Raw genomic sequence first — 144179 nt, 5'->3', positions numbered from 1 at the left:
CATGACTTCAAAATGATCTGTATTCAAGGGATGGCTGAGGACATGAGGAGACTGTCAGTGTGGACATTTCTCTCTTTAAGTGAATATCAGTTTAATAAATAAAATTACTTCTGATTAGGCTTGTGCTCCAAATACAGGCCACCATTTTTTTTCTTTGACCCTAATAAATCGATGGGCTACTAGCCGGGGCAGTGGATTGAGCAGGGGAGCCCCCGGGGTCAGCCTGGCTCAGAGACTTACTATCTGACTGATTGTTGTTTGCCTCAGTTTCCTCATTTGTAAAATGGAGGTAATAATGGCACCGACCTCCCAGGTTTGTAGTGAAGATCAAATAAGAAAACAAATGTAAATGCTTGGCGCGTACCGAGTGCTATTTAAATGTTAGCTGTTGTTGTTATAAGATCCTCCCCATCATATGAGGTAGGATTATTAACCCCATTTTATAGAGGAGAAAACTGAGGTCCAGAAAGGATGAGAAACTTGCCTAAAAGCAATTCCTCACTCACTACAAAAAGGTCTCCCATCCGGGATTCGAACCCAAGGCTCCTGATTCCAAGCCCAGAGCTCTCTCTCACCATAAACAACCGTGAGTCCACTTTGGAAACCGGATTTCCCACAAATGGGGAGGGGTGGTCCGGGCGGGAGCCCGCATCTCAGAGGGCAATCCTGGAGCCGGTGAGCCCGCGTCCCGCTCCCGCCCCGCCCGCCCGCCCGCGCGCACCTTGCACGGAGAGCTGGTAGGCGATGCGGTCCCCGGGACTGAGACACTCGTAGAGGCCGGCGTCGTCCCTCGCCACGTCTCGCACCCGCAGCACCCGCCGCTTCTCGGTGGCCTGGAGCTCATACTTGGGCCCGCTGGGCAGGGCCCGGCCGTCCTTCAGCCACGTCACGGCCGCAGCCTGGTCCGAGAGCTCGGCCAAGAGCTGGGCCTCCTCGTGCAGTCGGGCCGAGATCTTCTGCACGGCCGCAGACTTGTTGGTGATGCGCACCCGCGCGGCTGCAGCACCCGCCGGGAGACGGCGGGGGTGGGGGAGAGAAGGGGGGCCAAGCCGAAAGATGGGCAGAGTTAGGAGTGGGGGGCGGGGGGCAGATAAAGGATGGGCAGAGTTGGGAGGGCATGGTCAGGGAAGAAGGGAAGGGAAGAGAGAAAGGGGAAGGGGAGAGGGACAGGGGAAGGAGAGGGGCAGGGGGAAAGGCAAGAGGAAGGGGAGGGGAAAGGGAGAGGGAGAAATGGAGGAGAAAAGGAGGAAGGTAGGAAGGGAGGGAAGGAGGAAAAGAAAGAAAAGAAAGGAGAGAAGGAAAGGAGGAAGTGATCAAGAGGGGGAGGAAGGAAAAAAGGAAGGAGGGAGGATTTAAGACAAACTGCTTTCTAGCTGTAACACCCTCAGATTGTACTTGTGAAGCTAGCTATTAAAAGCAGAAGCGGCTTCTCCCAATTACATTTAATCTATTAGATCTGATCTAAAGCCAGTTTTTGGTCATTTCCACGCTGTTGAGCATTACACCTATGCACAAGAAATGTCTTTCATCATTTCCTCTCCCTCATGTCTCAAATCCAATTTTGTCAACTTTAAAGTCTCTCTAGTGATAAAGTCTATCTAGTGATAGCTCACATTTATAAACTGTTTTGAGATTAATAAAATGCTTTCTTCAAAGGGCCTGTGGAATAAAATGCTTTTACTCCCATTTTACAGATGGGAAACTGAACCTCAGAGTTTAGAGCAAGGACTCAAAGGTCCTCTGATTCCAAATGCAAGGGCCTTTCCACTACAGCACGGTACGCCCTTAGTCATCCATTCTACACACAAGAGGCACTTTTGAATGAATGGATTAAGGAAGATCCTAAGGTCCCAGTGGAGGTTCAAGAAAAGGAATCCACAGGCTCTGCCAGCAGATCTCACTGGGGTCAGGTACGTCTGTGGGTTGGGAAGGAAGCTGGAGTCCTACCTTTGACCTCCATCCGGATACTGCTTTCTATGCCATTGGCCACAAATTTGAGTTGAGCACCATCCAAGTTGGCAGGAACAGGACTGATAGTTAGGGAGTGTTGGGTGCCTTTGCAACGAATCACATATATGTCACTGACAGGCAGGGCTTGCCCATCCAAGAACCATTCACCAGAAGACGCCACGGTGAGGTCCACAGTGAAGGTCACCTCCCCACCAGCTACTGCTTCAACAGCTCGAAGGGGTGTCCTGACAGCCAGTTGGGGTTCTGAGGGGAAATGAGAGGGACCATAGGTCAGTCCTGGGGAGGCCCCCAAATCTGGAGTACTATGGACAAAAGGGTGACACAGGGGAAAGCAGAGAAGTAAGACTCACTCCTCCACACCCATCCTGCTCTTCCCATCTAATCTTAGCTAATTTATGTACTTTCCCAACCTTCAAAACCTGGATCCAAGGCACCATGATTTCCACCTACAAAAAGCAATGTCTATCCCTAACAATCAACAGAATTAATTATTAATTGAACATCCACAATAAGACTACAACAGAGGTTATAACTTGTAGATCATGCCCCCCCAAAGGGTCCGTTAATAAATTCAATATCTCCCTGTGAACTTGGATGGGAAATAATATCTCTCTTTACTTAATTACTAACCCCTAACTAAGAATTTAGCATTTCCTTCTATTCTCAATATAAACAACAAAATATGATTCTGAGAAAGCATCCTCACGTTTCATCAGATGGTCACGGGGGACTAGGACATAACAAATGCTAAGAACCCCAATCTAAAATAAGCGAGCTCTCTAATGAACCCAAGAAGGCTAAAGTCACCCTCCAAGTATTCTCACAAGGTAGGGAGAATCTTAATTGGGGCTCTCTTCCCTATCCCCTTTAAAATTAGGCACAATCTCCAGCCTCTGGCTCCCCTGATGGAGAAGGCCCCCCTCGTCCTCCTATCTCAGCTCAGAGAGAAGGTAGGACTGTCTTTGCTCCAGGGTGCCTGGCAGATATCCAGGCTGCCAAAGGAGTGAGTTAGAAGAACTTGTGGGGCTTGGGGGCATTTAGTATGATGTTACTGGGGTTGTAGAGAGGTGGAAGCCAAAAAAGGAACAAAAATATAATGATCATCAGAGCTCCCATCTCTAAGCCTCTGTAAGGCTTACAAGGCAAGTTCATCATGACAACACTGTGAGGTAGGCAGGCTAGGGATTATTATCCCCATTTAATAGAAGATCCTTGCCCAGGGTCACAGAGCCAGAAGTTCAAGCCTCCAAGTTTAATGTTCTTTTTTCTCCTCTGTCCCTCTCCCCTTCTCTCCCCACCCCCAGCTCCCCTCATGATGGGCCACAACACTCTCTTACCCAGGTGGATGGTTCCTGGAAACTCAAGGTAGGGGCCCTGGCCAAAACTGTTGAGGGCCGCCACTCGGAACTGATAGTCTCCAGCCTCTAGCAGACCGCTCACAGTCACTTCGAGCGTGGAGACTCTCTCTGCCTCATGGCACCGAGTCCACCGCTGGCTGCCCAGCCTCCTCTTCTCCACCAGGTAGCCATCAATGCCAACAGGCCGGTCCAGCTGTGGTGGGGACCAGCCAAGTGTCACAGAGCTGTCCGTTTTGGCCTTCACCACGGGTTCCGAGGGGGCTTGTGGAGGAGGCTTCCTGGGAGCTGGAGAGAGGAGCACCCACACACAAACACATAAGGAAGAAAGGGAGTGTGTAAAGGATAGTCACTTCTAGGAAGCCCCCAGCCCACTGCCTCCCACACCCAGCCCCAGAGACCAAGACAAGGGGGCCCTTCTTACAGTTTAGGAATTCCCATGGGATGTTTAATGGATGAAATGGAAAGAAGTTAAGAATCCAAGGGTCTCAAAGCCGGAGATTCAACCACCAACCATTATACTCAAACCACTCCTGAGCAAGAATCTTCTCTATAGTTTCCCCAAAGGCCTCCAGTTTGTATGTGAATACCTCCATGGATAGGGAGTTTACTACCTTCCAAAACAGCCAGCTCATTCCACTACTGAATTGATCTCATAATTAAAAAGTTCTGCTATCAACCCCAAATTCTTCTCTTTATGATGTCCACTCCTCAGTCCTAGTTCTGCCCTGTGGCCACAAAGAATGAATCTGTTCCCTCTTCTATATGACAAGCCTTCCTTCTTTATGATATTGCTCATTTTATGTAAAAGCCCAAGGTTATAAGAAATTGAGATCAAACACAGTATCCTTATTCCCACATTTCTGCCTTTTCCATTAAACTGAACTATCTCCCTGATACTCTCATGCTGCCCTACTGAGCAGTACCTAAAACTTTAGTGTGAATGAGTTTAATATATGCTCATTCCCAAAGGGAACATAGAAAGACCAATGATGCTGTGGCCCCAAACCAAAATGGTCATATCAAGAACCATGAGAAGCCAGTGTAGAAATCTAGGGAGGCAATATAGTACAGTAGGAATATAATAATATAGAATATAGTACAGTGCTTGTCCCTTTGAGATCGGTTTAAATCTCAGATCTGACAGCGATGTGCCTCTGATGGAGTCAGTTTCTGAGCTTGACTCCATATCTGTAAAATATGTCTGTCTCCTTCATGGGGCTGTTGGAAGGTAACCCCTTGGAAATAGGGGTTGTTAGGTTGGGGTTGGAGGCCCCACATCACACCAGGTCGATGGCCAGATCTAGTCTTTCAATGCATGGGACTGATCATGTCTATCCTATGCAAGAGCAGGGAGATGAAAGATGGGAGCTATAGGATTGTAGGGCCTGGGATCTGATGGAAAAGATTATAATTTCAGAGTAATTTTACAGATATGGAAACCACGGCTCTTCTCCCAAGCCAGAGTTCTTCCAATGTGTCACTCAGTCATCAAGGACTAGAGATGACCTTAAAGGGCATTGAATCCAAACTCCTCACATTTCATATGGGGAAACTGAAGCCAAGAGTCACTCATCCAGGCTTGCCAGGTTGCAAATGGCAGAGCCAGGATTCTAATGGAACTCTGTCTTTCCTTCTCCAAATGTAGAGCGGGCTTCTGGGATCAGTGTCCAGAAAACCTAACCCTGCAGATGATCCCCAAGAACTAAGTCCAAGCACTGAATTTTTCCTTTTGGCCTCAGGATCCACTCTATGGCCTGTGGAGTCAACCCACCAGTCCCACCTGGACCACATGGCGCCTCAGGATGCCCAGATTCTACTCCCCCCCCACCTATGGTCCTGGCTGCAGGTCTCACCGGACACAAAGAACTGGGTGGAGGTCCTGCACTCGCCAGCCAGGAAGGCGACCTCTCCGGCATCCTCCTGGCGGCACTGTTTGATGGTCAGGGTGTGGCAGGTGCCTGTGGAAGTGATGGTCGTGCGGTCCCCAGCCTTGACCTCCTCCTGGTTCCTCAGCCACCGGATGGGCTCGGCTGGGTCTGCCAGCTCCACACAGAAGATGGCCGTATCCCCGGTCAGCACCATGGTCTTCCTTGGGAGCTTCTTGGTGATGTTGCCTGGAGGGAGAGAGAGGGATGAGGGAGAGGCGGGGTGTTATAATAAGCCCACTGCCCACTTTCTTGGAGACCCCAGTGCAGCCCCAGCCCCTGCTCCAGCCCCAGGGGACCTGCCTTGGACAGAAAGCTCGGCAATGGTCCTGCTGCCCTCCTTCATCTCACAGATATAAACGGCGTCATCATCCGTGGTGACGTTCTGCACTGTCAGCCTGCGCCATGTGCCTTCCTCCTCGATGTGATACTTGTTGCTTTGCCGCAATCTGGTCTCCTCCTTATACCAAGAGGCCTCGGTGGCGGGCAGGGGCACCTCGCATTGGAACATGGCGGCCTCCTTCTCCCGGACCTCCAAGTCGTGTAGCTTCTTCTTGAAGGGCACAGTGGGCTCTGGGGATAAGGGGACACAGGTAAGAGGAAGGAAAAGATAGGGAGGGAGAGGCAGAACTTGAGACTGAGACTGCAAAGGAAGCAGGGGCAAGGGGAATGCCCAGAAATGACAGCTTGGGAGAAATGGGGGAAGAGACACAAAATGAGGGCAGGGGAGAGGCACCCAGAAACTGAAGATGGAGAAGGGAGGAGGGAAATGTTTTCAGGAGGGGCTTGGGGGAGGCAGTAAAGTCAGAACAGAGAAGAAGACAGGTGGTAGAGAGGAATCCCCAGAACTGAAGAGACAAAGAAGAAAGGAAATTAAAGAAGAGGAGAGGAAAGGAGGAGAGGAGGGGAGGAGAGAGGAGAGGAAGGAGGGGAGGGAGAGGAGGAGAGAGAAAAAAGGAAGGAAGAAAAGAGAGAGGAAGGAAATGGGAGGTAAAGAGATATGAGGAGAGAAAGAGGGAAGGAGGGAGGAAGGATTTATTAAGGGCCTACTATATGCCAGGCATTGTGCTAAATGCTTTACAAATATGTAATTTTATCTGTATAACAAATATGGGAGATCGGTATTGTTTTATCCTAATTTTTCATTTGAGACAGGAAAAAAGATACAGAATATTCTGTGTGTGACAGAATATTCAGTTTCGTGCTATGTAAAATAAAGGTTAGATTAGCTGACCTCTATGGCTGCTTCCAGCTAGGTCCATGATATTTCTGTGTGTGTGTGTGTGTGTGTGTGTGTGTGTGTGTGTGTGTGTATGTGTGTGTGTGTGTGTGTGTGTGTGTGAGATATGAATCATTATTGCTAAACTCAGCTGATGATGGTATTTGGGGAGTTATTGTGTTCAGTTCACTCCCAGTGTTAGGAATCTCACATATGCAGAGTGAAACAGGGAAAAAGTATTTAGTGACTAAAGTGAGGGAGGGGAGACCCTGGGAGATGGACAGTGGGAGAAATGTCAAGAGCCTCAAAAAGAATGGGGAAGAATATCTCCGCCCCCCCATGAAAAGTGGAAGAGAGGAAAAGAGAAGAGAGCATCAAAGCAGTCTAGAGTAAGACAGACAATGGGGGAAGTCTGGGAGGATAAAAATGGATGGTGAGTGATATTTGTCCTGAGCCTGAAAGGAGAGAGATTAGGAGGAGGCTCCTATAGTTAGAGACAGGAGAGATTAGAGGAAGAAAGAAATCTGAGTCTGAAGGCACTGGAGAAGGGAGATAGAAAAACAGGGAGATGAGAAGTGAGAGAAATGCTCAGAACCAAAAATCCAGGAAAGAGATGCACATTCAGAGTGAGAGCTGGGAAAGTTGTTGGAGATACTCAGAAATCGAAAGGGGATGTGAATGGCTGGTAAGTGGAGAAGGAATAGAGACAGAGGCAGATGCTGAGAAAAGTTCTGAGGTCCTGAGAGACCAAGGGAAGTGTATAGGGAAGGAGGGAGTTGATAAGAGAGAGATGCCCAGAGTCAAGAAAGAGATAAGACACTCTTTGCAGATGAGATGATGGTATACTTAGAGAACCCCAGAAATTCTAATAAAAATTTATTAGAAATAATTCACAACTTTAGCAAAGTTGCTGGATACAAAATAAATCCACATAAATCCTCAGCATTTTTACATATCAGCAACAAAATGCAACAGCAAGAGATACAAAGAGAAATTCCATTCAAAATAACTGTCGAGAGTATAAAATATTTGGGAATACATCTACCAAAAAATAGTCAGGAATTATATGAGCAAAATTACAAAACACTTGCCACAAAAATTAAGTCAGATTTAAATAATTGGAAAGACATTCATTGTGCTTGGATAGGCCGAGCGAATATAATAAAGATGACAATACTCCCCAAACTAATCTATTTATTTAGTGCTATACCAATCAGACTCCCAAGAAACTATTTTAATGACCTAGAAAAGATAACAACAAAATTCATTTGGAAGAATAAGAGGTCGAGAATTTCAAGGGAATTAATGAAAAAAAAGTCAGATGAAGGTGGTCTAGCTGCACCTAATCTAAAGCTATATTATAAAGGAGCAGTCACCAAAACCATTTGGTATTGATTAAGAAATAGACCAGTCGATCAGGGGAACAGATTAGGTACACAGGACAAAAATGGGGTACAAATATAGCAATCTAGTATTTGACAAACCCAAAGATACCAACATTTGGGATAAGAATTCATTATTTGAAAAAAACTGTTGGAAAAACTGGAAATTAGTATGGCAGAAACTAGATATGGATCCACACTTAACACCATATACCAAGATAAGATTAAAATGGATCCATGATTTAGGCATAAAGAATGAGATCATAAATAGACTAGAGGAACAGAGGATAATCTACCTCTCAGACCTGTGGAGGAGGAAAAAATTTATGACCAAAGGAGAACTAGAGATCATTATTGATCACAAAATAGAAGATTTTGATTACATCAAATTAAAAAGCTTTTTGTACAAACAAAACTAATGCAAACAAGATTAGAAGGGAAGTAACAAATTGGGAAAATATTTTTACAATTAAAGGTTCTGATAAAGGCCTCATTTCCAAAATATATAGAGAACTGACTCTAATTTATAAGAAATCAAACCATTCTCCAATTGATAAATGGTCAAAGGATATGAACAGACAATTCTCAGATGATGAAATTGAAATTATATCCACTCATATGAAAAAGTGTTCCAAATCACTACTGATCAGAGAAATGCAAATTAAGACAACTCTGAGATACCACTACACACCTGTCAGATTGGCTAAAATGACAGGAACAAATAATGATGAATGTTGGAGGGGATGTGGGAAAACTGGGACACTGATACATTGTTGGTGGAGTTGTGAAAGAATCCAGCCATTCTGGAGAACAATTTGGAACTATGCCCAAAAAGTTATCAAACTGTGCATACCCTTTGACCCAGCATTGCTGCTATTGGGCTTATATTCCAAAGAAATACTAAAGAAGGGAAAGGTACCTGTATGTGCCAAAATGTTTGTGGCAGCCCTTTTTGTAGTGGCTAGAAACTGGAAAATGAATGGATGTCCATCAATTGGAAAATGGTTGGATAAATTATGGTATATGAACGTTATGGAATATTATTGCTCTGTAAGAAATGAACAGCAGGATGAATAGAGAGAGGTTTGGAGAGACTTAAATCAACTGTTGCTGAGTGAAATGAGCAGAACCAGAAGATCACTATACACTTCAACAACAATACTGTATGAAGATGTATTCTGATGGAAGTGGATATCTTCAACATAAAGAAGAGCCAACTCACTTCCAGTTGATCAATGATGGACAGAAACAACTACACCCAGAGAAGGAACACTGAGAATTGAATGTAAACTGTTAGCACTACTGTCTACCTACCCAGGTTACTTATACCTTCGGAATCCAATTCTTACCATGCAACAAGAAAAATTGGATTTACACACTTATATTGTTTCTGGGTTATATTGTAACACATTTAATATATATGGGATTGCCTGTCATCTAGGGGAAGGAGTAGAGGGAGGGAGGGGAAAATTTGGAAAAATGATTACAAGGGATAATGTTGTAAAAAAATTACTCATGCATATGTACTGTCAAAAAAATTATAATTATAAAATTAATTTAAATTTTTTTAAAAAGAGATAAGAGAGATGCCCACACAGTTAGAGACAGACTAAAGATAGACTGAAAATGGGAGGGGAGGAGAGATGTTGGGACTAGGGCAAAGAAAGAGAGGGAGGGATGCTTAAAGCCTAAGAAACTAAGGAAAGATAAGAGAGAAAGTCATACAGATTATGAAACAGGAGAGATAATAAGTAGGAGAGAAATGCCTAGAGTCTGGAGGGGGAAGCTAGAGTGAATGGTGTGATTGGTGCTTGGTGGGTTTAGGAGTCCAAGAAGCCTTTCTGGTGAAGGGAAATTAATTTTAAGGAGAATTTAAAAGAGAAGGAAAAGCAGAAGCTGTGGTAGAAGTCTGGGTAAAGAGATGGATGGACATGAAAGGAAGTTTGCTTAAGGTGCCTATCCTTGTCCAAATGTGAAGGAAAAAAATTTGAAACCATTGGAAAAATTAACTAATAGAAGTCTGATGCAAAGGTAGAGGTAATAAGCATTTTTAAATAATTAATTAATTAATTAATTGCTATGGGCACTGTGCTAAGCAGTGGAGATACAGAAGGAAGACATAACTGTCCCAGCAAAGAGAGAGAGAGACAGAGAGACAGATACAGAGAGAGAGACAGAGACAGAGAGAGACAGAGAGAGACAGAGAAAGACAGAGAGAGATGATAATGATGAGCAGACTGATTTCAGAAAAGCCTGGAAAGACTTACATGAACTGATGCTGAGTGAAGTGAGCAGAACCAGAACAACACTGTATACAGTATTGTGTGGATGTTCAACTTTGATAGAGTTAGAGCTCCTTACCACAAACAGTGATCCAAGACAATTCCAAAAGACTCATGATGGAAAATCCATCTACATCCAGAGAAAGAACTGTGGAGTCTGACTGCAGATTGTAGCATACTATTTTTACTTTTTTTGTCTTTTCTTTCTTGTGATTTTTCCCCTTTTGTTTGGATTTTTCTTTTACAACATTACTAATGTGGAAATATGTTTAATATAATTGTACATGTATAACCAAATCAGATTGATTCTCTTCTTGAGGAGGGAAGGAGGGAGAAAAAAGTTTTATAAAAGTGAACACCGAAAACTAACTTTACATATAATTGGAAAAAATAAAACACTATTAAGTGGGGAAAAAATAAATCCCCACTAAGAATGAAGAGATAGAAGGGAGAGGGGGAGAAAGACAGAGACAGAGATAGAGGAATAGAGACACAGAGAGATAGAGACAGACACACACACACACAGAAAGAGAGAGAGAGAGAGAGAGAGAGAGAGAGAGAGAGAGAGAGAGAACACCCTCAAGAATCTGACAAAGTGAGGTTGCAGATAAAACAGAAGAAGAAATAATACAACGGGATAGCCAGGCGGGCACTGGACTGGAGGAGGATTGAAACAGATGCACTGGAATCACTACTGCTGGCCAAGGCCCATGTCCCTGTCTCCCAAAGAAACTCCCTTTCTTCCTTGAGAACTCCAGCCCACACAAACATGCTCCCGCAGGACTTTCTGTGCTTGGCCCACACTCTGGCTCTTGCGCTGTCATAGCCAGTCTTGGTTCCTCCTTTCCCCTAATTCAGCATGAGCTCTTCCAGGGCAGGGATCTGGTGCCCTCTCCTCCTCCTCCTATATCTCCTCCTCTTCCCTCAATCAGGGCCAACTCAGGAAAGGATTTGTTAACTAATTTGTGGGTTTACTTTCATTCAATGAGCCCCAAAGGGCACTATTTCCCAAATGACTCTGAAGGGTCCCTCACAATTCCTGGCACCACACACACAAATGCTGCTGCAGTTCAGGCCCTCGGAGTATCTCAGGGCTTGTAGAAACCTCAGAAGCAATCCACACAATCCTTAATGACACAATAATCCATTCTGCAGTATCCCTACCAAGTGGTTGTCCAGCCCCTGGACACAAGTGGGGAACAAACACCCTTACCTCCAGAAGCAGCCCATTCTACTTTGAGACAGCTCCAATTGTTGGAATGATTCTTCCCCCACCCCACCATTTTGTTTTTAATCCTGCCTTCTGGGACCCAGCATAATAAAATCTAACTCCTCTTCTACAAGACAGGCCTTCACACACTTGAATCCAACCATCACTTCATCAGGCTTCCTGGGGAATCATAACAATGTAATTGGTCTCATTATGCATGTGCTGACTGGGTAATTTTATAGCACTGATCCATTAAAACCTTCATCTCTCTTACCTCCTATTCCTCACTGATTCAAGTATAACTCTTGATCTTGGCATTTGAAGCCCTCCACAATCTGGAGCCATCTTTCCTTTCCTTCAAGATGTTTTCAATTACATTGGACAATCTTTCATCCTTGTTGTGTCCTTTCTCACCTCTGAGCCTTTTCTGTAATTACTGTATTTACTAAAACTTTTCACAAGAAATCTCTCTTCTGGATAACCCTAGCATGATGAGCATTAGTTAATATGAAACTCAGATAATACCCACCTAATCTATCTTCATGTTCTCCAGACTTACTCAGATCTGGCAGATTTTATGGCCAACAAGCAGGACCTTCTGGATCTCAGGCCCATCTCCATGCCCCAGTAACCTGGAGGAGCAGGAGCTGGAGCTGAGTAGAGGTGTCCTTAAACAATGGACCTTTATTTAAGTTTCTCTGCTCTCTTTCCTACTAAATGCTGGATGACTGAAAACATGTTGAATGAGCTGCCTGTTGGTAGGATGTATTTAGAAAGTGGATTCCAAATTCTCTGCAGAAAGACATTGACTTGTTCCTGGTTGAGCCCAGCACCTCAGAATAATCCAAACCATTGCCTCTTTTGGCACTGAGACCCACACTTCATATAGGGAGCAATCTGACTACCTTTCTGAAGCATTCTAGTCATACCTATAAAGTCAGAAATGGGATTACTCGTTCATGAATGAGAGATTCATGCTCCCAAAACATATTTCAACAGACTGGACTAGGAAGCTGGAGTCAACCAAACAGGGGGAAAAAAAAGAAAGAAAAGAACAAGATGCGATAGAAAGAATATTAAGTCTAAAGTCAAAAGACCTAGATTCAAATTCTGGCTTTGACATGTACTATTTAGGTGACCACAGTAAATATCTTCTTTTCTCTGAGATATTTCTTCCTTCTTTATAAAGTGATAATATTTCATCTACTTGTCTCATAGAATTGTAAAGAAGAAAAATCTTCATTAGCCTTATAGAGCTTTAGAAATAGGAGTTCTTATTATAAATGTTTAGTTCTGCCCTCAGATCCAAAAACTCAATTGTAATTGCAGAAGGAATAGCTACTGGAATGAACTTAAGTGAAAAAGACTGGAGGATTCAAGTGGACCTCAAGCTCAGTATGAGTCAATTGTGTAATTTGGCAGCCAAAAGAGCTCATGCTGGTCTTTTGTTTGACTCTAGAATGCTATATTCAATTAGAATGACACATTTTAGGAAGCATTTTGACAAACTGGGACCAGAAGTAGATGACCAGGATTAAGAGAGGATTTGGTTCGAAGAAAATATTGATTGAACAGGGAATTTTTAAGACTGTTGGGAAGAAATGACAAAAAGAGATTGTTATTAACTCTCTTAAGGTATCTGAAGATATTATTGCATAGAAAAGGAATCAAACTTTTTCTAAAATAAGAATTGGACAAATATAGTTATATTTGTAGTTGATACAATTGATAAAGTAGTAGACATAGTTGATAGAGCACTGGACTTCCAATAAGAGAGACTTGAGTTCAAGTCCTCAATCAGAGACTGTGTCACCTGACAAGTTCTTTGATCCCGCTCTGCTTCAGTTTTCTCAACTGTCAAGTGGAAATAATAATAATATCTCTCTCATGGGGTTATGAAGCTCAAAGGAGTTATATGTAAAGCATTTTGTAAACCTTAAATATCAATTATTATGTTAGCTATTAAATTATAGAAAGACTGATTTCAGCTCAAAGTAAAGGAAATTTACTAATTAGTCATGAAGTTAGTAGTCATGAAAATGACTATATCAAGAATATAATAATTTCTACATCAAAACAGATCTCCAACCAGAGATCATATGTCAGCCTGTCAGGAATATTATAGGAGGAATTTCTGTTCATGTGGAGGGTTGGTCTATAAGATCCTTAGGGCAGTAGCAGTAGAAGAGCCTGGAGTCAGGAAGATTCATCTTTGTGAGCTAAAAATCTGGCTTCAGATACCTACTAGCTGCATGGTCCAGAGCAAGTCACATAACCCTGTTTGGCTCAATGTCCACATTTGTAAAACGAGCCAGAGAAGGAAATGGAAAACCACTCCAGAATTTCTGCCAAGAAAACTCCAAATAGAATCCCCAAGAGCCAGACACAACTGAAGAGCAACAAGATCTCTAAGGTCCTTCTGACCTCTGAAATCCTACAATTCTATAAATGTCTCCTAAGGATCTTCAAATATATATTATTCTGCCTATCTTATTTCCCATTCATGCAAGTGATAATTGTTAGGTTGTAAGCTCATCAGAGGAAAGCATTATTTTGTGTCTTCCTTCTGTATTTCCACTGCTTAGCATAGTACCCATAGTAATTAATTAATTAATGATTTAAAAATGCTTATTGGCTCTACCTTTGCATCAGACTTCTATTAGTTGACTTTTTCAATGGTTTCAAATTTTTTCCTTCACATTTGGACAAGACTAGTCACCTTAAGCAAACTTCCTTTCAGGTCCCTCCATCTCTTTACCCAGACTCCTACCACAGCTTCTGCTTTTCCTTCTCTTTTAAATTCTCCTTAAAATCAATTTCCCTTCACCAGAAAGCTTTCCTGGACTCCTACACGCACCAAGCACCAATAACATCATTCCCTCTAGCTTTCCCATAGTCTTATGTTGACTACATCCTCTCAGGAATAGGGTAATCACAGGGAAGGAAGGTGAAGGGAACTGGCCTGGATATTAACTTAGATCACTGATTTTGAGGTGACCTAAACTTTCCTAGGTACTTGTTTATATTTCTTGTTTATGTCTTGCTGGAAGGGGAGGTGGAATTAGATCTCTGTCAGCTGAAAATTAAGGTATTGGATTGGATGATCTTTGAGCTCCCTCCCATCTCAAAATCTCCTATTTCTAAATTGACAAGGGATTAGCAGCGGTATGAATGGAACCTACAAAGCTTCCAACCAATCAGTCAGAAGGCCTTTGGATTGGTTGAGAATGAACCTGGGGGTTGGAAGAACAGATCAGTAAGCTCAAGTCAGGATGGGATGAATCTAAAATTTAATATGGGGATATTCTGAAGAGAAGAGGGTTTATATTCAGTGTTATAAAAAAAAAAGCTGGTGGTCCAAGAGAAAGGAAAATCAAATTTTAGGTGCTTAGCCTAATTTTATAATAGCAGCTCACATTTATAAAGCACCTTAAAGTTGTCAAAGAACCTGACAGCCATTATCTTGCAACACTCCTGAGAGGTGAATGTTCATATTATTCTATTTGAGGATAATGGAGGAACCTAAATCATAAAAAGGGTAAGTGATACCTGTTCTGGTATCAGTGTTTGAGAAATGTTTGAGTGTTTGAGAAGGAGTTTGACAGAACCTCTTAATTCCAAATCTAGCATTCTAAGCATCATATGATATTGCCTCTAGTTTGAAAGCTGATTCCTGATCGATGACTTGGATGGCTTCTCATGCATGTACATTTAATGATCTTCCTCTTGTGTGTTAATATATTATGTTCTCTAGCCCCTTGTGAAAAAAGCCCAAGAAAACACCCATTTACAGTATCTGTACTGTACAGATTCAGAGTGGAGGAAAATGGGAAGCAGAGACCAGAGCAGATTATCCATCAATGGTGGCAGTGGACAGCAGACAGAGAAAATAGGACCAATAATTGGGAATCAGGTGCAGGAGGTATCTAAAACCAGGATGCCAAATAGGCTCAGGAATCTAGAAAGGTCTAAAAAACCTGAAGTGTTGAACCCCAACAAGAATCAGAAATCACGGACAGTTTATTTAGTAAATAGAGAAAAGATCCAAGGCAATCCCAATAAATTCTGGTGTAAGGAATCTTAGTGAGTAAGGAATCTTAAGTAGTCTTAGCCATGTCTTCTATGTAACTTTTTGCTGAGAACATGAGAATGTACTTACAAATATCTGAAGGAATTCCAGGAAAGCACAAAGAAGCTGAAAGGCTACTATTCTAGTGCATCAATCAATCAATTAAGTAATGAGTATTCTTTAATGAAGGTCTGTGTTCACCCCAGAAACCTGACAAGTTTCTTGAGTAAAATACAGTCCTCCTAAAGGAATTAACAAATATTCTCTTTGGTGGGTTTCTTGTGATGAAGCAACTTGTGCCTGGGAGGTTGCTATGTCTTAAGAGTCACAGATCAAATGATAATACTTAGTGTAGTACCTTTTTTGTTCTCAACCTATAAAAACTCCTTAATGAAAAGGCACTTTGAGGATTTGGGCTAGGAAGACTTGTACAAACTTGTCTAGCAATGGTTCCCACTTGAGACTCTGAATAGCTGTAATCATGAGTTCTCCCAGCCAAGGAATTCAGATGTTGGTGCTTCCTCAGAGTGGTGATGATGTATGTTGTATGTTGTTTGTTTGTTATAGTGGCTACTATGTTTGTTAATTGTGTATTACTTTTATGCTACAAGTTTCCTCTTCTCTTATGTTTATTATATCTAATGTTTATTATTATTCTCTTTGTATTTTATTTATGTTATCAAGGTTCTGAGCAGTAATAAACTTGTAGCTACCCTCTTTAAGACTATGCTTGTTGAATGCAAATTCCAAACCTAAATTAATCTTATCTCTGAATAGAAAATGCCACCTGCATCCAGAATAAGAACTATGGATATTAAATGTAAATCAATACATGTTATATTCACTTCTTTTCCTCTCCCATGGTTTTTCCTTTTTGTTCTGATATTTTTCTCCTTACATGATTCATAGAGAAATGTGTATTAAAAGGTTAACATATATGAATAACTAGAAAAAATAAAACAATCAATTTTAATAAAGTAAATAGAAAAAAGAGTCCTGCATCTGAATACCCAAGACCCCTGAACTAATTCCAAGAAGAGAAGGTGGTGGCCCAGGAAGAAAACATTTCATCAAGGCTTGAGACCTAAAGCAGGATACTTGAATCCAACCCTACCTCAAACTACAATTGGATCATAACAAGTAATTGCAAATTTCTAACCAGTTTGTAGGGGGAACTGCCTTCCAGGCAGAGGGCCTTTCCTCACAATGGCAGAATGTCAGGCTGCTATATATAGACTAAGAGTCCCAAGGATGAGTGTGTTGAAGTTTAGTAATTCAGCCACCACTGTTGTCACTTCACTTAGCTGTGATGACTCTTATGGGAGCTAAAAACCTGTACAGAAAATTCGAGTATATCATTCCCTAGACTCAATTCTCAGAGCTCAGCAGGTATTTAAAACACCAAGGCTGGAAGACATGTTAGAACATAGAACCCTGATAATCTGAGCTTTAGATCACAGATTTTTAGACCTAAGAAGGGCCTCAGAATCTAGAACAGAAATTGTTAGAGCTAGAAAGGACCCAGAGATAATCTAGTCCAGGAGATTTTGATCTGTAATCCATGGACAACCCCCTTCCCCAAAGGATCTATGAACTGGAATGGAAAAAATTTCACCTTTATTTTCATTAACCTCTATCTTAAATTTGGCCTTTCATTTGATTATTTCAAAATGTGATTCTGAAAAGGAGCCCATAAGCTTTCCCTGATAGCCAAAGTGGTCCAGAACACAGAAAACATTAAAAAGTCCTGATTTAGTCCAACATGATATCTTGAGATTTGAAGCCCAGAAAGTGGCAATGATTTCCCCAAGAAGGTTACAGAGTAGAATCAGAACTAGAACCTAAATGTTCTGGCCCTTAGGCCAGGGCTCTTCCTTCTATTGCATGTATATTTAATAGTTTGACAACAGCTAAATGCATTTTTCTCATAAGTGACCATGTCCCAGGTAAATCAGGGAAATGAACCACATTCTTGAGGATATTCTGAGAGAAGATGGGACCAGGAGAGACCCTTGTCTGTGGGTCTTTCTTGGGGCGGGGAGAAGGAAGTAATGATCTGAGCCCCTAAACATTTGGGCCCAGGGTTGTGCCTGTCAGCTTAAGAGATGGCCCTGCCCTTCCCCATTCCTCCTCCCCATCCCTCTTTCCTCCTTCCAGACACAAATTCACCCCCACTCTTGACATTGAGCTCAGCTCTTCCTGAAGCAGGTGCTGCTCCCAGTACATCTCCCTAAATTGTTCCTCCTTCCCTGCCTGTTGCTGCCTGGGACATTGGATGCCCACAGTGCTTTGTCAGAAAGACATCTAGGAAAGAAAAGTTTCACTCTCTCCCCCAACAGCCCAGTCCATCCCTTCAGCCTAAGCTGAGGCTTGTCACCTAGATCCCTTCCCATGCAGTTGGGGCCTAGTTTCTTCTCCTACTGCCCTGCTGGACCTTGGAAAACAGCTGGTTTTATAAGCCAAAAAGCCCCTCCCCATTAACCTGCAAATCTCATCCTGGCATTCTAACTCCTCTAACATCCAGGCTCTCCTTCCTAATTCTCCAGGCCCTATGATCCAGAAGCCTTCACTCTAGTGAAGCTCCTTATGAGACTCCTAACACACACTATGTGCATCTCCCGTCTTTGCTGAATTGCCTCCTCCCCTTCTTCTTCTCCAATTCTTACCCATCTTTTAAGACCCGGTTCAAAACTCCCTTTCTTGAGCAGAACCAGGAGATCACTATATACTTCAACAACAATACTGTATGAGGACATATTCTGATGGAAGTGGTTATCTTCAACATAAAGAATCCATCTCACTTTCAGTTGATCAATGATGGACAGAAACAACTACACCCAAAGAAGGAACACTGAGAATTGAATGTAAACTGTTAGCACTACTGTCTATCTACCCAGGTTACTTATACCTTCGGAATCCAATTCTTACCATGCAACAAGAAAATTGGATTTACACAATATATTATATCTAGGTTATACTGTAACACATATAAAATGTATGAGATTGCCTGTCATCTAGGGGAGGGAGTAGAGGGAGGGAGGGGAAAATTTGGAAAAATGAATTACAAGGGATAATGTTATAAAAAAAATTACTCATGCATATATACTGTCAAAAAATTATAATTATAAAAATTAATTAAAAAAAACTCCCTTTCTCCAGGAAGACTTCCTTGATAAAATACAGGGGCTATAACTGATGATCTCCAAGGCTCTTGCCAGCTCTGACATTCTAGATGCTAAGATCCTTTTCAGATCCAAGATTCTGTGTCCTAAGTTTTCTCCCAACTCTGACATTCTACATTCTAAGGGAGGAAGCAGAAGGGGCAGAACAGGAGAAACAGGCACAAAGAGGCACTGAGAAAGAGGCTGCAGTAAGAGCAGGAGTCTTGATATCAGAGGCCTGAGCTGTAATCTCAGCTCTGATACTTACAAAATTAATAAAAATTAACTCTGAACCTCAGGCTTCATGGGGCAATTTGTGGATAAAAGATCATAAAAATGTATTATTATTACTGTTATCCTTCATCTCCTTTCTGTGGCATATAAGAGTTAGCTGGTCTTCCAGGGCTGATTATTCACCTTTAGGTATAGTCCTACCTCTAGGCAAATAAAATACTGAAGGTTAGCACTGAGAGAGAACAGGGGATGGTGTAGATTAGAGGCAAGATTATGGACTTTGATGGCTCCTCGTAGTCAAGGTTTGGTGAGGGACTGCTAAAAGGAATTAGGATCCAAGAGGCTTCCCACTATCCCTGCCCAAAGAACATTTTTTTCTTTTCTTAATGTACTTTCCACACTTTGTCCTTTCAACTATGGTCTTCATCCAACTACTGAGAAGTAGGCAAGGCAGGAAGGGATAGTCTCCATTTGGCAGATGGAGAAAATTGGGCCTCAACAAGAAGGAGACTTTCCTAGGAATCAGGGGTTAAACAAGTGCTGGAACTCCGGTCTCCTGCTTTCCAGGCTAGGATTCTAGATTTCTCTTTCTTTCTCTATTACATTACTTCCCTCTTACTAACTACCAGTAATGAAAACTGAAGTCAGAAAATTATACAGACATTTGGTTAAATGGAAAGATTTTATGGAAAAGAGACCTATAGCATTCTTCTGGGAAAAGAAGGATGAATCCAGTCAAAGGACACTAGGAGCACAGAGGAAGCAAAGGCTCAACAATTCTGTGCCCTATGTTCCTTAAATATTCCAAGACCTCTTCCCATTTCTAGCACTTTATGTTCTATATTCTGGAGCCCTGCCCTCGGACCTATGTTCTCCAGTTTATTCCAGCTCTGGCATTCTATGTTCTCTATTTGAAAACGCTTTCTAATGCTGCCCTTCTATGTCCTAAGATCTTTTCCAGCTCTGATATACTATTTTCTCCGATCTTTCTCAGTTCTAACATTCTTTGTTCTCTATGAGGCTGAGAGAATCTATTCCCTACCTAATAATAACCCACAGCTCATCCTCTCCATTCCTGATACCTATCCCAGCCTGAGGAATGGGAATAACTCCCTTGTCATCAGGGTGACTCATAGTCCCAGACAATGTGATCTGCAGAGGGGAGGCCTGATTCCTCAATCTGCAGGGGTGGATACTATCACCCTACAATGCCTCCCATATTTGGTCAGGATATGTGACCCACGGGGCTAAAAAAAAAAAATGATGATAACTCGCATTTCTTTTAGATTTATAAACCACTTTTTTTCTGCATAATGAGCCTGTGAGGTGTTTACGTGTAAATATCATTGCCCTCATTTCACAGAGAATAAATCCTAGGTGAAGTAATTGGCCGAGGGTCACATAGTTAGCCATTGTAGGCATCAGGAGATGAATGCTGGTCTTCCTGGCTACAAATAAGCAGCTTTCCCCATCATATCATGCTATTTCTTTATCTCAATTATGGCATGAGAACTCCTTGGGTGGGGAACCAAGATGGGGTGAAAGTGGTTCTAATTCTTAAGATTGAGAAGGAACTTGAAAGAATCAATTCTTCTATTTCTCTAAGAAGGACAGACTTAGGAATGGGGGAACCAAGGACTTGAGGAGAATCAATTCTTCTGTCTCTCTAAGGACAGACTTAGGAATGGGGAACCAAAGACTTTGAGGAGAATCATTTCTTCTATCTAAGAAGGATAGACTTAGGAATGGGGAACAAGGACTTTAAGGAGAATCAATTCTTCTATCTAAGAAGGACAGACTTAGGAATGGGGAACCAAGGACTTTGGGAGAATCAATTCTTCTGTCTCTCTAAGGACAGACTTAGGAATGGGGGAACCAAGGTTTTTGAGGAGAATCGATTCTGTCTCTCTAAGAAGGACAGACTTAGGAATGGGGGAAACCAAGGACTTTGGGGGAGAATCAATTCTTCTGTCTCTCTAAGGGACAGACTTAGGAATGGGGGAACCAAAGACTTTGAGGAGAATCATTTCTTCTATCTAAGAAGGATAGACTTAGGAATGGGGGAACCAAGGACTTTAAGGAGAATCAATTCTTCTATTCTAAGAAGGACAGACTTAGGAATGGGGGAACCAAGGACTTTGGGGAGAATCAATTCTTCTGTCTCTCTAAGGACAGACTTAGGAATGGGGGAACCAAGGGTTTTGAGGAGAATCGATTCTGTCTCTCTAAGAAGGACAGACTTAGGAATGGGGGAACCAAGGACTTTGGGGAGAATCAATTCTTCTAAGAAGGACAGACTTAGGAATGGGGGAACCAAGGACTTTGGGGAGAATCAATTCTTCTAAGAAGGGACAGACTTAGGGAATGGGGGAACCAAGGACTTTGGGTAGAATCAGAGCAGAGGCTTTGACTGGAGGAGTAAAGAAGTCAAGGACAGGGAATGAACATGACAAGGATCATTCCCGTTTCTCAGAGGCTTTCAACTTTGCCCAGCAGTTACCTCATACCAACTCTGAGATGAAGATATCCTAAGTATGAATCCACCTATTGGATGAGGAAACCAAAGGTGAGATGGGGAGTTCAGTGTTGGAGCTGGGACTTAACCCTCCATCCTACCTCGGGACTCTTTCCTGGCTACCTGGGGGGGGGGGGGAGAGAAGGGGAGAGGACATGGGGAATGGGGGGGGCGGGGTTATAGAAGGCCCGCTCACTCACCTCGCACCACCACCAGCACAGAGCTATAGGTCTGGCCCACCAGGTTGGAGGCGGTGCACGTATAGAGTCCGTTGTCCGTCTGTTTGCAGAAGAGTATCTTGAGGACAAAGTTCTCCTGCTCATCCTCATAGATCATGTGCCTGCGGCCCTCAACCACCACCTCCCCGTCCTTTTTCCAGACGGTCTCGGGCTTGGGCTCCCCGGTCACGTAGCAGCTCAGGCGGGCGTGCTTGCCCTCAGTCACAGTGCACGTGCGCGTGCCCCCTCCGGTCCAGCGCCCCAAGCCGGAGCTCGGCCCGGGGCCCTCGGCGCGGATCTCCTCCCTCCGCCTCTGCAGGTGGGCCAGCAGGGCAGTGGTTCCGGACGTGGCCTCCGCGGCCCGGGGCCCCACCAGGGCCTTCTCGTCTACCACGAGGGCAGCGGCGGCGCTGGCGGAGCCGACGGGGTTCTCTGCCAAGACCGTGTAGGTGCCGCCGTCTCGCGGCCGGGCACCGCGGATCCTCAGCGCGCTGTCTTCCCCCTGAGCCTCCACTTGCACTCGGTGGAAGTCGGGAGAGGACGGCTCGCCCAGGCGCCGGCCATCCTTGGACCAGCTGACCGACATCGGGGGGCTGCCCTGGAGGCGGCAGCGGAAGGTGGCGTCCTCCCCCACGCTCACCCGGATCGAGGTGGGCCGCAGCAGGAAGTAGGGGGCCAGCTCCGCGCGCATGCTGTCCTCGCCCACCTGCAGGCTGACCGCGGCGAAGGCCTCTCCGATGGAGTTGCGGGCCCGGCACATGTACTGGCCGCTGTCCTCCAGCGTGAGGTCCACGATGGTCAGGCGGTACAACTCGCCCTCCTCCGTCATGCGGAAGCGCCCGCCCGGGGCCACGGGCGCCTGGTCTTTCTCCCAGCTCACCGTGGGCACCGGGTTACCCACAATCTGGCAGCTCAGGGTGGCGTCCTTGCCCACGGACACCAGGAAGGCCTTGGGCCGGGTGAGGAAGCGGGGTGCCCCGCTGAAGGTGCTGTAATCCATCTCGGCTTCCTGCGGCAAGAGAAAACAGCAGTGACTGCGGGGAGAAAATGGCACAGTGACCGCGGGCCTCAGAGCTAGAAGGGGTCCCGGAAATCACCGAGCCCGACCGCTCCTTTTCAGAGATGAGCTAACTGAGAGAAAGGGAAGCATCATGCTACGGAGTCAGGCAATGGACCCGAGAAAGGGGAACCTGAACTTTCAACGTCAAATCTCCCTAATCCCGATCCCCAGAGGCTGTTTCCCCAATAGCCTAGGGTAGGGTTAGATGAGATGGGGGCGGGGGGGGGAGGAGAGGCTCTTTTCTCTCTCCTGATGACGTCATGCAAAGTCAGTCTCTGGAATCCCCCCCCCCACCAGCTACCTTCTTTCTTTACAAAGTCCTGCCCTCTTCAGTAAATTATACATGTTTTCTCTCTCTCTCTCTGTGTATCTCTTTGCTCTCTTTCTGTCTCTGTCTCTGTCTCTCTGTCTCCGTCTCTCTGTCTCTCTGTCTCTGTGTCTGTCTCTCTGTCTCTCTGTCTCTTTGTCTCTCTCTCTCTCTATCTATCTCCCCCTCCCTCCCTCTTCCCCCCCCTTACCAAAACCCACTCTGAGACAGGGTTGAGGTCGACTCTGATTGATGGAGACAACCCAAATTTACTGACGAGCAGAATGCTATTGGGGAAAAACATGGGACGTTTTCAACAAACTCAAGCAAAGTGAAATACACTGTATACAAAGTAATAGCAATGTTGTGGGATGGCCAGCTGTAAATGAATGTTACTCTCAGCACTACAAAAATCCACAGCCTACACTGAGGACTTGTGATGAAAAATCCTATCCATACCCAGAGCAGAAACTGGTTATCTCTGAATACAGATTGAATCATACACTCCCTCTCCTGACTTTAGTTTTCTTGAGGGTTTTTTAATTGGCATTGGAGATCTATATTTTATTTCATAACATGACTGTTATGAAAATGTTTTTGCACAACTTCACACGTAGTTTCTTAATGGGGACTGGGGGGTAGGGAAAAGGGAGAGAATCTGGAACTCAGAAATTTTAAAAATGTAAAAAATTATTTTAAGTGTGACTGGGGAAACTATTAAATAAATAAATAAGAAATTTAAATTTTTTTTAAAAGACCCTCCCTAATTCAGAATTTTAGCAAAGTGGCAGGATACAAAATAAATTCACATAAATCCTCAGCATTTTTATATATCACCAACAAAATGCAACAGCAAGAGATACAAAGAGAAATTCCATTCCAAACAAATGTTGAGAGTAAAAAAGTATTTGGGAATCCATCTACCAAAAAATATTCAGGAATTATATGAGAAAAATTACAAAACACTTGCCACAAAAATAAAGTCAGATTTAAATAATTGGAAAGACATTCAGTGCTCTTGGATAGGCCCAGCAAATATAATAAAGATGGCAATACTCCCCAAACTAATCTATTTATTTAGTGCTATACCAATCAGACTCCCCAGAAATTATTTTAATGACCTAGAAAAAATAACAACAAAATTCATATGGAAGAATAAAAGGTCGAGAATTGCAAGGGAATTAATAAAAAAAAGTCAGAGGAAGGTGGTCTAGGTGTACCTGATCTAAAGCTATATTATAAAGGAGCAGTCACCAAAACCATTTGGTATTGGCTAAGAAATAGACTATTGATCAGTGGAACAGATTAGGTACACAGGACAAAAAAGGGTACATCTATAGCAATCTAGTCTTTGACAAACCCAAAGATACCAACATTAGGGATAAAAATTCATTATTTGGAAAAAATTGTTGGGAAAACTGGAAATGAGTATGGCAGAAATTAGATATAGACCCACACTTAACACCATATACCAAGATAAGATCAAAATGGGTCCATGATTTAGGCATAAAGAATGAGATAATAAATAGATTAGAGGAACAGAGGATAATCTACCTCTCAGACCTGTGGAGGAGGAAGGAATTTATGACCAAAGGAGAACTAGAGATCATTATTGATCACAAAATAGAAGATTTTTATTACATCAAACTAAAAAGTTTCTGTACAAACAATACTAATGCAAACAAGATTAGAAGGGAAGTAACAAATTGGGAAAATATTTTTAAAGTTAAAGGTTCTGACAAAGGTCTCATTTACAAAATATATAAAGAACTGACTCTAATTTATAAGAAATCAAACCATTCTCCAATTGATAAGTGGTCAAAGGATATGAACAGGCAATTCTCAGATGATGAAATTGAAACTATATCCACTCATATGAAAAAGTGTTCCAAATCACTACTGATCAGAGAAATGCAAATTAAGACAACTCTGAGATACCACTACACACCTGTCAGATTGGCTAAGATGAGAGCAACAAATAATGATGAATGTTGGAGGGGCTGTGGGAAAACTGGGACACTGATACATTGTTGGTGGAGTTGTGAACGAATCCAGCCATTCTGGAGAATAATTTGGAACTATGCCCCAAAAGTTATCAAACTGTGCATACTCTTTGACCCAGCATTGCTGCTATTGGGCTTATATCCCAAAGAAATACTAAAGAGCAGAAAGGGACCTGTATGTGCCAAAATGTTTGTGGCAGCTCTTTTTTGTAGTATCTAGAAACTGGAAGATGAATGGATGTCCATCAATTGGAGAATGGTTGGGTAAATTATGGTATATGAAGGTTATGGAATATTATTGCTCTGTAAGATATGACCAGTAGGAGGAATACAGAGAGGTTTGGAGAGACTTACATCAACTGATGCTAAGTGAAATGAACAGAACCAGGAGATCTCTGTACACTTCAATGTTGTATGAAGAGGTATTCTGATAGAAGTGGAAATCTTCAACATAAAGAAGATCCAACTTACTTCCAGTTGATCAATGATGGACAGAAATAACTACACCCAGAGAAGTGAATGTAAATTGTTAGCACTACTGTCTATATACCCAGGTTACTTATACCTTCGGAATCTAATACTTAATGTGCAACAAGAAAATGGTATTTACACACATACATTGTATATGGGTCATATTGTAACATATGTAAAATGTATGGGATTGCCTGTCATCGGGGGGGAGGGGGGAAGGGAGGGGGAGATAATTTGGAAAAATGAATACAAGGGATAATATTATAAAAAAATTACTCATGCATATATACTATGGAAAAAATTCTAAATAAAAAAAAATAAAAAATAAAAAGACCCTCCCTAAATGTGGCACCCAGAACTGAACTCAGTACTCCAGATGTGAGTCTGATTATACCAGTATACAGCAAAACTTTCAAACATGCTTTATTCTGGACACTATTGCAGCCAAGGATTATGTGAGGTTTTTAAAAATGCCATTTCACTCTTACTAAGTTTGCAATCCACTGAGACCCCCAGATCTTTTTCCTTCCACTGAAAAGATTATCTGTTGCCAGTTCCCAGTCTTGCACATGTGGATTCTATTTTTTTAAACCCAGAGGTAAAACCTTTCATTCAACCCTAAAAATTTCATCTTATTAAATTCAACTCAATATTCAATCTTATTGAGATATTTTATCAATCCTAACTCTATCATCTAGGGTATTGATTATCCCTTCAAGTGTTGTATTTCTGTAAAGTTAATAAATGTAGATCTTTATCTTCATCCAAATCACTCACACACACACACACACACACACACACACACACAAAGTTGAATAACACAAGAACAAAACCTGAAATATTTCATTAGATACATCCTACATATATTAGATAATGTGAAGCCTTTAATAATCCTTCCTCTAAATATGAAAAGATGTCCCCACTCTACTCCTTTGCAGAGGTAGAAGGTAAGGAAAAAATTACATATATTTTCAGACTTTTTCAATGTGTTGGTCCATTTTGTTGATTTTTGGATGGGTCTTTGTTTTTTCTTTTTTTTTCCTTCTTTAAAAAAATACTATTCATTATATAGATGGGTATCTGGGAGGCAGAGGAGAAAGGATGCAGATGATGTGGGGGGGGAAGTAAGAACAAAAATATGTCCCTCCAAAACCCCAACTTTTACAAAAAAATCAGCCTCTTAAGTTCAAGGTGGGAGAGACTGGAAAAGATCATGGGGTTTTAGTGGACTACAAGTGGGGCAGAACCCAGCAATGTGATATGGCACCCAGAAAAGCTAATTTGGATCTTGGATTACATAAAAAGCAGACAAAATTCTTAGTAAGAGGGAGCTATTAGTCGGACCACATTTGGATCATTATGTTCACCTCTAGATAGCGCATTTTAAGAAGAACATTGTTGAGCTAGAGGGCATCCAGAGAATGCCATCAGGGATGGCAAAGTCCTTATGTTACAAAACTTAGTTGACGAAAACAAGAAGGTTTTTAGCATGAGGAAGAGAAGGTGAAGGGAGAGACACAATAACAATCTTCAAATATTTGAAGGGTATTTGAAGGGGGAAGAAGGATTTTCACTAGTTATGTTTATTCTTGGAGGATAAAACCAGGAGCAATGGGGAAAAGGTGCAGATTTAGGCTTGATATTCCCATAAATGTAAATTACCCTCTTGGAGAAGCAATGAGTCTCCAAGCAAAGATGAGATGGTAACTTGCTAGATATCGTGTGGAGGGGATTTCTTTTTGGGTATGGGCTAGATAAGACAATATTGGGGTTTTTTTTGGCATTCTGAAAGACTGAGCTGTGATTCTTTAGTCCCGGCCATCCAATCTGATCCAAGTTTACCCCACCTCTATTGTCCAGCCCATATCCCTCTGTTTTGGCCACCGGAATCGTGAAATACTTCGCAAATGCTTCTTTAAAAATTAATAAGTACAGCATTGCCTTGATCCACTGATCCAGTAACCCTGTTAAGAGGAAGGGAATGAAATTCATTTGGCATGACCTTGTCTGGATGAAGCCCTGCTGGGGCTCTAGGGGATCACAGCTGCCTTTGCTAAATGTCACTAACCATTCCTTTAATAAGGGAATAAGAATAACAGCTTACATCTTGACAAGTCTACAGGTCACTTGTACAAGACTTTCCTTACCATCACCCTTTAAGATAGCTTGTTTGGTGTTTAGTTTTACTCTAAATTTTTGTCAATGAGGAAGCTAGAGAGGACTCACGATCTGTCCCAGACCTTCCCATCAGCATTCAGGGCATCTGGACTACAAGTCCATAAACAAAAACAATGCAAAATGGGGTGAGGGGAGGAAGAGATATTCCCCCTGGAAGCCTCCTTCCCCACCTCACCATCACAAATCTATTCAGGGTCCCTAGTATATTTCAGATCCATTTCCAGCCTTAACTCATATATTCCTCTCCAGTGGTCCTCCAGGCTGTCCTCTCCCCTCCCTTTCTCTCCCCCCATTCCTTGTACCTCTTCTCAGGAGCCTCTCTGAGCACCCAAATCCACATTGACCTCTAGCTTTTCAGAATCACCTGAATGCCAGGCCATCTTTCTTAATACAGCCAATCAAAAAGCCCCATACCTACCAAGACCCCTTTTCATTGTATGTCAATAAAAACGGACTCCTCCTCCTTGAGGTCAATGATTTTACTGACCTGCTTTGTTAACAGTTATGTGCATCACTGTGAATGAATCATTTTACTCAGAGTCTGTGCCTCAGTCTATCTTTATTAAAGACAACCCATGACAGATTGGGAGGCCCCAAATGCAGGAACCATTTCTTCCTCTGTCCTTTCCTTCATTCTCTCTCTCTTCTGTGTCCCTTTTCCTCCCTCTCTCCTTTCTTCTTTCCTTCCCCCCTCCTTTTCTCTCTCTTTCTCCTTCCCTTCTCTCTCTCTATTTCTGTCCTATCCCTTTCTTCCCTCTCTCTTTTTCTCTCCTTTCCTCTCTTCTCTATTCTTCCCTCTCTCCCTCCTTGCCTCCACACCAGACATTTGGGACTAGGAGAGCCGAACAGTGTCTGAAGAACTTTTTGAAAGAATGTATGGGGGCTAGAAGAGGTAACTTAAGAAATCTAAAACCCCTGGAGCTAAAAGGGCCGTGGTACATCAAACACCACTGGGTGCCAGGGTGTCTGAGCTGTGGCTTTCTCCTTGGAGAGAAGGGCTGAGCTGGTTGATTGGAGCACCCACAATTAACCCAATTTGGCATCTGAGAAAAAGCATCCATGTAGCTCATGGTTTAGTGAAGAAGCCACAAATATAAATATGATTTCAGGTGACCTCTAAAATCTCAAATACAGTCTGAACCCTGGTCACACTGGATGTTTGATTTGATCCATCCCTGCCACTAAAGGACCAAGCTTAGAGCTTCAGGCTCTGGGCAGGAGGAGGAAGGACAGGGAGAACAGCTTGCTCCCATATCATTCTAATCCTATTTAATCCTTCAAGGGAGGAGGCAGGCTGAGCCCTTTGCAGTGGGGGTGCTGGGCTGGCTAAAAAAGGGGTTGCTGACTCATTATGCTTCTGGGAGCTTCTGCTCTCAGTAGGAGGCTGGACAGGGCCTACTGCAGGGCCCAATGGCAGGAGGCTGTACTGAGCCTCTGCACCCCTGACCTGAATCCAGAGCAAGGGCATCCATCACCTGCATGGGGATGGAATATGGTCAGGGCTGAGGGATGGGGCAGCTGCCAGATTGGGATGGGCCTGGTTTGCAGCACACTCCCAGCAGGTCTTCCTCCACCCTCATCTATCTCCCAAGGCCTCCACTCCTTCCCCTCTCCAACCCACCACTGATACCCTCCTTTCACTAACCTACCTGTGCACAGACCTCATCATCACACAATGTCTTCATCAACACACATTGGGTAGAGGAGGACACTGAAGCATGAGGAGGTAAAATAATTATGCCATGAAGATAAGGGGGGGAGGAAAGAGGGAGGAAAAAGAAAGGAGGAGAAAAAGAAGAAAAACAAAGAAGAAGAAGAAGAAAAAAGAAGAGGAGGAGAGTGAAGAAGAGATAGGTATGGAGAGAGGGAAAGAGAAAGAAAGGAAGAAGAAAGTGAGAGAGTTATTTAAGTGCCAACAGTGTACCAGGCATTGTGCTAAGTATTGGTGATACAAATAGAAGCACAAATCCCAACAGTCTCCAACCTCAAGTGTTCCCATTCTATTTGGAGAATAAAACACATAAAGGGAGTGGGGAAGAAGGCTTGAGGACCAAGGCTGTTGAGAGGGTCAAGTTCAGAGAGTGAAAAAAAATTTAGTTTCTAATTGTGGTAAAACTAGAATTCAAACCTTTTGGCCAAAACATTCAAGCCAAACAATGACAACAATAATGAAAAGCCAATTCCTTTCCCTCAGCCCTGCTTTCTCAACACCGCTCAAGACCCTTGAACAGCCTCCTACTGGCTCCCCAACAAAGTTCAGACTCAGGTTGGTATTCATGGCCCTCCACCACCTAGTGCCAGTCTACCTTTCCAGTTTCATATGCCATGATTTCATGAGCTTCATGCTCCGGTCAGTCTGCACCCCCTGCCACTCCTTCATGCCCTGCTCCTTGCTGTTGATGTGCTCCTCTGGCTCGTGTGGTCCCCTCTTCCTGGAGGGTCCTTCCTTCCCCTACTTCACCTGTTGAATTCCCCACCAGCTCCTCCAGGAAGCCTTCCCTTGGTGTGTTTCTGACTTCTCCTCAGGACTACATATAGCTCTTCTTCCTGATCTAATGCCGGCCGTCTTGCCTTCGCCTGCCATGTTGGCTCTTTGAAGATGAAAACCACCTGTCCAGAAAGTATGTTCCTTTGTCAGGTACAGAGTTACCTGTTGCTGGAATAGACCGGAAAATATGTTACCCAGCCCCAGAGAATTCCTGAGTTTAATTGACTTGTCCAGGCTGTTGTGGAGAAGATTTCTGCTCAGGTATCAACTTGATTAAACAGTGACTGAACTTCTTCAAGCTCTGTGACTCCAAGAACACACTAAAGTCACAAAGGGCGAAAACTAAAGGGTCATTTTGTCCAAACCCTTCCTTTACAATGAAAATCCCCTCAGAGAAAGAGACTTGTCCAAACCCCACTTACTTCATTCCTGAAGAAGCCAGCACTAGCCCCCAGATTTCCAGCCTCCCACTACACTACCCAATGATTATATGAACTGTTATTAAACATAAGCAGAGATTTCAAACATGAATCAGTTCATATTCATTATAATATTCAGGAAACTCTTCAGTCTCTTCAGGGTGATTGCTCTGAGCAAATGGTGATACCCACCCTCAGCAAAGAAGGGGGAGACAGGGATCTGTTAGCAGAATTTTTTTCCTCATTGGTCTGGACACTGCTATTGTGGAAACATCCTCCTCTGATACAGATCAGCAAATTGTCTATAGCTTTTAGACTCTGAGATTCTAGAGTACCCAAAACTCAGTCACACATCCAGTTTATCTCAGAGTCAGGATTTGAACTCAGGCATTGCTATCTCCAAAGCCAGCCCTCCCTCCGCCATATCATACTGCCCCTAGTCACAAGGAGGCTGAAGGCACAAATGGTAAATGTCTGAGTGCTGGGAGATAGCTTAGAAGTTTTCCCTTAATAGAATCTAAAGCTGATCTGTATTTTATTCTCATAAGTCGCTTCCATCTTCTGGAGCCAAATAAAACAAATGTGATTCTTCTTGCATATGTCTGCCCTCCAGATGCCTCCAAAGCTTCCCTGTACATCCTAAGTTTTCTCCAAGCTGAAGAGATCCAGTTCCTTCCAGCAGTGTTCAAATAAAATGTTCCATCTGGGTCACAATCCTCTGAACACAAAGCAGCTGTCAACACTCTTCCTAAAATATGGTGCCCAGAATTGATCACAGTCCTTCAGATATGGCTCACTGGACGAAGGACAGCAAGGTCCCAGCTCAGCAGCCTGGGGGATAGGAAATCAGGAAGACCTGAGTTCAAAAGCAATTTCAGATACTTCCTACCTGTGTGACCCTGGGCAGGTCATTTAAATCTCTATCTCTCTCAGTTTCTTCAACCACAAATTGGTATAATAATAATAATAATAATTTTAAAAAATTATAATTTATTTATAAAATAGATAAATAGTAATGAAATAAATACGTAAATAGTGATAAATTAATTAATTAACAAACCTTCCTCACAGGGTTGATGGAAGAATTAAATGAGATAGGATTTGTAAAATCCTTAGCACAAATAGTAGGTGACTACTATTGCTTGCTCCCTTCCCCTTTGTAGATCTAAAAATGAAAGAGACCCTAGAGGTGATTTAGTCCAATTTTACATTTTACAGATGAGAAGAATGAGGCATCAAAACAGGAAATGAGTGGCAGAAGCAGGATTCAAATCCACATTGCTCGACATTAATTCTAGTGAAATGCTTGAAATGCTTCCATTAATGGAGCCATGTCTCCACCCCTGAAACTGCCCCCAGCAGCTGATTTTTGTAGTCCAAATGAACAGTTTGGGATTAGAAATGCGGCTCAGCTTCTTCCTGCTGCTCTTGAGCTCTCCAACCTGGACTCACAGGACCCAGGACCAGAAAGTGATTTGTGAGGTTTCAGACATCTCCAGTGTGTCGGAAAGGGCACTGGGCTTGAGGCCAGAAGAGACCTGGATTAAAATCCCAGCCCTGATATGTGCGATCCCGCCCAAAGTTTATCTCTCTGAGCCTTAGCCCTCACATCAATAAAATGAGAACAATAATAAAGCTTTTGCATCAATATTCATTAGTGGTCCCGGCCATATGTTTAAGTTTAGAGTTGGGAGGCACCTTGGAGATAATTTTACAGATAAGAAACTGAGCCCCAGGGTTAGGCCAAGTCATGTAGGCAATATGGGGCTGAGGCCAGATTTGGACCTGGGTGCTCTGATTTCCAGAAAACATCCCTATCTTTGACTTCATCCTTTCCTTTCTACTTTACAAGATTGTCCCAATTATCATCTTCCCTGTCTCGCTTTGTCTTTCTGTCTTTGTCTCTCTGACTCTGTATCTCTTTTTTTGTCTCTCCCTTCTTCTCTCATTCTCTCTCTTCCCCCTCCTCTCTCTGTCTCTCTCTCTCTTTCTCTCTTTCTTTCTCTGTCTCATTCTCTGTGTCATTTTCTGTCTTTCTCTTTATTTCTCTCTCTCTGTATCCCTCTGTCTTTCTTCTGTCTCTCTTCCTCCCTCTCTCTATCCCCTTGTCTCTGTCTCTATGCCTCTCCCTCATCTCTATTTACTGACTCCTTCCTTGATGCCCATAAACATATTCAAGTTCCACCATCTTTAAAAAATCCTCACATGACCCTATCATTCCCTTCAGTCTATCACTCTATATATCTCTTCTCTCTTTCACAGCCAAGCACCTGGAAAAAGCTGTCTACACTTGCTATTTCCCCTTCTCTTATTTCTCAGCAACTTGAAATCTGTCTTCCAATCTCGTCATTTATCTAAAGTTGCCCTTTATGGAATTACCAGTGATCTAATCGCCAGATCCAAGGGTCCTTTCCCAATTCTCCCCATTCCTGACTTCTTGGAAGTGTTTGACACTGTTGGCTGCCCTTTCCTCCTCAACCCTCTTTCTTCTCTGTCTCAATGGTGCTGTTCTCTGATGGTTCTCCTCCTACCTGCCTGACTGTGCCTTCTTAACTTCCCTTATTGTTTTACCATGCACATTATGCCCATGAACTGAAAGCTTGCCCCAAGATGTGCCCTAGATCTACATCTCCCATTTCTTTATATTAACTTTGCCTTCATCTCTTTCTTTACTTTATTCTTCCTTGTCTTTATTACTTTAAATGATATTTCTCTCATAAAAGAAGCTTAGTAGAATGTGTCCTTTCTCAGTTTTTGAGGACAATTAATATAGAATAGGTATTAATTTCTCTTTAGATACTTGATAGAACTCATTGATAAATCCATGTGGAAAATCTGTCACTTTGCAGATGGAAAAATTGAGGCCTAAAGAGATGAAGCAACTTTGTCATGATCATATTGCTGGTAAGTCAGAATCTGGCCCCAGATCCAGGACTCTTACCATTAGATCATATTTAAAACTCAAGCATTCAGAGACCAAATCTGAATGGAAAAAAACACATTGGTAACAACAACTCTACCTTTCTACATCCCAAAGCAACTGAAGAAACAGGGAAAGAACACAGATATAGAAACCTATTTTAGAATTCCTTTTTGTTTTAACAAAGAATTGGACATGAGGGGAGGAGAAGGAGGTGCTCATCCACTGAGAACTGGCTGAACAAATTATGGCATGTGAATATAATGAATTATTTCAGTGACTATAATCAAAGATCATTGAAGCATAAGAAATGAAAGTTTTAGAAAAACTTAGTAACACTTGTATGGACTGATGCAAAGTGAAGTAAACTTCAAAAGTGAAGAATCAAGAGATCAATTTGCACAATAATAATATTGTAAAGAAAAATAATTTTGAAAGACCTAAGGATTCTGAGCAATCCAATGGCCAACAATGATTCAAGAAGATTAATGATGAATCCTGGTAGGGACAGGTGATATACTCAAAGTACATAATGAGACATTTATTTTTGGTTATGGCCAATTTAGGAATTTATCTTGCTTGATAATGTATACTTGTTATAAGGATTTTAGTCTTAATTTTTTAAAAAAATCCATCCTTCTTTGGTTTAAAAAAAAATCCATAAAATTTAGCATATTATTTTTCCCTCCACCAAACCATATTCTTACTCTTTTAAAAACTCACCCTAAGAAGCCTTTCCAGATTAGCTTCACTCTATTCCCCCTAATCTTTAATCTCAGTTTTTCTATCTTTCCATCAGAACCATCAATCCCTCCACAGATCAACAAATATTTGTAATTAGAGCCTGAACTTGGGAAACAAGGAAATAGAAGACACAGTTCCAAGTCTCATAGGAGCAGAGAATTTTTAAGCAGGAAGAGATCTTGGATTTCATCTTGGTAAAATGGCCATGGGATCCAGGATTTAAGATTGAATGGGACCTTAGTGATCTTTGTTAGTCCTTTTTTGGAGGAGGAAACTCAATCCTCGAGGAAGGATGCCAAAAACACACAGTGAGATCCTTACAGACCTGAGCTCTCCCAACTCCCAACTCCCAAGCAACATTTATCCCTTTTAGGCTACATTGACTTCTATGACATAAGAACTGGAAGAAGCCTTAGAATCATCCAATCCAACTCCTTCACTTTACAAAGATGGAAAAACCAAACCCTTTGAGTGACAAACCCAGCACTTCAGGGATCTCATTGTCTGGGAAGCTAAGATATTTACCTTTTTTCCAGGCCTCCTTTAGATCCTTTCACTCCTAATCAACCATTTACTACTACCTCAGCTTCCTCATCTATAAAATGAATCAGAAAAGGAAATGGCAAACCACTCCAGTATTTTTGCCAAGAAAACCTGAAATGGGTTCACAAGGAGTTGGATATGACTTAAACAACTCAACAACAAATGTGTAGATACACTATGCTAGAGAGTAGGGACATAATAATCATCAGAATGTGGTCTCTTTGTTCACAGAACTTTGAATCAAACCAGTATATTAGAAAAGATGAGTGAGCAGGATATGTGCACCAACATTGCCTCAGAATGCCCTAATCACCAGTGCTTGGAGAAGGGCATGGTCCCCTTCTCCTGTCTGTCTGTCTGTCTCCCCTTTCTCTCTCTCCTTTTCTCTCTCTCTGTCTCTCTTTGTTTCTCTTTGTCTTTCTTTTTCTCTCTCTGTTTCTGTCTCTCTGTGTGTTTCTCTGTGTCTCTGTCTGTCTGTCTCCCTGCTTCTGTGTCTCTTTAGATTTGTCTGTCTTTAACACATACACATACTCTACAACCTATTAAAATACAAACTTCTTAAGGAAGATCCAATATTCACAATGGTGTGGCTATGCTGGGTTAAGGATGGGGCTAGGGAGAATTACTGATGATTCTGTCTTTGTACCCTCACACATCCAGCACTAGGCTTCGCTCATCCGAGGTACATTGAATTAAAGTTACTTCCCTTGTGTTGCCCATAGATAGCTCTGCCCATAGAGCTGGATTCAGAAAGGCACAAGTTCCTATCCAGTTTCACACATTTACCTGGCTAAGGAGTTTAGCCTCCATCTGCCTCAGTTTCCTCCAGCTTAAAATAGGAACAGTAATCGCACTTAGCTCCCAGAGTAGTTGTGAGCCTCAAAGGAGAGAGCTACAAAGTGCTTAGCCCAGTGCCTGGCACAGAACAGTGTTTCCTTCCTTCCATAGTAACCACACAGAGCCGGGCACAATTGAACCAGCAGCCTACGCCATCTAGAAATACCGACTTCATTTTGACCTCCCACATTTCATAGAACCAGCACATAGTTTCCATCCCAAGTTGTAAAGGACCTTTCAGACCATTTACTTTCAGCTCTTGGTTTTACAGATCAGGAAACTGAGACCCAGAATGCAAAATGAATTATTCAGAGCCAGCAGGTAAGATGGAGCTTGAAATGGGTCTGTGGTGTCCCACGGGTATAAATCTGTGCTGTGTTTACTCCATCAGACTTCTTTCCTGGCCCGAAGGCACTGAGAAGATTCTTTCTTCCCTCTGGAAGTTCTGAGCATTCTACCTTTTTGCCAGGCACCTTTGAAGTTTGCAGTTTGCATCACCACCTGTAGGGGCTGACGTCAGCCTTCAAGCTTTCTTGATCCACATGCACACAACTCAAATGATTCCATTCCATTTAATAAACATTAAATGCCTTCTGTATAAAAGACTTTGTAGGGCCCCGAGAGGATATCAGATAACCCAGGTCAACATCTGGATACTGCTGTATACACAACTTGAAGTCTATGAACTCTGCTAAGAGCAGTTGGGAGCTCTAACAAAAATTGGGAGACCAGAAATTACACCCAAAGGCCCAGTTCAGTCTCTATTGTTGGTCTCTCAGGCAACAAACACACCTAGTATGTACCAGATAGTGTGCTAAGTGCTGGGGACACCAAAAATGTAGAAGAAACTCACAATGGCAGACAACAGGCCAAAAAATTGTGCAAACCAGATGTATAAATTGGAGACAACTGACACAGAGAAAAGATTAGCATCAAGGGCAATTAGGACAGGCTTCTCATAGTAGGTGGGATCATTGTGTCTCTCTATCCCCAACCTTCTGGCCCCTCAAACCACCATCTTAGTAGTTCTCCCCAGTGAAGAGACTTGCATCTGCTCCCTCCTCTCATCCCTGTTTCATGGCATTAACTCAGGTATTCATTCCTTTGCTGGGAGGGGGCCTTCGAGAGGCGATGACACCCTCAGCCCTGAACGGAACCATCAAGTCCACCTCCCCTGGGTAGAGGAATCCCTTCAGAAGCATTCCTGACACGTGATCCTCTAGGCTCCCTCTGAAGACCTTCCAAGGTAGCCATTTGGGGACAGCTCTGGCTATTAGGACATTTTTCCTGACCTTGAATTGACTTTTACCTTTCTAAAACTTCTTCCCATTGCTCCTAGTTTTGCGTTCTGGGACCGAGGGAGACAAGTCTAATCCCTTTTCTATCTGACAATCCTTCAAATACTTGAAAACAGTTATTATGTTTCCCCCTATCTTTGAGTCCCTTTAACCAATTCCCCTCCTATGATCTGATTTCCAGTCCTCTCATCACTATTCTTTAGACATGCTCATTCGTCAATGTCCTTCCAAAAATATGGCAACCATAACCCTTCTCTTTTATATCGTATCACTTCTTTCTCCTATATATAGATATACATCACTTTCCTGACTATCCTTTGCCCCATCTGAAGATCCACAACGTCCTGATCCCTACCCTAGACCTGAGATCTTGAAAAGATGGAGAATTGGGAATCTCTTGTCCCTGAACGTAGCCAAAGGCTGAGACCACTGCCCCTTCTTCCCCAGGAGCTTTAAGGGATAGAATCCAAGGGAGGGAGTTTCAGGAGAAAGGGGTTGGGCTGGCCCCTCTAAACATTCCCCAGCCCCAACACTGGCCTCAAGTGCCAGGAAATTCTTGCCTGGAGTTGTATGTCAACTCCCCCCCAACCCTCTCCAGACAACATGCCTAAAATAGCCCCAGCTGTCAGATCTACTCCCAACCAGGCAGACTAGGGCCCAGCAAAGTCTCCCCAAACCTGCTTGGGGTGTGGGACGTAGATATACTTTATGGGAATGATAGTACTTAAACTGTCCTCTGAAGGGCAAGGTTTAGTGAGGCAGAAATGGAAGGAGGTACCTTGTTCAGGAGAGGAAAAAATAAATAAAATGACGAAGAGGGGGAAGATCAGCCCTCTGATTAGGGAAGCTGTAGAGAGGAAGGAGGTGGAATAGCCAAGATCCAAGTTGCCCCTAGAAGCTTAGGAAGTGGGAATCCCTTTATGTTGGTCCTGTCCCATGAACAAACATCAATCCCCTCTTGTGCTCAGAGCTCCAGGATGGATGGTCCCACATTGTGTGGTGAAATCTAGCCCATTTGAACCCCAAAAGACCTCCGTTCCTTCCCTCAGAGAGACCTCAATGACCTTCAGGCACTCAGGACAGCCAAAAGACTCACTTTGGTCCCAACAACTTTCTCAGCTGTTCCCAATTTGACCAATTTGGCTTCCCCAAATGTAAGAAATCCTTCCCTTCACTAAGCCTTTATTCACCTCGAAAACACAAAGAGCCAAACTCAGTTATTTAGAAAAGTGGGGAGCTCAAGTACCTCATTATACAGATGAAGAAATTGAACCCCCCCCCAAAAAAAAGCCATTTGCTCAAGGTCACACCATTAGTAGTGCAGAATTCTAGGAGTAAGTCCAACCCAGTGTCCTTTCTATTACAGCAGTGGTCTCCCTGGACCTCTCCTTGTCCCTGCTTACCTGGAGTCTGGGTTGTGGTCAGGGCTGGAGGCTTGTCCCAAGGTGGATTTGGGGGAGGGGGCAGCAGCTGGAGAGAGAGAGAGGGAGCAGAGGGCTGGGGTCTCTCCCTCCTCCCTCTCTCCCTCAGACCAGTGGAGACACAGGGAGTGGGGGAGCTGTTCTGGGGAGCCCCTGCAGTGGCTCCGCTGCCGAGGGCTCCAGCGAAGACCACCCCCTCCCCTTCCCACCAGCCTTGCAGGGCTGGACGGATGACGTGCTCCCTCCCCACCTCAAGTGCTCAGCTCCAAAATAGCCCAGGGTGTCACTTACTGGGAGATCCAATTTCACCCTCCCAGGAATAAGAGAGGGAGGCAAAAGGGCAGAGTGTGGGGGAGGTTCCAGTGGGGTGCAGGGAGAAGAGAGAAGCCATGGGGGATAGTGGGGAGAAGGGGTCCCCTCAGAACCAAGTCCAGAGGTTGCAGAGAAAGAAGACCAGTGAGGTCATCCAGTTATATTGTTAAAAAGGCAAAAGACTGAAGTCAGAAATCCTAGACTGGAGGGTCATTCTTACTGGTTGTGTGTGACCTTAGCCAAGTAACATCCTCTTTCAAATTCTGATCCACAACAGGAGGAGATTAGACTAAGCTATCTCAAAGGTTTTTTCTTACTCTAATAAACATTTTAGAAGTCCTCCTAGACCACAGATTGATACAGGGTGATTTAGAAGAACCCCAACCCTAACAGACCATTGAGCTTAGGAAAGGCAGTTTCTGTCCCTGAGTCTCAGTTTACTCATCCAACAAATGGACTTTATAATACCTCACCTACCTAAATGATAGTAAGAACTGACATTTATATTATACCTCTGGCTTAGATAGGCTTTGTGTGAATGCTCAGCACTGAGCCTCTTAACAACCCTGAGAGATAAACAGGGCAGGCCATGATACTTCCATTTCATACAGGAAGAAACTGAGGCTCTTGGAGGGGAAGTGATGTGTCTCACAGCTAGGAAGTGACACAAGACCTGGAATATGAAGCAGGTGTTCTGACCCCAAAGCCAATGTTCTTTTCAAGATGTTACAAGTCGTTGTTAGAATCAGATGAAATTACTGATGTTCACATTGACCTCATGGCAAGGAATCCTCTCACAGGGTAAACTGATTAATCAATGAACAGGAATTTACTAAGTGCTTTCTATGAAGAGCAGCAGGGGATAGTGGAGAGAGCTAGCCTCTGAACCAGAAACACTCAGATTTATTTTGTTAACTATTTCTCAATTACATTTGAATATGGTTTGAGTCACACTAGAGAGTTGGAAAGGAGATTTGGGAGTATGGTATGATCTGGAGATGATCAGGAAATAATGTGAAGACCTGGACTCAGGGTGATTCCAGGAAATGTCCTTATACCCTTAGTTCTCTCAAAGAGCTTCAACTGGCCACATCCAAGGCCTCCATGAAGAGATACTTTAGGCTCTTCTCATTAGTTCACAAAAGTTGAACTCTCTCCAGTCCATCACCTATACAACTAGTAACTTACAATTGAAAGAGGCTTTAATTTTCCAGATCAAATTATGAATTTCAGGAGAGGCAACAGGTTAGCTTAGTGGATAGAGGGCTAATTTTAGAGTCAAGACAAGTCTTGGAAAGATTGACATGAATCTGCAATGCCTCTGGTACACAGATGTGTTTCAGTCCCTGAAATGACACACATACATGCACTACAAATACTATATATATTCAGCATATTTATCACACTATATTTATTCAGTGTATATAATTCTATTCATATATACATACTACACATTCAGTATGTGCGAAGGTCTGGTCTAGCTCTTCTTGTCAGGATAAGCAAATGTCCTTGCCCCACGTGTGGACGCCAATTGTAACGAGCTGTCGTCTCCAGAAGCTGCCGGATCACTCTCTGGGAAGAGATCTGCTGTGTCTACTCAAATCTCTCCGACAGATTCTTCTTCCTGTAACGAACCGTTGTCTCCAGGCAGTTGCTGTTAACTCTTGTCCAAAGAAGTGACTTCCCTTCCTGCAGAGAGCCCCGTCAGGCCTGATGTAATGCAGAGAGTCTTTCTTCTTGAATCCTGGCTCTGAATCTCCTCCAGCTCTTAATCCTTCTCCAGGCCGATCTGCTCTCTGCGCCCAGTGCTGTCTCTTTTTATCCTCCCAGAGAATGGGCGTGGGATAATGCAAGGGCTTCTGGGAAGAACCACCCCAGCCAATGAGCTTGCCCCCTCTATCAAGTCAACCTGAGTTCTCACCTTGTAATTGTCCAGAAAACCTCAGTTCTCACTTAGTAATCCTAACATCTCCCCCTTTCTTTTGATTTAGAACATAGGACAGTCATGACCTTGAAACATAAATCCATCAATATGGGAAGTATTACAGATAATTACATAAATTACATAAGCACATAGTAACATAGTAACATAACACATGCTAGAAGTATATAACATAATCATAATCATAAATTGAAAATTTATAAATGTCCATAAGTCCATTGTCCATTATTCTCATCTTGTGTGAGGAAATCCAATGATTCCTGCTGGTTTTTAAGTTCTTTAACAGTCTTCTTATTATCCATGCTCTTTCAGTGTCAGATGTTTCTTAGATCTTCTCCTTTATTTTGAGGTCTTTCTCTTTTTCTGTCTCTCTCTGATGGACAAGGCGAATATGACTCGTTGGCACCCATTTGATTCCTTCTCCTGCTGAAGAAATACAAGCAAACCCTCTCTCCCAAGCAGTTAACCTATCTAATTACCTTCTATTTACCACTTTCTAAATCTCTTCTCATCATCTGGCAATTACATTGGAATTGTTTGCACTGGACACAGCCCTGTTGGTTTAAAAGGCCTGTATTCTCCCCAAGTGTAATCCATTTTTGCAGTCTGATTGCCTTTTGGCTCACTTATCAGGTAATCCCTTTCTGCCATGTGATTGCTTTTCTGCTGGTTGATCAAATCAGAGTCCTGACCTTCTAAAGGCTCTTTGGGTGTAACATCAGCTGCCATCATGCCCCAAGTCTTTTTTGCCTGGGGCCCTGGATCTGGGCCCCTCATCCCATTTCCCTGAATTATTCTACACTCTGATGCCCAATGGAGCCCTCTGTTGCATTTTGGACATGGGGTTTTAGGTCTTCTTTCACCCTGTCTTCTCACTGTATCTCCATATCTACACTGAGCTCTTAGATGTCCAATTTTTCCACATTGAAAACATCGCCGAGTTTCTCTAGAAGGCCCTTGCCAGGATGGACCCTGCCTTTCCACATTCATCATTGTCCGGGTGTAAAAAGCATTTGTTCCCACTGTAGCACAGCGTCTTATGATCTCCTCTAAAGGAGCATCTTTGTCTAATCCCCATATAATTCTTTTGCAAATCTCATTGGCATTTTCCTTAGCCAGATGTCTGGTCATTATTTCTGTAGCTGAATTTTCTCCAATAGTTCTTTTGACAGCAGTTTGCAAACGTCCCACAAAATCTGCAAAAGGTTCATTGGGACCTTGCTGTATTTTAGTGAAAGCCTCTCCACGATCTTTCTGTCCAGGAAGGACACCCCAAGCTTTTATCGCAGCCTTAGCAATTTGTTCATATATTGTCATGGTATAATTAATCTGTTCCGAATTCTCTCCATACTGACCTTCACCAGCTAAGTGCTCAAAAGTGAATTGTGTGTTAACTCCTATTTCCAAATTGCATCTGACTTGAATTTTACATAATTCATGAAATTCCGCAAGCCATAATAAATTTTCTCCAGGTTCCAGACATGTCCTTGCTATGGATTTCCAATCATTCGGGGTTAGGACTTCATAAGACAAACCATCTAGTAACATTTTGACATAAGCTGATGTAGCCCCATAAAGGGTACAACCTTTTTTCAAATCCTTAATTTTATTCAAATCTAAAGGTGCATATCTTCTCCTTTTTTTACCTACAGAGTCAGTATTTTCAATCACAGGATATGCATGTATAAAATCACTTATATCCTGTCCTTCTCTCTTAGCTTTAACCAATGCTTTTTCTAATCTTGTCATAGGCTTAGGCTTCTTCACAGGCAATTCTGTTTGTGTTTCTGCCTCTTCCCCTCTTTTTTCCTCCATCTCTGAAGGTGGGGTTGATGCGGGCCTGTCAATAATCTGTTCTCTAGGCAGGGTTGAAGCTTCTTCAAGAGAATCATACCATAATTCCTCATTTAAATCCTCTTGCTCTAGGGAAAGATCTTGATCTTTCCTTTTTTCCTCACACTTCCTCTTCTGTTCATTTTTAGAACTTTTCCTTCTCCTACAACTTGCTTGATAGTTTAAGGCTAATTGAACTATGTTGTAGATATAAAATACTTCTGCAGAAATTGAACGAGGCCCATTTTTTGCTTGAAATTCTTTCATTTCATATCCCACTAGCTTCCATTTATCTACATCTATCTTTTCTTCCTCTAAGAACCAAGGGGATGTGCGTCTTAATGCAGCCAAGAGTTTAGCAATCTGTACCCAGGTTACAAGTAAACTCTGCTCCTCAATTATGTTGATTATACTCTCTATAGTACCACTCCTGAATGGGGGTGGAGCTGAGGTTGCTTCTGGGGCTGGGGATGAGTCGGCTGAGGTCCAGGAATTGAATATAGCTAACATCTGCCCCATTTCAGCTATTAAGAGATTCCTGGTTTAGCCCTTAACAAGTTAAGTTCCTTATTTATCTATTAGCATGCTCACTTAATCTTTAACAAAGTTTCCTCGTTACTCACAGTTCTGGGTCAGAGAGACTGAGATCTAGATCAGAAGCTTTTCCACTGGAATCAGGACTGTGTCTGTCCCTGTTCGGGCGCCAAAATGCTCAGTCGGTAGAGCATGGGACTCTTAATCCCAGGGTCGTGGGTTCGAGCCCCACGTTGGGCGCCAATTGTAACGAGCTGTCGTCTCCAGAAGCTGCCGGATCACTCTCTGGGAAGAGATCTGCTGTGTCTACTCAAATCTCTCCGACAGATTCTTCTTCCTGTAACGAACTGTTGTCTCCAGGCAGTTGCTGTTAACTCTTGTCCAAAGAAGTGACTTCCCTTCCTGCAGAGAGCCCCGTCAGGCCTGATGTAATGCAGAGAGTCTTTCTTCTTGAATCCTGGCTCTGAATCTCCTCCAGCTCTTAATCCTTCTCCAGGCCGATCTGCTCTCTGCGCCCAGTGCTGTCTCTTTTTATCCTCCCAGAGAATGGGCGTGGGATAATGCAAGGGCTTCTGGGAAGAACCACCCCAGCCAATGAGCTTGCCCCCTCTATCAAGTCAACCTGAGTTCTCACCTTGTAATTGTCCAGAAAACCTCAGTTCTCACTTAGTAATCCTAACAAGTATGTATTATGTAATATATGTAATATATACATATTCAGTATATATTAGAATATAAAATGTGTATATATCGCATATATTGTATATATTCAGTATATATCACACTATGTACTTATATATTATCACATTTCTATTCATATATACATATGTATATATTAGAATACACTCAGAATGTAAAATATATGTGTACTTACATGCATTGCACATATTATGAATATTCAGCATACATCATATATTTTTTATTTGGTATGTAGTCACATATTGCTTTTTTATATGTTAAGTATATATTATATGTTCAATGTATATTTTAATCTGAAATATGTATATATAAAAATATACACTACATACTATACCTCACACTATATTATGTACATAACTGTTATATATGAACATATATATGTACAGTATATTCTTGTATTTCTATGCATATATAATGTGCATATATTTAGTATTTTTTAAAATATAAAATATATTTATACACACACATGCTCTTCTTCTAGCTCACTATGATGTCCCTTCTTTCAGTTTAATTTTGTCAAAAGAGGAGGTTGAATTAGAGATCTCCAATTTCTCCCCCCTCCCCAATATCCCCTTCCTCAGCTCTGATATTCTATAGATTTATGAATTGAAATAAAAAACATCAACTGCTCGTATTAGGCCAAGTACCAAATGTGCTTGCTAGATGAGTATATATACCAGCATGTCTGCTCGAGTATGTCTGTGTGTGTGTATGTGACATCCTGCACCTGCCCACTCTCCTCCTCAGCCCCTGCCTGATTCCCACACTCCATGGAAGACTAAACCTGTCAGCAAAGAGCCAGGACATTGAAGGATTGGCCCCTGGCACTGCCTCCTGGGATAAGGAGGTGTCCCTTTGCAAGAAGAGGAAGATGGCACTGATGAAACAGCCCCCTTTATATTAGAATATGATGTAGGTGATGGGGTTATGCATAGTACGAGACACAGTGTGAGGAGACCTTAGGCAAGGTTTCCTTGGGCCTCAGTTTCCCTTTCTTTGAATATAGATCCTCTGAATTTCCCTCCTGGAAGAGACAATTTCTTGTCTTTCCAAAGAGTTGTGATTAAAGGAGAGTTTCCAACTTCTAGCTATGAATCTCTTTGAACTTGTCCAGGCTCATGCTCAAAGACTTGATAGGTCTTGACAGGTCCTGCCAAAACTCAGGTTCCTCTGACCCAACCTTCCACGGTCCAGATCCCCACCACAGTGATCGTATTGATTACTAAGCACTTACTAAACAGCCATCACAGGAAGATTTATAGGCTGCTGAGTCCTATAATAGAGGCAGAGGAAGAAATGGATGCGGGGAGCTAAATCAAAGAGGCAGACTGATGATGATTGCCTATCCCCATAGACAGCTGGTCACAGGGAAAAGTCAGAGAGATTTGGAGAGATCTCAAGTTTCAAATTACATTTATTTCATATTTTGACATAGTAAAATGGAGGTCAGAGGACTGCTAAATAAAAAATTTATCTAGATTTTATTTTTATACTTTTTTTTTGGCAAAGCAATCTGGGTTAAATGGCATACCCAATGACACACAATTAGCAAGTGTCAAATGTCTGAGGCTGGATTTGAATTCAGGTCCTCCTGACTCCAAAACTGTGTCACTTAGCTGCCCCTAATTTGCCAAGATTTTAGCAAAGTATTCAGTAAAGTGACTCATGAAATTTTTGTTGAAAAGATAGATAGAGGCTTGAATGAGAGGATAATTAGAGGAATTGGAACTGGATGGAATAGGCAGACTCAAAGTACGGTCTTGGAGAGGTCAATCAAGTTCGAAGTAGATATCCATTGTAGCACTCCATGGGCTCTACCTGAACTATTCCATATTTTAATCAATGATTTGGATAAAAGTCTAGTATGTGTGGCAGGGTGAAGGTATTGGCTGATTACTTCCATCCTCCTATGGGCAGCTCCACTCTTCCCCAGTCCCTTCCTCCAGCCTTCCTTTGGCATAGACTACTCTCTAATTACTCCTTATTCTCTTGTTACAAAATCTGACATGAGAAACAATGACAAAAGAAAAACACCCAATGGTGAGAGGGTAGCCAGTTTTCAGGGGGAGCATTTACACTTTGGAAATAGGCAAATACTACAAATTGGGGCTTGATTTATTATTTTGTTGATTGTCTAGACTGAGAAAAATGATGGAGAAAATGTTAATAAGAGAAATTAAACATAAAAGTGTGTTGTGAGTACACAGTTATAGTTTCCACCAGAGAATTGATTATCAATCAACTTCTGAAAATACCTAAAGTGATCACTTCAGAAAGACTAATTCCCACTTCACTCCAATCTCCTCCCAACACATGCCAAAAACTACTAGTATTGTTTTCATGTTTAGGCTCAGCCTGAATTAATATTTTCTTTCTCTACTTTGGGAAGTATTAATAATAAATATTATTTATTTAATATTAAATATTTTATTTATCATTAATTATTATATAACATAAAATGATAATTATATTAATGATTAATATTAAATAAAGTATTAATAATAACAATATTAATCAACAAATTTTCTTTTGTAAAGCTCCAAATCCCTAGTAGGTCAGGAAAAATTCCAGCTATAATTAAAAAAAAAACTATCTATCTCTCTCTGTTGCATTTTATCCCATTCCTTCTACAGCTATTAAGCAAGAATGTATATATAGATATTTAACATATATTACTTACCATGTAGGGGAGAGGGTGAGGGGAAGGGAAGGAAAAACTTTGGAACACAAGGTTTTACAAGGTTTAATGTTGAAAATTATCCATGCATATATTTTGAAAATAAAAAGCTTTAATTTAAAAAAGAGATATAGAGAGCAGAAATTCTATAGGTTTACCTCTATCTCAGAGAAACTGTGCAACAATGAAATTGTGTAAACTGAACATATTAAGCACCTACCATGTTTTAGGCACCATTGCTAAGTGCTTTGCAAATATTATTTCCTGGGAAGTAGTGCCTTTATTATCCCATTTTCAGTTGGGGAAACTGAGGCAGAGCAAGGTTAAAGTGACTTTCCCAGGATCACACAGTTGGGAAGTGGCTGAGCAAGTTTGCCTGACTCCAGGGCTAGGCCTCTAGCTGGTCCTTTTCTCTCCTGAGAAAGAATAACAGTGGAGAAGCAAAAGGTGAAAAGTATAGGTGCATCCTCCAGATCTATCCTCAGCAGCACAGAGAGCTCCAGTTCCTCTTGTCTCTGTTCTCTGTGGCTTTGGAACAGACTGGTCCTCGGCCTTCTCATCCTTGCCAGTCCTTCCAATAATAGGAGCTCCAGTGGGAGTTTCCATGGTTGGGATACAGTAGCAGTTCTGGGGCACCCAGCCTGCTTGCTCCTCTTATGAGACTTCTTCTCCTCCCTCCCCTGGGATGGGAGACTAATCTTTCCATTGCAGGCTCATGGCTTTTTCAAGGCTCAAATTGATAAACAGTGGGGAATTGCTGATTGCCTCAGACTTTTGGTCTAGAAAGGCCTTTTGCAAAGGCACGGATTGCATTGTTATCGAATTCGTGGATGACAAACTGCTAACTCAGACACTGAACATAGGCATTACACCAAGAAGCTGGGGTAGGGTGCAGCGAAGTGGTGCAGTGGGACAGAACACCGGTCCTGGAGTTCAAATGTGGTCTCAGACCCTAGCTGTGTGACTCTGGGCAAGTCACTTAAAGCGCACCCCCTCCCATCAAAAAAAAAAATGGAGCTGAATGAAATATAGAAAAAAGAATACAATTCAATCAATACTCTCTGGGAGGTTATAGCCTAGTGGGGAGATGACATGCACTCAATAACTATGATACAAAACAGAATATGAGAATATAAGTTACAGAGCATTATTTGAGCACCCAAGAAGAAAAGGAGAACTTTTGGCTGGAGGGGCTGGATGAGCACTTTAGGAAAGTGAACAGAGAGCTAGATTTTATTTCAGGAAAATCAAATCCTGCCTTATCTACTTTCTAGTTGTTGGCCAAGTCACTTGTACTTCTGATCCTCATTTTTCTCATCTATAAAATGAAAGTTAATAGTGTCTAAGAGCTCTGAATCTGTGATCCTATGAATTGCATCTTTATTCAACAACTGCTTCTCACGTGTATAGAAGGGTATGGGTGAACTCCTAAATCTTCTATCCATTTTGCAGTTATTTTGAATGGAATTTTTATATTTCTGCCTTTATTGGTAATATACAGAAATGCTTTATGCCAAAAGATTTTTTAAATATTGTCTCCATATTTGTTCACTTTGATGAAATTTTCTATTGTGTCCATGATTTATTCTTTGACCCATCAATACTTCGGGATTCAATTATATGGCCTCTGATTAATTTTGAATCCTTTTTTCAAAGGCCCCCCTTTTTTTTTTTGCTTGGTGCTTAATAAAAATGGGTTTCATATTTCTGCTTTCTTGCATTTACAAGGGTTTTGTTCTCAGATGTTTGGTCAGTTTTTGTAAAGGTACTATAAACAACATACAAACTCAATGCTGTTCTTGATCATGATTCTTTACAGAGATATATCCTACATAACTTAATCAAGGAGACTTGGGACATAACAGGGGTCTTCCTAATACAAGTCCTGATGTTCAGAAGAAGGATTAACCTGTCTGGGCTGGGATTAACATGTCTGAAGTGCAAACATCTCCAGGTTAGTTAGGTAGAAACAGGGGAGCCCTGGGGAGAGCTAGGTATGACTGGAGCCTCAGCAGGAGCCACTGACACTTTCACCTCCTGGACTGTTTGTGGAGTTGCATTCTGCCTCTGGGAAGACAGAGGATCTCCACTGATTGGGAACTCTGAGCCCAGTTATGCTTCTCGCTCCCTGGGAGAGAAGGAGCCAGAGCACTGGGAAGGCAGAGGCAGTACGGATAGGTTTGGGGCACTTGTTGGAAGATGGAGCTCTTGGTTTGGGGTTCCTGGTCAGAGGGAAGAGCTGAAGTGAAACTTGAGGCACCCATTCCTCCTTACCATGATTAGAGGTGCTTTCACTAATATCTCCTATTAAAAAAATGAGCCAGCAAAGAAGAACCCCACCACAGAAATTTAGTATGGGAACAGGGAAGATGGGTTCATCTTCAGAGGAGAACACTGAAATTAAAAAAGCTTCTTCAACCCCCCAAAATAATGTGAAATGGCTCCCTGCCCAGAGAGAATTTATAGAAAAACTCAAAAAAGAATTTTAAAATCAAATGAGAGACATTGAGTAAAAACTAATTAAATAAATGAAAGCCATCCAAGAAAAATAAGATTATGTGAAAAAAGTTAACCAACTAGAAAATGAGATACAGAGTCTCAAAGATGAAAATAACTCTTTGAAAATTAGAATTGGGCAAGGGGAAGCCAGTGAAGCTATAAGAGACCAAGAAATAACAAAACAGATTATAAAGAATTAAAAAACAGAATAGAATGTGAAACACTTATAAGGAAAATAACAGATTTGGAGAACAGATCAAGAAGAGAAAATATAAGAATAATTGGAGTGCGTGAAAGTTGTGACCAAAAAAAAAGAAATTTGACACAATAATTCAAGGAATAATTTAAGAAAAGTATCCTGGAATAATAGAACATGAGGGATACATAGAAATAATAATTTAAAAAACCCCACTAATCACCACCTCAATGAGCTCCTTTGTAGAAAACCATAGGAACATTATTGCCAAATTTCAAAAAATTTTGGATGAAAGAGAAAGTTTTTCAAGAAACAAGGAAAAAAAAACCCAATTCAAATATCCTGGAGCTCCAATTACAATTGTACTGGATTTATCAGTAGCCACAATAAAAGACCATAGGTCTGGAATCAAATCTACTGACAATCAAAAGAACTAGGCCTGTGGCCAGAAATATATCCAGCAAAATTATCTATAATATTGAATGAGAAAAAATGGACATTAAATGAACTTGGAGATTTTCAGGATTTTATATCAACCAAACTTTAACTTAACGAAAATTTTATCATATAAAGATATATGCTAACATCAAAGGTCAATTCAAAGAATTCAACTTGGACAAATTGTTCGGGTTTTTTTTTAAACATGAAAAATGTATAGCATATGTTCAAAATCTACATCAAGAAAAGAGCAGCTCAAAAGAAAGATTGGGGCCAGAGTTAAGATAAGAATAGTAATTATACAAATGAGGTGCACAAGAATGGGCACAAAGGCATTACAGGAGTAGGAGGGCTTGTAATTCTGAAAACCTATTCACATCAGTAATGGATTAAATAGGCAACACTACATACATACTATGAAGGGTATAGCACCTTCCAAAATCTATAAGGAAATAAGAGTGGATAGATGGGCAGACAGGGAAGCAAAGGGTGAGGGAAGAAGACAAGGGAGGGATCCTTGGATAGGGGGAGATTAAGTAATAGTAAGGAAAGTTAGGAGCAGAATTAAAGCACACAATCAGCAGGGATAGGACAGATGCATGTATGTATATATCTACATATGTCCATAAAAAGTAGGGATAGTAGGGAGGACGAAAGGGGGGAAAAGGATAAAGTAAGAAAGTGTGCGGCAGAGAACAAAAAAACAATTTACAAGGAAGAAAAGACTGACAATCATGAATACAATTTCTTCTAATATATACACTTTTTTGAACTGGTATTTGTTGCTTTTTATTTTGAATCCTCCTTGATATTCTGCTGGACACATGACAATATTCTCTTTTGTTTTGTTTCATTTTATTTTGTATTCCTTCTCTGCTTTTCTTTCTTTTTCTATTTCTTTAAATAAAATAAATTTGAAAAAAAATCTTTAGTTTTGTTCCTATTTATCTTTTTGTTACATTGTTATATTTGCATAGGTCTAAAAAGGTTACATTGATTTCTCCCACTATTATAGTTTTACTATTTCTCTTGGCAATTATCCTTTAAGATAGATACTATGGTAATGAAAAGAAAATGTTTAACACTTGAGATCTCTGATTTAAATGTCTCCATTCCCTTTTCCTGATTCTCTTCCCTTCATCCTACACTACTTACAAGGTTTCTGCTCGTCTTTCTTTCCTTTCAGTCCTAGCTTTATGCCCCACCAACTCATGTTGGAATTTGTTTTATGTACCTAACTTGTCCTCTTTTCCAATCCTTGCTTACATCCCTGTTACTTTCCATTTATTTCTATGTCAAGAGTTTTAAACCTGGGGTCTATATACTTGTTTGTAAATATACTTTAATAACTTTATTTCATTATAATTGGTTTCTTTGGCAATCCTATATATTTTGTTTTATGCATTTAAAAACATTGTTGGAGAAGGGAGTTCATAAGCTCCACCAAAATATCAAAAAAGGTTGAGGACCTCTGCTCTGCACTAAATCCTGTGTGTGTGGGTTTTCACTCTTCCTTATCTGGTTCAAATAAACATTTCTGGAATGTTTCCCCCACACACAAATTGTTCAACTTAATCTCACACACCCTTACTATGAATTAATAAGTTCTCCAACCCCCACTTTTTTTTCCTTTTCCTTTCCAGGATATTTCCTCCCCACCTTTCCCTTCAATTTCCTGCTTTTTCCAAGACCATGGAAATAGAATATAACTTTCTTTCTAATTTGACTTCCTCTATGACTATTCAAAACATTAAACTTCTGATAGAACATTTGTTTCTTCTCCTCACCCCATCCTACCCACTGTTAAATGGAAACAATCATTGCACAGGCACTTCCAATTGATCAAATGTGTTTGTCTCTTCATTCTTGTAATTGTATTTCAAAATTTCTATTCATTAGGAATTTTTGGAAATCCTGTCTCATTAAAGATTCATTTCCCCCTGTAGAATTATATTGTTTTTCCAGGTAAGTTATTCTTGGTTATAAGCCTTTATTATTTTGCCTTTGAGGATATCCTATTCTAAACTGTTATCTTGTGTACAGTGGCTAGCTGCCAAGACTTATATCATTCTCACTGTGGTTCTTTGATCTCTCAATGCTTTCTTTTTGGATGATTTTAGTCAATTTTTTTTCTTTGATCTAGAATCTCTAGCTTCGAAGTATGGTGTTCCTGGAGTTTTTCTTTCAGAAGGTGATTGGTACATTTTTCTGTTTTTACTTTGCCCTCCATTTCTAAAAGAACTGGTAAATTTTTATTTCTTGAACAATGATAGAGGCTTTTTCTTTTTTTGGAAATTTTTTTTTTGTTTTGTTTTGTTTTGGCAGAGGCAACTGGGGTCAAGTGACTTGCCCAGGATCACACAGGAAGTATTAAGTGCCTGAGGCCAAATTTGAACTTAGGTCCTCCTGCCTTCAGGGTTGGTGCTCTATCCACCATACCACCTAGCTGCCCCCTGGCAATCTTATGATACATTGCTCATGTCACTGATTTGTTTTTTAAGTAAGTTGTTTTTGACTTGTATGCATTTTACATGTTCTTCTGGTTGTATTTTAAAATAATCTATTTTCATGGAATCAATGCTTATGTTTGACCCATTCCAGATTTCAGGCAAAAAGCATTACTTTCTGTTTTAAGCTAGTAATTAATTCTCCTTATCTGTCTTTGTCTCTAGTTATCATTTCCTTTAACATTACATTTTGTATCACCTTTTTTCATTCCCTGTGACCAGGTCATTCCTTTCTCTGATGTTCTACTTCTACTTGTAGATTTACTCTCTTCTTGGGCGTTTCCTTCCTGGATTTCTCTCAATCCATAGTATTCCGTCATTTATATGACATTTTATTCTGTCTATCACTACATTCCATTTTAATTTCTAGCTGGCGACATTGTCTTCGATCAAACTCTGCCATTCCCCCAATCTCCATCCTCTGAGAGGCATGATAAGTAAAAAGCGGTCTCACCTTCTGTAGGAATTCCTAGGGTTAGGCTTAGGTAGCTTGACTTAAGTTTTACCCCTTGCCCATTCTGTTCCATTTTTCCCTGGTATCTCTAAACCCAGGCTTGCCTTTCTTTCTAACTCTGATTTTGATGGAGCCCAACCAATTGCTCTCTTTATGTTTCCTAAAAATCCCCTGGTTCTCAGCTTGCCAGATACTGCCTGCTGCTTCCTCCTGATGTGGGTCTGGGCGCTGGTCTGGCCTTGTTCCTTGTTGTGGTCTGATCACAGGCTGCCTGGGTGCAGATCAGGAGGTGTCGGCCTAGTTTAGCCTAACAAATGGGAATGGGTCCAGGTAAAGATTTCTCAGGCTGTAGGACCTCTAGCATTGCTGACTGCTGGTCAATGGTCCATCCAATGAATTTTAAAATCAACAGGAAGGGGGGCTGAACCCAAGTCTTTTTTCTGCTTTATAATTCACTCTGTTTTCTACCACGTGTCATAGGCCATGCTGGTCTGCTTGGCCCTCTCCTTGCAAGGACAGAATAAAGGCTTTTGTTTGTATCTGGAGTTGCCTCAGAGTAGTCAGTCTAGCACCTGTCCCACACAGGTTATGGGGATTCATCAGAGACCTGTGACTTCCCAGAGAGATGGCGAGGGTTCTGATATGAGGCAGGTGCCAGGTTGGGTTCAGCAGTCCTTGAGATCAGACTGTCAGCCTCCCTCTCTGTGAAGAAGTGGCCTGATTCAAATAGAAACAGAAGTAAAGTCTCCAAAGAAGCAGAGACAGTCAGGTAACTTGTGCACATAAAGGAGGGCTATCCTTGCACTGTCCTTAGTCTGAAGGAGACCCTGGAATCATCTCAGTGATCCAAGGAAAGGGATGGATCCTAGTAAGCTAGAAGGAAATCACAGAGCAGGGGCGCTCTGCGAGATGAGGTTGGCTCTGTGATTTACAGTATCACAAGCCATGATGTTGGAACTGCTCTCCCCAAAAGGGAAAGGGGAAGGAGCTGTCCAAACCCAAATCTTCGGAGCAAAAATCTAAAATGCCACCAAAGAGTGCACTTGATAAGATATTGCTATTTTGTGTGGGGAAGGGATGGTCCTTTTCCGTGTCATTTTTGTCCATGTCTGTGTCTTTGTGCAGAATATCTGCATCATGACTGTTTTGTGAGCTAGATTTTGTTACCTGGAAAGATTTAAAATACAGCTAGCAAGAAGAAAAACTTCTATGCTGCAGTTAGAACACTGGGAAAGATTTATTAACACCCTTAATTCCCACCTTAGGGGGGAAAAAAAAAAGCCTGACTTTTTCCTGTGGATCCCAGCTCTGGCCAAGTTGGGGGCTACAGAAAGTTAGCAAATTTTTTAAGAGAAATGATTGGGGAGTTTGGCAATTGGTCATTTCAAGATGGCAAAAATGCTTAGTATGAAACAAATGCTATATGTGTTAACTTCTTTACTGTATTTAATTGCTTCTTAATTGATAACTTTATATGGGTTTTTAGATGTAGCCACATACAATGCCAATGTTGAGATAAATTATTTTTTGCATGTGTAAAAACAATTTGGAAGGAAATTCAACAAATTAAGGCCTCCCTAGGACAATGAGGATAGTATATAGAATAAAGAGAATCTCTTTCTCTTTCTTCTCCCTTCCCCCATTCCCTGACTGCACCAGGGATACATGGAAAAAGGGGTGAGAGGGAGAGAAAGAAAATAAACTCACTTAATTCAGTGAAATTTGTTATTTGAGATATAATAGTAAAAGCAGTTTTAAAGGAGCTCTAATCAAAGCCCACTAAAGGAATATGTAAATTGTAATCTCTTTGTACTGTGTTAACAGAAGATTCAGAGTGGGAATTTTAGGGAAAACAGAAAAGCAGTTGGCTGCTTTTAAAACTTGGCAGCAAACAGCCTATTCTGCAAGCCTTTTCTGATTCACAGAAGAAAGAGAAAAAAATTTGTGTGCACTAGCAAAAACAATCAGAAGGTAATGGTTTCTTTCAAAAATTGCAGAACTGAGATTTGGCTTATATCTAGGGGAACAAAGCCAAACTTTAATTAGATCAGGCCTGCACTTTAAAAGCCTGGAGACCTTAGAGTATGCAACTCTGAACTGAGGGGAGGTAAAAGAAAACAAAGAAAGCTAATGTCAATCAAAGAAAGTAAACAGACAGGAAGTAAAGAGAAGTCTTTTTCTGGAATTCTTCTTAAATTGTTTGTTACAATCACTAAACAAACCTTAAGAGATTACATATCTGTATTCCCTAATTAGATCAAATATGTTGCTTTCTAAAATGTGTCTTGGGTAATTTGAAAAAATTATGAGCTATGCTTTAAAATTTTGTCAGCTCTTTTGGACATATGCATAAGTTTAATGAAATTTGGTCCAAAGTTTAGATATTAGCTATATTGTGAATCTTAAAAGTTTTTTTAAAAGGTGATTTTAAAAACAAAGGATAAGAAAAATTGATTTGCAAAAGCAATTGATAGTTTGAATGGAATATCCAGTTAGAATATCACAAGGTAAAGTATTGATTTTTAAAATAATCTTTAAAAATTGGTGTGTATGTTAAAATTGGAAACAACTGTAAATTATGTGAGATTCCTATCCATTTTTGTGATAGGCTATGTTATGTTTATTTGGCTATCATTTATGAAAATTGTGAAATTGCTAATTAAGTGGGGGTTATTGTCATAATGTTGAAACCTAAAATTGTTAAGGATTATTGATGTGATAGGTTATAAGAAAGACTAGAAAACCCAAGGACTAGACAGATATACATGGGAAAGCCTCCAGTGCATCGTATGGATCCTCTGTAAGAGATGTATGAAAACATGGACAAGAAATCATCCAGGATGGGAGGGCGAAGGTACAGGTGAAGGGATACCATGAGATCACAGATGCTTCAATGGATCTGTGAAACACCAACTATAGATCCCTTTCTTCACAATCATAACTGTGCCTAAATATTTTCAAAATGAAGGTATTTTAAAGATTAGTTGGAAGAAAAGAAAAATACCTAAAAGACAGGTATTATTTTTTTCTAAACTGTATTTATTCTGTTTATTTTTCTTATTTTAAATATTGTTCTATTTGCAATAAAAAAAATCAAAGCAATTTAATAATATGAAATACTTTAATTTAAAGGACTGCCAAGTTAACAAAAACAGATTACTTCTATGACAAATATTCTCAAAAAACCTTATAAGAAACATTAGCAAAGAATAAAATATCAAAATCATTGGACCCAAACAATAGCTACGTTAGCTAGGCAAGAATATTTATGGAACAAATTTAAATCTGAAAAGTTATCAATTCAAAAATATGATAAGATTACACTGATGCATCTTTACAGATCTTAAGTCTGTCACTTATGGAAACATAACATTATATATGACATGCTATATATTAAGTCTATACTTTTTAAAATAAGGCTTCATTAGTTAAGATGAGAGGTTCCAAATGGAAAAGAATTCTACAACCAAGGCCATGAAATACAATGGACAAGGCAACTCATTCCAAAGTGATATTGCTTTAACAACCCCTGGAATAATTTGAATAGAGTGTCATTTCTGTATAGCATGAGAACTTACTTAGAAACCAGTAAGAAGAGGTAGAAGTGGTAAGATTTTTTTTTTCAAATTTCAATAATATGCTTAAGGTTGTTCTAACAAAAAAAACAAAAAACAAAAAACAAAAATCCAACATACACAAAGAGATGACAAATTGTATCCCTTATTTTTATATTAAATACCTTCATTTTTCGGTTAGTGCAAAGTAAGCATTCAATTTCAAAATGTACTACAAAGTATATTTATGGAGCATTGTAAAAATCTATTTGGATAAAATAAGATTAACAAAACAGGTATAAAATATTTGTAACAAATAACTTATTAAAGCTAGATACAATAAATCTTTATATATCATAAAATAAAAACAACATGAATTTTCTTTCCACATAACCCAGAAATAGCCTGATTTTTGGAGGAGAGGAAGAGAAGATTGTGGGGTTAGCTATTCTGTTATTAACATGCACAAAGAAACCTTTGGAAATTAAAATCCGTACAGTATAAGTTTCTTTTTTCTTTTATTACCTCAAGCAGATTTGTTTCTCTCATCATATATAACTTAATCAACATGATTTGGACTCAAACTCTGAGTTTACTACATGGATGTGACCTTCTAGACCACAGTTCATCTATAAAATGAGGGGCATCTCTGTTATCTCTTTCAGTCCCAAAGAAATGACATACATAGTTTAAAAGCTTGTTCAGCAAACAAAATAAGAATCTAGCCAAGCTAACCTCACTAAAATCCTTTCCCATCTCAAAACATCCCAAATGCAACTTCTCAATAAGTAAGAGCCTTGGTACCAAGTTTCCATTGATTATCGTTAAAAACAGCCCCTAATGTACTTATCTTTTTACATTGTCATTATTAAGAGCCCAAAAAGACTCGGTGCTTTCTTTATTTTTTTCTGGCTTTGCATTCTGACTCTTAAGACAGAATGTGCTATCATTGGCCTAAGGAACCTCCTCCTGTGCCAATGCAGTCTGGCAAGCTGTCGACCAGTTAGAGCTCCAGAGAACCATCTCAACCACTAAAAAAATCACATGACTTGCCCAGGACCACACAGCCAATGTGTATTAAAGGCTCTGTTCTGCTTTTAAAACTTTACACCACATCCACTATCCACAGAGGTCACTATTATATAGTTGGGCACATCTAGTCAAGCTCCAAACCAGAAGCAATGCAGCTATTAAGTTACACGTGTGGAGGGAAAGGGGAAGAGGGAATAATTACAATGTGACTGTGGATAAATTTTCCTCCTCTCCTTTTATAGCATGTACATACATGTACTTCTATGTACACAGATATCTCTTGGTACATATACAAACACACACACACACATATACACACACAAAAGTACATATGCCTCCCTACTAGAGTATAAGCTGCTTGCAAGTAGGAATGGTTTTATGCTGACAACTTTTCTCCCTAGTACCTAGTACAATGAGCATTTAAGAAATGCTTAAAGCTGACTGGTATACTAATGTCAAAGACTAAATGGAAGTAAGTAGAACTGAGAAAGCTTCCCAGAGGCCAAATGGTACATCAAGATCTTAACAAGCTCAGGGGCTACAGTTCTCTCCAGGTAAAACATTCAGAAATCAGGCCACGGCCAGGAAGCTGCAAGGCATAGCTGAGGAAGGGCTCATGTCCTCCCTGGGTTTGCATCCCAGCCCTGCTTCTCACTAGTGGATGATTTGGGAGAGCCACTCAACCTCTCTAGGTCTCATTTTCTCTCCCTCTGTAAACTGAGGGTTCCAGGCCCCAAATCATTCACAAGTTCCTCAGCAACATTTCTCCAGCCCTTTTGGTATCAGGACATCCATCCCATGTTTTAAAATAAATGGAGGACTTCCACCCCACCAAAGAGCTCCTATTTATGTGAGTTTTATCTACTGATATTAGCCAGAATGGTAATTAAAATATCTTTAGGGGTGCTATGATGAAAACAACTTTGGGACCCTTCAATGGTAATGGGATCCCCAGATCACATCTTGAGAACTGCTGTCTAAGAAGGGAAAAGCCCAAAAGCCTAACCACAGCAAATCATTATTACAGGAAGAAATCCATTCACAAGATGGGATAACCTCCATTTTTTTTCCTTACAGTTTTTTCAAAACCGAACACTGAAAGCCTTCAATCCATCTCTGCTGCTGAGTCCTAAGCAAGGAGACTAGAAGGCCTTTGGGGCCTCTTTCCCCTCCACCAGGCGTTAGCCAAGGATTTCTCATTCCAAGCCAGATAAAGACTTTTCCTGCCCAATTACAGTGGTGTATGTGACTGGATGAATTGTGGGGAGAAGCCTTTACCAGTTTCATGTCTACTGAGGTAGTACCCCACCTTCGTTATTCTTGTTTCCTAGGCTCTAAGGCCTCCCCAGGAAGCAGAAGGGGCCCTGGATTCTCCAAGGCACCAACTGGCACAATGGCAGCTCTGGCAGGTGCTCACAGGCACAGGGGCTGGATGAGGGGTTAACTTTGCTGTATGCAGAGTCTCTTCCTCTCAATGCAGATAGCAAGGATCAAGTGTTTTGGCCAGGACAATTAATGAAACCATCTCCTAAGGCAAGGAAGGGGGGTGAAGAGCATTACTGTAGGGAGTTTCAGTAATGAGATTACAGGCCTTGGTATTAGAATAAACCTGAAGAAAACTGCCAGGCATTTCCTGATATTATTACTGGACTGGCGCTGGCTTCATCACAGATTTACTGGTACTTTTGTTCCAAAGAGGTTCAATATTTATATTTATGATTAGTCACCATAAGAGTATTTTGGATATTTATTTCATTTCTAACTTATAAAAATGCTTTAGAAAATTCAAGCTCAGTTTGTAAAATCCAAGCACCAAGAATCTTTGCTCTTAAAGAAAGTAACTAAAATGACACAATTCCTATTATATATAAATGGCAATTCTCAAAATGCAAGAGGAATATGAAGGGTAAGCAAAGATATTATTGAGAAAACCTTTCAGTTTAAGGGAAATATCTTTTAATTAAAAAAAATTCAGAACATGCAGAGTTTCAGCTTAATCTACGCTTTTTAAAGTTTAAAAACCACTTGAGTATATCTAGTTACATTTGTTTCTTTTTCCACACTGCTACCTAATATACAAAAACAAACGTTTATCTATATGGTGAAAAACCAAACAGAGTATACTGTATTCTATGCTAGCTTATTGCTTATTGAGCACTAAAAAATTATAAAGACCATACTGTAGTTACCAGCATCTCAAAAAGTGAGTCATTGCATACCAAAGGTCAGTTACTAACTCTAAAGATTCTTAAGTCCATTACAGCTTCAAAATATTAAGTGATAGTGATTAACATGCATATTCATCATCTTGCTGCACAAAGAGGCAATATAGCAAAGCCAATTGAAATTCTATTGTGTCTCTGGATCTCCTCTCTTAGTTAAAAGAGCTTATAACCAGACACAATGAAGTTGCACTTCAATGCTCATTGATGTAATTCAAAGCAAATACACTGTAATATTTTTAAATATATTTTTAAATAGCAATAGAAAGAGGGAGCAATAATGCACTTTTTTATAAAAAAAAAAAATTAGATTACGAAGGCACATTAACCATATTATAAAAATATTAAGAAGCACATTCCTTCAACAATTATCACAATTCAGTCCTAATTTGCTCATACATTCATTGCCACAAAAAATCTCCTTTGACTACTGGTATCTTGTAAAAGGTTATCTTGGATAAAAATGAAAAATCACTGCTTTCAATTCCCGGTTTTCTAGCTATTTTTCAAGACCAATTCCATCCTAAAATAAATGTTGTAAACACTGAATGCCATAGTTCATCTGTCTCATGAATCACCTTCTGAAAATTTTACAATAGTGCAAATAATCTGCACACACATACACACACACACACACACACACACATACACACACACATATACACAAAGACACACAGAAAACTATAAACATACCCACAAATGCACACAAAAAACTATATAGACAACATTAGAACACTTCTCTTCAACACCAATTTTTTTAAAATTTGGACTAAGATTGAAAAATTAATTATATTTGTGATCAGAAATACCTATAAAAATTGGCTTTTACTTCAAAGACCATTTTAAAATTGTAATCTAAGTCATAATGAATTTTATATTCCCTTAGTTCACAAATAATTGTTTTGTAAGACTGATTACCTTTAGCAGCTGCACTGCTATTAAATATACAGCATCTGGTTTGGAAATATTCACAAATCTAAAACTACATGGAAAAAACATTGCATTGATCCACAAAGTGTCAAATTTACAAAGATCTATGAAGAACTCTTACTTAAAGTAAAATCTTTACACCAGTTAACATAATTCTTTTCAAACTTAAAAAAAAAACAAACTGTAACGCCTATCATCAAATCTCACCAATGCTCTAATCGCTATGAATATTACTTGGTTTTTAAAGGCATTTTGAAAACAAAACATTAAGACATGATTGTTAAAGCACTAAAATAGTCCTAAATAGTATAAATAGACAAGACTTCTAATTTCTCATTCTGTATACTCACATTAACATGTATCAACATAACACTTTTGATTGTCTAAGCCACAATATGGGAAATTAGTTAAGAGTATATGACTTCTCATGCTTAAAACAAATCAGTTAACTTTGGTAACCTAGTATAGAGTTAGATTTGTGTAAATATTTTGCAACCATCTCTTCCCACCCAAAAAAACCATTTATTCTATATATGTGTTCATATATATGCAGGAAAAACCAAAGTATTCTCAAAGTCTTAATGCAGTTTTAAGCGTATTAAGGTTTTAAACTACACTAAGACTTTGGGGAATACCACATATACACATACACACATATACCTCTGTGTGTACATGTATACGTGTACAACATTATGTAGAGGCATATAATAATCTATTTCCTGAGTAAATCATTAAATCTGATTAGGAACGTTTAATCAACAAGGGGAGGGAGGAGAATGGGGACCGACACAAACTACAAATCATATAATTAAAATAAAATATTAAATAAACATTAAATAAATATGGAATGCTTATGAAATTATGGTACCAAAAACTTAATACATATAGTCATATTTTTAAGTGCATACTAAGTTAAAATTACTTTAAAATCCATCTTAAGGAATTAGTAAATTTTATTTCAAATCCTGAGTGTACTTTATTCACCTGTTAATAATAACTTTAACAAGCTACTTAAAATACAAAAACTTCTCAATCCTTGTTTTCCCTGGGACTAATAAAAATAGAGATTCAGCTGTGATCATGATCCAGCCAAAAATCCTGAACTGACCACATGATTACATGAAATGTTTTCTCAAATTGAGTCATTTTATAGTTTAAAAAATTAATCAATTCGGAAAAATGTGAAAAATTTTTAATTTCCTGCTCTGGTACAGTAGGGCAAAAATCTCTTTAAAAACTCAAATTACTTTGGCACCCAAATGGATTTTAAAGAACCTTTTAAAAACTCATGTACCCTTTGTAGACATTCTGGGAAAAATCTGTTTTTCAGATATTTTGCCATCATCTGTCAGTTACAAAGGTTAGCTGTCCTTTCCCCGATTCATGATTAAAGCTAGAGAAAATTAATTTTGGATCAGAAAATAAAGAGATATTCAACTATTTCCAGCTTCCCTAAGTGTTCCAACATTTCAGAGAGAATACAATGCAATATTACAAGAAATGCCACATCATTTTTTTTAGAAATATGCATTTTGAAATCATAGTAACCAAACTGCATCCATCAATTATTTTAAAGTTTTTTTTCTGAGAATCTGGAAACTCTCATAATTACAAAAAAAGTGCTTTTGTCCCCAGGATTTTTAAGCAATAACTCAAGAATTTACTTTGTGCTCTCTGCTTCCCTTTTCTATTCTATGATTTTCAAGGTCTACAATTATTTTCTCCTGGGCACCAGCATTTTGGGGACACAGTTCCTGTAACACTCTTTCAATCTCTTCCTGTTTCACGGGCAGGTTGAAGCAAGTTTTGGGCAGAGTCATCTGCAGTGCACACCATAAAGCAGTCCGTGTCTTCCTTGTTGCAAGGGCAAGTTCTTTAATGACCAATGCCAGAGCCAGGAGATCTATGACCAGAGAGATAGTGCCAGTCAGAACCATAGGCCCAGAGATATGCCATGCAATGTTCAAAGCAAGAAGACACATCAATACCTTCTCATCACTTTTTTGCCATGTTGTAAATCCCAGATGGAAAGTAGTATATATATCATAGGGGATGAATACACATTCTCTATCTCTCTCTGTCTTTCTTTCTGTTTCTCTCTCTTTACCTGCCTCTCTCTCTCTCCCTTTCACACACACACACACACACACACACACACACACACACACACACACACACACACACACACACACACACACACACACAAATACAAACACTAGTTAGGGGCTAAAGTCTGTATGACTAAGTTACAATATAAGTTTGGAGAAGGGAAAGTTTAACATAAGATAGAATACTTGAAGGAATAACTACTCTTCACGACCCAGAAGGCCACAGGTTTTCTTGGCATAGATACTAGACTAGTTTGCCATTTCTTTCTTCAATGGATGAAGGCAAACAGAAGTTAAGTGACCAGGATTACACAGCTATGCTCAAGGCTACATCTAAACTCGGGTCTTACTGACTCCAAGTCCAGCACTCTATCCATTGAGCCACCTAGCTGACTCCTATAATAACAACAGAGGAAGTCTTATTCTAAAAGCTGAAATCTCAAATCCTGTAAAAACAACAACATAGTACTTCAACAAGATAATAACACATATATCTTGTTTTCTTTTAGAGCCCCATATTAAGTATTTTTCTCTGTTTTTTTTCCTCCTGGATTTTGTTGATATTTTTCAGTAATGGGCTGTTTCATCAGAAAGCAAAGATGTGGCTGTTCCCCTCCTTCCCCCAGGTTATACATGTATATTCATTTCTTTTTAAATACATTTCCTTTTGAATAATATGGGGAGAGAAAAATCAGAGCAAATAGGGAAAACCACAAACAAAACAAAAAAATAAAAAGGAAAGAAGTGAACATAGCATGTATTGATTTACATTCATTGTCCACACCTCTCTCTCTGGATGCAGATGTTTTTTCCACCCAAAATTTGAGATTGCCTTGGATCACTGAACCACTGAGAAGAACCAAGTGTGTCATAATTGATCATTGCAAAATCCTGCTGTTAATGTATACAATGTATTCCTGGCTTCTACTTATTTAGCTCAGCATTAGTTCATGCAAATCTTTCCAGGCCTTTCTAAAATCAAGTTGTTCATCATTTCTTATAGAACAATTATTTATTTGGCAATTCTCCAATTTATGGGCATTTATTTATTTTCCAATTCTTTGATACCACAAAAAGAGCTGCTATAAGCATTTCTGCACATGTGGATCCTTTCCCCTTTTTTATGATTTCCTTGGGATACAGAGATATGGGTGTTTTTTTAAGCAATTATGTAGAAATAATTCAATCAGTTTCATTCAAAAATTCCCCAGGTAACCTTCCAATACTATAAAATGGAGATCTGCACTGGGAAAGCAAGTTTACTACCAGGAACTCCTTAAAATTGACACTTACTTCAAGAGATTAAAAACACACACTTAAGGAATACTTGCCTTTTTCATTATTATAACGAATTCCTTGTGGTGGAGGGTTAGCAGCATTAATAAGTTCATCTTTACGCTTGGCTTGAGTAGCATGAATGGCTTCTAAATGGCGTTCCAGAGTAATAGATATATTTTCATGGACAGGACTACCACGAAGCTTTTCCATCTTTCTTAGTAAGGTCAAAATCTTAAAAGAAATACATATATGTTCAAATGATTGTAAATCATACATATTTTAAACTCAATATCCGTAACTATTCCTTCAAAACATAGTTGAATCTCTAAATGTGGGTGCACGTGTGTGTGTGTATACACACTTACTCTGGCTTGTTCCTTTAACTGATCCACAATTAAGCGATCAACTCGGGAAGGATTGGCAGGAAGTCGGGAAACGGGAGTGTTATTTGAACTAGAGACCCTTTTTCCTGGAAAGTTTCTTGCAAGATCTGCCTCAGTCTAAGAAAATATAATCATAGTTAAAGTATGAGATTTGGAGAGGAAAAAAATCATATACATATAAGATATAGACAGAGAGATGTGTATATGTTTATATACAAAGAGACAAAGGCACATAACTATATCAATATAGTTTATCATATATAGATATATAGATGATATTTGTCCAGCATCAATCACAACACATAACTTTCATGAAAATGGAAAAACTCAAAAAATACGTGTCTGTCTCCCCTCTCCCCCCAACCTTAGAAAATATACCCTGACACTGGAAAATTCTATTAGGCATCGTCTATTTGATTTCTTCCTATTTCCACATCAGTTATATGTAGCTAGATTGCAGAATCATGATGTGAAATGCTCCAATTTGTACAAAAGAAGACTGAACTCTTATCCATCCCTGTAAGACCCACCATTACCTTCTTCCGTTCTTTTTCCAGAGCTCTCCACTGCTCACAGCACTCATCCAGTTGAGCATGAAGCTCATTGGCAGGCCCACTCCGATTTCTTGGTGGTCGGTATTTGTTAAAAGGTGGTGGAAAGGCAAAGCATGGTGGTGTTACTTCCCTACAAAACAAGTCACTAGCGAAGGGATTCAAATTGTTAAAGTCACGATAATGGAAAACGTCAACAAGCTCTGAAAAGGGAAATGTTGATGGTGGGAAAGTAAAGTTAGCTGCTGGCATAAAGGGAGGAGGAGGATTAAATGGGGTAAAATTAGGGGTTTGTTTAAGCTCTGACACTAAAGGGAAAGCAGGAAGGAAGGAAGAATTGACAAAATCTGACATGTTAACACTATTCTTTTCTTGTTTCTTTCGGAACACGTTAAACTGCTGACGATTCTGACCTGCATAGCTAGGTTGGGGAATCAAGTTCCTCTTCCTTTTTCTATCATCTAGGTTCTGTTTTTTGCGGATTCTGTACCTATCAGGAGGTTCACTAGCAGCATTGTGCTGCAACATGCAATTGGATGACAAATGAGCAGGAATTTTGCAATAATGATGATCCTTGGGAGCCAATGGATCATGAGGGAAACATCCCGTTTGTATATTTGGTTTCTGCTTTTTAATGTCAGGATTTGGAAACCTCAGACCATTATGAACACCATTTGGTATTTGTAACCTTTCTTCCGTTCTGAAAAAGGGTACTGGTGGTGTCTGCGGGTAATATGAAGGAGAAATCAAAGGCTGGTGCATGGGAGTGCCACCAGACAAAACTGGCACTCCAGAAGAAGGTTGACAGCTTGACACTATTGGCTTCACAAATGCAGAATTTGCCACAGGAACTGGATTTAACATGTTGCCATCCATCCAAACATGTTCTCTGAAGAACGATTGACAGTTTCCATTCTGTAAAGCAGTATTTATAGACATATCATAGTCAAAGGGCTTCAAGGGAATTTCTCTGGAATTTATGGGAAATTGGCAACCATTATCTTCAAAGTTGCTCATAAAGTTGAAGTTGCTGGGATCATTCAGTGAGCTGGTTTCTTGAGATTTTCTGTTGACTACTGTTGACAAATTTCCTTCAGAAAATGGTTGATTGACAAAGCATAGGGGAGATGGAATAGACAACTGTACTTGCTGAGGAGGTGTCATATCTTCACTTATTTTAGGAAGCAACTGGCTTTCATGAAATATATATGATTCAGCAGCTGGACTGCCCAAATCATTGGAGCACTTCACTTGTTCCTGTGTATTAATTTTCATTATCTTCTCATTTGCTTTATCTGGTATCCAGGATTCCTTTTGAATACCAGCATCATCTTTATATTTACTTTGAAAATAAGAATTAAGATCAGAGCAATTCTTTTCATAATCATTATTTAATTTCATTTTCTTGTAGTTAGTCTCACTTTGACTAAATTCTGCATTCTGCAAAGGGAATCCTTTTGGTTGAATAATAGTATTGGTTTTAAAAGTTGAATTATCTAGGTAAGAACTTTTGAAAATATTATCAGGTAGCTGATTAGAATAGTCTGAAGGAGAAAGCCAAGACTCTACCAATCTAAGGTCATCAAATGCACTTTGTAAGTTTTCTATATCAGGTGAGGTCTGAAAGTGCCCTTGATTGAAATTCTGTGTTTCAATGAAGTTTGAAAAATCTTCAACAGAGTTCTTGACAGGATATCCTGAATAATTACCATCAACAGTAGGTGTCCATGTGGGAGGAAGGAGTCTGGACAAAGAATTCCTATAACAAAGACCATGATTATTAATAATAATATTCATCATTCTACATATGCCACAACTAAAATGTTACAATCATCTGTAAAAAGATATCAAAGTCCACATGCTTCCAATCCATATCCTAGTCAAGTTCTAGAGGAAATTAATATGATTACTTTAAAGAATACACAGAATATCTCTTTAATAACAGGACTTCTACATAAACTTACCAGTCTGTAACAGGCTCTGAATTATTTGGCTCTTCCAAAATGCTTGTAACCAATCCAAATGTGTCAAGGCCATTTTTGGAATAAGATAAATTGATCTGTGCCCTGGAAAATACATACACCAAATAATTTTGAGAAATAATCCATAAACAAAATACTATACCATATCTAACAACCAATTATTTTTACATCAGTATATACCATATAATTTTTTATAAACTACTGACAAAACACAAGACTTCTAGGAGACAAAAGGTAGGTCAATACAGGATGGTAAAATCATTAGAGACTGGATCATACAAGGCTTGATTGAAAGAGCTCATGATGTTTTGCCTGAGCAAATAGGCATGCCATCTTCCAGTACTTAAAGCAATGTCATCAATGGATTAATCCATTTTGGATAAAGTATCCCAAGAATATGTCCTCTCCCTTATGCTGTTTAATATTTTTATCAATTACTTATAGAAAACGATCAATGCATGCATGCTCTAATTTTGCAGACTGCACAAGCCTGGAAGGAATAGCAAACAAGTTGGACAACAAAATCAGAAGCCCCAAAGATCCTGACAGACTAGGGAAATGAGCCAAAATCAAGAAAGATGCAATTTAACAGAAATAAATGTAAAATCCTATACTTGAATTAAAAACAAACTTCACAAATATAAGAAGGGGAAGACATATTTAGACAACAGTGTCTGTGAGAAAAAGAGCTGAGGGGGTTTTAGTGCTCTGCAAAACTTATTTGATTCAAAGTGAGTGTGACACAGAAGTCAAAGAAATGAGAACTTTAGGTTTAAGAGAAGTGATGATCTTTAAAAAAAGAGAGAGAGAGAAAGAGAAGAGTGAGGAGATAATTCTATGGAGCTCTTCTCAAAGCCTATCAGATTTGCACTACCATGTTCAGTTCTAGGTGCTTTATTCTGTGAAAAGCATTAAGTGATGTGGGGGAAGGGAGCGAAGGTTAAGCCTGTCCAGAAGGTGATACCCAAAATGTTTGCAGATTACCAAGGTCTCAGGACCATACCAGTGAGGCTCAGCAGAAGGAACATAAATGCTAAGCCTGGACAGAAGACTTAGAAAAGCCAGGAGAGCTGGTGCAAGTCCAAGTCCTTCAAGAGCTATCACACGGCAGGTAGGTCGCTTTGTATCTGGTCCCTCAAGGGAAAAAGTGGGGATGAGTGGAAGCTACAAGGTATGTGAGTTTGCTATCCCAATAAAAGCTGTCCAAGGTGGACACGAACAGGCACCCATGAAGGTAGTGGTCGTTCCTTCCCTGGAATGTTCAAGCAGAGATTGGAAAGCCCAATTAAAAACTCAACCACCATTTATTACATTTCTTCTACATGCAAACCAAGGATTCAAAATAACAAAGTCTCTCACATTAAGGAGTATACATTCAAATAGAGGGATATAAATGTACTCAAACAAGCTTAACACAAAGGAGGCTGTGATGGAGGCAGAAGAGATATATAAAAGCTATCTTTCCAAGGTACAGCTATAGGTTTAAAATACCTACAAAGGGAGAGAACACTAAGCTGCTGGGGATGGGGTGAGGGCAGGGGCTGGTGTACAGATTTAAGCAAGTCACAGGCAAAGGGAGATGCTGGTAGTGGAGCCTAATCTTGAAGAAAGCAGAGCCAAGAAAGGAATAAGTCCTACATAGGAAGTGTGTTGTAGAGGGGATTGCTCTTCAGTAATGGATTACATTAGGTGGCCCATAAAGTCCCCTCCCAACTCAGAGTCAGTGACATTGAATGACTTGACTAATAAACAACTTGAAAGATTAACCTTTGATAAATATGGTTGGTTCCAAAGTTACTAAATGATATAAATAGAAACTGTTTTGTAAAATGCTAGCTGTGTTCTCAAATCAGACTACACTATCTCAATTATATTTAACTCTCAGTTGCTGAGTCCCTAGACTTCCTGAAGTTTCTATTAAGAACTCCAGGTACTCCAGAAATTCTTTTCAATCATATTACTCCTTTAACAACCACCCCACCCCAGAGGGAGCATGTCTCATGCTCTCAAAGCTTAGAAGACCAGGGCAACACAAGTTAAGCAGCCTCAGGATAAAGAGCAAAAAACTCCAGCTCCAAAGCCAGTCGAGAAGAATAGCTTAGGTTCCAGAGTTTTCTCAAAAACCTCAAGTCGTCTAAGGCAGCATTCTCTTTTGCCCAGAAGGCAAGACCCTGCACAGTTTGTGTATGAATTAAAGGGCGTGCAGGAACCTGGCCTTCCAATAGCAACTCCCAAACCTTTATCTAAATTCTAACATCTCTGTCCAGATAGAAAATAAAATACAATAGTATTCAATCACAAAAGGTCATCCTCAAGATTTAATGGTGCTTGGGCAAGAAAAAAAAAAAAGGATTAATTAGAACATAATCAGTTTCATTTGACCAAATTTTTATTTGGCCAATAATACTCTTCAAAGCAACAGCTGTTTAAAAATATTCAAGAGGTATAAAAGAGCCAAAGCAATTTGATCCATTGTATTGGGCCTGACATGATCTTTGGTCTTAAGACACAAAATATCCTGAGCAAATTCTTCTAAGCTAAAAAAATAACCTTTTGTTCCATATGTCATGAAAAAAGTGAATACAGTTCCTGACATATTATGATGACACATGATGACCCCAGGTCTACCAATAGCACACTTCTGAGGCAGCGTGGTGTAGTTAAGATCCCTGAGAAATAATCTCATCTTTAGTGACTTTAATTTTTTCTTCTAAAATGATGATAATGATTTCTAATATCCCAATCAACTCTAAATACTTATCCTACTTTGCTAGCACATGAGACAACATTATAAAAATAGAACAGGTATAAAAGTGGACTTTATTTTAAAAGGGCTGTTGGCTGCTCTCTTAGGTTTCAGAATCCTCAGATGAAAGATGTATTATAATTCAATTATTACGTTTGCAAATAATTATTAAGTTCCCACTATGTGCAAGGCATTGCAGATACAAAACCAAAACCAAAACCAAAACAGTCCTGGCCCTCAAGGAGCATCCAAACAGAGAGGGAGGAAACACCACAAGTCAAGGAATCCCAGAAAGAGAAGGGAGCTGATTGAAAGAAGAGGATGATTCTGGAAGGTTCTGAGGGAAGGAGGAAATGCACTCTAGCACATGATGTTCTGAAATGCTGTATGTGAAGGCACGAAAGCAGGAAACAATGGCATGCTGAATTTTGGAAAAGATGTCCAGTTTGATCAGAACATAGAGCACATGAAGGGGAATAGTAGGACTTTTAAGGCGGGAGAAGTAGTGGGTTAGATTGTGCAGGGCCTTAAATGCCAGGCCAAGACTTCTATTTTATTCTAACAAAAGAGAATCATTACGTTCTTTGCCATTTTGGCATCTATATGAAGGATGGATTGGAAAGAAGACTGAAAATAGGGAAATCAATTAGGAGACTTTGGTAACAGATCAGACTACATAGGTGATCATCTGAATTAAGATGATAATAGAAATAGAATTTACTAGCCTGGCAAATAATTAAATATGAGGGATAAGGACAACTCCTAAGTTATGAACTTAATAATTAAGTTGCCAGTTGTACAAACAACAAATTTACTTGATACCTTTTATTGGTATAATCTTGAAAGGCGGTGGGTGGGCTACTGTCATCTCCATAAACTGACCAGTTACTATATAAACCTGAAGATTCCAGAGGTGGTGTGTTAGCAATTTCACCCAGCAAAGGACTGAATAACTGGGTGTCCATTCCTTGTTTCTTGTAGTTTACCTGAAAGAAAACAAAATTAATTAATTAATTAATTGATTAAGCAGATTAAAAAATTATATTTGGTAAAAAGGCAAAGAAAATTTAGTTTTTAATTTAGATGACTGAAGAATTTTATAGCAATTGACTACATTTTTCTTTTGAAAAAAAGTTTGCATTGATAATTTATAACATTTAATTTATCCAAACTATCTACCTTACAACCTCAGCTAAGTAGCACATGGCCAAAAACCAACAAAAAAGGCCTACACACACAACTCAAAATTTGCATCCTAATATCTATACATTCATGAGTGATCCTCTCCAGACCTCTCACGGAACGTATTTTAGACTCACAGAATACAAAGGGTTGAAAGGTATATGAGAGGTTATGAGTCAAACCTCCCAACCAACCTCCATTATCTCTGAAAGGGGATATAATCTTTACTCAAACAATTCTAAAGAAGAATTTATTATTTCATAATTTGTATCTGGGTAGCTCCAATCATTACTAAATTCTTCCTTGTTTTGAGTCAAAACCTTGTTCTTTTGCCTCGAAGACATAAAGTCAGAATTTGACATATCCAACAAGTAAATGTCTAGTATTTACTCAAAAATCTCCAATCTTCTACCCCTCCTCACCTTCCATCTCTCAATTTTAAAAAGCTCTAATTGTTAGGAAGATTTTCCTAATATCAGGTCTAAGTTGTCTTTTTTGCAAGTTTCTCTCATTGCTCCCAGCTTTAACTTCTGGGGGCCTCTTCAATACAACAGCCCTCCAAATACTTGACCATTGCCAACATGTATTCCCTGAGTTCTCTTCTTCAGGCTAAATATCAACTAGTTCTTTCAACCAAGTCTAATGACTAATCATATGCTTTCCTCATGAATTTCTGCAACCAAGGATACTCTGCTTGGATTCATTCTTTAATGGTTAACATTCATACTGCAAAACTCCTTGTACTTTCCTCATCCCAGTGATTGTGAAATGCCAATAGTCTAATTTTGTGGTTTATTCCCAAATACTCTTTCCCTTATTACCATTTCTTCAATCCTGCCTCCACCCCATTGACCGCCATACTCCAAATCTGTTTACCCTTTCCACTGTGTCCTTTAGAATGCTACCTCACAGGCATTCTATGCTATGTTCTCCCCGACCCGACTCCCTCCTGAGGTATTCTCATCCCAGTAGATCTGCTCCCCCTCCCCAAATCCACAGCTCAGTGGTTAGAGGAGTTGGAATGCTCCTTGCTTCCTTACTACTCAGCGGCCTAAAGTTTACTCTGCAAACTGATCTCCCAATCCAGATTCTAGCTGTTGGATGTTTGGGGAACAGTTCAGTGCCAGGCTCCACTCATTCTCTCCTCCCCAACTCTTAACCTGCATAGCAGGGGCCTCTGACATTCTGATGTTCCCTTTAATCCCTCTAACTACCAGCTCCTCAGTTTTCTCAATTTCCACAGCTTATGTGTCCACTTTACCTCAGTCACACACATGAGGTCATATCCTTGATCTCAACATCAACCATGAGAATGTATCCTCCTTCATAAACTCAGAAATTCTTTTATCTGACCTTAATCTTTTGTCATCCCATCTCTGCACACACATTAGGCCTATTAACTCTGTTCTCTTCAACCTCACAGTAACCTCCATCCCCTCTACCAAAACTATTAATTCTGCACTGAATACCCTCTTCTCTCTTCCCTATTTGATGAACAATTCACTTTTACACTATCTTCTTCTACAATTTCTTTCCTCCCCTTTCCTTCAGTCGATCATACCTACTAAATACCCATTCTGGGTTATGTCTCTACTATCTGCTTCCTCCATCATTATTATGTTATTTCTATTGAATCTTTCAAGGAGTCCTGAATTGTTTTGATGTACAACATAACATTATATCTTACTGTAAAAGCCTATAAGGTAGTGTTTTGTTCTATAGAAGCAGTCTTTTCCATAATCAACAATAAGCTCAATGAGATATTACTAGATTCTTTTACTTTCAGGTATTTTTGAGATAAAAAAGATGCGGCCAAAAGTATCTTAGTCAGTAAACACCTGATTTACTTGCCAAATGGAGAGAAGTAGCTGCCTAACTCAAGACTAGGCTAAACTCTTTTTGTGGAGGCAAAGAATTGGAAACTGAAGGAATACCCAAACAAGTTAAGGTATGTGATTGTGATGAAACACTGTCTTGCTATAAGAAATGGTGAGCAGGTGCTTTCAGAGAAACCTGGAGAGACTTACATAACACTGATGCAAAGTGAAATGAGCAGAAACAAGAGAACCTTGTATATGTAACAACAATATTGTATGATGACCAACTGTGAAATATTCTCAGCATTATAATGATCCAAAGCAATTCTGAAGAACCAGGTGAAAAACACTATCCATTTTCAGAGCATGAACTGATGGAGTCCGAATGCTGATCAAATCACACTTTTAAAACTTTATTTTTCTTAGGGTTTTATTTGGGGGAAGAGGTGCCTATGTTTTCTTTCACAATATTGGATGTGTATAACCTGTATCAAATTGCCGGCCTAAATATCAACGGGGCAAAAAAAGGAGAAAGAGAATTTAGAACGCAAAAGAATTTTTAAATCAACATTAAAAACTGGTTTTATGTGTAATTGGAAATAATTATTAAAAAAAAAAAAGCTGAGCTAGAATATAAACTTGTCTGTAAAATCTTACCAAAAAAGATGGAAAGTTATGAACAGGACACTGTTTAAAAAGAGAAAGCCATAAAAATAAAATTAATTATCATTATTATTATTTTGTGCTGAGGCAATTGGGGTTAAGTGACTTGCTCAGGGTCACACAGCTAGGAAATGTTAAGTGTCTGAGGCCAGATTTGAACTCAAGTGCTCCTAATTATGTTTAGGGCTAAAGCTCTATCCACTGCACCACCTAGCTGCCCCTAAAATTAATTTTTTTAAAAGCTTGGCAAGACTAAATAAGCAAAGTTATCCCAAGCACATTTAAAGATGAAAATGAAAATACTACAGACTTAAGAAAAACAAAAAAAGATTATGAAAAAAAACCTTTTTCAATAAATTGTTTTTTCCTCCTCTGTCAAGAATAGAACTACTCTTGGACCATAACATCACAGTCACCAAGGTGATGATTATAGTGAAGAAAAAAAATTCCATTAAAGAGAGACCAAGATGGTTAAAGAAAGTAGTTCTCTGGATAAGAGTCACCTATATATGAATCAAGGGTATCTCTCAATGAGTAAGGCTTTTACAAATGGTTCAACATAGTACCATTTTTTGAAATCAGCTCTCCCAAAATCTAGAAAGCATGTCAGATTATACCCAGCTTTCCCTCTTTATCACAAAGTCTCGGAAGGAGTGGTCATTTCTATCTATATCAGTTATCAATTCATCTTTGTCACCACTAATCATACCCAGAAGAGAATTCTTTATTTTTGACTTTCAAAAGGCAGAGAAATCACCACTAAACCAAGTTAAGAAATTAGTTGCTCTGCCTTTGAGAGGGAGTGCTCCTAGTAGATGTGGCAATTAAGAAGAAATCACTGTTTCCTTTGAAGAGAGTAGTTTCAATTGAGGTGAGTTTGAAAATCATACTACAAAGAACTGAGTAAGAGTAAGATGGAAGCAACAAATAGAAGCAGCTTTTTCTAGGAATTCTAGGAAAAAGGAAACAAGAATGATAGTCTGAAAAGAAGACAGAGCTTAATAAAGAATCGTAAAAATGAAGGAGACAAGATTGTGTTTTCCTTCCCCGGAGAAGTAGACAGTAGAGAGGGACAGACTAAAGAGTAGAGAAAGAAATGTGATCATTAGGGGTGTAATCTGTTAAAGAATACAGATCAAAGCTCTATACAAAGATTTGTCCCTGGAAAGAAAAAGGGCTGCTGCTTCTCACCTCCACAGGAGATGAAGGAACAGGGAGAAGAGGATTCTGGCAGGCACCAGCACCTAGAAGTAAGAATCACAGGATGTCTGCACAAAGTACAATCCCACTAGAAAACGTATTTTAAGAAGGGTCTACCAAAGAATAAAACTAAGGACCAAATCATCCCAGTTCTAATAGATTCCATTTGTAAAAAATAAATTTCTCTCATAGATACCAAATAATAAGTGTTTTTTGTAGTAGCAAAGACCTGGAGACAAAGCAAATTGCATGAATGAAATGGAAAATTACTTTGATTTTAGAAACAATGAATATGACAAATGCAGAGAAACATGTAGACTGTGCCTGAATAAAAAATGAAATAATAAGTAAACAAGCAACATAAACAAGAAAAACAACAAACAAATGGAAACTAAATGCTAGTGATCAAGCGTGGCCCCAAAGAAAGGAGATGAGAATGTACTTTCCATCTGTCTTTATAAAAGGACAGGGTTATGAGTGGTGAATGTTCAGACTTGGGCAATGTGTTGCCTAGTTTTGCTGAACTGTTTTTCCTACTCTTTTTAATTCATTGTTAGAAAGGAACAGAAGGACACATTGGGAAATGTAGGTGATGTAAATTATAAGCTATCAATAAAGGTATTTAATAACAAAGCTGCCACCTTGGTCAATACATAAATCTGTTAAAAAAAAAAAAGTGACAAAAATGCAAGAATAATTAATTGATTTCACATACCTCATGTAATATTCATTTACTAGGAGAGACTGTATGATGCATTGGAAAATTCCTCACTGGGATTGGGGTTGAAAGTTGTGAACTGATTCAACCATTCTGTAGAACAATTTGGAGCTATGCCCAGAGAGCTATGAAAGTATACATATCCTTTGATTCTGTATCCCAAAGAGATTATAAAAAAAGGGAAAGGACTCACGTGTGCAAAAAATGGTTGCATAGTGTTTTTTTGTTGTTTTTTTTTTGCATAAAAGAAACTAGAAATTGAAGAGCTATCAACTGGAGAATGATTGAATAAGTTGTAGTATGTGAATGTAATAGAATACTACTATTCTATAAGAAATGATAAGGAGGCAGATGTCAGAAAAACCTGAACTTATGCTGAATGAAGTCAGTAGAAACAGAATATTGTATATAGTATCAGCAAGATTGTGTAGTGATCCACTATGACAGACTTAGCTCTTCTCAACAATACAGTGATCCCAGAGTTTCAAAGGACTCATGATGGAAAATTCTATCCACAAACAGAAAAAGAACTATGGAGTATACTATTTTCAATTTTTTGATCTTTTTTCTTTCTTGCAGTTCTTTACTTTTTTTCTGATTTTTCTTTCACTATCTGACTTAATATGAAAATGTTTAAAATGACTGTACATGTATAGCCTGCATCAGATTCTTTGCTATCTTGGGGAGATAGAAAAGAAGAAAAGGAGGGGGGAAAAAAACTATCTTTATATGTAATTGAAAAAAAATTAAAAACTGTTAAGTGGGAAAAAAGAAAATGGTAAAACACTATACTAATATGACATTAGTATAAATGAAAATAGAAGGAATTTCTTCATTGGCTTTGTGTTATCACTGATACAGGTATTCCCATATTTGTGCACATGGAACTCATTTACGCTTTCATCTCAAACTATTTTTGTGCAATGTTATATATAGCCCTTTCTCAAAGAATTCAATTACTAGAGTGAGGGAGGTCCTCCCTAAGGTCAAAGGAACCAACTGAGTACTCAAGCTGGCCATCTCATCTATTCTACTCTTTCACATCCTATGACTTACCTACCTCTTACCCTTATGTTCTTCCAACACTTCCTGCATTTCAATAATCACCAGCAATATGGGATGGCCCATGCACACCTACCATACACTTTGCTATTGCCCTTTGAGTATTCTTTAGAACTCAGTACAATGGAAAGAATGTAGGACTTGGTCAGAAGACGTTTCAAATCCCAACTCTTTCACTTCCTATTTGTGTAATCAAGTTTCTTCATCACTAAAAAAAATCTCCACAACATTATCAAGAGAACATTTATGTTAAAAAAGGTGGGACACTCAAAGGATATGAACAGACAATTCTCAGATGATGAAATTGAAACTATATCCACTCATATGAAAGTGTTCCAAATCACTACTGATCAGATGCAAATTAAGACAACTCTGAGATACCACTACATACCTGTCAGATTGGCTAAGATGACAGGAACAAATAATGATGAATGTTGGAGAGAATGTGGGAAAACTGGGACACTAATACATTGTTGGTGGAGTTGTGAAAGAATCCGGCCATTCTGGAGAGCAATTTGGAATTATGCCCAAAAAGTTATCAAACTGTGCATACCCTTTGATCCAGCAGTGCTACTACTGGGCTTATATCCCAAAGAAATACTAAAGAGGGGAAAGGGACCTGTATGTGCCAAAATGTTTGTGGCAGCTCTTTTTGTTGTAGCTAGAAACTGGAAGATGAATGGATGTCCATCAATTGGAGATGGTTGGGTAAATTATGGTATATGAAGATTATGGAATATTATTGCTCTGTAAGAAATGACCAGCAGGATGAATTCAGAAAGGTTTGGAGAGACTTACATGAACTGATGCTGAGTGAAATGAGCAGAACCAGAAGATCACTATACACTTCAACAACAATACTGTATGAAGATATATTCTGATGGAAGTGGATATCTTCAACATAAAGAAGATCCAACTCACTTCCAGCTGATCAATGATGGACAGAAACAACTATACCCAGAGAAGGAACACTGGGAATTGAATGTAAACTGTTAGCACTACTGTCTTTCTACCAAGGTAACTTATACCTTCAGAATCCAATACTTAATGTGCAACAAGAAAATTGGATTTACACACATATATTGTATCTAGGTTATACTGTAACACATGTAAAATGTATGGGATTGTCTGTCATCTAGGGGAGGGAGGAGAGGGAGGGAAGGGAAAATTTGGAAAAATGAACACAAGGGATAATGTTATTAAAAAAATTACTCATGTATATATACTGTCAAAAAAAAATTATAAAATTAAAAAAAAAAAAAAGTGGGACACTGTACAAACAAGAAAACAGGCTGATTAAAAGTACTATACAGTCCTTCAAATTAAAACCCAGCCCATTCTCTCCCTCCCATTTAACTCATCAGTCTTCATTTGTCCAGCTGCTATGTCTGTCCTGCTGCAGTAATTCAATAGATTAGACAACTACTTCTCATAATCTAGATAAATCTTATCATGACATGATTCTCCCTCACCACCATAATTTTCCATCCATTTTAACTATCCTATATGGATTGTTAGGCTGAATACTTACTATTTTATATATGTATGTATGTATGTATGTATGTATGTATGTATGTATAAAAAAACCACTTCACTGAAAAGGTTCTGTAATGTTTTGGGCCTCAATGAGAACAGCACAATAGCACGTACACATAAAAATACCCAGGATCATCTGGTCTCATCAACAATAAGGAACTCCTCTTCCACTTGGGCCTTACATTGGAGAGTCATACTCCAAGAGAAGGGCAAACACATATAAAGAGTATCCATCTCAGTTTTATGTTTCACTTGAACTTACTAATCAGAATACTAATGACAAATGTATCTTTGTGGTTAGCATTTACCAAGGAATCTTATATGACCCTGACAGATATAAAAATTATTTCTAGTCAGGGAATAGCCCTTAAAGTTGAATTTTGCTCTATCAAGTCAAATGCTTATCTCCCTCCCCCCTGCCTTTTCGGTAATAAACGAAGAACATGGACAATAGGTTCTTGTATTCTCTATACAGTTCAGTCAACCAGTTGTCTGTAAAGATGGGATCTGATATAGAAAATCTTTTTCCAAAAGCTTGCCGATTCCCTTTTTATAAAGAGAAGGAAAAGTCAATGAAAACAACAAATTTCAATTTTTCCAAATTTCACCAGATTTAATTTTAGGCTGATATATTTTTATTTCCAGATAATCATATACATGTAACAAAAAGATATCCACACAGAGTTTAGTCTAAACTAAATCTAAAACTAACTTATTAGCTAAGTAAAGTCAATGCAGAAATCATAGTTTCAATATAAAACATTATTAAATAAAGTTTAAATATAAAACCTTACCATGAATACTAAAGTGGTAAAGGTTCTTGCTAAGGGATCTTCTCAAATATTCTTGGTGATGCCATAGAAAACTGGATCAAGTCCAGAGAATTAATGGCTGGAAGTTATTATTTAGCTGTAAAAGACCAACATGCTCATTGCTTTTAAGGAATGTATGAGGATTATAGGGCTAAGTAAAGAAAACTTTTAAATTCCCATCCCCAAAAATTCTTTATTCAAGTCAAGAAAATAAGTTCAGCACTCTGAAGACACAACTTTAAAATAAGTTCTCCCAAGTCTAAGCCTTTCCACAGATTTACTGACTCACTTGAACCAGAAGTGAGAGTAGTTAGCATCCAGGATGGTAAGTAGTAAAATCTTAAAGCCCAACCTACTGTCCTTCTGTTAAGCCCAATTTTCTCCATCCAACATGCTCAAAAATATGTTCAGGAGGCAGCTCAGTAATATGAAAAGAGCATTGATTATTAATTCAGAAGACCTGAGCTTGAATCCCAATTCTGGAATTTAGAAGTTTTATGACGACGGGCAAATATTTATTTAAACTTTTTATGTCAGAGTAGCTACATGGCGCAGTAGATAGAGTACCAGCCCTGAAGTCAGGAGGATCTAAGTTCAAATATGATCTCAGACACTTAATATTTCTTAGTTGTGTGACCCTGGGCAAGTCACTTAACCCCAATTGCCACAGCAAAAAAATAAAAATTAAAAAAACAAAAAAAAAAACAAAAAACAAAAAAACTTTATATGCCTAAACATTTTCCTCTGCAAATTGAGATAATGCTCCTACTATTGTGTGATGGGATCGTTGTTAGGAAAGTACTTGACATATCTAAATAAAAATCATTAAGATTTATTTATAACAATAATACGTGATAATCTTAATAAATGTTATTTGTATTTATTTTTCATGCTAACATTCTGTTTTGTTATAAGAGGAAAAAAAGGAGATAGGTAGGGTAGCTGAAAAACTTATGACTGAAAAAAATGATAAAAGTTGTGACATAAAAACACAAACTACTAAATGGAAACTTGAATGACATACGAACATAAAAAAAAAAAAGATTTCAGAGATTATCCAAGTTCAGTTTCCTCAATTTACAAATTAAGAAACTAAAGCTTCAAAGACTCACATGGCTAAGTACTGCCAAAGTTAGGAATAGTAAGCACTCAGATCACTGAGACAGGGAAGGCTCTTTTTACTGCACCATACTGATTTAAATATATTTGCATTACTACATTAGAATTCTTAAAAGATGGACAAAAAAGAGATACTCAAGGTTGAAATATGTCTAAAATATATCTATACATATTGTAGAGAAAAATGAGAAAGATCATAGGTTATGTGTTAATGTTTACATAAAAAATTGACCCTAAGTGGATACAATTTCCTGGAATATACAATGAGGCACTACAAAAAGGATTTCAAGGGAAAGTAACTGAATCTAAGGGACTAGGTAATTCCTAATTTAAAAAAGATAGGATGAAAAGATATATGATTTCACAATGGGTTATCAGAAAATGAAAGTGATAAAAGAATTATAGAATCGAAGCCAGATGGAACCTTAGAGATAATACTGTCTGATTGTACAGTAGAACAATTAAAGCACAGAAAACTCCAATGATTTTATGAGATCACACAGCTCATAATAAACATTTTAAAGTCAATTTTTACCCTTGTAAAAATATATCATTAGCCTTTGCTCACCTGTGATTTGTAAAGATCGAAACAGTCCCCGGTTTGGACCATGTCCTCACTCAGCATGGTTCTTTTCCACAAGCCTTGGTCATTGCCATATGAATAGGAATTTAAGGTCATGAGCCCTGGTTTGACCTGTTTAAAAACAAGCAACTATCAAAACCCAGAAGCACAGCTACAAATGTAGATTACTTTGATCACCTAAGATCAAATTACAGCAGTTAAAAAAGAACATCGGGGGTCACCTGAACAGAAATCATCAGTTCAACCTCCTACTTTCAGGAAGCTGCAGGACACTTCAACCATTACAGAAAGTACAGCATATTCTTTTCTTTAATTAAACATAACTCACTTCAAAAGAAGCACTTCAAGGTTAACAGGTACATTACTCATAGCAAATTTTATCTAAAGAAACAATTCTCAACCACCTGTTTCCAAGCTCTAGAAAGCTGAACAATTTTCCCAAAGTTTTTTTCCTAGTTTAGGATTCAAAGAGACACTAAGTAGCAATGATACATAACCCGATGGGAGAAATGCAATCTAGCTCTGCTTCTGGGATTTTGGTCTAAGCCTCTAAGATTTCTGGGCTGTTTGACTTGGAAGAATCTAAATTCTCTGAAGGCAAGAGCTCTTTCATTTCTTATCTTTGTAATAATGTTTGCTGAACTGAATTTATCCAAGGCACAACCAATCTAAATCTCAATTCCTGCATCTGCCTAATACCTGTAGTAACCATCTCTGCTCTGCAATGTATAGGGTCACACAGAAATCTCAGCCTGGGCCAAACAGGTAGTATGTGCCAAAGGCAGGGTTTAAAACCAGCGTTTCATAATGCCAAGGCTGTCCATTCTATGCTTCCACGACCTTAAGGGTAAACAAAATAACATTAATGTCCAAAGAGGGAAAAATTACCATTATTATCTTATTATGCTTATTATCTCACATATTTGTTGCAAATAGCTCAGCAAACTTGAGAAGTGCTAGAAAATAGGAGCCATTATCAAATTTATGCCCTGGGAAGAGGGGAAAGCTTATATAACAAAAAGTTAAAATGCAATTTTTTTTTGTTTTGGGCCAAAGCCTCTTTGGCATTACTTAAAAAACAAAAAACAAACCATCCCAATAGAATTAAATTCAAAAAGCACATTTCCATATTGACTATATTTAATTTTTTTAAACCAGAGAATATAAAGATTTTGCACGCAAATTAACAAGCTACAAACTAAGTTTGGCAGCACAAATATAGAAAAATATATTACAACCAGATGGAATCCATTTGGAAAAGTAGATACATTTAGCAAGAAATGCTTTAAGTAGTTTCTCTGGTTTCCTTTGGACTTCCAAATGTCCAATAAACCCTTAAATCCTAGGGCAAGGAAACACTGGCAGCCAAAGGGGTTTTTAAAAAGCAGCCCCTTCATGCCAGTTAATCAGCTTCCATCATGGTACTAAGGGGAAGACAAACTTTTGATATGCCCCAGTCATCAGAAAACAGCATCAGGATTTAAACCCAAACAAAGGATGGTATATTTGTAAAGCATTCATAATAGCTTCCCTCTTCCTTTCCTCTTTCCTAAAATAATCACTACCAAGATTCCACCTAAAATGCCGGGACCTCAAAGCAAAACCGGCCACCGCCTCACAGGCTCCCAGCAGCCCGGTCCGGGGCGGGCCAACTCTTCGGGGACCAAGCAGAGCGGGCTGGGCTGGCCCCGGTGGTCAGTGGTCTGGTCTCCCGGGTTTCCCTAACAACCGTACCGGGAAGCAGCGGCGGTGGCGGCGGCCCCAAGCCGGAGTCTCCGCTTATAGAAACTGTTGCCAGGTTATGGTCAGCATGCCTCCACCCTGGCTCCGGCCGTCCCCTATTAGTGCAGTAACAGGAAGCACTCGAGGACTCGAGACTCCACAAAGGCTTAGTGCAGGGGGCTCCCTCTCAGTGGGGAGTTTCGCTCCTGGAACCACACCCGGCCCCCGCCCCAGGCCATCCGACGGGGCCCCAAGGGCTAGCCTACTTTGGCTTTTTGCCCCTCACGTTGCCACAGGGCGGGCTCCGGGCTACTTCTGGGAGCGGCAGCAACTCCCCCTCCCCAGGCTGGCTATCAGCACTACAAGCCATTCCCAAGGCTCGGGAAATGGCCTCACTGTAGGCTATCTACTTGGTTGGTTTCAACAGTCAAGTTCATAGGAACAAAGAAGAGATAGAACCTATGTTACAACTGAGGAAACTGAGGCCCAGGGAGCTTAAAAGCTAAGTCACAGAAGTAGGAAGTGGCTAAAGTTGACCCTGCAGACCCCGGAGTCTTCTCTCCTGAGGGGGATCCAATAAGTGGCTATAAAGGAAAGTGCTCAAAATGTGAATTCTTTAATTCAATTGTTTTCTCTAGGGCTTCAGGTTAGCAGGGACCACAGTGGCAAGGATACAAAGTCCTGGCCTAGAGCAACCTAAAATCTAGCCACAGCAAGAACACCAACATAAGACAAGGGTATAAAAATAGGTTGGTCATGGCAGAAAAAGCCATGGGCACTGGCACAGATGCCCTAGACCTGTTCTATACTGGCTAGGTGCAAGTCACTTCCCCTCTTGACCTTCCCTTTTCTCATCTCTAAAAGCAAAGTACTCAAGCTGCTTTGCTCTCCCTTAATGTGAAATCAGACTGGAGAAGATGGAAAAGGGACTTATGAACCAAAGGCCAAGGCAATTTTTTTAGATTCTACTAGAATTTTATATGTGACTGGGGCTGTGTATTACAAAGAAAACAGGGTAGTTGTGTGTGCTGAAGGGATAGGATGGGAAGATGGGAGAGAGGGACAAGGGAACTGTTTGGAAATTATTGCATTATTCCAGAAGAATTCCAGAAGAGTAAAAAGGAACTAAACCTAAATGGTGGCAGCCATGAGAATGAACAAAAAAGGCCATAAATCCCCCCTTGCTTTTTTCCCTTGGAACAAACATTCCCTAACATAACATCAGCAGCTCAAAAAGAAAAAAACAAAGGGAAAAAGGGACAGAGAGCTGCTGCTTGTAGATCATCAACAGAGCCATCTAATAGCAGGGGCACTGACACCTCCCAGAACTATATAAAGTTGGTGAGAGGGAGAGAGATTAAGAAGCTCCATTTTACCTTTAGCACTAACAAATGAAGGCACACTGCCCAATATAGTTATCCCATCCAAGACTAATACCAAACTTCAGTAAAGTCTCTAGGAAACAGTGTAACCCTATTCAGATAGCATCAGGATCAGTTTGTCTCTAGGAGTACCTCCCTTCCAACCTCCCGTGAAGAGTGGTGATTATGGACAATCAGAAAGATTGCTGACCAGGCTCAAGGAAATGTCAACAAATCCCAAAGGGCCTCTTCTTTCCTTTTCCAATACTGCTGCTAGGGGATTACCAACCACCACAGATGTTGTGGGGAACCTAATTTTAGATATGCCTGGAACTGAAGTTCTAAATTAAAGCAGTGAACTTGTATTGGCTCAACTTTCCTTTTAAATGCTTTCTTTGGTCTTGTCTGTTCTTGCAAGTATATGTGTGTGGATTTATGTTTTTAAAAGGTTCAATAAGGATGAGAATCATTTTTCTATACCAAGTAACACATATACCAAAGTTTCTCCTAGATAATTATCTACTAAAAAAAGAAATAAAGAAAAAACAACCTAGTAGATTCCTTATGGTGAAAGGCAGTATAATATAACAGAAAGCATCAAATTTAGAATCCAGAAGCCTCAGTTTGAAGCCTATCTCTGATCCTGATAGTGCAAGATGCCTCTGAGCCCAGGTTTCTTCATAGAAAAATAAGGATAATACTATTTGCACAAGAAAAAGGAGTACTTTATAAGCTTTAAATCACTATAAAAACGGGAGCTTATGGTATTTGGATTTCTACTGGGAAATGAGAATTTGTATTAGCCTACTTTTTCCAATCACTATGGTTTTGCTGATTCAAAGGACTAGTTTTTATTTTTTGTGGCCAATAAAGTTCTGTGCTCACAAGCAATTTCCAAAAGAAGTGTAAAATTACTTCAGTGAGAAAATTCCTAAAATACAGTCAACAATCCTTTGATATTTATTGCTTTCACATTCTAATATTTTCTCATTTAAACCACCTCAACAATTCAGTGTAGATAGCAGCGGAGACATTATTAACTCTATTTACAGAGATGAAAAAAAGGGATTAATTGCTCAAGATTAAATAAAAAGTAATCCTCCGGAAGGATAAAGGTGTCTTCTCCCATAACAGACCAACTTTTCACAATTAAACCTGATCTGTAAGGTTTCTAAAATTCTAAAAACCACATATTTATTCATTTACTCAGGTAACTATTAATACATCAAAGATAAAGACATTACAAAGAACACCGCAAAATCCAGCAGATATTTATCTTTACAATAACCTTTATTTGCAACCAAGCCTGTGAGTCAGGTACGAAATAGCTAGAGTCAAGGGGAGGTCTTCATGGCTAGGAGGGGTGGTACAGCACAATAAGTTCCCTCTAGTCACAAGGTCCCCCAAAAAGGGATGTACTAAAGGAAGCTTTCACCAGTGTGTACCTGTTTCCAGTAATAAGGTTTAAAGAGTGACCTAAGCTTAGCTCCAAGTACAGATTTGTCAAGTTTCTTCTGCTCAACAAACAGGCCAACCATAGCAGATGCCTTCACTTTCTCTTCTGACCCTCTTCTTAACCCCACCACTTTGTTTTCTGACCTCACCATTCCAAACTAACCATTCTCACCAGTTTCCAATCATCTTAGTAGCCAAATCCAATGGCCTTTTTTCACTCCCCATTCTCTTCCACCTTTCTGCAAATTTTGACATTTCTCATCTAGCTCTCCTGGTTCTCCTCTACCTATTAGACCCTTCCTTTCCAGTCTCCTTTGCTGAATCCTCTTCCAGATCATGGTCTCATGAGGTGTCTCTCAGGGTTCTGTCTTGGGCCCTCTTCTTTTCTCCATCTATAATACTTCAAAATACAAAATCCTCTGTTTGGCATTCAAGCACCTTCACAACTCAGTCCCTTCATCCCTACCTTTCTAGTCTTTTTACACCTTAATCCCCACTAATTACTATTTATAATCTAGTGATTGGTCCCTTACGCCTGGTATGCCCTTGTTCTCTCTTCCAACTTGCCTGGATTCTTGAAAGCCTAACTAAAATTTACCTACAGGAAATTTTCCCCAAGCCCTTGTAATTCTAATGTCTTCCCTCTCTTATTTATTTTCTATTTATCTCTTATATAGCTTATCTGTATATGTTTTGTTTGCTTGGTATCTTCCCCAATCAATTGTGAGCTTCTTAAAGGCAGGGACTGTCTTTTATACCTATTTATATCCTGAATGTTTAGCATAGAACCTGGTACAAAGTAGGTACTTAATATATGTTTACTGGCTGATTGTCTAGGATTATATAGTTCTAAAGGGCAAATCACTGTTAGATATGAATTATTATTGATAGTTATTATTTGAAGGGCTATCTAATGAAAGAAGTATTAGATTTACTCCACTTGACTCTAGCCAGCAGAACCAGGGATACTGGATGAATTTTGCACAGGAGCTGTTTTCAGCTCTACACATTGGGGGGGGGGAGGGGGGGAGAAACAAAAACAAAAACAAAAAAACTTGCCAAAAATTAAAGTTGTGTCAAAGTGGCATAAATTGCCTTAGTAAGTTTCCCATCACTGGAGGTATTCAAGTAACAGTGGAACAACAAGTTGTCTGAGATGTGATAGGATGGACTCCTTTTCAAATAAATTTTATTAGATGCTTTCAAAAATAATTGTTAACTCAGAGTATGTGAGTGACATGAGAGTTTTTACATAGCCAAGAGGACTACAATAAAGACAAGCAGGAGGAATTCTCAAAAGATACATTTTCTTTCCTAAATGCAAACTGCTAAGTTGATAATAACTCCCTTAGAGGAATGTGTCCTAACTGCAGCAAGGATTATTTAAAAGTTAACTACAAACTAACCAAAAGATAGCAAAATAGAGATTCTGGCATACTTCCTACCTTACTCCTCTCCTATTGTCTCTTCTCTCGCTATCTTGTACAAAGTTGCTGATACTTGAGGAGTTACAAAGAAACCATGAGAAATCTTCCTGACAAAGGCAAGGTCATTCAATGACAGATTTAGAGCAGAGAACCCCAACATCATTTCATACAACCCCCTAGGATAGAACAATTTACTAACTTTACCAAAATAACTCGGGTCTTAGTAGATGGCAAACCAAGATCTGATTCCAAAATCCAGCATTCTCTCCACCACATCACACTGTAACACGTAATCGGTGCTCCCTCTGACTAGTCTGGCACTCACCAATCTTCAAGCAGGAAGACATTTGTGGTTGACTGAATTTCAGAGACCCCGGGCAAACGCCCTTCTTGTTAAAACACAAACAGCAGCAGCTTTTAAAGTGTTTTATACATGTGATCTCATTCGCTTCTCCCAGCAAACCTGTAAAGTAGGCAAGTATCACTGCCCTCATTATTCAGGTGAGGAAATGAGTTCAAAAAGGGGAAGCAGCTTGCCTGCCAGAAATGACAAAGCTATTAAACAGCATCTAAGGGCCTGATAATAGGACCACAGGATCATACAGTGAGAGGTGGAAGGGACTAGTTCAACTCCCTTAATAGAAGCAGAAAACGAGGCCCAACAAGGTTAAATGAGAAAATCAGGGTCCCAGGGATAGGATTTAAAACCAAGGTCTCTGAATCCAAATACAGCTGGTACTTTTTGGACTGCCCCTTATCTCCATTCCAAATCCAACACATTTCTTTAAAACAGAGGGAACTAAGTGTCAGAAATGAAGGATACCTTTCAAAGTAAGGCAAATCGTAGGAATTGAGCAGTTACAGTTGAATGTGCAAAAAACCCGAATGTCCTTAGGCAGTTCACAACTAGCCTTACGAATTCCAGCAAAATGTGTCCAAATGTAGCACAGGACAAATGTAAAAGGAGAAAAGCAGGCATTAAATGTACCCGGCAGGGAAAACCACCCACATTCACCAAGTGGTAATTATTCAACACTGCATGTGGTTATATTTTCTAAAAGCTGACTGGAGTGCCCATCAAAATGGTATGCGTGGCAAATTCAGCACCTCAAAGTGTAGCTTTCTTGTGGGTTACACGTGTTTTAGAATTCTAATAGTCTGTGATTGCAGATGCTCCAAGCAAACACAAGTGGTTTTAATCACTTTTACTACTCTGGGATTCAGACTTCTCGGTAGGAATGGAGGAGAAAGGCTCCTTCTCGTGCTGACACTGATTCCCTAACTGAAGGAGTTTTTCATTAACAAGAGGTATCCTTCCTCTAGAAGATCTGGAAGTTACTAGACTTACTCTGCCTTGCCTAGCAGGGAGAGCCCGGGATAATGGAGGAATGTTTCAGAGACAATTATACATGTGAAGTCGTGCACCCCCCCCCAAAAAAAGTAAGAAAAACAAAGTGAAGAAAGCACTCCACCTGCACACAAATCCGTCCTCACTTCTGTCTCTGGAGGCGGACAGAATTTTCCTTTGAAATTGTCTTGTACCGAATATGTGCCGATAACTACTAATCATTAGTACTAACACTGTACTGAATATGAAAAAAAGCCTGCCAAAAATTAAAAGTGGTCTCGAACTGGAGGAATTGTTGTTGGAGTGCAGACAAGATTAGCAGAGACTTCGCGCACAGCATTTTCGCCTTTTTTATTTGATAGTTTCGCTAGTGTTTCCGAATTCACCCCTCACGCAGTCCCGGCGGGTGCTTGAGGAACGCCCACAGCACAGGGACCCATTCCGTATTAATAAGTGCATTCTTCAGGAGACAAGTTAAAAGGCCCAGCACGACCCCGACGTTAGGAGGGTGCAAAACCCGGCCTCGGGCGCCCCGGGAGCAGCCGGCATCCCCTCCCCTTTCCCTCCCCTCCGCGCGCTACCCAGGGCAGCGGTCAGCTCATCCCCGCGGAGAGAAGGGGCGTCCGAGGACCGCAGCCCACCCGCCCCGCCGCCCCTTGCTCTTCCTCACCTCGGGGTAGCAGGCCTCGGCGGCGGTGGCGGTATGCGAAGTCACGGTTTCCGCACTGTTGGCCACCATCGCGCTCCCCGCTCCGACCTCCTGCCCCAAGTATCAGCCCCGGAGCCCCGGCTGCCAGCTCTAGAGGAGACTCGGAAGTCGTGGTCCAGGCAGTATCAAGGCCCGCCCACTCGGTTCCGGAGATGCGCGTGCATTTCCTCTCCCATTTCGGTCCATCCCTACTCCTGTCACTTCAGTCGAGTTCCTCCAATCTGGCGACAACTTCTGCCTGCCACCTAGGAGTAGGAGGCGGGGGAGCAGTCATGTCTGGCTGCGCGCGCACCTCCTCTTCCCTTAACTCCGCCCAACTTTTCTTTTAAACTGAATCCCCGGTGTCTGGCGTCAGTTTCTGCCCGTTGCCTAGGAGAAGGAGGCGGGGAAGCAGGCGGGGACACAAGTTCCCGCCGGGCTGCGCGCTCTCCTCAGACTTTTCCCCCCTCCTGCCCGCCAGTCCGCGAGGATGCGCGGGGAGCTTGGCGGCTTGGTGGGCTGGACCCGAGGGTTTGGAGCCCCGGTGGTTGGGAGTCCGCCAGGTCCCCCGCAAACAGGCCAGACTTTGCTCGGTCCCTGCGGGAAACAACTCTAGAGGCGGTCTGACCCTTGTCCACATAGGCCCACAGACCGAGAGGGGACCATAGAGCCCCAGACTGGCCTTTCCCTCCGCACCCCTACCCATGTATGGGAGCCGGCACACGCAAGCCCGCTAAAGCATTACAGTCACAGCTGTTCGCTTCTGCCTGACCCACCGACCAACTCTGACGGAGGCTCGTTTTAGTTTGATTTTCACAACTTAATAGCGTTCAGTTAATTGATTCAGATTTTACTGTGTGCCAGGCGGCGTACGGAGTGAACATTTGTACGGCGATTCAATCATTTGACAATGATAGCATAAAGCTCTGCAGGCTGCTTTATTCTCTCTTGTTTGCAATAACCCTGTTAGGATCCTCACAAGGGGCGCCCTATTGTTGGTCTCGGTCTGAGAAGGCAGTTAGTGGCCTGGCCCGGTCACAGGGTACAGGTCACTCATCTGTAAATGAATCACCTCTCACCTGCACCAGTTAAGGTCGGGTCCTCAGATGACTGCTACATCTTAACATCATTTGTAACAATTGTTACAAAGAGAAATGTTCGGAAAGATAAAACAAGAACACAAGGAAAAACATTTCCCCAGTTCTCCCTCCATCATCTCTCCCGGTGCTCCGAACTTTGCCCCCCCACATTCGCTGCCATGTATGGCCCACCTTGCCCCCTTGACATAGGATGCCGCCCCCTGGTTACCAGGAGGACCCAGGAATGGGCGGGGCTCCACAGGTCTTTCCTTGGAACTTCACTTCTCGCCAGCAGCTCTCTCATGAACTCCAGTGCCTGGACTTACAACTTTTCAAAACTCTCAGTTATATGAATGAGCTTTCACTAATGCATACTGACCCTAATTAATCCCAATAATTAACGTATTCCTCTACTCCAATCAAGCTGAAACTAAAGGTGATGGGGGACCTAGTGTGAGTAGAGAAGGGGGCAGATAAGAGGGATGTTGAAGTAGCAGAACTGACAAGATTCGTCAACTGAAAAAAAAAAAAAAAAAAAAAAGGGAGAGGTTGTGAAGACTGAGTTAACACCCTGGATACCTCAGAATCAGCCGGAATCAGGATGGGCAAAAGCCTTGGTCTTTAGCGGTAGAAGTGAAGGGAATGGACACAGGATCTCCACGACCTCACCTCTTCTCCCGCCCAGAAGTGACCCTGGCTGTCTTCCTGCACCCCCTACTCCCTCCTACAATTCTCTGCATACACCAAAAGATAGGGCCAGCACAGGAGAGTGGGAAGGGCCATTTCCCAAGCATATTCCTGTAGAGTATTATCCAATCAGCAATTAGTCTTAAGTGCTCAGCTGTCCAACCTCAGTGCATCAACTCAGAGTTTCAGCCCTTTACAAGGGTGAAGATAATTCCTAGTATAAGGTATTGTCCCTTTAAGGGTATTAACTAATTCATATAGAAAAAAAGGGACAGCAAAAAAGTATTTTTTTGTAAAATCTGCTAGTAAAAGATGTAAGAATTGCCTCTGTCATAGATGGACATTTGGGTGCCTAAAAGGAGTAGGGAAAAAATGTTGGTTTAAGAAATGTTGCTCTAATTTCTTCTTCATTGGTGGAAACTTCTTCCTTTTCATTTTTGAGACTAGCAATTTCATTTTCCTCTTTTTCTAATTAAATTAACTAAAGGTTTATCTATTTTTTTCATAAAACCAACTCTTAGTTTTATTAATTCAATAGTTTTCTATTTTCAATTTTATTACTCTCCCCTTTTATTTTTAGAATTTCAAGTCTGATATTTGATTGGGGGTTTTTAATTTGTTTTTCCCCCCTAGCTTTTTTAGTTGCAAGCCCAATTCATTGATCTTCTCTTTCTCTATTTGATAAAAACTGCTGGGAGAATTGAAAACGAGTATGGCACAAACTAGGAATTGACCCACACCTAACACTGTATACCAAGATAAGGTCGAAATGGGTTCATGACCTACACATAAAGAATGATATCAAAAACAAATTAGAACATAGGATAGTTTACCTCTCAGACCTGTGGAGGAGGAAGAAATTTGAAGATTATTATTGATCACAAAATAGATAATTTTGATTATATTAAATTAAAAAGATTTTGTACAAACAAAATTAATGCAAACAAGATTAAAAGAGAAGCAATAAATTGGAAAAGCACTTTTACATTCAAGGATCCTAAACTATATAGATACTTGACCCAAATTTATGAGAATTCAAACCATTCTCCAATTGATAAATGGTTAAAGAATATGAACAATTTTCAGATGAAGAAATTGAAAGCATCTCTAATCACATGAAAAGGTGCTCTAAATCATTATTGATTAGGGAAATGCAAATTAAGACAACTCTCAGGTACCACTACATACCTCTCAGATCGGCTAAGGTGACAGTAAAAGATAATGGCGAATGTTGGAGGGGATGTGGGAAAACTGGGACACTGATACATTGTTGGTGGAATTGCAAATGGATCCAACCATTCTGGAGAGCAATTTGGAACTATGCCCAAAGAGTTATGAAACTGTGCATACCCCTTTTTTTTTTTTTTTTAAGTTTTTATTTACCAGATACATGCCTGGGTGATTTTACAACATTGACAATTGCCAAACCTTTTGTTCTAATTTTTCCCCTCCTTCCCCTTCCCACAGATGGCAGGTTGACCAATACATATTAAATATGTTATTGTATACATGTCCAAACAGTTATTTTGCTGTACAAAAAGAATTGGACTTTGAAATAGTGTACAATTAACCTGTGAAGGAAATCAAAAATGCAGGAGGACAAAAAATAGAGGTATTGGGAATTCCCATGTAGTGGCTCATAGTCATCTCCCAGAGTTCTTTCGCTGGGTGTAGTTCATTACTGCTCTATTGGAACTGATTTGGTTCATCTCATTGTTGAAGAGGGCCACATCCATCAGAATTGATCATCATATCGTATTGTTGTTGAAGTATACAACGATCTCCTGTTTCTGCTTACTTCACTCAGCATCAGTTGATGTAAGTCTCTTCAGGCCTTTCTGAAATCATCCTGTTGGTCATTTTTTACAGAACAATAATATTCCATAACATTCATACACCACAATTTATTCAGCCATTCTCCAATTGATGGGCATCCACTCAGTTTCCAGTTTCTGGCCACTACAAAGAGGGTGCCACAAACATTCTTGCACATACAGGTCCTTTTCCCTTCTTTAAGATCTCTTTGGGATATAACCCCAGTAGTTGTGCATACCCTTTGACCCAGCAGTATTTCTACTGGGCTTATATCCCAAAGAGATCTTAAAGGTGGGAAAGAGACCAACATGTGCAAAAACATTTGTGGCAGCCCTCTTTGTAGTGGCAAGAAATTGGAAACTGAATGGATGCCCATCAATGGGAGAATGGCTGAATAAATTGTGGTATATGAATATTATGGAATATTATTGTTCTGTAAGAAATGATTTTAGAGTCCTGGAGAGATTTACATGAACTGATCCTAAGTGAAATGAGCAAATCCAGATCATTGTACATGGCAACAATATTATACGATGATCAATTCTGATGGACATGGCTCTTGTCAACAATGAGGTCATTCAGACCATTCCAATGATCTTGTGATGGAGAGAACCATCTACAAGAGATGATGGTGTGAATTGAGTGTAATTCACTTTTTTTGTTGTTTGCTTGCATTTTATTTTCATCATTTTCTTTTCCAGTTTAATTTTTCTTGTATAGAAAGATAATTAAATAAATATAAAAACCAATATATATATATTGGATTTAACATATTTCTACCATGTTTAACATATATTGGACTACTTGCCATCTAAGGGAGTGGGAAGAGAGGAAAACTGGAACACAAGGTTTTGCAAGGGCTAATGTAAAATTATCTATGCATGTTTTAAAAAATAAAAAGTTTTGAAAGAAAAAAGATTTTTAAAAATGTTGCTAAAATATGTGCATGACAAAAGAAATAGTTCTTAGATGGGATTGAATGACTGGAACAGAAAATAGACAGTGGCACAAATATAAACACAAGTAATCTGGTGATAGATACATTGTGATCACTCATTTAAATATAGTTGTTGATTTTAAAGGTCACGGAATCCTGTTAAATAAAAAAATTTTTTTAAAGCATTTACTATATTCCAGGCACACTCATTATCCCCATCAGGCTGTTGGTTCCATGAATCATGCATTTTGTCTTCCCTAGCAATTAGTTCAATGGTACTTAGAAAATTTTTCTTGAAAAAAAATTTTTTTTAAGTGGAATAGTTATCACTCTCTTGGACAGGGCCAGATTGCAGATTTGAAAGTGGAAGGAGTCTTAGAAATTATATATTCCAACTTCCCTGATTTTCAGATGAAGAAACTGAGGCCCATAGAGAAAGTGATTTGGTCAGACTCACACACTTAGTAAGGGACAAAGCTGGGATTTGAATCTAGTTCTTCTCCCTCTAGACCCAATTGAGACTCAACAGACTAAGTACAGGTTCTCATGGGGACCAAAGATTTCTCTATATTCTGTATCTTACCTGAATCTCTTGCTCATTCGTACTAGTTAATAATTAATATTAATTAAGCATTATTATGGTAGCCAGAAGGACAAAGCACTGGCCTGTGCCTTTGGACATAAGCAAGTAAATAGTGATGGGGAGGAAGCTGATCCTTATTCATGCTTCACCTTTCCATGCTTTTGCTCTCTTTGTATCTACAGTGCCATCATAGATAGTAAATGTGCTTAATAAATGTTTGTTGACTGACATTTCCTAAAATGGTCTTGGGATGACAGTCCATTGCCCAGCTAAATTGGTTCACCTTTTGCACTGACAATACCACAAAGTGAATAAAGTGTTGAATTCCTAACTATCTTTTAAAGTCCAAATTAAATGTCACTTACTCCAGGAAGTCTTCCCTCATTTTCCTTTCCCTATCCCAGGTCAATAATAATCCTCTCCTTCTATGGACCTCACACTTGCATCAAAGAGGTCCAGTCTTAAGTATTATAGTTGTTTATCTCCCTCTAAACTCCATGAGGGTAGGATCAATGTCTTATCTAAATTCTGGATTTTCTTTAATAACCCAAATAGCACATGGCTCTGCAGATAGTAGGCATTTAATGCATACTTGTTGAACAGAAAATTAATACTCTGTAGACTGTGAGCTTTACAAAGGCATATAGATGCATTTATGTATGTGTGTGTGTGTGTGTGTGTGTGTGTGTGTGTGTGTGTGTGTGTGTACCTCCTAGTGGATAGGGATTGTTCCATTCATTGTATTTGCATCGATAGTGCCCACTTTAATAAATACTTGGCACTTTAATAAATGTTGAATTTAATACAACGTTTCAGCCTTTCTCCTTCCCCTCCAGATTGTGACCTCTAGAAGGACAAGAAACATGTCCTATCTAATCTTTGTATCTATTCCAGGGCTTGGTAGTGTTCAGTATACCTTAGGCATGTAGTATTTGTTTAACTCAATTAACCTAGAATGGTGAACCCCACCCCACTCCCAAACTTTAACCCACCAGGTCAGTCCACATAGATTACTAACAGAACTACTTTTTATTAGGCAAACATTATGATCCTTTTTTTTTTTTTTTTTTTTTTTTAAAACAACGGGGCATTCAACCAAGAGAGTCTCACAGATATAGGAAAGTTACTTCACCAAAAAAAAAAATGACTCAAAATAATGATTTTTTTAAATTGCCATTTGGATGGAATATTACATATACGTGTGTGTACATGTGTGTGTGTATATATATATATATATATATGTATATATATATATATATATATATATATATATATATATATATATATATATATGAATATAAACACCCATATCTAAATAAAAAATAAATTAAATCTAAAGTCCAATGTAGCCACTCTCAAATTGCTAGGGAAGAAACCAGTCCCCACCTCCAGAGAAAGGTCTGCTTTGGGGTTCAGAGCACCTATTGGAGTCAATTAAGGTGTGCTATTAACTGGCCAGTTGGCTTTGTGGTCCAGTTGATGAAAATCCCATTTCACCTGGGGTAAGGAGAAATAACTAAAGTCATTTCTAAACTGCCCATTTTTATATCATTTCTGAGCAGGAAGCAACATCAAAGTAAGGATTTCCAAAGTTTTTGGCTGACCTACCCAGTTTTTGGCAAGAAACAATCTGCAAGGAACTTTTAAGTGCAGTTGGATTTTCCCTTGAGGAGACATGGATTAATGATTAAGAAAGACAAAAAAACAAAAAAACAAAAAACAAAAAACAACAACAAAAAAAACCTCTCCTTACCATAAAAGTTAATCTTAAGAGGAAGAGGAATTAACTTTTTAAAAAAGCATTAGTACTTTCATTCATGTGTAAACTGCATGTGTATGTGTGTTTGTGTCCTACAGAAGAACTCAAGGTTCCTAGACGAGAAATGGAAAAAACTGAATCAAAATCATTGTCTTATGATGATCATGAAGTTATCAATACAAAGAAAAGGAACAAATGTTTCCCAGCAAATTCCAAGTCTGGAAAACAACCCAGAAAACTTTAGGCTTCTTAGAGAAAATGATTTTAGGAAAACAATTCCTTCAGTGGAGCTACCCAACAGATGAGGAATATTCCAATGGGAAATGACTTTGGGAAGGGTTTTTTTTCTGTATAGCTTCCTGAGAAAGAAAGAAAGAGGAGGGATGTGGGAAGGGGGAGAAAGGTGAAGATGGGGAGAGGGGTGAGGAGGGGAGAAGGGTGAGAAAGGGGAGAGGGATAGGGAGGGAGATGGGAAGGGATAGGAAAATGGAGAGGGAGGGGGAGAAAAGGGAGAAAGAGACAGATAGACAGACAGACAAGAGCCTTGTCTCAGGACTTTCCTGGTAGGATTCATTATACCTGAACCTTATTTTCAATGTCACAAGATACTTGGAGTTAAAGCAAGGGTTTTTAAACTGGGGTTTCTTTTTAAAATATTTTGAAAACTCAATTTCAATATAATTGTTTTCCTTATTTTATGCAGTTAAAACATTCTGAAAAGATAATAGGTTCCATCAGATTGACAAAGTTCAGACCTCCTATTGCAGAGCTAGAAGGGAATGTGGATTACTTTACAGAGAGGAGAGATAGAGCCGAGGTCACAAATGGCGAACAAAGACTGGATTCAGGTCTCTCAGACTTGAGGCCCTTTCTGGGTTGCTTAAGCAGTAACATGTGCCTGTAATATATCCTGTGAGGATCTTTTACTCTTTGATCTGGCTCCGCCATTCACACCTGATGCTGAAGTGAACTGACAGAATTACTATTTTAGAGCTGCAGAATTGTCCCAGGGCAGCCCCAAATGAAGAAGGGTCAGACTCTTGCAGATGAAGTGTGATGGAGAAGAAGATGACTTCCAATAACTCTAAGACAAACAAGCATGTTCCCCGTTGTTGCCAAGAGCCCCACTTGGCTATCTCCTGTGCTTACTTGGTGATAGCTTAACAAATTGGTCGATGCTTCCAGTCTATTCCTTTCCAAGAAACAAGCCCAGATTTCCCTCCTGACCTACTGAGTCTGGGCAACAGAAACTACCCCCGGCTTCACTCTGACAACACTCTAGCTAGCTCCTCTGTGATGTCTCTCCTCCTCTTTCTTCCTTCTTTGTTCAAATGGTGACTGTTCTGGCCAAAGTAGGACACAAATTTGACGTGTCCCCATTATGCCATCCAGTCTTCAGTAACATTTGGGCGCAGCCATGACAGACACTGCCTTCTCTCTGAGTCCAGAATATCAAAAAATCCACATTAAGCAGAAGCAGAAGACATTAAAGAAATCTCACTGTCAGAGACTCTTTTGGCTAGGGGGATCAAAACTGCTGGGAGCCACAGCAAAGATATGGGGACTACATCCTGAACAGTGGGGGTTTCATTTGTTTTTGTTCCAAAGGGAAGATATTTCTCATCAAAGGATAAACACAAGACTCAAGTGCTAGTCAAATTCTACCAAAAATTTCAGTTTTACCCAGGCCCAGGTGCGTGGCCTGGTTACTTGGCTGAGCCCCTTGGAGGCCACGGGGTTCATTTGGGAAACCAGAAGTTGATCAGCACCAGCACGGGGAGGAGGGGCAAGCAGGTGCTCCAGGAAGGAGCTAGAATGCAGAGCCAGCCTTAGTCCTGTGGCATTTCCTGAGCTGGGGTTCCTTAAGTTGCAGCTGAAACCCTGGGTTATGGCCTCTCCCCCTGCCCACCCTCATCGGTCAGGGCCCAGGGCTTCTCTGGCAGCAAATTCAGCCTGACTTTTCTGATGTCTCCGGCCCCCAGGCCAGCATCCCCCTGGTGTCCTCACCTGGGGAACCCTGGCTCTTGTCCTGAGGAGCCTCACACGGTGTTCCCTCTTTTGTGATAACTGCAGGGATACCACTGTAGGAGCAAGGCCAATTTCTCCCCCCCTTCCCCCCAACACACTCTCCCTCCCCACCACCAAAAAGTCAGGAGGGAGAGTGGACACACACGGGCCAGAGTCAATCAACGCTTCCTGGGGACTGGGATTATTTGTCAGCTTTTGGCCACCAGTCTGGCACAGATGGAACAATGTTCACTTGCTGACCTTCAGAGGTCTTGATAAATAGGGGCACTTTGATTTTCTCCGATCGAAGCAGAGCGATTCCCACGTCATCCTCCCCAGCCCGGTACTTCCCAACCTGCTTTCCTGATTCAGTGAGGATGGTGGCCCCGAAAGAGATGCCTTCCGCTGTAATGGGGGCTGAAAACTTAATAGGGAAAAGGCGTTTTCGGATCACTCCCATGTGCTGGGTCCGAGCAGTCAACTCCTGACCGATGTAGCACCCTTTGGTGAAGCTGACCCCATTCATGAAGCTCAGGTTGGACTCTAAGGGCAGGGCCACACCAGGAGGGAGATCTTTGACCCCTTCAGGAATTCCTATTGAAGAAAAGGAGAAAGCCAAGTCATGTGACAAGCCCATTTCTTTCGGCCCTGGGACCAGCCTCTCACCCTCTGAGGTGTCACGGCCAGCATGGTCTTTCCATCCAGTTGGCAGAGAGGCTGCTCCCAGCTCCCAAACAAGTAATAATGTTATTTCCAACTCTAGCATTCTTTCCACTCTGCCCTGCTGCCTTTGATCAAAATGAAATAAAAAGCTAAAAGGAAAAAATACCCTTTAAGCGGGTGAGAAATCCAACCTCAGAGTTTAGGGCTCTTTTAGACAATGGTGCAAAGCCATAGGGAGTGACTATCAATCCAGAAATCCAAAGCCTCCCTGCCTCCTTGAGAGCAGCAGGATGGAGTACCAAGGTTGGAGTCAGAAGACTTGAACCCTGGCTCACCTCCTACCAGCTCAGGCCAAATCACTTTATCTGCCCCTGCCCCTGCCTTGGCTTCTTCATCTGTGTAATGGAGATAATGAGACATCCTGAGGCTTTAGAGTTCTGATAAAGCATTCGGTGAGGATGAAATGCTAGAGAAAAGTGAATTACTATTACTGTTTGATTAGCATAATGCTCAATCTATGAGATTTAAAAAAAAAAAAAAAAAAAAGAGGTTTCTGGGACTGGGATGTCAAACTCAAGGCTTGCCTGAAGCATGGCCTGGAACACTCCCAAGTATGTCCTGAAGCAGATGAAAATATATTTGGGGAACGTTTAACAAAATAACTAAAAATAAAATACCCCACAGATAATGCTAATTTGTAGTTTTCTAAGTCAATACATGGCTCACTGGGAGCTATTTTTATTTAAATTTGATATCATTGGTCTAGGACATTGTCCCTACTTGGGAGAAGCACATACTACTCAAGGAGATAAGACATTTCATATGTACACATGTATATACAAACATATTACTGAAATATGTCATATATATGAAATGATTAGCAAACAAGATTATTCTAGAAGATGAATGTCATTGACTCCAATTTTAAATATTCACAAATACCTATGCTACCCAACGTACGCACTGCCCATATATCTTGGTCCTGATTAGTGGGATCCTCAAAAGAGTCACATTCGAATCCACATTATTTGCAGTTATAATTATGTAAAATATGGTAATTGGTAATAGTTTAGTGGAAAGGTGCAATTAATTCAAATAATGCAACTACATTAGGAGATTCATTATTTACACCAATGACGATCTAGCTGTATGTGTAAGTCATTCATTATTATAATTACATATAATTTTTATTGTCATTGTTAAGTCAGTTTTTGAGTCACGTTCTACTATTTGTGACTTTTATTGGCAAAGATACTGGAGTGGGCTACCATTTCCTTCTCTACTCACTTTACATTTGAGGCAAACAGGAGGAAGTGGCCTGCCTGAAGTCATACAGTTGGGAAGTGTCTGAGGCTGGGTCTGAATTCAGGTTTCCAGACTCCATCTCTCCACTGTGCCACTTCGAGATCCCAAATACAGCTTACAGACACAGAAGGGATGGCAGAATCTCAGTGTTTTAAGGAACCTCAAAGGTCTCTCATTTAAGCTCTACTTTTAAAAGGATCTTCTCTATCACCCCACTAACAGGTGCTCTTCTCACCTCTCTCTCCATGAAAAGGAACCCCCTACTTCCCCATTCACCCACCCAGTTCAGATAGTTCTCATTAGGAAGGCTCCTGCCTCTGACACCTGCCACCTCCTTCTGCCCTCATGGAAGCACCAGAACAGAGCGAATCCATCCTCCACAACAACCTTTCCACACTGCCAGACAGAGACTGTATCCCCTGAAAGTTCTCTCTTCTCCAAGATAAAGGGGCAAGATGACGGGCACAATCTGTATATGGTCAAGCGGGGCATGGGGATTTGAGTAGAGGGAATACTGCAATTGCTCTGATTAGTGTGGCCAACCCACAGACAAAGTGTTTCTAGGGTGGGCAGGGAAGGGGAAAGGAGTTTGTGGAGGGAGGCCTGGCCCTTGCCCTGTCTATCCATCTCGGATAGCTTTCTTTCTGAAGCCCGAGATCTGGAAGCTGCTGTCGGACTTTAGCCCTGTGGTTCCCCTGCCAGTCCAAGCTGCCAGGACTCAGGAGCAGCAAGCTCGGTGGCTAAAGGTACTTCTGGCTGGGGGAGGCAATCCTAGAGGAGCAAGGGGCCCCAGGTGTCTAAGTCTTCTGGTCAGCAGAGTTTCAGAGGTGACAGTAATTTTCCAATTCATTCGGTGGGATCGAGTGAGTAAATAAAGGAGAAGGGGTTTTTGAAAACTATCAAGTGTTGCACATAACAACAATGATCATCATATAGTAAGGTTTGCTTAGAAATATTGTCTCATGTGAACCTCACAACAACCCTGTGAGAATGGGAGCAAAAATTATTATCCTCATTTTCCAGAGGAGGAAACTGAAGTTGGGTAAGGTTACATACTCGCCTAGGGAGACAGTAAATGCCTAAGGCAGGATTTTTTCTGACTCCAAGTCCAGTTCTGCATCCACAATAGCAACTCCCCAGAATAATCTCTAAGGAACAACTCTAATACTTCCAAAGTAAGTATTATAAAAGAGCTCAGGCTGTCAGGGGGTTGAAATGGCATGGCAGAAGCAGCAGCTTCTGTGCCTCACACAGGACAGTGATCTCCCCATCTCTGATGGGCACAGAAGCTTGATGGCAGTTTTGTGGTGGGTATTTAGTTTCAGTACAAGGCATGGAGAATACTGGGGTATGTGGGAAGAAGTGGGAGATGTTGGAGGGGGTCTGGTCACTGGGAACTCTGCAGAAGAGAGATGGAGAAGACACAGCAGGGGTTTGGGAAATGCCGGTGCTGCCAGTGACTGTGGTAGTGGGTGAGAGGGCACAAAGCAGGGCTCCTAGCCTACCTGCCAGTGCCCCAAACAAGAGAAGGGAGAATAGCTTTGGTCCAGTGTAACTTTGGGGGAATTGTGGGCCGCTGAGCCCAGTGTCCATGATGGAAGGGGGAATAAGAGCCACTGGCCTTGGTCAGATTTCGCTCAGATATGCAGAGGTTTAGGCAATGGAGCACAGGTGGTGTCAGCACTGCCCCACAGAGCCCCCTTTAAGATGCCATCTCCAAGAAGGCCCTGGGGGAGGGCCAATGCCCCTGAAAGGCCCAAGAACTCCTCAGTGCTAGGGGGTTTTACAATTTCAGGGTGTGATGATTTTCATTTCATTATTTTTGGTTCAGACAGAAGACTTAAGCCTTCTTCACAGTCTGTCTCAAGGAAGACTTTCTGGAAAAAAACTCATGAGGCTGCTGAGCCTACCTAAGCACCAGCAAACAGATGTAGAGCTGGAAGCGACCTGAGGAATGGTTTAGTGAGATCCCTTTCCAGCAGGCAGCTCCTAGAGTGACAGCAGCAGGCACTTTGTGACCTCCTTAGACACGATTACATAAAGCTTGGGTCTAGAAAACACCTCATTTCATGAGCCATCTTTAGGGTGTGTTCTTGTTTTGGTAATACAATTGAGGTAGATGGAATTATTCCCATTTTACAAACAGGGACAGTGAAGGTCACAGAGCTAGGAGACAAGAAGCTGGGACTGGAATTCAGGGCTCTTTACTTCTATACTACATTAGCTCTATTAAACCCTTCTATCTTTCCTTCCCTTAATTACTAATGGCTGAGAAATGAAAAAAAAATAGCATGCAACTCCTTTATCAGGTTATATAAGACTGAGAAAGCTAGCTTGGGGGTAGAAATGCAGAATACATCATGCCAAAGCTAGGAAGGCCTTTAGAAATGTTATCATCATGGCCATCAGTTATCATGATTATCATTATTTAACCACTAGTCCAGGAGTTCCTGACATGGGGGTTCATGTTCTTGTTTTATAAAATACTTTGATAACTTTATTTCAGTATACTTAATTTCCTTTGCAATTCTCTCTATTTAAAAACATCATTCTGATGACATGATGGTATACTTAGAGAACCCCAAAGACTCTGCTAAAAATTTATTAGAAATAATTCAGAACTTTAGCAAAGTTGCAGGATACAAAATAAATCCACATAAATCCTCAGCATTTTTATACATCACCAACAAAATGCAACAGCAAGAGACACATATAGAAATTCCATTCCAAACAAATGTTGAGAGTATAAAATATTTGGGAATCCATCTACCAAAGAAAAGTCAGGAATGATATGAGCAAAATTACAAAACACTTGCCACAAAAATGAAGTCAGATTTAAATAATTGGAAAGACATTCAGTGCTCGTGGATAGGCCGAGCGAATATAATAAAGATGACAATACTCCCCAAACTAATCTATTTATTTAGTGCTATACCAATCAGACTCCCAAGAAACTATTTTAATGACCTAGAAAAAAATAACAACAAAATTCATATGGAAGAATAAAAGGTCGAGAATTGCAGGGAACTAATGAAAAAAAAGTCAGATGAAGGTGGTCTAGGTGTACCTGATCTAAAGCTATATTATACAGCAGCAGTCACCAAAACCATTTGGTATTGGCTAAGAAATAGACCGATAGATCAGTGGAACAGATTAGATACAAAGGACAAAAAAGGGTACATCTATAGCAATCTAATCTTTGACAAACCCAAAGATACCAACATTAGGGATAAAAATTCATTATTTGGAAAAAACTGTTGGGAAAACTGGAAATTAATATGGCAGAAATTAGATATGGATCCACACTTAACACCATATACCAGGATAAGATCAAAATGGGTCCATGATTTAGGCATAAAGAATGAGATCATAAATAGATTAGAGGAACAGGGAATATTCTACCTCTCAGACCTGTGGAGGAGGAAGGAATTTATGACCAGAGGAGAACTAGAGATCATTATTGATCACAAAATAGAAGATTTTGATTATATCAAATTAAAAAGCTTTTGTACAAACAAAACTAATGCAAACAAGATTAGAAGGTAAGTAACAAATTGGGAAAATATTTTTAAAGTTAAAGGTTCTGAGAAAGGTCTCATTTCCAAAATATATAGAGAACTGACCCTAATTTATAAGAAATCAAACCATTCTCCAATTGATAAATGGTCAAAGGATATGAACAGACAATTCTCAGATGATGAAATTGAAACTATATCCACTCATATGAAAGAGTGTTTCAAATCACTACTGATCAGAGAAATGCAAATTAAGACAACTCTGAGATACCACTACACACCTGTCAGATTGGCTAAGATGACAGGAACAAATAATGATGAATGTTGGAGGGGATGTGGGAAAACTGGGACACTGATACATTGTTGGTGGAGTTGTGAAAGAATCCAACCATACTAGAGAGCAATTTGGAACTATGCCCAAAAAGTTATCAAACTGTGCATATCTTTTGATCCAGCAGTGCTGCTACTGGGCTTATAGAAATTGGGCTTAAAGAAATACTGAGGAGGGGAAAGGGACCTGTAGGTGCCAAAATGTTTGTGGCAGCTCTTTTCGTAGTGGCTAGAAACTGGAAAATGAACGGATGCCCATCAATTGGAGAATGGTTGGGTAAATTATGGTATATGAAGGTTATGGAATATTATTGCTCTGTAAGAAATGACCAGCAGGAGGATTTCAGAAAGACCTGGAGAGACTTACATCAACTGATGCTGAGTGAAATAAATAGAACCAGAAGATCGCTGTACACTTCAATGCTGTATGAAGATGTATTCTGATGGAAGTGGATATCTTCAACATAAAGAAGATCCAACTCACTTCCAGTTGATTAATGATGGACAGAAATAACTACACTCTGAGAGGGAACACTGGGAAGTGAATGTAAATTGTTAGCACTACTATCTATCTACCCAGGTTACTTACACCTTCGGAATCTAATACTTAATGTGCAACAAGAAAATGGTATTTACACACATATATTGTTTCTGGGTTATATTGTAACACATGTAAAATGTATGGGATTGCCTGTCATCTAGGGGAAGGAGTAGAGGGAGGGAGGGGATAATTTGGAAAAAATGAATACAAGGGATAATGTTATAAAAAAAATTACTCATGCATATATACTGTCAAAAAAAATTATAAATAAAATTTTAAAAAAACAAACAAAAACATCATTCTGAGAAGGAAACTCTAGGCTTTATGGGACTTCCTGAGGTCCTTGATACCAAAAAGGTTCAGCGTTCCTGGCCCGAGTGACCCCTCAGCTACTGTGGGTCAGGGTTTCCCTCTCCTTTGCTCAGTCCCCTCCTGCCCCAGTAGGGAGTTCTCATTTACCTTTTTGATATCTGTGTTTATGATAATCCTTAGTGCTTCTAATTTGGGTAGCTGGAACCACATTCTGGGCCATATCTTCCTTCTTGATGATTAACCTCCAGCCCATACATGCTGCTCTGGGGTCTGGGGTAAGAACCACAGGTTTGCTCCCTTTCTCTAACAAGGGCATTGGCAGGCCCTCAGCTGCAGTTTGTGGGAGAACAGCCCAGAGAGAAAGATTGGGACATGGGCTGATGCTGACTTTCCTTCGGATCTTATATAGTTTTAAGTGGTTTTGAAAGGCACCAGACACTGAGCTGTCGAACTCCAGTAGAAAGTTTGGCTCCTCCTCTTGGCTTTCATGGAGTCTGAGAAAGAAAGAGAAATCAAGTTTTGATCAAGGTGAAGAAAAATAATCTAGCTTCAAATCAAGGAATCAGTATGTGTATATTAAGCAGCTATAATATATTAAGCATCTATAACTGTGTGCAAGATGCATTATATGTACATATAATGGTGAACCAGAAAGACCTTTCCTGCCTTCAAGGGTGATTTAGTGATCAGCAGTTAGAACATGAGCAGGATAAAAGTGTCATTCAGATAAAATACTAACAGAAATCTGAAAAGGTTGCAATCATTTTCAGCTGGATGTGGAATCAGAGGAGATTTTCAATATGGAGTGAATCAGAGACTTTGCCTCCAGATATCTGGGATGTGAGAGAGATTTCAGCAGTGATCAAAGAGGAAATAATCAATAAAGCACATACACAATCTAATAATTAGGAGACATTTCCATAGCCATACTGGTGGGTATAATGTGGGTTCTGAACAGTGACTCCAGCAAGGGGGATGGACTGCACTAAACCATCGTCATCTGATCTTTTTAAGCAACAACATTTCTAGGAGATGGGGGTCAGGAGTCAGTCTTTGGACAGAGCTGGAGCTCTACAACACAACCAAACGGTCAAGTAGGTAGACAGCTATCCAAAGTATAACATGCAAGAGAGCACAGAGAAGCACTTTAAAAATTATTCATGTTGTTCTTTTTTATAATGTACCTAACTTTTAATGCCAAAAATATCAGGCTCTAGATCTATAACTCACAGGGATTGGTTTTTACCATAAATATAGTCACATATACCATAGTAAGGGCTCAAAGAGCTCTAAGAATGTAATTTTTAGATTTTGTCTGGGCTGTACAAATGCCTTTGCCTGGGGGGAAAGATTACAAGCACAGTTTGAGCCTGGGATAGGGTTATGGTCTGAGGCTAGGTAACATTTCTCATCTCTCAAACTCAGCTCTCTTTTCTGTGGGATATGGTGGCAGTTGACTGGTAGCTGTCCAATGGTGAAAACCATGCAGAGGATGGGGAGAGACAGCAAGAGGTTAGCCACAAACATCGGGGAACAAGATGACATGAACCCTGAGGAAGTCAAACTGGGAAACAGGCTTCCCATGAAGCCTAAGCCTGATTTTGTGGCCAAACAGCAGGTCTTTTGGGATTCTAACTTGACCTTAAATAACCTGTTGACTGATCTTAGTGAACTTCTAGAAGTTAGCCACGTCTCTAGCTTGTGACTCCTACCTACTCATTATCCTGTGAAAACTGACTGCATAATACTAAACAACCCACTTCTTTCTTCCCACTCCTTTCCCACCCTCCTCTCTGCTAGTGGTCTGGAGAGCCCCAACTAAACTGGGCAATTCAGAAAGTACACAGCCTGCTCTAAGTAAATGAGCTGGGTCAGGGGAAAGAACTGGCTGTACACCTCCCTGCAAGGTTCCCTGACCTTATTACTGCTATACCCTGACCCAACCAACCAGGCAGGCATTTATAAGGACATGGTGTTTGCAGATCGCTATGCTGAGATAAGATATGGAGCTGAGATAAGGTACAATTCTCTGCCCCACCAAAAGCAGGCATTCTACTATTCTTGGGAGTAGTGAGAGAAGACCCATCCCAAGACAACAGTCTTCATGTCATATTGTATCATCTAGTTATTTGGAGTCTGAGGAAGGAAGTCCTCCTGGGAGTGAGAGTGTTTTAAGACACACAGAATAGCAAAAGCAAAGGATCAAAGGTGGGAGAGGGCAGAGTGTGTTTGGGAGCAGCATCGGCAAAATTTGCCAGAGTGAGGAGTGCATGGAGAGGATGTGGAGAAGTTAAACATGGACAAATAAGATGGAGCCTGCTTGTGGAGGGTCTTGGAGACCAAACAAAAGAGTCTGAACTTTCTTAGGACCTTTCTGCACCATAAAGGATAGGTCATGGTTGTTTAGAAGACTGCTTTTGGGTGATTTGAGACACTTTATAAACAATAAAGAGTGAAGACAGAAAAAATAATACTTCTTTTTATATTTAATAATCTCCTTAACATTTGGAAATCAGGTTTCCTAAAAGCCAAAATGTGCTAATTTTTTAAATTAATAAAAACTTAATAAATTAATTTTTAATTAAAAATGATTAATAAAAAATCTTTACCTTTAAAAAAAAGTCTCAATCAACAGAACAATCACATATAACAAATTACTTATTATTATTACTTATTACTTATTATTATTACTTATATTCAAATATGAAAATGTGTTTTCTGTGACAACACATGTATAAAATACATCAAATTGCTTGCCTTCTCAGTGAGGACGGTAGGAAAGGAGAAAGGAAGAGAATTTTAAACTCAAAGTGTTAAAAATGAACATTAAAAATTATTTTTACATGTAATTGGAAAATAACAAAATATCAATTTTTAAAAGAAAAAAACAAATAATTAGTCAAGCAAAACCAAACACATTGGCCATTTCTGAAAATTTGTGCCTCATTCTGCAACTCATAGATTACTACCTCTCTGGTGTTTCATAACAATTGGTCACTCCAATTGATCAACCTTTTTGGTTTTTTTCTTAATTTTTTTTGAAAAAATTCTGAACTTATTAAGTAGGTATGAGGATAGAGCCAAAATGGCAGAGAAAAGACAGGGACTCACCTAAACTCTCTAAACCCTTCCCCCCCTCAAAAAAATGCTTATAATGATGTCTCATAACAAATTCTGGAGTAGCAAGCAGAACCCACAAAAGAATAGGGTAAGACAATTTTCCAATCCAAAGCAATTTAGAAGGATGGCAGGAAAGGTCTGTTGTACCAGATGAAAATGAAGCACAGTCCAGTGCCAGCTGAACCCCAGAAAACCAAAATAAGGTTTGGGGTGACTGAGTCAGTGACAGCAGTAATAGTTTCTGGACCTCTCTGCCCATAGACAGGAAGGGGTCACACAACTGCTCAGAAGGAGATTACAGCATTCCTTTTTGGTACCCAGGGCAAGACTGTTGCACTGACCATATGCAGATCTGCGTCACAGTCCCAAGTCTCAGTCTCAAGTGAGAAGATAAACTAGCACATCAGAACTTGTAACCACTGAAGAGCTGGGACCCTCGTTACAGTTCCAAAGCAAGAAAAAATGCTTGGGATAACAACCAGATAAGCGTTCAGGCGAGGAAAATAGTAAACAGACATCTCTTTAGATCACACCATCATGGAAAAACCTAAAACTTATAGGTTCCCAAAATTATCTCTGAAAATAGCTACACAAAAAACCTGAAACTTGGGACAGTGCCCCTTTAGCACAGAATTAAACATCAAGAAATAGAAAAAAGAGCAAACAGCAGAAAAAGATTCAGACTACCAAAAATTACTATGGTGACAAGGAATATCAAAACATAAACTCAGAAAAAGACAAGAAAGTCAATATTGCTACAGCCAAAGCCTCAAAAAAAATAAAATAAAATAAAATAAAAGTTATGTCAGGCCATGGAAGAGCTAAAAAAAAAATTAAAAATATTAAAAGTCAGAAAGATAGACAAAAAATAAAAAAGAGAAATGAGAGTGATGCAAAAATAAAAAAATCATGAAGAATTAAAGCTTGGTAAAGGAGGCACAAAAAATGCTGAAGAAACTAGTACCTTAAAATTTAGAGTAGTCTAAATGGTAAAAAGAAGCACCAAAAAATCCAATGAAAAGAATAGCTAAAAAAGCAGAATTGGCCAAATTGGAAAAAATAAGTACATAAATTCATTGAAGAACTCTTTAAAATTAGAATTAGACTAAAGGAGATACAAAAGCAAACCAAAGAAAATAATTCCTTAAAAATTAAAATTGGGGAAATGATAGCAAATGGCTTCATGAGACATCAAGAAACAATAAAACAAAATCAAAAGAATTTCAAAAATAGAAGAAAATATTAAATACCTCATTGGAAAAACAACTGACATGGAAAATAGAAGTGGGAGAGGTAATTTAAGAATCACTGAATTACCCAAAAGCATCAATCAGAAAAAGAGCCTAGAGCCTACACATCATTTTCCAAAACTGCCTTGACAATCTAGAAGCAGAGAACAAAATAGAAATTGAAAGAATCCATTCATCACTTCCTGAAAGAAATCCCAAAATGAAAACTCCCAGGAATATCATTGTCAAACTCCATAACTCCTAGGTCAAAATATTGCAAGAAATCAAAATGAGATGATTCAAATATCATGAAGCCACAGTCAGGATAATATAAGATTTAGCAGTTTTTACAAGAAAGGATCAGAGGACTTGAAATATGACATTTTGGAAGGCCTAGGATTAAAACCAAGAATCAGCTACCCAGGAAAAATGATTATAATGAGGGGGGGAAAAGTAGATACTAAATGAAATAGAGGACTTTCAAGCATTTCTGATGAAAAGATTAGAGTTGAATAGAAAATTTTACTTTCATATACAAGCTCAAGAGAAACATAAAAAGATAAACAGGAAAGGAAATCAAAAGTGATTCAATAAGGTTAAACTGTGTACATTCCTACGTGGGAAGATGATACTTGTAACTCCTAAAAACCTTCTTATTATTAGGGCAATTAGAAAGAATATATATGGATATAGGCCATGGAATTGAGTTGAATATAATGGGATGAATATTTAAGCAATAAAGTTAAGGGAAGAGAAAAAGGACTACACTGGTAGAAGGGAAAAGGGAGAGGTAGAATGGGGTAAATTACATGACATAAAAGAGGCAAAAAAAAATTTTTCAGTGGAGGTTTCAGATGACAAAATGAAAACTTTTTATATGAAAAAATGCTCCAAATAACTATTGAATGGAGACATACAAATTAAAACCATGGGCTACCAACCCATCTATCAGATTGACTAATATGACAGAAAAGGAAAAAGACAAATGTTGGAGGAGATGTGGAATAATTGAGACATTAATGTATGTTTGGTAAATTATGCACAAATGACTATAAAACCATACATAACCTTTGACTTAGCAATACCACTACTAGTATCCCAAAGAGATAAAAAGGAAAAAAAGGATCTACATGTACAAAAATATTTTTAGCAGCTCTCTTTTTGTGGTGGCAAAGGATTGGAAATTGAGAAGCTATTCATCAACTGGGAATAGCTGAAAAACTGTTGTTTATGATTGTGATAGAATACTATTGTGCTCTATGAAGTGATAAACAGGATGTTCTCAGAGACTTACATGAATTGAGGCAAAGTGAAATGAGCAGAACTAGAAAAACATTGTACATAGTAACAGCAATTCAGCTGTGAATGATTTAGCTATTCTCAGCAATATAATGATCCAAGACAGTTCTGAAGGACTTATGATAGAAAATGCTATTCATCTCCAGAGAAAGAACTAATGGAATCTGAATGCATATTGAAGTATAATTTTTTTACTTTATTATTCTTGTTGGGTTAGTGTTTTGTCTGTTTTCTTTCACAATATGACCAATATGGAAACGTGTTTTGTATAACTGCAAATGTATAACCTTTCTCAAATGTCTGCATCTGCGTCCTCCTGACTCCAGAAAGTGTTCTATTCACTATGCTACCTAGCTGCCCCAACTCCAATGATTCTTAAAATTATCTCTCCTTAATCTCCATTATACATATTTTCTTATAACATACCTTAGATGCTTTTACTTCAATCTTTTGATTTTGTTCTAATGTTTCTTGCTGCTTCATGGAGTCACTAGTTTCTGCTTATTGTGTTCTAATTTTCAGGAATTCCATTTCTTGGGGAAGGTTTACTACTTTCTTCAAACGTACTTAGTCTCCTCTTATTATTTAGTACTTTTATTTAATTTTTAAATCTCTTTTTTTGGATATTCATGCAGTCCTTGTGGAAAATCTTTTTTTTTTTCCCCCTTTAAGTCTTCATTTATAGTTGTTATTTTTTCCTTTGGAGGTTGAAGAAATCTCTAAATCTACAGTAAATTTTTATCCAGGTGATTGTTCTCTTTGATGTACTCATAGTTTTGTTTTAGTTCCTGCTAGGGCTAAAGCTCTGTCTCGGCTTGTTCTTACCCTGAGTCCTTTGGGCGTCTGCATTGACTTGTACCTCCTGGGCTTTTTATACATATATACATACATAAATAAGAATGAAGTTTACAGGGCTGTATCTTCAGATAGAAGGTGAGAGACCTTAAAATCCCCCAGATGCTTGGGTTGTCCCTCTCTGTTTCTTTGGCTCTCAGCTTTCAAGACCTCATTTTGAGTCTTTCTGATCACCTTTTGGTCCTCCTTTGGATTCTTTCTTTCTTTGAACACAGCCTCATGGGCTAAAGGCATCTTTGGGCTGTCACTATGTTACTTTATGCAGAAAAGGTCCCCAGCTCTCCTTGAGCATCCTCTTCTGATATCTCACTGGGTTATGGAAGTAAGGCTACTGAGGGGGATGCCATTAGAGAATTACCCAGCTGGGATGAATTTTTTTTTTTTTAAACCATGGCAGCTCTCAATGAACAACCTACTAATAAAGCAGGGGCTACAGGGACAATGTTCTATGACAGAAAACCCACTGGGCAAATCAAGGACTCTTAAAAAGAGAAGTGCTGAATTGGGTAGCTTTGGACAACCCTAAAACAACCCTTTTTCAACTATCAAATTTTGGTTTTTTTTCTTAATCTATATCAGAAAAAATAAAACAACTATTTATCTCACCATGATGTTGTGAGACAATTTATATAAAATAGTTTATAAACTGTAAAGAGTTATATAAATGCCAGTTATTTCTATTTTGCCTCAGGTTCCTCATTTGTAAAAGCAAGATAATAATCCCTGAATTATCTGTTTTATGCAGATTTCTAAAGGGAAATATAGTATATGCTATAAAGGTATTAAAGAAATTAGAGCTAGATGATGATGATATGATATTTTAACTTTCTCTCTACTAGATTTTTTGACAAATTCAAAAAAGATTTTCCCCCCATAAGGTGGAAATGGTAGTTATATATTAAGTGCTAAGTGCCTGAGGCCAGATTTGAACTCAGGTCCTCCTGACTTCAGGACTAGTGCTCTATCCACTGTGCCATCTAGCTGCCCCTGACTTATAGAATTAAAGAAAGCTGGAAGGATAGTGGAAAGAGCACTAGACTTGGAATCAGGAAGACTCAAGTTCAAATCAAAACTTAGACACTTAACTGGGCAAATCACTTAAAATCTGCATGCCTTAGTTTCCTCATCTATAAAATGGGGGTAAGGATAGTACCTACTTTCCAGGATTGTTGTGAGACTCAAATGAGATAATTTTTGTAAATCATTTTGCAAATGTTAAATTTAGTGCTATTTTAACTTAAATTTAATTTAATTTAAAATTATCATCATCATCACCATCACTATTATGATTATTATTATTATGGCACAGACTAGGACATAGTTTATCATGTTCCAAGCCAAAATTCCTGGTGAGTGTTCCCTTCTTAGTGTGCTGCCTCGGGCTAATGAAAATTTTAGGGGAGGAAATATAATGTGGTGGGAAAATCCATTGGATTTGCTGTCAGAAGAATAGGGCTCCAGTCCATGCTCGCCCTTCCAGCAGTATGGTCTTAGGCTGCAGCTCTAAATGGAGGATACAAGGCCCAACAGTCCAAAGCAGGAGGAACAACAAGCTGGGATCTGCCACTGGGTGGCACTGGTGTCCCAGAATGCCTGAAGAACCCATCACTGGAGTAGACTGAAGGGACTGTCGCTCCATGGCATCCCCAACAAGTGGACAACCAGCTTTGTTTAAAGACCTCCAGGATGGGGAAACCCACAGCCTGCCCTTCTACTCTGGGCTGCCACTAACAGTCAGGAACAAAAACTACACTGAGAGCATCTTTGGCGCTCTGGATCAAGCAGAACAAGTCTGATCCCCTTTGCCAGGAGAGAGCCCTCTGAATATCTGAAGGACACTCTCTTTCCTCCCCACCCTACTCCCTCCAGCAAGTCTTTTCTTCTCCATGCTAAAGTGACCATTCCCTTCAACTGATCCTCCTCTGATAGCCATAAGACCTTCACTATCTTGGGGGTGCTCTTCTACCTACTCCATATCTCATTAATGCTCTTCCTAAAACCCAGAGATGAACCCAATAATTGGCTGAATGATGTTTGAAAAGTGTCTTAAGTCTCAGATTCTCCCCGTGTAAAATGAGAATGTAGGACCAAATAACAAAGTTCCTTCTAAGTCCCCTTCTCCAAGGGGACATTCAGGTCCCCTTCTCCAAGGTACCCTCCAGTCCAGACAAGTTAACTTCCTTATACCCATTATTCTTGCCTTGAGGGCCCTCCCACCTTCTCTGTCCATTCAAGTTCCATCTCCAATAGGAAGCTCCCTCTCTGATCAGCATGGTCTAACTCATGTCTATAGAGCACTTCAAGATTTACAAAATATTTCTTTTTCAACAAGCCTATGGATTACATGGTATGTAATTTCTTAAGTTGAAGATTCTTAAACTGGGTTGCAACACAGTCGTGTATCTGAATGTGAGGGTCACAAAATTATGATTTATTATCAATAAATGTTTTATTTGTATGCCTATTTAATACACCTATAAACCCAGGGTTGCATAAAAATTTCTTGAGTAAAGAGGAGTTGTGAGTGGAAAAAGCTTAAGAAGCCCTGTTTTATGTTACAGATGAGTAAATTGAGGCTCAAGGTGATCCAGTCACACAACTAGCCAGGTCTTTGGAATCACAAAAACTGAATCATTTCAGAGTTGGAAAGGACCCTCAGAGGACACCAAAGATGATCTAATTCTAGTATCATTCCTTAACAATCTCCCTCTCCAATATACCAAGCTGGATTTGCAGTTTTTGCTTGAAGATCTCTGGTGAGAAAGGCAAAGTCCCAGCTCTCAAGGTGCCCACTTCACTTCAGTCTAGCTCTCCAAGCCAGGCAGAATTTCCTGAATTGAGCTAAAATCTGCATCAGCAAAAATCCACCATTGTTCCTCCTTGTCCCCACTGGACTGAGAAAAGCAAATCTAGTTCTCCTGGACATGAAGATCTTTCAGATACTTGAAGACAACTTTGACATTCCCTAGCCCAAATGGATGGCTATACCCTGATCTTATACTAAGAAAACTGCTTTTTTAGCCCAAGCATAAAATCTTATATTTAAATATTAAAATCTTAGATTTAGTCCAACATTATAGCCTTAGATTTTTTTTCTTAATCCTGATTAATTGCTGTGTTGAAATGCTTGCCTTTTTTTGAATTCCAGATTAGATGCCCTCTCCTACAGAAAACTTTCCAATTTGGGGTTTTCTTGGCAGACACACTGAAGTGGTTTGCCATGTTCTTCTCCAGCTCATTTTGCAGATGAGAAAATCAAGGCAAACAGGGTGAAGTAACTTGCCCAGAGAGACACACGGTTGGTGTCTGAGGCCAGATCTGAATTCATAAAGATGAGATATTCATCTGCCATTGTTTTCAAAACTTATTCAACAACTTTGCCAGAAATCCAAGTCAAGTTTGTTGGTCTAGAGTTTGTCTTCTATTCTTTCTGATTTTGAAAACTGCAGCCTTTTCACTCTCCCACTCCTGTGGTACATCTTCTCTTCTCTATGGTCTTTCAAGAATCAATGACTGTGACTTGGCAATCATTTGCCCTTCTCCACAATGCCCTGGAATGTCCTTTGTCTGGCCTGGTGACCAGAGCTGCTCAAACACAGCTCAGTGCTCTCTTACATGTATCTTATTCACTTGGAGATTCATTTCTGTTTTACCCTTTCCACTCCAAAGACTTCCCAGCAAAAAAGGGGAAGCAAAATGAAGTTCTGTTGTCTCTGTCCCAATCCCTGGATCATCAGAAAATTCAATACCGTTGTCATTAGTACCTTTCTCCAGGCCATGGTGCATCCCTCTCTGTTCTGACATGACTTAAAAAAAACCCCAAACATCTTTTTTGTTGTTGTTGTCCTTGGCTTCCCTTGGAACCTCAACACATCCTGCATTACCTGAACTTGTTTCCTTTTTCTCTGGATATCTTTAAGGAATTTAAATTCTTAATGAGGCCTTCACAATTTCTAGCAGCTTTTTTAGATACCTTCCCTTTTTCTTCCTTCCTTCCTCAGAACTGCCTCTTTCTGGGTTTTCCCAGTGTACATGTTATGTCTTCTATGGCATATGGAATTGATACCAGAGTAAAGGAAATTTAGGGGCAGACTGAGGGGTTGTCTCCAAGTATTTGAAGGCCTTTCCTCAAAGACTCTGTATAAACCTAAATTCTAATCAATGAAATAAAAAATCCTCAGCTATGGAGATGCACAAAGAGGAAAGACAAAATCACTTATAGCTTGGTGAAATCAAAATGCTTGCCTTCCTTTATAAAATGGCATCTTATCTGCCACTCAAAAAAAGACAAGGATTTCAACTGGCAGAGGGGTAAAGGAGACCAGCTATTTTAGGGGATTGGAAGCACAGCAGGGGCAGAGAGGGGCAGGATGAGACATTGAGCCTGGCCAGGCTGAAGTGAAAGATGTAAACAGGAATTATATGTGAGAAGGTAGGAAAAAACACCGTTTTTTTCCCTGACATTTCATGGCATTTCTGACAGACAATCATTCAGAAACATAAGCATGTCTGATGTTAGAGAAGTCATCTGATGTATTTTAAGTCAGAAGAGCCAAGTCTGGACCCCAACTCAGCTACTTAAAGCAGGGCACATGGGATCAGAAGCTCTCTAAGATCCTCCCAGGATAAAGCCTGTTGGTAATGAGTTACTTTCTGTGGTTTTCTGGTGGGAAGATTCTCATTTTTAGAAAGCTCTGCCTCCTGGTGAACTCAAGCTTGCCCCCTGATCATTTCCTTTCATGGGCTCCCTGTGCTCTATCCACATCAAACACTGTCCGACCCTTTAATCACCACGATCAGGTAGGAGTTCACTATGAGCTGGTTGATGGACTGATTATCCAAGTGTAACTAACTGGCTCAAAGGAAGAGTCAATTTTAAATTTCCCTGGAGGAAAAAGTAAAACATAAGTCATAAAGCTAATGGCAACAAAACAAGTTTGTACAAGGGTCTGGTTTAAAAAACAAACACACAACTTCCTAATCCTGATCACAGAATGGCCTCCTTTGTCGGCCACAACCCGAGCGCTGACCTTGGGGAGTTGACCAGGCCCAGGACTCCTTCCTCCACATCTCTACCATTTACAGTCTCGGCCCTGGCAGGTACCACTAGTGGGGACCGTGCTAACAGCCAACTGATCTTCCTGACTCTAGTCCTTCTTTTTCTCCATCCTTCACATGCTGCTGTTATGATCCCATCATTCCTCTCCTCAAACCCTGCTGTCTAGCAAATAAAGTATAAACTCCCAATCCCAACATTCAAGGCTCCCTACAATCTGGTTCCACCGCAGTCCATTCTCTGTCTGTTGTTCTCATCCATCCCAGCTTTTCCCATCTCAAAACCCTCTCCTGCCTCCAATACTTCTGCTGAAATTCCCTTCTTCTCGTAATGCCCAATGTTTTCTGCTTCCTGCATTACTATCTCTACCCACCAACTTGCCTTCCTTTGTAACAAATACTATATTTTTAAAAATTTAATTTGTGCAACCACCACATCTGAAAGTGCTCCCTCCTCCATGGGCTTTTCTCTTTCCTCCTCCCTCAAGAAGACTTCTTCCACCTCCCATCTACCCATTTTGCCATTCTCTATGGATAGCTCCAATCCCATCTCTTCAGCTGAAGACTTATCCTAGACTGGCCTGGCCCTCCAATGATCTCTCTTGTCTGAATGTCTGGGCCTGGGACAGAAGAAGAAAACTTTCTTTAGCATCTGAAGAATTGTTATGTGTAGAAGAGATTATGTTATTGTTACAGGTCACTAATGTATTAGAGGGAACAGATGGGCCGTGAAGCTAGAACAGGAACAACTGGTAAAAGTTAAAGAGAATGGCAGCTGCCTCTCCTTGGCACTTTTCAAGCCTAATTATTTGTGCCCTTGTCCCTTTTTTCCTCAAGGTCACTTCCATCACTGTCACTCTAGGACTCCCATGCTTTGTGCGGCACAAAACAGGCCCTTAATGATCACCCCTGGAGAACATCTGCATGGAGGAAAGTCAATGGAACTGCAAGACCAACTTATACAATGCCTGTGAGAACCCAGAGGGAAATGGCTGTGCAAGGCCTAAGCACTCCAAGTGGAGCCCCGCCCAATCACCAGTCCAGAAGAGAGATAATAAATCCTGCTTCTTATTTGTGGGCCCAGAGGTGAGGACCAGGGCTCACTGGAGGCATCAGCGGACCAAGCTAATCTGTGAATTGCTTTTGCTCATCACTATGGCCCTTGTTATAGGGGAAGGCAAGCATCTGATGGGAAGGTGTAGCAATGCATGAGGAAGAAGAAAAACTTAAAACATTAAAAAAAATACAGAGGAGAAAAGAAGGAAGTTCAGAACTGGGCACTGACAAGCAATGTAGTTTGATGCTTACTTGGATAAATTCAATATACGTTTTTAAAGGACAACTAAGTTTTATAGAGATTCACATACTATTCTCTTTCTATGTTCTTCATGCATTGAGATAGTCTTATTTGTCAGTTTTGTGATAAGAAAAAACTCTTAAAACTGGTATACTAATAGACTGTTGCTCCTGGAGAGCAATTTGGAACTTTGCCCAAAGGGCTATCAAGCACTGTTTCTACTGGTTTGCATCCCAAAGAAATCATAAAGGAGGGAAAGGGACCCACATGTGCAAAAATGTTTGTGGAAGCCCTCTTTGTAGTGGCAAGAAACTGGAAACTGAGAGGATGCCCATCAGTTGGAGATTGGCTGAATAAGTTATGTATATAAATGTTATGTAATATTATTTTTCTATAAGAAATGATCAGGAGGATGATTTTAGAGAGGACTGGAGAGACTTACATGAACTGATGCTAAGTGAAGTGAGCAGAACCAGGATTTCATTATACACGACAAGAACGATTATATGATGATCAATTCTGATGGATGTGACTCTTCTCAACAATGAGATGATTCGGATCAGTTCCAATGATCTTGTGATAAAGAGAGTCCTCTACACCCAGAGAGAGGGCTGTGGGAACTGAGTGTAGATCACAGTATAGCATTTTCACTTCTTTTGCTGTTGTTTGCTTGAATTTTATTTTCTTTCTCATTTTTTTTTCCTTTTTGATCTGATTCTTCTTGTGCAGCAAGTAATTACATAAGTATGTATATCTATATTGGATTTACATATATTTTTACCATGTTTAACATATATTGGATTACTTGCCATCTAGAAGAGGGGATGGGGAGAAGGGGAGGAAATTGAAACACAAGGTTTTGCAAGGGTCAGTGGTGAAAAAGTATCCTTGCATATGTCCTGAAAATAAAAATCTTCAATTAAGGGAAAAAAAGAAAGAAAGAAAGAAAGAAAAAACCCCTTGAATGAAAGTCAAGAACAATAAAATGCGCAATATATACAATAAAAATGCTAAAAAAAAAAAAAAATTTCCCTCTGTGGATGAAAAAAAAAAAAAAGCCCTTTTATTGAGGCTTGAAAAAGTTTTGAACAGGGATTGGACTTAAATTATCAGGCCCTGATAATAAGCAACCTTTATAAAGGTAAAAAATAAATTCCCCAATTCTCCCACATATATTTCAGGGCCCCCTCTTCCAGGAAGCCTTCCCTGCTAACTTTGACCTATCCTTGCTGCTCCCAGCACTTACTCTATTATTAGCTTTAGGTTATCTCTGGGTTATTCCTTGATCAGGCAATTTTTTCTCTAATATCTATGAACCCCATTTCCCCAATAAAGGCAATAATGTTCATAATGATAGCAGAGCTCATTTCTATAGCCTATAGCCTTTTGAGCTTTAAGGGATACTTTTGTCATTTATGACCCTGATTATGTAAGCAAGGAGAGATCCACTTAACAGATGATGAAATTGAGGTCCAGAGATGAAGTGCCTCAGGAACCATGGTTACACAGGGCGTGAGAGAGACAAGGGGATTCCATATCTCTACATTCAGTGTTCTTTCTATGTTCTTTCTACTTCCCCAAAGGGATCATCAGTGCCTCTGGGTTGGAGCAGAATTACCTCTCCTCCTATTTCCCCAGCACATACAGGGGTGCTCAATAAAAATGCTCCAACTGAGTCTGACTGGACAAGAAGGCCTGTGGAAGGATGACGTCTCTTTAAACCATCAGAGCCAGGGCCCAGCCCGGGCCTGAGCTGGGTGAGGCTGATAAACAATTATGGAGGAGCTGCCCTGAACAGCTATAGATAAAGCTCTTGCATGTGGTGCATCAGCAAATGCACATGTGGTGTTTGCCCTAAAAGAATGTGCACAGACAGGTACCTAGCTGCCCAGTGTTTGGGACCCAGCAGGCCCTTAATAAGTGCTTGACTGATAAACCCCTGAACTTTGCTAATGCTCAACATGCACAGCCCTTCCCCAGATCCCTAAATGCTTACACTGGGGACTAAAGAAAATTGACCACCAATGAGGGAAGTGGGGGAGTGTGTGGGGGGGAGGGGAATTGGAGGATGGGATGGTCCGAGGATGCAGTGCATACACACTAATAAGCAGCGTAACCTTGGGAAAATCACAAAACTCAGGACCTATAAATGAAATAAAGTCCGAGGTCCAACCCCCAATCCTAAGATCCCTGGGGCAGCTGTGTGGCACTGGGCTTGGAATCAGAAGGATTCCTCTTCCTGAGTCCAAATCTGTCCTCAGATACTTACTAGCAGTGTAACCCTGGGCAAGTCCCTTAACCCTGTTTACCTCAGCTTCCTCATCTGTAAAATGATTTGGTGAAGGAATTCGCCAACCGTTCCAGTGTCTTTGCCAAAAACCCCAAAATGAGGTCACAAAGTGCTGACCATGACTAAGGGGGAAGAGTGAGAGGTACAAAGGAGAGATCTAGATAAGCTGTGCTAGACAGATGTCACAAAAAAGAGACCACTTTCTTCCGGGGAGATTGGAGAAACTTTCATGAAGGAAAAGGAAAGGAAAACAGGCAATTGCACACAGGGAATGACTTAGCAGACCAAGGAGAGATGAGAGAAAGGTGAATTTAGCTGGACACATGACCAGCACATCTCGAAACGCCAGACAGACATTTGCAGAACGACTGAGCAGCTAAAATCTATCACAGCCCCTCAAAACCTACACCAAGTCCTTCCTGATTAGAAGTCCAGTCATTAGCCCAAGTCCAACCCCCTTTTCCCCAGCATCCCCATCTTGCACTTCAGCCTTCCCCCCTGCCCTGTGGCCCCTGCACAGAGAAGACTCCTCTCTAGTTTCCCACACATAGAACATCCTCCTCCCTTCTTCCAAAATTGAATGATACTATCTTCCCTCTCGTTTCTGGACTCTGCTTATGACTCACCTCCTCCTGGCCACCTTTCAGGCCACAATCACCGAATCTCGGCTGGAGGAACTTCAAAGGGTCTAACAGAGGGCATTCATTAAAGCTTGCTACTTGGATTAATAAGAAACTTCAGGGCAAGCCCCCTATCTCCATGCTTTATCACGTCCTGTGGGAAGTCGGTTTGCTATGTGCTGGAGCCAGCTCCTAGGGCTCAAAGCTAAATTTCCAGTATGAGCACTTCATATGTTGGAAACCAGCAAACAATACAAATAAGAGCTTGATTCAACTTAAGAAAGTGATGGAGAAAATGTTAATAACACAGGTTAAACTTAAAAGTATGATGTGGACTTTTTTTTTTTTTAAACAGTCATTTGTTAAAGTTTACCAGCACAGCCCAGGGTAGAGCCAAAAATTAACTTGGGATGGCTTGGCCGCCTGCTGCAGTGGAATTAGCTGAACTTAAAGTCGGAAAATCCGAGTGCAAAGCCCAACGCTAGTTCTAGTCACGGTAACCCGGCAAGTCTCTGATTTTCTGCTAGGAGACACGATGGATAGTCAGGCCTAAAGTCAGGCAGACCTGAGTTCAAATTCATCCTCAGACACTGATCAGCTGTGTGACTGAGCAAGTTATCCTGCCTCAGTATCCTCATCTGTAAAATGGACATAAGCACACCTCCCCTATAAGGTTCTTGTGAGGATGAAACAATATTGCCACTGGCTCACAGAATGTCCTCAATAAATCCTTGTTCCCTTCCCCACTACCTTTGTAAAATAATACAAAGTTAAAATGACTATAAAAAAAAAAAAGATACAATGACTGACTTATATGCTTAGTAGGAATGTAATTAAAATGTAATGAGATATCGCATATAAACTTTAAACGGCAATTCATGAGATCACTGCAACATTGTAGCAATTATCAACCTTCAGCAAGCCGTTTAACCTGAGACTCAGTTTCTTGATCTGAAAAATGGGATTCCGAACACTATCTACGTCATAGGATTGTGGTGAGTTCTAACGTGATCATGTATATAAGAATGCAATATGACATAGAAACTCAGCTAGTATTAGAATGATGTTTGCGATTCTGACGGGCTCTTCCAGCCAGGACACCCAGGTCTGACACGAGCCATTTCTAGACAATGTCATTAAGCAAGTCATTTAACCGCTGTTTGCCTCAGTTTCCTCATCTGCAAAATGGGGCTAAATAACAGCATCCACCTCACAGTGTGAGGATCAAATGAGAGAACAATTTTAAAGCGCATAGCACATAGTAAGCGGAAATCCACTTTATTAATGCAGACGGGCGCCTCTTCTGAAGTGGTCCTGGAGAGCTGCCTCGGTCTACATGCGAAGTTAAGGGATGCCTGGGGACACCCGGCAAGGGTGTGCTAAGGCAGCGCTAGAACCCTCGGCTTTCTCTCTGCCAGCTGTCTAGGCCCTAAATCACACTGACCCTCCTTATTTCTCAGGTTTGTTATGTGTATGACGCACTCAAGGAGCGATAAATGTCAGCTATTATTATACTGATATTAATAAAAGGCACCGATAATCCTTCTTTTCCTCCCCCCCTAGATAGACGCAATAACTTTGCCCCCTCCCCCGTCCCACTCTCACGAGTGGTCTCGTCCACTCCTACCCGCCTATCCCATCGCACCTATAGAGAATGACGTCATAGAGCGTCCGGCCCTGGACGTTGAGGAAGTGAGCGTAGAGCGCGCGCGCTGAGGCTGCTTCGGGTGACGCCGACCCGCCCCCAGGGCCCGGTCGCGGCAGCTCATTGGTCAGCAGCCCCAAGAGGAACGGTTCTGCCTCGGGTCCGTGCACGCGCAGCGCGTCGCGATCGCGCAGCGGGAAGTACAACCAACTGCCGCTACCTTCCCCGTCACTGCCGCCGCCCAGGCTCAGGCGGCGTCTCAGTCCCGTGCCAAACGACTGTGCCCACACGGAACCGCAGAGGCCGGTACCCGCCCAGCGGAGCAGTGCCGCCGCAGCCATCTTGAAGAGTAACGCCGTGCCCTTTACGGGAGAAGCTTACCGCATTCCTCCCCCTCCCCCACCACCGCTCTGACCCGCCCACCCTCCGGGGGTGCCCAATGAGGGGCGGTATCGTTATCACTGTCGATCAAACCTCCAGCCAATCGTGTAAACCACGTCAGCCTTCTAAGCTTCTGGGCGCTCCTGCCACGCAGGACGAGAGAAGGTGGCGGCGAACACTATTCTTGGGAAGCTTTAAATGGGAAACGGCGTGTCCCCAAAGCCCTCTTCCTCCCAGGCCTTTCTGGACAGCCGTGGCCGAGCAGGACTTCTCCTGCTGCGCCTTTCTCCTGTTGGCCAGTACCTGCGGCATTTGTGTTTACGTCACACCTGTTGATTTCATTCTCCCCCTCCTGGAGGAGAGAAGTGCGTCTCAGAGGAAGACCCGGGTTTTTGAAGAGGCAGAGCCTACTGTCTTTACAATCGATTTTCTTGAATAACCAAGTTTTTGATCTTGTTTGAGCATTTTTGAGCATTTAAAATTCTATTTGGCTGTTAAATGCCGTGCCCAAGTATTTATAATGCAGTGCGCAAATAAGATTTGTGTGCTGTTATATCTCTATAGCATTAATCGGCTAGTCTTAAAATGTTTAACAGGAAAAGGCTTATTTACTGTTTCTTGCCATGGAGGGGAACGACTGCTGTGTAAGAGAAGACGTCCAGGAGTTTCTGCTCCTTTAACGTCTTTCCCCGTCTCCGGGGAGTCTTAGGCAGTTTGGCCTGAATGTCACGTCATAGAAAATCGCAGTACGACCTCTCAATGACATATGTGTGATCTGGCAATTTCCAAAATATACATGAACGTAAAGGGTCCCAGAGATGTTAAAGGAACAGGAACTTCCCTCGTCCTCTTCTACCTTGCCTCTACAAATGACCGTAATTGGACTATTGAGTTTATATGGTTTAATAAGTTTATAAGGCAGGAATTACCAAATTTGACTCAGGATGAATAGCGGTAAAACAGAATAAATATCTGCTTCCATTCTGAATTCAGTTCCATAACTTTTTTTTTCATGTTAAGAGTTCCTGAAAACTGGGACAGCTAGGTGGCGCAGTGGTTAGAGCACTAGCCCTGAAGTCAGGAGGACCTGAGTTCAAATTCGACTCCAGACACTTAACATTTCCCAGCTGTGTGGCCCTGGGCAAGTCACTTAACCCCAATTGCCTCAGCCAAAAAAAAAGTATTACCCAGAACTGAAAGCAAATGATCACATGGTAAAAGTTTGAAGCCACTCCCTTTCCTTCTGGGGTTTATAATGTGCATCTCCATCTTTTTCTTTTTATATGTGTATATTCATATATCCATACGTATGTGGCTACATGTATGCATATACATACATAAAGAGAGATACACACACACATATATATATAAACAAAAACTATTTTATGTAAAATCAACTGACACTTTGTCTTGATTAATCCTTTGATCACCATCAAAACGGACCACCTTGTATTATTCCCTTCCAGTTAGGTGTCCATCTCATTCCCACCCTCACTCCCAGTAAATTGAGGGCAGAGAAAAGTAATTTTTAAAACATTTATTCTTATCCTTAGCCTAAGCAGAAGCCCTTGTAAGCCACAAATAAGTAATTTTAAATTTCACTGAACTTCAAACCCTTTTAAGCAACATAATAGGTTGTTTTGATTTCCTCATTTATCAAGCATCTAAGTGGCCTTGTTAAATAAGAATGCAGGGCAAGTAGTCAAGAAGACCCGAGTTTGAATTCTGCCAGATACTAGCTGGTGACCCTCAGAGATACTTAATTTTGCCATTGTTTCAGTTTACTTTTTTGCTCAGCCTAGTTTCCTTATTATGAGTTGTTCTTGAAAAGGATCAAAATGACATCACTATATTAGAGTCAATTAGTGTGAATGGCTGGCTGATCAGATCAATATGAGCTCAGGATGCTCTGCCACAGTTGAAACAAATAGTCCCCATGAACATTTGGGATAGATTCTCTAACTTTGCACATTTCATGCTGCTTCTGGGCTAATTCAATTCTACTTCGCTCATAGAGCACAGCACCTTCTCTGATGAGGGCACACCTTGCTGGGCCATCCTGTGCCAGTGTCTGCCATGCCATACAATCAATTCTAAAGTTCTTAAGAGAGACCTTGAGAGTGTCCTTCTATTACTTTTTCTGACCAACTTGTGAGCACTTAACCTGTGTGAGTTCTCCATAAAATAGTATTTTTGGTAAATGTGTATATTTAGCATTCAAACAATGTGACATGGAATCCAAGTCAGCTACTGCCCTCGTGGTACATTCTTCAGGTGGAAAAGGCTACAAGCGAAAACTAAAGTGAAGGGAGGGTAGGCGCAGGACTTTTTGTTTCTATATGATAGAAAAAACCCAGGCGCTCCATCAGCCAGCATCACGCCATCCGTATGTGGAGCCATCAGCTGCAGGAAAAGGAGAAATTTTGAATGCTGTTGATAAGTCCACTTATCTTGGCAGTACACTTTCCAAGGAAATATACGTTGATAATGAAGTTGACACACACATTGCCAGAGCTAGGTCAATGTTTGGGAGGCTTTGAAGGAAAGAGTGGAAGAGGAGATGTATTAGACTGACTACCTGGAACCTGGACAGTCTACCAGTACCATGCCAGGAAACTGAATTGCTTCCATTTAAATGGTCTTAGGAAGATTTTGAAGATCACCTGGCAGGACAAAATACCAAATATTGAGGTGGTCCTTTCCCAAACTAAACTTACCAAGCATTCAAACTGCAGAGAGCACAACTTCTTATCTATAAAATTGAAATAACAATAGTATTCACCTTACAGAGTAAAAAAGATCAATTGATTTGCTTGGCAAACCTTAAAAGTTCTACATAAATGCTATTATCTAAAGAATTAGTCTTTTACCCCTTAAATTATAAAACCTTTTTTCCTATAGACTAGTTATCGCCTAAACACACTACTGGTCATTCATGTCAGCACTTGGGGAAGTGCCATTTGGAAAATTTCATTCCCTAATCCTTGTAAATATATATTTAAAACATCCTTTTTTAGTAAAACTGAAATTATTTAAAATATTTTCTCCTAAGATATTTTCTATACTTCTCCTCTTAGGAAAGTCAACAGAACAAAAAGTTAAAGCATTTCTTTTTAATGACAACATATGCATGGGTAATTTTTCAACAATGACCCTTGCAATCACTTCTATTCCAACTTTTCCCCTCCTTCCCTCCACCTACTTCCCTAGATGGCAGGCAGTCTTTTACATGTTAAACATGTTAAAGTATATCTTAAATACAATATATGTATACATATTTATACAGTTCTCTTGTTGCACAAGAAAAATCAGATTTAGAAAAGTAAAAATAACCTGGGAAGAAAAACAAAAATGCAAGCAGTCCACATTCATTTCCCAGTGTTCTTTTTCTGGGTGTAGCTGGTTCTGTTCATCACTGATCATTTGAAACTTAACTGCATCTTCTCATTGTTGGAGAGAGCCATGTCCATTAGAATTGATCCTCATATAGTATTATTGTTGCTGTGTATAATGATTTCCTGGTTCTGCTCATTTCACCATCAATTCATGTAAGTCTCTCCAAGCCTCTCTGTATTCATCCTGCTGGTCATTTCTTATAGAACAATAATATTCCATAACATTCATACACCACAATTTCTTCAGTCATTCTCCAATTGATGGGCATCCATTCAATTTCCAGTTTCTAGCCACTATGAAAAGGGCTGCCACAAATATTTTTGCACATGTGGGTCCTTTTCCCTTCTTTAATAATTGTTTGGAATATAAGCCCAGTAGAAACACTGCTGGATCAAAGGGTATGCACAGGTTGATAACCTTTTTGAGCATAGCTCCAAACTGCTCTCAAGAATGGCTACATGTATTCACAATTCCACTAAAAATGTATCAGTGTCCCAGTTTTCCCACATCCCCTCCAACATTCAGCAATATATTTTCCTGTCATCGTAAGCCAATCTGACAGGTATATAGTGGTATCTCAGAGTTGTCTTAATTTGCATTTCTCTGATCAATAGTGATTTGGAACACCAGGAAAAGGGATTTTAAAAAAGGGATCATTAATTCTGGAAGCTATATTGATGGAAGAGAGGAGGCCCCTTTGTTTAACTCTGAGAATAGGGAATGATCCAAGAGAGAATGAGATGGTGACATAGTTACTCAAGAATTCTGAATTTTAACCCCAGATTGTATTTTTACATACTGTGTATGTAAGCTCAAGATCCCTATAAATGTTAAGTAAAATCTTATTTAGATAGAGTCATTTTGAAGGGCATAGGAGATGATGACAATTTGGACATCTCTCTATCCAGACTAAAAATGGCTTGGCCATGGATTAATGAAAAATTAAATGAAATTGTTTCTTGCCAATAAACCAGAATTATAGAATACAGGATTAGAATTAATTTTTTTCTTTGATACGCCCCTGAAGCATACCTACTCTTTATGTACACACCCCTATAGAATACCCAGAAGATTGTACTGTACCTGTAACAGGCACCCCTTGGGGAGCAAGCACTGAAGTCCCAGGTGGTGATGGTAAAGAGCTTCACCATCCTTTGGCCAAAATGAGAGGTACGGATGGATTGCATATCCTGTTGCAGATCTCACTTCATTATCTTTTCCTTAAAACCCATCTCTCTTCCAAACATTAAAAGATCAAAATTAATATTTTCTCATGTTTCTACCATATTGACTCTGCAATGTAATTTTTTTATTCTATATTGATTTTTAATAATAGTCTGCATCTGTCTAAAGCCACCTCTCTATATCTTTGAGTTGAGCTCAGAAATTTAGCATTCCCTCTGAATTAGCTTAGTTTAAAAGAAAAAAATATGTCATGTCAATACCCTGCCCACCTGCCCTCTCCAGTACTTCCTGGGTGTCTATTAAACCTCTCAAACTTAACAAGTCTTGTTGCCATCCTCCCACAATATATCATTTATCCTTCCCTGTCTTTGGTATTTAGTAGAGTTTTTAATCCAAGGAAACAGCAAGGCAATAAGTCTGGTATTTGTAATCCCCTAACAAAGACCACAAGATACAGATGGATACCATAAAAGACAATGAACATTCCTTGATTGTTAGAGGAGTAGCTTGGTGGTGCCATGAATAGAATGCCAGATCTGGAGTCAGGAAAACTCTTCTTCATGAGTTCAAATCTGATCTTTGACACGAACTATGTGACCCTGGACAAGTCACTTAACCCTGTTTGCCTCAGTTTGCTCATTTGTTCAATGAATTGGAGAAGAAAATGACAAGCCACTCCAGTATCTGTGACAAGAAAACCCCAAATGGGGTCACCAAGAGCTGAACATGGCTCAGTAATAACAAATTGTTATAATAGTGATTAGTCTCATCTGAATGCCCACCTTTCTTAATATAGCCAGTTGTAATGTTTCTGCCCCACCCCTACAGCCTATCAGCTTTTTTCACTCCTACTAAGACTTCTTGTTACACATTAGTTCAACCATTCTCTAGAACAATTTGGAATTGTTCCCACAGGTCTATAAAACTATGCATACTTTTTGATACATATTCCAAAGAGATGAAAGGAAAAAATATGTACAAAAATAAGTGTATCAGTTCTTTTTTTGTATTGACAAAGAATTGAAAACTAGGAGGATGTCCATCAATTGGGAAATGGCTAAACAAGTTATGGTATATAAATGGAATGTGACGGAATATTATTATGCTATAAGAAGGTGAAAATACTCTTTTGAATCACATTTAGCCTTCGTAGTTCTCTCTCTCTCTCTCTCTGGATGCAGATGGCACTTGCTATTCCAAATCTATTGTAATTGCCTTGAATCACCACTTTGTTGAAAAGAGTCACTTCCATCACAGTTGATCGCCACATAATTTTGTTATTACTGTGTACAATGTTCTCTTGATTCTGCTCATTTTACTTAGCATCAGTTCATTTAAATTTTTTCAGGCTCATATTTAATGACTGTTGTAGCTTTTTTTTTTTCATTTTTTTATAATATTATCCCTTGTATTCATTTTTCCAAATTATCCCCCCCTCCTTCCACTCCCTCCCCCTGATGACAGGCAATCCCATACATTTTACATGTGTTACAATATAACCTAGATACAATATATGTGTGTAAATACCACTTTCTTGTTGCACATTAAGCATTAGATTCTGAAGGTACAAGTAACTTTGGCAGACAGACAGTAGTGCTAACAATTTACATTCCCCTCCCAGTGTTCCTTCTCTGGGTGTAGTTGTTTCTGTCCATCTTTGATCAACTGGAAGTGAGTTGGATCTTCTTTATGTTGAAGATTTCCACTTCCATCAGAATACATCCTCATACAGTATCGTTGTTGAAGTGTATAGTGATCTTCTGGTTCTGCTCATTTCACTCAGCATCAGTTGATATAAGTCTCTCCAAGCCTCTCTGTATTCCTCCTGCTGGTCAGTTCTTACAGAGCAATAATATTCCATAACCTTCATATACCATAATTTACCCAACCATTCTCCAACTGATGGACATCCATTCATCTTCCAGTTTCTAGCTGACTGTTGTAGCTTTTAAAAAAGACCTCACAAAGATGCACTGATCCAAATGGAAGAAGTGACTTATTGGCTGCAAAGAATAAGTAATGAAATTCATTTTTCAGTCCTATCCACCAATTATGCAAAGATTTTTCTTGTAATTTAACAAGTAAATTTCCAAAATTTCATGTCAATTAGTTTGTTTTTCCAACTAATCAGTTGCATTTTTAGCAAATGGGTTCAAAACTCAATGAAATTCTTCTTTTGTAACATTTTAAAACAAATTAAAATTCTCTTTCCATGATTTTAAAGTATATAGGTATTAGTTTTCATAATTGACAATTTTTGGCAACAAATGTTTGGTTTCTAAGTGTCTTGGCTAATTGAGATGACTTCATTCAATCTTTAGATAAAATCTCAAGGCACAATATACACTTTGGGTGAGGTTCATTGATAATTGTGTTGTATATAAGTTCATACGTCCACTAATATTCTTGATTTTTTGAAGATATTTGGATGACTGTTTTATTGTTGCCTTGTGATGAGGCTGATGAAGAACCCATACTAAGAATTGGACAGGGGGCAGCTTTGTCATTTTCATATTGTCTGTTGTGCATAAAGCATTATTGGTATTATCTTGAATATGTTTTTTGCTGAAATCGCTTTAAATGACTTGTCCATTTTATGAAGGTTACTATAGTTAAGTCTAGATAATATAATAATTCATATATTTAATTACAACTGAACATATTATATTATGCTGAAGGTGAACAAATGAATGAGGATGACATTATGATACTCTTCATATTGTGAAATGCCTACCCTTCTTAAAGATACTTTGAATATTATATATGATATGATGTAGATATCTATATGGATCAGTAATAGATACTCCATATAGTGAATATTAATCCATATAGTAAACATAAGTAAAGTACATTTTAGATAAAATAAATAGGAACAAATTCCATTTTCATCCCACATGCCTACGGATAATCTCACTTTGAAGATCACTTTGGAAACTAGTGAGCTAGAGAAAAAAAAAAAAACTAGTAGATTGTTGTCACAGACCAAGAATTTCTTGTAGGGCATTGGCAGGACAAATAGGAAACGCCACCCCAATATATACACTTCACTAACCCTTCCTTCCTCTACAATGTTTGGATTCTCCAGAACACAAGAGAAAAATTGCCTCTTATCTTGAATTTTTGTCTCATGTATTCCTTCTGCCTTAACAGAAACTTCAATCTACTCAGATCCCACCATAGGGAGGCAGTATGGTGTAGAGGAAAAAAGAAAATACCAAAACATTTCCTGGCTCTGCTCAGAAAATGTGCACTGTCTTATCAGCTAGGCCCTATTATCTCCTTTCCTCATACACTAGATACGTCCAGAGAGCACTGGGCCCTGAGTCAGGAAAGCCAGAGTTCAAATTCAACCTCAGACACTTTCCAATCACTAGGGAAAGGCAAAATAAATTCTATGGATGCAGTGGGATACTATTGTATCATTGCAAATGACAAATATGCAAGAGCCGAGATATTTCTTCACATAGAAAGCATATGAAGTGATGCAAAAAGAAGAGAACAAAATTAGAATACTAACAATACCCTATGACCATTGCTAGATTAAAAAAACAGTCAAACAAAAAACGAGTGGTGGTATGAGATTGTGGGATAGAAAGGGGCCTTGGAGGCAAGAACACTTTGGTTTATGTCTTACCTCTGACACCTGTTGCCTGTGTAAGTCTCTTACCCTCTCAATGCACTAGACAGTTCTGTAAGACTATTAATTTTAAAACAGTTGCCAAACAGCATCATAGAGGAACTTTCCTCATTGAGAAGTTCCTACACCAGTGAAATCCCTGGGCTGAACTATATAAAAGCAACCTCCAACAAGTTTTGTAAGCACAGAGAAAAGAGGTATATTTTATATGGGAAGGGAGGGAGGAAGCATGTTAAATGAATTATTTTGGTTTTATATGTTAATTTTTCCTCTCATAAATAAAAATGAGTACTTTGGATTTATGGTATGTTTCACCGAATGAGGTAGAGTTACTTTGGGGATCTACAGAGAAAAAAAATTGATGAGGCTTCCCTTTTTCCCTTTTCCAGAACTCCATTTATATGTTATCTTCCTCCCATTAGAAATAAGATCCTTGAGGGCAAAGACAATTTTGTTTGATTTTATATGTATCTTCAATATTTACTATAGTTGCTAGGACAAATAATGCTTAATATGTGCTCTATTTAATTTACTAGCTTTTCTTGTCCATAATACTTTTCATATTTAAAAGTAATTATTCCCTAAATAAGTGCTTTTGTGATTAACCATCATACTCTGGGAATAAAGAAACAGGCCATATATACAGCACTTAACATCTTTAAAAGGTGGCTATCAATTGTGATTAGCTTAGAATTGGGAGGGCTGGTGATGAGACAGAATTGGGGTCTATCCAGAGCCTCTGGGCCCCACAGAATAGGTCTGGGGTCTCAGCAGAGCTGGGAGAAGGCAGCAATTACCTTATGGAGTCTTATGGGGTGGGATCAGTAAAGATGGCATTTACATGGGACCTTAAGATTTACAAAGCCCCTTGCATACATCAAACTCACAATGACCTTGTGTGGCACTTTGATATAATTGATTATAATTATCATCCCCACTTTATAGGTGAAGAAACTGAGGGCTCTGAGAAGTCAACACAATGAATATTGAAAGTAGGATTTGATCCTGGGTCTTTTGGCTCTGTCCTCTTCTGTCCATTATATAGAGCTTCTTAAACTTTTTCCGTTCTCAACCAAGAAATTTTTACATAGTCTGGGTGATGAGATAGGATGAAGGTATCCCAAATGATGAGATTGTGCACCAAAGATGAAGTTCCGTAGCAGTTCACATGTGAAGAACTTACAACAGCTTTCTCTTTTGCCAAAAAATACATTTATGAGAAGTTACAGGCAAAATGAATTAAAATAGGCATCAAAAGTAATAAATGTGAAATACATTTGGGAGATCATAGTAAGCAAGGAAAAGGGCTTTAACAGTTAACAATGGAAAAGACAAATTCCCCAGTGGAACTCATAATCAGGAGAAAAGGAATTCACCATGAGGTAGGAATATACCATTGACTGCCGACTAAATCCATAAAGGAGTTTAGGACCCTAAAAGAGTAAGCATAGAGGGAAAAAAATACCATGAGGCATGGGGGAAGGGATGAGAAGAAAGACAACTGGAAGCAGACCACCATGGTGACATAGATCATGGACAGATTTATAAGGGAAATTTAACTTCAGGGGTTTGACAAATAACTTGGCTTTCTTTTACTTATTTTTATTTTCCTCAGTTGTATGTAAAATAATTTTTAAGTTATATATGTATATTCTTTTAAAAAACATATTTCTTTATGAATCATGTTGGGAGAGAAAAATAAAAACAAAAAGGAAAAACCATAAGAGAAAAAAATTGAAGAAAAAAGTGAACATATTATAGAATATTATTGTTCTATAAGAAACGATCAGCAGGATGATTTCAGAGAGGCCCAGAGACTTACATGAATTGATGCTGAGTGAAATGAGCAGAACCAGGAGATCTTTGTAAACAGCAACAACAAGATTATGTGATGACCAACTCTGATGGACATGTCTCTTTCCAACAATGAGATGATTCAGGCCAGTTCCAGTGGTCTTGTAATGAAGAGAACCATCTACACCCAAAGAGAGGACTATGGGAACTGAATATGGATCACAACTTAGTATTTTCACTCTTTTTGTTATTGTTTGCTTTCATTTTCATTTGTTTTCTTTCTCATTTCTTTCCCCTTTTTGATCTGATTTTTCTTGTGCAGCATAATAATTGTAGAAATATGTACAGAAGAATTGCACATGTTTAATATATATTGGATTACTAGACATCTAGGGGAGAGGGTGGGGGAAGAGAGGAAAAAAACTTGGAACACAAGTTTTTGCAAGGATGAATGTTGAAAATTACCCATGCATATGTTTTGAAAATAAAAAGCTTAGAGAAGCTAAGTGGTTCAGTGGATAGAGCACCAGCCCTGAAGTCAGGAGGATCTGAGTTCAAATTTGACCTCAGAACACTTCCTAGCTGTATGACGCTGGGCAAGTCACTTAATGCCAATTGCTTCGGGAAAAAAAAAAAAAGAAAAAACTTTAATTTAAAATAATTATTTATTTTTTAAAAACTGAACATAATATGTGTTGATTTACATTCAGTATCTATAGTTTTCTCTCTGGATGCAAGTGTTTTCCATCCAAAGTTTATTGGGATTGCCTTGGATCACTGACTAGTTGAGAAGAACCAAGTCTGTCATAGCTGATCATCACACAATCTTGATGATACTGTGTATGATGTATTTCTGGTTATGGTTCCAATTCTTTGCCGTCACAAAAATGGCTGCTACAAACATTTTTGAACATGTGGGTCCTTTTCCCCCTTTTATGATTTCTTTGGGGAACTCAATAGTGACACTGCTGAATTGAGGAGCGTACAGTTTGATAGCCTTTTGTACATTGTTCCAAATTGCTCTCCAGAATGGTTGGATCATTTCACAATTCCATCAGCAGTGCATTAGTATAACTTGACTTTTTGATTTGATACATAAGGTGGGGTTGCCCAAAACTTCCACAGGAAATGGGATTGTAAGGTTGAACTGATACCCATCAATGGCCTTCTCTATGTGCCTCAGTATTTTTGTCAGTACTTGAGGCTTTCTCCGCCAACCCCACATAGTTATCCAGGACTTCATCACTGCATATAGAGGTATATAAAATAAATAGACAAATCAAATATTTACTGATAATCAGTTATAATTTTGTGACCTGTTACCAGACCCCATATGGGACCACAAACCACAGTTTAAGAAGCTGGGCACTACATCCCCAAGATGCCTTCTACTGGCTCTGGAAAGCAGTCTTCCCTGGGCTTTTTAGCCATCAGCTCCTTCTTAAATATGTTCCAAATGATCTCACTCTTGGAGCCAAACTTTCTCCAGAGATTTATGCCCTTATCCTTTACCAATTCCTCATCACTTAAGGCTAATCCTCCTACTGTGGCCACTGTTTCTTATTGACTGATTCTCCTATGCATTTGCCTCTCTCTTCCTTCTGCTATTACATGATCCAGACCATAAGAATATATTTCACAAAGGAAAAGAGTCATATGCATAAACTACGAGAAAACGATTGTGGATTATATACAGCACATATACAAAAATGCTACAGAATAACCTTGAAAATTAATTGGTAATTAAACCAATATGGTCCCTTGATCCTCTCAAGTCCAGGACCCCAAGTTAGTTTGTAGCTCCCAAAAGAGAATGCTGACTTTCTTCTCTGGTTTTCTTGCTGGCTTGGGGATTTGGCTGCCTGGCTTTTATGAACCAAATTCATTCCTTAGTTTATAATCTTGAGTTCATTCTAGCCAGTGAGAAAACCTTCCAATCACAGGCTGAGTTGCTGGTATTCTGACTGTATTCATTTCTACCTAATTGGGCATCTAACTATCTTTCCCCATCCCCACCCTCAAGAGCAAGGCCAATGAACTTGAAGAAGTTAAGAAAGGTACTTCAGTTTTGTAAGACAGATAATGAAACAAATTTGCTTCTTTTACACAGAGAGATTAGAGGCCGTGGAGGCAGAAAGGTAAGACAGTAGCAGCAAATACACTGAGAGAAGCTAGATAACCAGGACTCAAAGCTGATCTAACCTAAGATCATTCAGAAAGGACTCCTTTTGGGGTTTGAGATTGAGTGTTGCTGTTTTTTCTGGCTCCATTGGCTATTTTGATTCCCTTTTTCCTGAGCTGTCCATCACTGTCCCCCACCTCCTTTTGGGGCTCGGCTTGGCTGGCATGAACCTAATGGTCTTATTTCTAGAATTCCTGAAAACTTATAAAGTGCTTTCCTCAAAACAACCCTGTGAGATGAGGAGTGTGGGTAAATTCTCATTTTAGGGCATGGAAGCAACTTGCCCAAAACCACCCAGGAAAGAAATGTCAGGACCCAGATTTAAACCTAGGGCTCACCTAATCAGACTCCCTCCAGAGAAAACATTTTTCAGCAGGACCTAGTTTTACACCCCCCCACGCCGCCCCCAATACATTCATGTTCTCCCTGTGACCTAGATCCCTGGCACTTTTTAGTTCTCCAATGAAAGGCCTTCCTGCACTCCTCCCCAGAGCCGGACGCAACCCCTGACCTGGAATTCCTGTCCTGGGTGGTCCCAGTTGCCTGATGTAGAATGGCCACAGGCCGGCTTCTGGGGAATAGAAACGGAAAAGGGATGAGAATAACAACAAGACACAGACAGGACTTGGGGTGACCCAGGCTCATTCCTCCCTGCTTCTTGGCCAAATGTTGGAGGCAGGCGATCTGGATCTGACCAGCAGAGGAATTTGCTTCCCACCCAGCAGTCAGCCAGGGCTGGACAGAAGCTGTCAGGAAGGAGGAAGGAATGAGATTTAGAGATCATAAGGTGTCCCCTGCATTTGGTGCCAAGCACAACGAAGGCTGATCCCCGGGGCAGGCAAGAGGCATCCTGGCTCTATGGCTGGAACCAAAACCTTTGTCCAGCAGTCAGACCATTCATCTTCTGCCTTAGAGCTGGAACCCATGAGAATGGGTAACGTCTCCCTTGTTTACGTGGGCATCTGTTTTTTATCGCTGCAGCTGAATATACCTGTGGTCTCTTGTTCCTTTTTTTTTTTTTTTAGTTTATTTATTTTTAATACATATTATTTTATGAATTATTTTGGGAAAGAAAAATCAGAGCAAATGGGAAAGCTTGAAAAAAAAACAGAAAAAAGAAGTTAATATAGCTTGTGTTGATTTACATTCAGTGGCCTTAATTCTTTCTCTGGATGCAGATGGCATTTTCTGTCCAAAGTCTATTAGGATTGCTTTGGATCTCTGAACCACTGAGAAGAATTTTTCATAGTTTGTCATCACACATTCTTGCTGTTACTGTGTACAATGTATTCCTGGTTCTGCTTGTTTCTTTCCTCACTAGTTCATGTAAATCTTTCCAGGCCTTTCTATAATCAGCTTGTTCATTTTTTATAGAACAATACTATCCCATTAAGTTCATGTATCACAACTTGTTCAGCCATTCTCCAATTGATGGGCATCCACTCCTTTTCCAATTCTTTGCCACCACAAAAAAACAAATAAACAAACAAACAACAACAACAACAAAACTGCTACAAACATTTTTGCACATGTGGGTCCTTTTTCCTCCTTTATGATTTCCTTGGGGTACAGACCCAATAGGGTATCCCATTATTCCTGCAGTATGCTTCATTTTGGTTTATTTGCCCTTCAGTTGCCACATCCTTCTGACCTCCTAGTTCTTTACCCAGGATGATATAGTGGGAAAATGCTATATTTCACCCATCCAACAATTTTTTATATAGTGTCTACCATGCATGATAGGTATCAGGGATAATGACAGAAATGAAAAAAAAATCAAGTGTGTTTTTTTTTCCTTTTGCCCCAAGAGCATTGTAAAAAGAAAAACAGTTAAGAAAAACTAAATAACAGGAAAAGAAGGAAATAATATAATTGTTTGTTAATTAACCCATTTGATAAATATTAACTACTTAACTCTAGTTAAACCCTGACTAGGCAAACATGAGACAGGACCCAGTCCTTCTTCTTGGACAATCAAATCATTTAAAAGCAGTGTCACAGAATATTTGAGCTAGAAAATGTTTTAGAGATAATTAAGAATAGAAAACTTGTTCAAGAACATGTGCTTCATACACAGTTAAGCCCAGCATTGGTTTTGAGTCCAGTATTCTTTCTCCTACATGAACTGCTTCAAAATTACAAACTATGGGAGCGTTGGAAGGAACATGAACATTATTAAGGTCAGGAAGACCTGATTTCAGACTTAGGAGCTCTGTGACCCTGGGTAGGTCATTTAATCTCTGCAGCCTCAGTTTCCTTAACTGCAAAATGGGAATAATAATAGCACTTTCCTCCCAGACTTGCTGGGAAGATCTAATGAGATATTTATGGTGTACTTAGCAAAATACCTGACATATAGTAACCACTTTGTTTTTGTTTTTGTTCTGTTGTTTCCGACTCTTCATAACTACATTTTGAGTTTTCTTGGCAAAGATACTACAGTGATTTGCCATTTCCTCTCCAGTTCATTTTTATGGATGAGGAAACTGAGACTTGCCCAGGATCACACAGCTAGTAAATATCTGAGGCCACATTTGAACTCAGGAAGATGAGTCTTCCTGACTCCAGACCAGTTATCAGCTATGACACCTAGATACTCAGTTATTCATATAGTCAAGCACTAGGTAAATGTTAGCTATTGCTATTATTCATTTTAATAAACATTTTAAAGCAGAAATGAAAAAAAAAACGAGTTTTTTCTTTTTGCTCTAACCACATTGTCAAAAAGAAAAAAAAAATTTAAGAAAAACCACAGGATGGGAAAAGAGGGAAGTTAGTGTAATTATTTGTTGATTAACTTATCTTCAATCAATATTAAATATTTAAATTCATGTCAAGCCTTGATTAAGCATATAAAGGTGAGACAGGACCCAGCCCTTTTTCTTGGACAATCAAAAGTATAGATGAGGCTTGTATTCCAAAGAGATCTTAAAGGAGGGAAAGGGACACACACATGTGCAAAAATGTTTGTGGCAGCCCTCTTTGTGGTGGCCAGAAACTAGAAACTGAGTGGATGTCCATCAATTGGAGAATGGCTGAATAAATTGTGATATATGAATGTTATGGAATATTATTGTTCTGTAAGAAATGACCAACAGGATGATTTCAGAGAGGCCTGGAGAGACTTACACAAACTGATGCTGAGTGAAGTAAACAGAACCAGGAGATCACTGTACATGGCAACAACAAGACTATATAATGATCAATTCTGACCGATGTGACTCTCTTCAACAATGAGATGATTAAGACCATTTTTAGTGGTCTTGTGATGAAGAGAGCCATCATAGATCACAAAATTTTCACTCTTTTTATGGTTGTTGGCTGCATTTTATTTTCTTTCTCGATCTGATTTTTCTTGTGCAGCAAGAGAATTATATAAATATGTATGTACATATTAGATTTAACATATATTTTAACATGTTTAACATATATTGGATTATTTGCCATCTAGGGGAGGAGGTGGGAAGAAGGGGGGAAATTTTGGAATACAAGGTTTTGCAAGGGTCAGTGTTAAAAAAAATATCCATGCATATATTTTGAAAACAAAGAGTTTTAATTAAAAAATCCGGAAATAATTGTTTCATTCCTGCACTTTCTATGTTTAATCTTCCTAATTGCCCTAATAAAGTTAAAGTTTTTAGAAGATTAAAAAAAAAGTATATTTGAAAGCTTATCAACAACGGCTATACCCCTTTCCCCCAAAAAAGTTCCCTGCCTTGAAGTAGCTTGTAATCTACAGGGGAGGGTGTCTAACATGTCTACAAATAAATAAATGACAATAAAAAATAATTCAAGATGATTTCAGGAAAGTGAAAGCACTAATAGCAGGACATAAGGAAAGGCTTCACATAGGAGGTAGCACCTGAGCTGTACCTTGAAGGAAGATTACTCAGGGTTTATATACGAATGCATATAGCTCAAGGTCTGTCCATCAAGTAGGCCTCACTCACAGCCATTTTAATACTTCGCATTCACAAAACATCTTGAAGTTTGTGAAGCAATTTCATCCCAACAGTGCTAAGAGACAGGCAGCTCCAAAATATCCATCCCTGCTCCACAGGGGAGGAAGGCAAAATCCAGAGGGCCTGATGTTCAGACAACATTCTGAGTGAGATCAGAGTCTGTGACATCCTCCTCCTCCTCCTCCTCTTCCTTGGTCAGCAGCAGAGCAAAGATAGACAGCAGAAGGAGGCAATGGGAGACAGGAAAAATACACATACACACACACACACAGTAGACCAATTTCTATGCATCTATCTATCTATCCATCTCTCTCTCTCTTAACTGGTATAGAGATATATGTGTGTATAATATATATATGTATGTGTGCATGTATATATTTATATGTGTCTGTATATATACAGATACACATATGTAAATATGTTTGTGTGTATATCAATATATACTTATATATACACATATCTATGTACACACACATTTATGTTTGTGTGTGTGTATCTTATGTATATATATAGATATGTCTGTGTATGTGTATAATATATGGGCAGCTAGATGGAGGGCCAGACCCTAGGTAAATCACTTTACCCTGTTTGCCTCAGTTTCCCCATATGTAAAAATGAGCTGAAGAAAAATGGCCAACCACTCCGGGGTCTTTGCCAATAAAACCCCAATTGAGGTCAGGAGGAGAAAGACATGGCGAAAATGAGTGAACCACAACTGTTTCTGTTTCTCTGTGTGTGTGTGTGTATGTCTTTCTCTGTCTCTTTCTCTGTCTCTCTCTCTGTGTCTCTTTCTCTGTCTTTCTGTCTCTCTCTGTCTCTATCTGTGTCTCTCTCTCTCTCTCTCTTTCTCAGTCTTTCTGTCTCTCTCTGTATGTCTCTCTCTGCCTCTGTCTCTGTTTCTCTCTCCCTCTCTCTGTCTCTGTCTCTATCTCTCTCTCTTTCTGTTTTTCTGTCTCTGTATATATGAATGTATGTGTGTCTATATGTTCTGCTGCTGAATAAGCAGACATGTGGAAGGAATCTTCCATCTGGAATCAGAATCTTGAGTTCCAATCCTGGTCCTCCAACTAGCTGCCTAAGGAATCTAATGTGGGTCATTTTAACTCCCTTGGTCTCAATTTCCTCTCTCTTCATCTGTAAAATGAAGGGGTATCAACAGGAGGCCCCTCCCAGCTATAAATCTATATTTCTATAAAGGAAGTGAGCGAACCTCTCAGTCAGAGTAAAACAAATATACTCCCCCTATAAAAATAATCATAGCTTGCACTTCTACAGATGTTCCAAGCTCTTTCTTTATAACAGCCTTGTGTGTTAGGGTCTACACATATTATTATCATTTTATAGAGGAAACAGGCCCAGAGGAGGAAGTGACTTGCCTCTACAGGTATGGAGCAGTGAAGACTGAGATTCCTTCCATATGACGACCCCCAAGGGAAGAGCTGTGTAGGGAAAGAGACACCATTTAGTCCAGAAGCCGGAGCAGCAGGTCAGGGTCACTTTGTGGATTTGGAACTAGAAGGTCTAAACCCTGGCTCTTCTCTGCAGCTATGTAGCCTTAGGCAAGGTGCTTCTCCTTCCTGGGCATTTCTTCTTCTAAGAAGGTCTCTTCCAGCTTTAAATCTCAGATTCTATGATCTTTGAGAATTTAGGTAAGTTATTTGTTATAGAACATACAGGTTTTTAAAAATAATTCTTTTCATATATGTTTAAAAGGATTGTAACCTACATCAGGTTACTTGCTATCTTGGGAAGGGATTAAGAACCCATAGTCTTACCAAAAAAAAAAAAAAATGTATTTTCTGAGCAGAACCAGGAAATCATTGTATACTTCAACTTCAATTCTGATGGATGTGACCATTTTCAACAATGAGATGAACCAAATCAGTTCCAGTAAAGCAGTAATGAACTGAACCAGCTACACCCAGCGGGAGAACTCTGGGAGATGACTATGAACCACTACATAGAATTCCCAATCCCTCTAATTTTGTCCACCTGCATTTTGGATTTCCTTCACAGGCTAAATGTACACTATTTCAAAGTCGGATTCTTTTTGTACAGCAAAACAACTGTTTGGACATATATACATGTATTGTATTTAATTTATACTTTAACATATTTAACATGTATTGGTCAACCTGCCATCTGGGGAGGAGGGGAAGGACGGGAAAAATTAGAACAAAAGTTTTGGCAATTGTCAATGTTGTAAAATTACCCATGCATATATCTGGTAAATAAAAACTATTAAAATATTTTTTAAATGTATTTTCATAAAATCTTCCTCTGGTCTGTAGGCTCCTCATTAGACTGTAAGCTACTTGAGAGCAGGTACCATTTTCACTTAAAAATTATCTCCAATACATAAAACTGTGCCAGAACATAGTAAAAGATTTTTAAAAATGCTTGTTGATCGTGAAGACTGATTGTGATCAGTCTTCTTGAAAGAGGTGATCAACTGCTAGATAGTGGAAAACTCCTATATTTCTTTAGAAGTCAGTGCTTGAAGTCAAGTGAAATAACTCCTAAAACTTTATACCTCTGGGGCCTTTGTGCTCTTGACGAGAGGGTTACCCTAGTCCAGGACTGAGTATGGGTAGATCATAGGATCTGGAACTGGAAGAAAGGTCATCCTCCAAGCAGAAAAAAGCCCTAAAGGAGTTACTCAGGTGGTGAGTGACTATACTGAGATTTGCCTCTGGGCCCTCAAATTTCAGGCCTAATGATTGTATCCTATAACCACCCTAGTCCATCCACCCTGAATACATTGCATAGAGGCAAGGAAGGAGCCCATGTATCTCCAAAGCAGGCCCTGCCTGTTTAGGGGGAAAGCACAATTATGGTAACATGTGAACAGTGTAAAATAGAATATTAAATGAAAATTGTATGAACAGAACCTAAGTACTCTAAAGGGCCAAGGGAGAAAGATTGGTTATAGATTACTCACTTTAATGAGAAGATTCTGTTTCAGAAGCAGCTGTAAATGCCCAAAGGCATTTCTTCCTCTTGAATTCCTGGAATTTGGATGAATTAGAAACATAGAACTATAAAATGTCAGATCCAGGAAAGTAGCTCAGAGGTCATATGGGACAGCCCACATCTAAAAAAAAAAAAAAAAAAAAGCATCCTTTCTAACTGATCTAATTCAATTCTACAAATGTTCCTTAGGTTCCTATTAATGTACTCAGCTATATACTAAAGACAAAACTGAAGCAGTCTCTTCCCTCCTGGAAATAAAGAAATACCTGGAACTGAGTTTTGAAGAAGATAAGAATTCTGTTGCAAAGTTGAAAAGGAAATCTGTTTCAGGCATGAAGGCTACTTATGGAAATGCATGGAGGCAGAAGAAGAAATATCAAGTTTGGAGAATAGCTGGTAGTTCAGTTTGGTTCCAAAATAGAATAGTTTGAAATGAAGTTGGAAAGGCAGTAGGATATATATTGTAGAGGGCTTTATATGTTGGGTTAAGGAATTTATATTTTCTTCTTAAATTTTTTATTGATTGTTTTTGTTTTTATATTATATTTTTGTTGATTGATTTTGTTTTTATATTATATTCATTTCAGATATATGCTTCTACAAGCAATCCAAATGAGCCCTTTGAAACAATCACAACAACAAATTATACAAAATCAACCTACAAAGTGGTAATAAATGCAGTATTCTACAGTCATAGTCCCCCATCCTTTTAATAATGGAAAAAGGTTATCACAACTTGTTGTTATCACAACTTGTTGTTATCACAACTTGTTATCACAAAAGTAATCAGGAGCCACTGAAGATTTTTGAGTTAGAAAGTCATATAATCAGATCTCAGAGTAGGAAAACTATTTTGGCACCTGGATGAATTGGAGATAGGATAATCTAAAGTGAGAGACCACTTAGGAGTCTGCTATTGATGTTCAGGAAAGATCATAAAATTTAGGACTTAATAAATAATCATTTAGAAGGCAGGTTCACTAGAGTGGAAGTTGGAATTGGAAGCCTAGTTGTGGGTCAAGAAGTGAGTTTATACTGTGGTCTTGGCAGGTCTGAGTATGGAATAATCCCCTGCCCAAGAGATTGATTCCAACCTTGGCAGAGGATAGGAAGCTCCCTATTAATGAGTGGGAAAGCTCACTTCCCCTCTGAACAGTTGGTTGGTAAGAGGACTTTTTTTATATTGACATGAGACTAGAAAGTTACTTATTAATCTTTGGTGCCTCAATTTCTTTATTTGTAGAATAAAATAGTTGGACTAGGTGATAAGGTTTCTTCCATTTCTAAATTTATGATTCTGTGAAAGGGTCTTCCTCTCTCAGATTCATTCATTCGTTCATTCATCCATATAGATTTTTTTAACTAGATGAAAGAGGAAATTCTTTGCCTCAATTGCTACCTCCTTAATCACTGAAAGGTCAGTTGCCTCAGTCAAACTGAGCTCTGTTAAAGACCTTACCTCTGCATGGTATCCTTCAATTAATGTTACCTAAAGCTATACTAGCTTTTTTTTTTAGTCCCTCCATTGAAGGAACTCCATGGACCCATGTCTTGCCATGTCTATATCACACCCCTCCTCCATCTTATAACTGTACAATTAATGTTTTCAACCTAGTTGTAGGAATTTCCATTTTTCTTTATTAAATTTTATTTCATTGGATTGAGTAATCATTTTAGCTGATTGATATATTTTTGGATATATTGTGTACGAGGTGAGTAGGTAGATGGTTTGACTGGGGATGAGAAAGACTTTCTTTTGTTAGAAGCTGTGAGACATGGGCAAATCCCTTAACCCTTTTTGCCTTAGTTTCCTCATCTGTAAAATGAATTGGAGAAGGAAATAGTAAACCACTCTAGTATTTATTCCAAGAAAAGCCCAAATAGGGTCATGAAGAGTCAGAAATAAGTAATATGACAGAATAACAATAAAATATTTTGGACCTTTATTCATTACCCAATGTATCAGCTATCCTTGCTAGCTATGATGCAGAAACATTAGATCTATTCCATCTGACCCCAGTAGGAAAAAATAGGGCAATATGTAGAAGTTATAATAAAAAGGAGGGGGCAATTCAGGCTTGATATAAGAAAAAATAATCTTTCTAACTTCATAATTTGAGTCAAAAAATCTGAATTAATTGCCTCAAGAGGCAGGAAAATGATACTGGTGATGGTGTTGATGATTGTTTGACAAATAACTTCAGTGAAGTTTTCAAGCCAAAATTAGTATAGAAAAGATTCTTTCTTTAGGCACAATTTTAATTAGATGGCCTCTGAATTTCCTTCTGTAATTCTGTGTGTTTCTTAAATTCAATCAGCATACCATCTAGGCAATCTAATCCAATAAACATTTAAGTGCCTACTAAGTGTTAAGCACCTGGAATACCATTTATTAAAAAGTCTGTCCCTGCTCTCAAGAATACAGGGAGACAACACACAAAAAGAGGGATGAAAGATAAAGATGGGACATCAGGGTAACAAGCTCATGGAACTGAAACCGTGCAGGTAGAGCAGGAGATGGTGAGCTGAGAGTTAGTTTCTGCCTTGTGAAAGGAAGGCATTGGAAGGAGCTTGGGATTCCATCCTCCAGTCCTCCAGTCTGAGGGGGAAAGACTGTAGAAGCTGATGTCATTAGTGGAGGCTGGAGGTATCATCATGGTGATGAAATTAGATGAACTTAGCCTGGGAGGGCATCTTGTCCTTTGGCATCTATGCTTTTAGGTCACTTGATAAAGATGCTAGTAAGAGCGGACCCTGTCACCCAGAATTACTTCCATCCACTCATTACTACTCTCTGGTTCTAGTCATTCAGCCATTTCCTAACTCACTTAACTGCACCAGTATTTTGCCTATAGGGTTTGAATTTTCAAATTAAACGGTTTCCTGCCCTTTGCCAATTTACAACTCACAAAATCTCATTGAGATTTTGGTTTTGAAACCAAGCTGCAGCATGAAACTGGCCACCCAGATGACTTATTTTTACTTTCTATTATCTTCTCCTCCTCCTCCTCCTCCGTTTGCTTTTGAAAGCTGGGCTGTGGGACAACTGAGGAGGAGGGATGGAAATCCAGCCGTTGGAGAGGACACTGACAGGTCACTGTAAGGCTGACTAGGGTTTTCCTGGAGCTGCTATCATGGGGCTTTTTTTTTTTCCTGTTATTCATCTCTTAGTCACCAGTTCCACCCCTTCAACCCTGTTCTGGAGCTCAAAGGAGAGGAAAGCTTCCTCCACTCTGGGGGTGTCTCCATTATCAACCCCCCCACACGCCATGGCAGTAGTCTATAAAATATTTCTCCTATGAGCACAAGGAAAATTGGCTCAATGGATGGAAATGAATTACAATGAATGTCTCACTCCCTTCTGATTGTGCTCTCATATCCAACTCCCCACCTTTCACCTCCTCTCTCTCTCTCTCTCTCTCTCTCTCTCTCTCTCTCTCTCTCTCTCTCTCTCTCTCTCTCTCTCTCTCTCTCTCTCTCTCTCTTCTCTCTTTCTCTCTTTCCCTTTTCCTCTCTCTCTCTTTCCCTTTCTCTCTTTCCTTCTCTCTCTCTTTCCCTTTCTCTCTTTCCTTCTCTCTCTTACTCTCTCTTTCTTTCTCTCCCTTTCTCCTTCTTTCTTTCTCTCTTTCCCTTTCTCTCTTTCTCTTTCCCTTTCTCTATTTCTCTTTTCTTCTCTCTCTCTTTTTCTTTCTCTCTTTCTCTTTCTTATCTCTCTCTCCCCCTTTAATCATCCTAAGACCAGTGTGACATTCTCCAACTGGGAAGGGAGATTTGAAAGCAGCAGCCCCTTTCCAGACCCAGGTCCATGTTTTTCTGAATTATTAGCATATTCAAACTAGTTAAGAGCTGAGCCATGTCTTTCTTTATATAACATTCTTAACTTCACCCCCTGGCCTTCTCACTTCCTAAGGAGCTGAATCTCT

At 39.8% G+C, this 144179-nt stretch overlaps 3 protein-coding genes across 6 annotated transcripts in view; all 3 read right to left on the bottom strand.

Annotated features, from left to right (window-relative positions):
* The window catches only part of OBSCN (obscurin, cytoskeletal calmodulin and titin-interacting RhoGEF), a 318398-nt gene extending 280027 nt beyond the window's left edge, over positions 1–38371 (bottom strand). The window contains 7 exon segments of the mRNA XM_074282618.1: positions 722–997; positions 1948–2214; positions 3309–3614; positions 5183–5443; positions 5558–5827; positions 21527–22553; positions 38216–38371. Of these exon segments, the coding sequence (XP_074138719.1) occupies positions 722–997; positions 1948–2214; positions 3309–3614; positions 5183–5443; positions 5558–5827; positions 21527–22544 (2398 nt within the window). The 5' untranslated portion in view covers positions 22545–22553; positions 38216–38371.
* A 17055-nt stretch (positions 38372–55426) lies between these two features.
* On the bottom strand, positions 55427–96718 carry LOC141551462 (meiosis-specific coiled-coil domain-containing protein MEIOC-like). 4 transcript variants are annotated; one of them, XM_074283142.1, is made up of 9 exons: positions 81537–81784; positions 79788–79913; positions 78083–78197; positions 69933–70096; positions 66347–66448; positions 64368–66141; positions 63814–63948; positions 63502–63679; positions 55427–61965 (listed from the first exon to the last, which is right to left on the bottom strand). In XM_074283142.1, the coding sequence occupies exons 3-9, from the start codon at positions 78083–78085 to the stop codon at positions 61715–61717; spliced, it is 2607 nt and encodes an 868-aa protein (XP_074139243.1). In that variant the 5' UTR covers positions 78086–78197; positions 79788–79913; positions 81537–81784; the 3' UTR covers positions 55427–61714. The 4 variants fall into 4 exon arrangements, 3 of the variants coding, with proteins under 3 accessions (XP_074139243.1, XP_074139241.1, XP_074139242.1); XM_074283140.1 differs by lacking the exons at positions 78083–78197; positions 81537–81784 and adding an exon at positions 87786–90443; XM_074283141.1 differs by lacking the exon at positions 78083–78197.
* A 138-nt stretch (positions 96719–96856) lies between these two features.
* IBA57 (iron-sulfur cluster assembly factor IBA57) lies at positions 96857–121141 on the bottom strand. Its single transcript, XM_074283143.1, has 3 exons — positions 120747–121141; positions 103484–103830; positions 96857–97264 (listed from the first exon to the last, which is right to left on the bottom strand). The coding sequence occupies exons 1-3, from the start codon at positions 121085–121087 to the stop codon at positions 96873–96875; spliced, it is 1080 nt and encodes a 359-aa protein (XP_074139244.1). The 5' UTR covers positions 121088–121141; the 3' UTR covers positions 96857–96872.
* Between the last annotated feature and the right edge of the window lie 23038 nt (positions 121142–144179).

The sequence above is a fragment of the Sminthopsis crassicaudata genome, chromosome 1 (genome assembly GCF_048593235.1).
Source record: "Sminthopsis crassicaudata isolate SCR6 chromosome 1, ASM4859323v1, whole genome shotgun sequence".
NCBI lineage: Eukaryota > Metazoa > Chordata > Mammalia > Dasyuromorphia > Dasyuridae > Sminthopsis > Sminthopsis crassicaudata.
The sequence above is the reverse complement of the archived record's forward strand: the minus strand, read 5'-3'. Positions and strand labels throughout refer to the sequence as shown.

Excerpts from the sequence above, each read along its gene's own strand:
- LOC141551462 (XM_074283140.1), bottom strand. The coding sequence starts at position 87,854 with ATGGTGGCCAACAGTGCGGAAACCGTGACTTCGCATACCGCCACCGCC. Across the intron at positions 79,914-87,785 it reads CCGAGGCCTGCTACCCCGAG|GTCAAACCAGGGCTCATGAC; the intron begins GTGAGGAAGAGC and ends GTTTTTAAACAG. Across the intron at positions 63,949-64,367 it reads TGGAAAAAGAACGGAAGAAG|ACTGAGGCAGATCTTGCAAG; the intron begins GTAATGGTGGGT and ends ATATTTTCTTAG.
- IBA57 (XM_074283143.1), bottom strand. The coding sequence starts at position 121,087 with ATGGCTGCGGCGGCACTGCTCCGCTGGGCGGGTACCGGCCTCTGCGGT. Across the intron at positions 103,831-120,746 it reads TATGACGTCATTCTCTATAG|ACTCCATGAAAGCCAAGAGG; the intron begins GTGCGATGGGAT and ends TTTCTTTCTCAG. Across the intron at positions 97,265-103,483 it reads TAAACACAGATATCAAAAAG|GAATTCCTGAAGGGGTCAAA; the intron begins GTAAATGAGAAC and ends TTTCTTCAATAG.